The 144,179-nt window shown below is 39.8% G+C and overlaps 5 protein-coding genes across 6 annotated transcripts; 2 read left to right on the top strand and 3 right to left on the bottom strand.

Moving 5' to 3' along the window:
• Positions 1-69,035: 69,035 nt before the first annotated feature.
• Positions 69,036-70,231, bottom strand: LOC142179809 (serine/threonine-protein phosphatase 7 long form homolog). The gene is made up of 5 exons (XM_075250685.1): positions 69,939-70,231; positions 69,655-69,751; positions 69,394-69,570; positions 69,184-69,315; positions 69,036-69,098 (listed from the first exon to the last, which is right to left on the bottom strand). Exons 1-5 carry the CDS (start codon positions 70,229-70,231, stop codon positions 69,036-69,038), a joined length of 762 nt encoding a protein of 253 aa, XP_075106786.1.
• Positions 70,232-71,979: 1,748 nt separating this feature from the next.
• LOC107799383 (ERAD-associated E3 ubiquitin-protein ligase component HRD3B) lies at positions 71,980-78,450 on the top strand. Its single transcript, XM_016622489.2, has 6 exons — positions 71,980-72,726; positions 72,979-73,467; positions 73,785-74,000; positions 75,185-75,508; positions 75,711-75,953; positions 77,926-78,450. Exons 1-6 carry the CDS (start codon positions 72,187-72,189, stop codon positions 78,142-78,144), a joined length of 2,031 nt encoding a protein of 676 aa, XP_016477975.2. The 5' UTR covers positions 71,980-72,186; the 3' UTR covers positions 78,145-78,450.
• A 4,246-nt stretch (positions 78,451-82,696) lies between these two features.
• Positions 82,697-86,990, bottom strand: LOC107799385 (zinc finger protein VAR3, chloroplastic). The gene is made up of 7 exons (XM_075251439.1): positions 86,484-86,990; positions 85,850-85,967; positions 85,302-85,645; positions 84,282-84,338; positions 83,756-83,878; positions 83,189-83,287; positions 82,697-83,112 (listed from the first exon to the last, which is right to left on the bottom strand). The coding sequence occupies exons 1-7, from the start codon at positions 86,843-86,845 to the stop codon at positions 82,995-82,997; spliced, it is 1,221 nt and encodes a 406-aa protein (XP_075107540.1). The 5' UTR covers positions 86,846-86,990; the 3' UTR covers positions 82,697-82,994.
• Positions 86,991-87,975: 985 nt separating this feature from the next.
• LOC107799384 (translocon at the outer membrane of chloroplasts 64-like) lies at positions 87,976-94,927 on the top strand. Its single transcript, XM_016622490.2, has 13 exons — positions 87,976-88,441; positions 89,218-89,370; positions 89,603-89,727; positions 89,879-90,004; positions 90,679-90,858; positions 90,931-91,075; positions 91,467-91,635; positions 92,194-92,328; positions 92,447-92,647; positions 93,324-93,451; positions 93,534-93,585; positions 94,050-94,119; positions 94,469-94,927. The coding sequence occupies exons 1-13, from the start codon at positions 88,239-88,241 to the stop codon at positions 94,549-94,551; spliced, it is 1,770 nt and encodes a 589-aa protein (XP_016477976.1). The 5' UTR covers positions 87,976-88,238; the 3' UTR covers positions 94,552-94,927.
• Positions 94,928-95,404: 477 nt separating this feature from the next.
• On the bottom strand, positions 95,405-102,120 carry LOC107799381 (uncharacterized). Of its 2 annotated transcripts, none has more exons than XM_016622487.2 (7): positions 101,627-102,120; positions 101,446-101,522; positions 100,762-100,824; positions 100,577-100,678; positions 100,328-100,399; positions 99,222-99,300; positions 95,405-95,953 (listed from the first exon to the last, which is right to left on the bottom strand). In XM_016622487.2, the coding sequence occupies exons 1-7, from the start codon at positions 102,021-102,023 to the stop codon at positions 95,550-95,552; spliced, it is 1,194 nt and encodes a 397-aa protein (XP_016477973.1). In that variant the 5' UTR covers positions 102,024-102,120; the 3' UTR covers positions 95,405-95,549. The 2 variants fall into 2 exon arrangements, with proteins under 2 accessions (XP_016477973.1, XP_016477971.1); XM_016622485.2 differs by having other exon boundaries at positions 95,405-96,055; positions 101,627-102,119.
• Positions 102,121-144,179: the final 42,059 nt, after the last annotated feature.

The raw sequence follows: 144,179 nt of genomic DNA, 5'->3' as shown, positions 1-144,179 counted from the left end.
TTCAGAGGTTAGAAATTTCTGAGTGGAAGTAGGAGCGTATCACTATGGATTTTGTTGTTGGGCTCCCACAGACTCAGAGAAAATTTGACGCAGTTTGGGTCATTGTGGATAGGTTGACCAAGTCAGCACATTTCATTTCGGTGGCAGTTACCTATTCTTCAGAGCGGTTAGCTAAAATTTACATTCGCGAAATTGTCCGCCTTCGCAGTATGCCCGTATCTATTATTTTAGATTGAGGTACGCAGCTGTATAGTGTGAGTTAGGCATGCGGGTTGAGTTGAGTACAATATTTCATCCACAAACAGACGGACAATCAAAGCGCACTATTCAGATATTAGAAGATATGCTATGCGCTTGTGTTATAGACTTTGGAGGTTCTTGGGATCAACTCTTTCCACTTGGGGAGTTTTCTTATAATAATAGCTACCAGTCGAGCATTCAGATGGCTTCATATGAGGCATTATACGGAAGGCGATGTCGTTTGCCAGTTGGATGGTTTGAACCAGGAGAGGCTCGATTTTTGGGTACCGATTTGGTACAGGATGACTTGGATAAGGTCAAAGTTATTCAGGATCGACTTCGCACAGATCAGTCTAGGCAAAAGAGTTATGCTGACCGTAAGGTTCGTGATATTGCATTCATGGTTGGAGAAAGAATACTGCTCCGGGTTTCACCTATGAAAGGTGTAATGAGGTTCGGAAAGACGGGTAAGTTGAGCCCTAGGTATATTAGACCCTTTGAAATTCTTGAAAGGGTGGGTGAAGTAGCCTACAGGCTTGCATTACCACCTAGTTTATCAGCGATTCATCTGGTGTTCCATGTGTCTATGCTTCGGAAATATCATGGTGATTCGTCCCATGTGTTAGATTTCAGCTCAGTCCTAATTGGACAAAGATTTGACTTATGAAGAGGAGCCAGTAGCTATTCTAGCTCGGCAGGTCCGACAGTTGAGGTATAAGAGTTACCCTTCAGTTTGGGTGCAATATAGAGGTCAGCTGGAAGAAGCATCTACTTGGCAGTCCGAGTCGGACATGCGGAGTAAATATCCACACCTTTTTACCAGCTCAGGAACTTTTTCTAACTCCGTTCGAGAACGAACGTTTGTTTTAGAGGTGGAGAATGTGATGACCCAAAAGGTCATGTTTAAATTTAATAATTATTTCTGTGATCTAAGACCTCGAAAAGCACTATTTATTATTCCTCGACTTGCGTGCGCAGTCCGTATAATTTTTCAGAATATTTTATAAGAAAAATTGATTAAAATATGAAATAGAGCCTTAAAACTCAACTGAGTTGACTTTGGTCAACATTCTGAGCAAACAGACTCATATTAGTGTTCTGATAGTTCCGGTAGGTCCGTATCATGATTTGGGACTTGGGCGTATGTCCGAAATTTAACTTGGAGGTCCCTAGCTTGAATTATCGCCAGTTGGCGAAAACTAGAAGCCTAAAGGCTTAAAGATTTCAAAGTTTGACTACAAATTAACTTTTATTGATATCGGGGTTGGATTCGAGTTCTGAAAATTTGTATAGCTCCATTATGTCATTTATGACTTGTCTGTCGAATTTGGTAAGAAACGGAGTTGATTTGACGTGATTCGGACGTTCGGTTGTGAAAATAGAAGTTTTAAAGTTTTCTTAAAAATTTCATTTGATTTGGTATCCGATTCGTAATTCTAGGTGTTAAATTGGTGTTTTGATCGCGCGAGCGAGCGAGTTAGTATGAGGTTTTTGGACTTGTGTCATGTTTGATTTGGAGCCCCGAGGGCTCGGGTGAGTTTCGGATAGCCTACGAACCATTTGAACTTTGAGAAAAATATGGTTTTTAGCTTTTGTTGTCATGTGGTGCATTGTGCTTCACGATCGCGAAGCCATTCCTGCGATCACAAAGAGGAAAGTTGGACTGACACATTTTGTGCTTTGCGTTCACGACCGAGTGCATGCGTTCGCGAAGGATTGAAGTGCAAAGCTTCGCATTCGCGATCGAAGCCTTGCGTTCGCGAAGTGGAAATGAGGCAGAAGCTGGGACACTCAAATTTGTTCTTCGCATTCGCATGAAACGGTCCGCGATCGCGTAGGTCTACGGGGTTATATTTTGGGTTCGCATATGGGATGTCGCGTTCGCGTAGTGCAAATTGGCAGCGTGTGCAAATTGTGCTTCGCGATCGCGAAGCCATTCCCGCAATCGCGAAAAGTAAAATGGACCTGGGCAAAAAGTTGTTCTATGCGATCGCGAACGAATTTCTGCGATCGCGATGAGTAAACATCTGGGCAAATAGAACTTAAGTTTTGGAAATGGGATTTCGACCCATTTTCCACTATTTTTGATTTTGAGCTCGGGTAAGACGAGTTTTGGGCGATTTTTACGGGAAAACATTGGGGTAAGTGTTCTTTATCCTATATTGATTATATTTCATGATTCCATACTCAATTACATCATGAATCCGTGAATTTATGGAAGAAAAATCATATTTTTATAAAATCTTCCAAAAATATAAAATGTAGATATGAAGGCCAATCCGATGTCGGAATTTGATAATTTTTATGTGATTGAACTCTTATCAGAACGGGTGTTCGGATTTTGCGAGTTTTTTCGGAATTCGATACGTGGGTCCCAATGTTGATTTTTAAAATGAATTTTGGATTTTTATCCGAAAAATTTGTAAATTCATATAGAATTAATTCCTACGATCGGTATTGAGTATATTGAATTGTTTATGACTAGATTTGAGAATTTCGGACACGAATTCGCGAGGCAAAGGTTTATTGAATTCTTGAAATTTGGTTACAAAGCGAGGTAAGTGTCGTGGTTAACCTTGACTTGAGGGAATATAACCCTTAAATTATTTGTTATGTGAGATGCATGTGTATGGCGTATAGGCAAGGTGACGAGTGTCTATACGTCGTCAAATTAATTGTTTGCATAATTACTTGAAAAATCATAAATCGTTTTAAATCATGAATTAATTATTATATTAATTATTTCACTCATCTTCCTTGTCAAATATTAATTCTTGAATTCCTACAATAATTGTCACATGCTTATTTGACTTATGTGTCTTAATTGCTATTTGACATGTAGCATACTAAATACTAAACTGCTTATTTTCTCCATGATTTCTATAATTAATTGCTAATTGTCATTGTTTGTTCATAAATAAATTATAATTATTGTGTGCCTTAATGCTTAATAGTTTCTCATTGAACGTGGTATTTATTGGAGTAATTTCTATTACATTTATGAGTTGTTCAAATATATTGAGGGATCGGGTTGCACGCCGCAACAGAAATGAAAGTAAATATATTGGGGGATCGGGTTGCACGTCGCAACAGACTTATTTAAAAGTCTATATTGGGGGATCGGGATGCACGCCGCAACAGACTTATTTAAAGTTTATCTTGGGGGAACGGGTTGCACGCCGCAATGGAAACAAGTTGAGGGATTGTGACTGCCGAATTGATTTCAATTATTAAAATTATTTACTGGTCTTACTACTGTTCGCATTATTATTATTATTATTATTATTATTATTATTATTATTATTATTATTATTATTATTATTATTATTATTATTATTATTATTATTATTATTATTGTTGTTGTTGTTGTTGTTGTTGTTGTTGTTGTTGTTGTTGTTGTTGTTGTTGTTGTTGTTGTTGTTGTTGTTGTTGTTGTTGTTGTTGTTGTTGTTGTTGTTGTTGTTGTTGTTGTTGTACTCTGCACTTCTTGTGCAGATTTTGAAGTTGGTCCCAGCGGCGTACCATAGACTTACTCGGATTTCAGCTACCCATAGGAGATTTGAGGTATAACTGCACAACGTCCGCAGTTCTAAAGTCCCCGTCTACTTTACTTTAGCTGTGTGTTTGCTTTCAGACAGCTTTATTTTATTCAGACCCTTATTTGTATCATTATAGAAGCTCGTGCACTTGTGACTCCAGTTCTGGAATGGTATTTAGACATCGCTATTATTATGGATTATTCATTACACTTCACACTTTACTTTCGCATTTGTTTCTTTGCTATTAATTAATTTAAAATTATTTTAAAATAGATAATATTATTCTAACGTTGGCTTGCCTAGCAAGTAAAATGTTAGGCGCCATCATGATCCCAAAAGTGAAAATTTTGGGTCGTGACAATATACATCAAAAATACATTAGAACATGTTATTGATTCATGAATCTTACACTGATCTTAAAGTAAATTACATAGATACACCATTTCTCAAAGTCAAAGAGAAAGTAGAAGAAAAAGAAGAAATACAACGCACATCTCGTTTGGAACCTTAATCATAAGAAGAAAAAAGAAAAAGAAAAATTAGAATCAACACATAGTTTCCCGAGTTGTTGTTGATATCCTCTCTCGCAAACTGATTATCATTTAAGAGCCTTCTTCCTCGAGCGAAACTAAAACATGAATCTAATACTGCGGTAAATACGACATTGTTACTATTTAGATATGGAATGAAAATGGTTAACCTGGGTAGGGATCTCATGAAACAAAAGTTATGAATTTATATAGACAAAAGTAGAGGAATACCATAAGGTATCTTAAATTTTTAAATTAAATATTTGGGGGTTATGAAAAGCATAGGAGTTATGGATATTATTAAGAGTGGAAGTTAAAGAGGCGTGAGATAAATACAAATTATCATAAATTTACATATTAAATATTTGGAGTTATGGATATAAAAGACATGAGAGTTATTGAGATTATTAAAATTATAGGTTACGAAAATAATGAGCGGAGAGTTATGAAGATAAAATAATGATTAAAAATCTCAAAAAAAGGAGAAAAAAGATAAATGTGTTTCTTGGCCTAAGAGAGGTGCTACCTCACTTTCCTATTGCCCACTTATATATAAAGGTAACATTGTGGTATTTATAACTACTATATCACGTTTGTGCGGTTTACGATCAAATGCCATTTATGACGTTTCTGTCTAAAATGGATTTTTTATAAGTTGTATTTATGAAATTCACTTTGTAAATTGACAACCATAGTACATTTTCTGATGCTAACAAGAAACCACATAAATCAAAAATATGATGGGTAAAGATATGTGGTGTAAAATGAGGCACATACTATAAATTATTGCATAGAGGTAAATTGTTCCAAATATGGAAATTGGTCATTCTTTTTGGCACAGACTAAAAAAAAAATAAGTTCACATAACTTGAAATGGAAAGAGTAGTACATTTTCTAATGCTAACAAGAAACCACATAAATAAAAAAATATGATGGGTAAAGATAGAAATATCATTTTATTTATCTTTTGAGGTACATTTATTTATCAAAAAATAGGAAGCTAATAATTGACCACCTATTATTACAATATATTGTGATTTTGCAAATAGCAAAAAGCATATTCCTTCCGTACATATCTCAAATAGTTTGAGTTATAAATTGTTTGAAACTTTTGGTGTTGGACATGTTATAATATTTGTGTAAATATGAAAGTTTAGGGGTAAAGTGGAAAGTGCAAGAATGATAGTTTCAAATGCAAAAATGTATCATTTTTGAACGGAATAATAAGGAAACACTACCACGAAAACTGAAACGGAAAGAATATAAGGAACAATTAGTGCCTTTACTGAAATAACAATTTATCATTTATTACATAATTTAGGAATAACTAATTGTCACGATCCAATTTCACTTATAGGTCGTGATGGCGCCCAACACTACGGCTAGGCAAGCCAACTTAATAAATTAAGCATTCATTGACAAAATTTAAAACCAAGAGAAATAAAAAAATTCAAATTCTACCAATGTGTGTGCCAAGACCTGGTGTCATAAGTGTATGAGCATCTAGTAGATTATACAAAACCTCAAATACTGTCTGAAATAAAAATAGACAGAATGAAAAAACAATACAAAGAGAGACACTAGTAGCCGCAGAACGGATCAGAGAAATATCTCACCACTATGCCCCTGGATAACGTGGGTGTAAGACGATAGGTCCCCCACTATTACTTGTCTCAGTTCATGCACAAAAAGTGCAGCAAGTGTAGTATGAGTACGTAAACAACGTATACCTAGTAAGTATCAAGCCTAATCTCGAAGTGGTAGAGACGAGATGGCCGACTTTGACACTTACTATGGGTCAATAATAATAATTGAAATACAACTAGGATATTTAAATCAACATGATTTACAGAATTTAAAATAATTTATTTAATTAGCGGAAATAATCAAATTCCTTCAAATGCAACAATTCTCATGTAAATTAAATCCTGCCAATTCAAATAATTTTCAATTTATTAATTAAATATCATTTACAGGAATAACAATTAATTCTTTAACAAGCAAGAATAATAATTCATTAAATTTTAAAGATTTTTCAATTTATCAATTAGCTTCGCAAGCTGAAATAAATTATTAAAGTATCGTGTAATTATTATTATTAAGCACGATTTCTGCCAAGGACGTACGACCCGATCCAGAGTGTGGTGTACACTGCCGAGGGACGTGCGACGCGATCCATAGATGCATCTATCCTGCCGAGGCGTTCGGCCCGCTCCACAAGAAAGGAGGACATTTTATTATGTACCTCCGGAAGGAGAGTATTTTTATTATAAGATAAATTCGGGAGGAAGAACAATTTTTTTTAACAATTAATTAATTTAAACAGAAAATCAAGCATATGAGATTTTCATCCTTTAATATCTTTATCTAATAATTCACAATATATTCATATATATCAATTAATGTTAATTAAACAAAGAATATAATTTACACAAGTAATTCATGCTTTGAGTCCTAAATTATCTGGACTTTAGTATTAATAGTAGCTACGTACGGACTCTCGTCACCTAGTGCGTACGTAGCCCCCGCAATTAGCAATAATTATTCAATTTAATCCCTATGGGGTAATTTTCCCCTCACAAGATTAGACAAGAGACTTACCTCGTCTCAAAGTCCACTTTCCGAATATCGCGTCGCATAAAATTCTCGATTCGATGCCGAAAAATCCGAAACTATCCAAAAGTTATATAAAATAATTAATATATGTTCAATAATTCGAAATTCATCTATTAAATAAATTACCCTATCCAAAATGGTAAAATCCTAAAATTCATCCCGGGCCCACGTGCCCGGATTCTGAAAATTTTCGGATAAAAACGTTACCCATAGTCTCAAGAACTCAAATATATAATTTCTACCCAATTCCATAACTAGTTTCGTGGTTAAAATCTCATTTTTATAAAAATCTAGGTTTTTAACCTAAACCTTTTATTTCTAAGATTTACTAGTTATAATCTACTTATAATCTATGTATTTAACTCAAGGAGTGTAGAATTAACTTACCTCCAAATTGCTAGTTGAAATCTCCTCTAAAAAAGCTCTGAAATTGCCCAAACATGGAAGAAAAACGAACAAAAATGGACTGAGCTTCGTCTGTTTTTAAGCTTCTGCCCAGACAGATTTTTCGCACCTGCGGAAAAGCCTTGCTGGTGCGAGATTTTTCCTCTTGGACTGGCTCCGAACTTGCGCCCAAAGGACCGCACCTGCGCGTCCGCTTCTGCGCCCAATTCTTCGCATCTGCGATGGCCGGGTAGATCCTCCTCTTTGCATCTGCGGCTGACCATGCGCATGTGCGATCATACCAGAAGTTGGAAGCTTCAGCTCTTCTTCAAAATTCCAAAATTGATCCGAGCCCCGTCCGATTAACACTCGGGGGCCCCGGACCCCGTCCGATCATACCAACAGGTTTGAAATCATAAAACGGACTCGCTCGAACTCACGGAACGTGTAAAACAACATCAAATCTAAGAATCATACCCCAAACCAAATTGATTCAAACTTAAGAATTTCAAGTTCTTCAATTTACTTCCAATGCGCCGAAATATACTTATACTACTCGGAATGACACAAAAATTTGCGAACAAGTCTTAAATCACTATACAGAACTATTCCCAAACTCGGAATTCCAAACGGACTTCAATTACTCAAAATCCTACTCCAAACCAAATTTTAAGAATTTTAAACCTTCAAATAGTTGATTTTTACTATTAAGCGTCAAAACGCTCCCGGGTTATCCAAAACCCGTTTCGGACATACACACAAGTCCAAAATCATCATACGAACCTACTGGAACCGTCAAATCCCGATTCCGGGGTCGTTTCCTCAAAATATTGACCGAAGTCAAACTTGGCCTTTTAAGGCTAACTTAAGAAACCAAGTGTTCCAATTTCAACCCAAACGCTTCCAAATCCCGAACCAACCATCCCCGAAAGTCAAAAATCATTAAAAGCACATACGGAAAATTGTATTTTAGGAAACGGGGTTCTAAAAGTTAAAATGACCGGTTGGGTCATTACATTCTCCACCTCTTAAACAAACGTTCATCCTTGAACGTGTTTAGAATAATACCTGGAGTGCTAAATAAGTGTGGATATTTGCTCCGCATGTCCTCCTCGGCCTCCCAAGTCGCTTTCTCAACTGGTTGGCCCCTCGTCACGACCCAATTTTCCCTCCGTTGGGTATCGTGATGGAACCTAGTCTTAGGGACTAGGTAAGCTTAACAATAATTAAAACAACAACATTAATTAAATAGAATCTCTTAAAATTCCCAAAACCGGTAGTACAAGTCATAAGCTCTACAGAGTATTTGCTAGAAAACTTCTAAATACAACTGCCCAGAAATAAGTATAAACAGTACAAACGAAAACTGGAAGGTGACTCTGAAGCCTGCGAACGCAGCAACAAGTTTACCTTGAGTCTCCACAGCAACAGTCCACACAGCTAGCTAACGAACAAGTACCTGGATCTGCACAAAAAAAATGTGCAGAAGAGTAGCATGAGCACATCACAGCTGTTCCCAGTAAGTATCAAGACTAACCTCGGTGGAGTAGTGATGTGGAATAGTCAAGACACCCACTGGTCTAATAAACTGAACAGATATAAGTACATGAATAACAGAAGTATGATGTCTACATAAAGACTATGCAATATGACTCACAATACAGTAATGGCATTAAAGCAAGAAACAACAAGTATCAACGGAATATCATGAAAATGATGCAGACAAAGTGAATGGAACACAACCTAAATCCGGAATCACGAGTACAATAAGGACAAGTAATAACTCAGTAATTACAACCGCTTTTATATCAGGTTTTAGTCAACAACTCCACGAGGTACCGAACCTCGGACAATTCACAACTCACGGGTCTCAATACCTGAACACTAACACTTGGCATCCTGTGCCCTCATAACACCTCATAACCACACTGACGACTCACGTGCCAATAGAGCCATTCTCACATAGAAAGCAAGTAAACAAGGGTGAGAATCTATGCTCAACAATATCAAGAACACCTCTTATCCGATGAGAGTGCTTAACTATGTGTATGCTTGTGCAAGTGTCCTAACATAGTCCATACCAGCAAATAAGCATAAGAAAGAAGAAGAACAGACAACACGTAGAATATTTTCTCACAGCTTTCACAAGATAAAAGCTCTCACATGTACGTATACCACTACACAAATATCAACAACAAGAATGCCCCCAGGCCATAAATCATCACAAATCAATCCCTGACACGGCCCACCTTATCTCTCCATGTGTGCAATAGTAACATAATTGTCGCCTTGTCTCGCCATATATGCATAATAATGTTCCCACCTTGTCTCGCCACATGCGCAACCCACACATAACAATAGTAACAATAGCACGACAGAAACCTTGTGCAACCCCATAACAACAACCGCACGACAGAAACCTCGTGCATCACAATAATAACAACCGCACGGCAGAAATTTCGTGCATCACTACAACAAATACAATAACAACAATGGCAATAATACAAAGTACGACAAGTAAATCAACTCAAGAACTTTTAAATCATAGGAAAGATATGGGACCAAATCACAAGGAACAACCACAGTAAAGAATGATAGGCGTAAAGAGAACAACTCAACAAAGAGGAAACTAATGTGTATCAACGATCCCACAATATACATTTCAACAACAGGGAAACTAATACGAGTCAAATAATTCCAAATAAAACAAGTCGACTAAGAAATATGATATCTAAAACTTCTTTTAAGGTTGAGAAATTACTAAGGATTTTCAATAATTAGATTAAGGATAAGCAACGGAAAGATAATCATAACCTCAATTAAGACTGAACAAATTATAATATGATACAATAATAATTTCAAATAAAGATAAGCAGTTATGAAAAGATAGCATGACAATAGAGGAGGTAAAATCTTCAGTTAAGTCAATTAAGAGTCAAATAGGCAATAAGAGTAAATCCTGAAAGCAATTAATTTTAATTAAAGTATGTAGAGGAAAAACTAATAAATAGGAACTTAATCAAATCAAGAATAACATCATACTCAGTGAATATAAGGACATAAGAGTCCTAAAAGGCCAACTTTTCAAAAATAAGTCCGAGCATGCTCTCGTCACCTCGCGTGCGTGGACTACAATCAACATAGAAGACTCAAATCCTAAGGGGAAATTTCCCCACACAAGGTTAGGCCAGATACTTACCTCGAACCAAGCTCAAACAGTCCGTAAGAATGCCTTTCCCTCAATTATTCGAATCCAAATGGTCCAAATCTAACCAAACACAGTTGCATATCATAATTACAACAATAATAGACTCATCTAATTAACGAAATCAACATATTAACGAAAATTCCGAAATTAACTCAACATCGCCTGTGGGCTCCACTTCTTGGAATCGGGTAAAAATCACAAAATATGAACACCCATTCACTCACGAGTCCAACCATATAAGAATTACTCAAATCCGACCACAAATCTCCTTTCAAAACTCGAAATCTTCATAGAAGAAGTTCTTCCAATTTTTCCCAATTTTAACCCAAAAAATCCGAAACTAAATGGAGAAAACAACTATAGATTAATGGAATACAACCAAAAATGAGTTAGGAATAATTACCCCAAAGTTTCCTCTGAAAATTCCTCGAAAAATCGCCAAATTCCGAGCTCTCAAGTCCAAAAACGAAGAATGAAACCAAACCCTCGGATTTCTCTTTTCTGCCCAGGCATGACCGCACCTGCGCATATTTAGCCGCATCTGCACGACCGCAGGTGCGCATGTCCAACCGCACCTGCGCTTTCTCTCACTTCTGCATGCCAAAAATCCGCTTCTGCGGAGCCGCTGATGCGCACAATTTCTCCGCACCTGCGGAGACTGTCGAGTCCGACATTTCTCGCACATACGCCTCAATATCCGCATCTGCGAGCATCGCAGATGCGGAATTTTTCCTCGCACCTGCGACCCCTGGCACTCTTCCATTTTTCCGATTCTGCGTTTACCTCTCCGCATGTGCGCTCTCGCACCTGCGGTCTCTTCTTCGCAGGTGCGAAAATACCAGAAGCCTGAAGACTTAGCAGTAGCACAAATCAAACTTTTAATCCGTTAAGCACCCGAAACTCACCCGAGGCCCCCGGGACCTCAACCAAACATACCAACCAATCCTAATATACCATACGAACTTAGTCGAGCCTTAAAGTCACATCAAACAACGTCGAAACCACGAATCGCACCATGAATCGAACTTATAAATTTCAAATCTTTCAACTTCTAAAACTCATCCCGAAACCTATCAAATCAACCCGGAATGACGTCAAATTTTGCAAGCAAGTCCCAAATAACATAAAGGAGCTGTTCCAACTCTCGGAATTGCATTCTAACCCCGATATCAAAAAGTCCACTTCTGGTCCAAATCTCCAAAAATTCGACTTTCGCCATTTCAAGCCTGAATCACGAACTCTAACTGAATACATGGAATGATCACGAGGACCGAATATACAATACTGTTTGATTACAAATTAACAGTACAATGAAATAAAACGACTCCAAGGGACTGCGACAACCAAGCAACTCTACCTTGAATCCTTACGACCCCGCTTTAACTCTGCTCAAGTCCGTTATCTTCAATACCTGGCTCTGCACAAAAATGTGCAGAAGTGTAGAGTGAGCACTCCACATCGGTGCCCAGTAAGTATCAAGACTAACCTCAATGGAGTAGAGACGAGGTACAGTCAAGACACTCACTAGTCTAATAACCTGTGCAATATAATAAACAAAATAATAGGAAATAAATAATAATAAGGGCAGGATAAAACAACCAGTGATATGTACAACAGACAACAAGAATACCATTAATATCACTCAACAATACACAATTACACCCAATTAAATCAAGTCCTTCAAATAAATGTCTTTCACATATAATTCTTCTAGATAACTCTCTTTCAAATATAATTTTCTCAAATAATAACAATTAATTTTTTTTCAAATATAATTCTTTCAATAAATCTTTACAAATATAATTTCCTCAAATAAATATCTTTCAAATACAATTCTTTCATGATAAAAACCTTTCAAATATAAACTTTTCAAATAATTAGCCTTCAAACATAGTTTTTTCAAGATAAATACTTTTCAAGTATAACCCTTTTCAATAAAATATCCTTCAAACATAGTTCCTTCAAGATAAATACTTTTCAAATATATACTTTTCAAATAATATCCTTTTAGTATAAGTCACCCTGTGACACCTAAGCATGGAAGATTAGCAGCTCCGAATACAGATATAACCGCAGGGGAAACTACCGGGATACCGTCCCGTAGTCCCGAATTAATTATGCAGTACGCGGGGGATCTCCCGGAATACGTCCGTAGTCCCAAAATAAATATGCACTGCTGGGGGATCTCCCGGAATACGTCCGTAGTCCAAAAATAAATATGCAAGACAAGGGGATCTCCCAAAATACGTCCGTAGTCCCAATTTAAATATGCAAGACAGGGGGATCTCCCGGAATACGTCTGTAGTCCCAATTTAAATATGCAGTGCTGGGGAATCTCCCGGAATACATCCGTAGTCCCAATTTAAATATGCAGTGCTGGGGGATCTCCCGGAATACGTCCGTAGTCCCAATTTAAATATGCAGCGCAAACAACAGAGATAACAACTATAACACGACAGAAACATCATACATCACCACAGCAAGTACAAAAGCAACAATGACAGAGATGCAAAGTACGGCGAACAAATCTACTAAAGAACTTAAATCACAAGAACGGTAGAACTCATTCACAAGGAATAACCACAGTAAAGAATGCTAGGCACAAAGAGAACAGCTTAACAAGGGAAAACAAAACAAAATGTAGCAACGATTCCACAATATTCAAGTCAACAATAAGAAGCCAACACGAGTCAAATAATTTCAAATAATGGCAAGTCAACTAGGATATAGGTTATCTAAATTCCTTTTGAGGTTGAGAAATTATGAGGAATATTCAACAATTCAAGTAAGTATTTAGGCACGACAATTAGTTGATTAAATATATACCAACAATTACCCAATTTACCACACAATATGCTCAGGACTTTAACTCGATAAACTTTACACATAAAAGCCAAGCACGTACTCGTCACCTCGCGTAAATGGTTTTCAATTACACAAATTGCACATAAGACTCAATGCCTAAGGGGTAATTCCCCCACTCGAGGTTAAGCAAGACACTTACCTTTTTGAAGTTAGGTCGATATTCCAAAATAGCCTTCCTGCTTGAATTGACCTCCGGACAGCTCAAATCTATCCAAATTAATTGTATAACTTCATTAAAATTCATCAGAAATAATTCCGGATAATAATGCGTCGATATAAAATTTTATTCCAAAAAGTCAACAAAAGTCAATGCAGGGCCCGCCCCTCGAAACCCGACAAAATTTTCATGAAATTCGAACATCCATTCCGATACGAGTTCAACCATACCAATTTTATCGAATTCTAATAACAACTTAACCTCCAAATTTTAATTTTTCGTTTTCAAATCCCTAAGTTCAAACCCCCGATTTACACCTCAAAAATATGTAATCTAATCGGATTATTTGATGATAATTAAACATTATGGAGTAGAAATGATCACAAGGGACTTACCCCAAGTTTTTCCGTGAAAACCTTGCTCAAAAATCGCCCAACCCGAGCTTGAAATGCCCAAAAATGGCAAAAGCTCGGAACCCCTCTATTTTTGTATTGCCCAGGGGTTTTCGCATCCGCAGTGATTTCTTCGCACCTGCGGTAAATTTTTTGCACCCGCGGCGAATTTTTTGCACCCGCGTACTTCGCATCCGCGGCCAATTTTTCGCACCCGCGAGCTCGCACCTGCGGCCCTTTTTCGCGCAGGTGCGATCACACCAGCAGCCCAGCTGCTTCAGCTCCTCCTCCAATTCCAAATTCGATCTGTTAAGCATCCGAAACTCCCGCGAGTCCCTCGGGACCCCGTCCGAATATACCAACAAGTTCCATAACATAACACGGACCTACTCGAGGCCTCAAATCATATCAAACAACATCAAAACGACGAATCGCACCTCAAATCAAAATCTATGAACTTTGAACTTTCAAATTCTATATCTTGTGCCGAAACATATCAAATCAATCCGGAATGACTTCAAATTTAGCACACAAGTCATAAATGACATAACGAAGCTATTCAAATTTTCAGAATAATATTTTGAACCCGATATCAAAAAGTCAACCCCCCGGTCAAACTTCCCAAAAATTCAACTTTCGGCATTTCAAGCTTAATTCCACTACAGACCTCCAAATAATTTTTCCGACATGCTCCGAAGACTAAAATCACCATACAGAGCTATTGACATCATCAAAGTTTCATTCCGGAGTTGTTTTCTCAAAAGTTCAACTCTCCAGTCAACTCTTTCCATTTAAGTTTCAAATTAAGGATTATTCGTTTAATTAAATTCCAAATCTTTAGTAAATCAAACTCGACTACACCCGCAGGTCATAATACATATTGAGAAGCTGCCCGGGACCTTAAGTCATTGAACGGGGCGTAAATTCTTAAAACGACAAGTCGGGTCGTTACATTCTCCACCTCTTAAACAAACGTTCGTCCTCGAACGTGCTAAGAATCTTTCTGAGGACTTTAAATTACTGAATATATTGTTGCACACATACTTGTGGGTGATTCTACATTCCCGCAATTTAACACGGGTCCGACAACACCATCTCAATTGAGATTATTTCTTTTCTCCATTCTTATAAGCTTTAGAGCAAAAATCCCTAACTCTCCATTCATTTCCAAAATACCTGATTTTCACTTCGAAGCACGGTATTAGTCTCAACTGGCTATAACAACTCATGCCTATGCACACATCAACTTTTCTGGGGTATTTCATTCTTCCCCGCTTAGGATCATTCCCCCTCAAACACACAACATAACTTGTCTCTTTTTTCGCACATCTCAATCCCCCCAATTTTTTTTTCTAACTCCCAATTTTTTTTAAAACAAATTTCGGTAGAGTCTCCCCCTGTAATTGGGCCTATCCACCTGCCAGAGTAACACCCAAACAACTCTTAACGACATATCCACAACCCAACAAAATACCACAGGGTATATATCAATAACATTAATCTCGGCATCACAAGCACTGCATTACCATAATGATATCAGGACATGAAGCACATCATATGTATGCTCATCACCACATCTCTGGTCTTAAAAGCTGTTCATAATTAGTTCCAGCATCATCAATTAATCTCATATTAACCACCACCTCATTTCGAATTTTCACAACGCTGACAATGGAATGTGAGGCATGAAGACCTCATGATTACTTACTCGGATTAATGAGTCACATTTAACACCACCTGGGCACTCACCTCATAGGCTAAAACTCAATATTTACAGCACGAAAATGGCTGAATATAAACAGGAAAATAAATCGACAAGAATTATCAAATAAGCCTAACAAGCATGACTCCCTATTAATATTATTGCACAAATTAAATTTCACAAGGGAGAATTTTAAACTCATAAACATTTCACCACAAGGACCTCGTCCTTATATAACTCCCATCGCGGCTTGCAGCCCGGTTTAAATAGTTCACATCATGTAAAAATGCGAGAATCTCGTCCTCAAATCCGAATCACAATTATGTTACACATTGTGCCAACTGGAATTTTCAATTTCCTTTATTTCTTCTTTTCAATACATTTCATAAACAATTTTCACAACATATAATGAACCCTCATACCGGTAAGGCATATAATTCATAAAAATTGGAATCAATTATTCCGAAATACATTAAACCCACTGTAATGAATAATAAAAATTATTTTTGGACTTATAGCCCTCAATGGTGTACAGAAATAAAATAACAGACACAGACTCACATCTTTAAATCTCCCAACAGGGATAAACATATAAGTGGGTCACAAGTTTACGAAGCTCACCATAAGTGGAGCATAATAGGAGGACTCACCTCATTATTCAGAACCAAATCAAATTAAGGAAAATATCCTTTTATAATAAAAATTAGGATAGTACCTGCAACGACACCATCTGGTGTATTGGCCCCAGCCAAATCATAGTGATTATATCAGTGGGTCAGGTCTCCACCTCTTAGGCGCCCACTACCCGCCTGTCCTCCACCTCTAGCTGACTGTGAACATGGAGTATCAACTGGAATAAAGCTTGTAGCTGGAGTGTTCTGATGAAATCCACCCCTCCCAAGTCTGGGACAATCTCTCCTGATATGCCTAGTATCACCACAGTCATAACAACCCCTTTGAGGTCGTGGCTGCTCGTACTGAGTCTATGTCGGATAACTGGAATAACCACTATAAGAATCTTGTCGGTGGTGAACCGTACACTGGAGCACTCTGAGTAATCTGATGTGCGGACTGAGCTGACCGACTGCTCGAGCCTCCGCTATAATGGGTTATAGCTGAAGAGTAAAATCCACTGAACCCTCCAGATCTTCCAGACCTTTTGGCCTCCTTAGACTCCCTTTCCTCGCCTAAAACACCCTCAATCTTCCTTGCAATCTCCACTACTTGTTGAAATGAAGCATCAGTTTGCAATTCTCGAGCCATGCATATTTTAATATCATAATTGAGCCCCTCAATGAATCTGCGGACCCGTTCTTTGATTGTAGGAACTAAGATAGGTGCATGATGGGCTAACTCACCGAACCTGATAGCATATTCTGACACTGTCATAGTGCCATGACGTAACCATTCAAACTTTGTGCGCCACGCATCTGTGAGAGTCTGGGGAACAAACTCTTTCAAGAACATTTTCGAAAATTGAGCCCAAGTTGGCGGTGTTGCATCAGATGGTCTACCTTCTTCATAGATTTGCCACCACCGATATGCTGCGTCTGACAGTTGAAATGTAGTAAAGGAAACTCCACTCACCTCCACAATACCCATGGTGCAGAGAATACGGTGACAATTTTCTAGAAATTCTTGGGCATCCTCTGTAGTTGTGCCACTGAAAGTAGGTGGACTATACCTCTTAAACCTTTCAAGTCTCCTTTGTTCTTCTTCTGATGCCTCGGGCCTAACCTCAGGCTGAACCGAAATAACAGGTTGTACCGGTATTGCACCTGGAACCTGACCAACGTGAACCTGCTGCTCTGGAATTATGGTAGGAGTCTGATCTACTCCCCCAATCTGCGAAATATTTGGTGCAACATAGATCAATCTCGCCTGAGTTAATGTACCAAACATACTCAGGAAATGTGTTAAGGTCTCCTGAAGTCCGGGGGTAACAACAAGTACTTCTGGTACCTGTCCCCCAACTGGAGCTACTGGTGGCTCCTCAACTGTTGTTCTGACAGGTGCTCTAGTCGTAGCACGTGCCCTTCCTCGGCCTCTACCTTGGCCTCTAACTCGGTCTCGGTCTCGGCCTCTTGCAGCCCTAGCATTATGTGCGGATACCTGCTCACCTAACCTAGTAGCACGTGTCCTCACCATCTGTAAGAGAATGGAGATACAAAGGTTCAAATTCCAAATTCAACAAATTCCGCATGACAAGAATGAAAGAAATGGAAATTTCCTAACAGTTCTGTAGCCTCTCAAAGATAAGTACAGACGTCTCTGTACCGATCCGCAAGACTCTACTAGACTCGTTCGTGACTCGTAGAACCTATGAACCTAGAGCTCTGATACCAACTTGTCATGACCCAAAATCCCACCACATGAGTCGTGATGGTACCTAGTCTCTACGACTAGGTAAGCCGATTTCCATTGCATTTTTGAAGCCATTTGTTTTTGAATTAAATAAATAATCAAAACTAACAACGGAAATAATTACAATATAGAACCTCCCAAGACTGTAGTACTGAATCACGAACTCTAACTGAATACATGAAATGATTACGAGGACCGAATATACAATACTGTTTGATTACAAATTAACAGTACAATGAAATGAAACGACTCCAAGGGACTGCGACAACCAAGCAACTCTACCTTGAATTCTTACGACCCCGCTTTAACTCTGCTCAAGTCCGTTATCTTCAATACCTGGCTCTGCACAAAAATGTGCAGAAGTGTAGAGTGAGCACTCCACAGCGGTGCCCAGTAAGTATCAAGACTAACCTCAATGGAGTAGAGACGAGGTACAGTCAAGACACTCACTAGTCTAATAACCTGTGCAATATAATATACAAAATAATAGGAAGCAAATAATAATATGGGCAGGATAAAACAACCAGTGATATGTACAACAAACAACAAGAATACCATTAATATTACTCAACAATACACAATTACACCCAATTAAATTAAGTCCTTCAAATAAATGTCTTTCACATATAATTCTTCCAGATAACTCTCTTTCAAATATAGTTTTCTCAAATAATAACAATTATTATTTTTCAAATATAATTCTTTCAATAAATCTTTTCAAATATAATTTCCTCAAATAAATATCTTTCAAATACAATTCTTTATTTTATTTTTTTAAAATATAATTCTTTCAATAAATCTTTTCAAATATAATTTTCTCAAATAAATATCTTTCAAATACAATTCTTTCATGATAAAAACCTTTAAAATATAAACTTTTCAAATAATTAGCCTTCAAACATAGTTCTTTCAAGATAAATACTTTTCAAGTATAACCTTTTTCAATTAAATATCCTTCAAATATAGTTCCTTCAAGATAAATACTTTTCAAATACAAACTTTTCAAGTAATATCCTTTGAGTATAAGTCACCCTGTGACACCTAAGCACGGAAGATTCGCAGCTCCGAACACAGATATAACCACCGGGGAATCTACCGGGATACCGTCCCGTAGTCCCGAATTAATTATGCAGTACGAGGGGGATCTCCCGGAATACGTCCGTAGTCCCAAAATAAATATGCAGTACTGGGGGATCTCCCGGAATACGTCCGTAGTCCAAAAATAAATATGCAAGACAGGGGGATCTCCCAAAATACATCTGAGTCCCAATTTAAATATGCAAGACAGGGGGATCTCCCGAAATACATCTGTAGTCCCAATTTAAATATGCAGTGCTGGGGGATCTCCCGGAATACGTCCGTAGTCCCAATTTAAATATGCAGTGCTGCGGGATCTCCCAGAGTACGTCCGTAGTCCCAATTTAAATATGCAAGATATGGGGATCTCCCGAAATATGTCTATAGTCCCAATTTAAATATGCAGTGCTGGGGGATCTCCCAGAATACGTTCGTAGTCCCAATTTAAATATGCAGTGCAAACAAGAGAGATAATAACTATAACATGACAGAAACCTCGTACATCACCACAACAAGTACAAAAGCAACAATGACAGAGATGCAAAGTACGGCGAACAAATCAACTCAAGAACTTAAATCACAAGAACAGTAGAACTCATTCATAAGGAATAATCACAGTAAAGAATGCTAGGCACAAGGAGAACAACTTAACAAGGGAAAACAAAATAAAATGTAGCAACGATTCCACAATATTCAAGTCAACAATAAGAAGCCAACACGAGTCAAATAATTTCAAATAATGGCAAGTCAACTAGGATATAGGTTATCTAAACTCCTTTTGAGGTTGATAAATTACGAGGAATATTCAACAATTCAAGTAAGTATTTAGGCACGACAATTAGTTGATTAAATATATACCAACAATTACCCAATTTACCACACAATATGCTCAGGACTTTAACTCGATAAAATTTACATATATAAGCCAAGTACGTACTCGTCATCTCGCGTAAATGGTTTTCAATTACACAAATTGCACATAAGACTCAATGCCTAAGGGGTAATTCCCCCACTCGAGGTTAAGCAAGACACTAACCTTTTTGAAGTTAGGCCGTTATTCCAAAATAGCCTTCCTGCTTGAATTGACCTCCGAACAACTCAAATCTATCCAAATTAATTGTATAACTTCATTAAAATTCATCGGAAACAATTCCGGATAATAATGCGTCGACATAAAATTTTATTCCAAAAACTTAACAAAACTCAACGCGCGGCCCGCCCCTCGGAACCCGACAAAATTTTCATGAAATCCGAACACCCATTCTGATACGAGTTCAACCATACCAATTTTATCGAATTCCAATAACAACTCGACCTCCAAATCTTAATTTTTCGTTTTCAAATCCCTAAGTTCAAACCCCCGATTTACACCTCAAAAACATGTAATCTAATCGGATTATTCGATGATAATTCAATATTATGGAGTAGAAATGATCACAAGGGACTTACCTCAAGTTTTCCCGTGAAAACCTTGCTCAAAAATCGCCCAACCCAAGCTTGAAATGCCTAAAAATGGCAAAAGCTCGGAACCCCTCTGTTTTTGTATTGCCCAGGGGTTTTCGCATCCGCGGTGATTTCTTCGCACCTGAGGCTTCGCATCTGCGGTAAATGTTTCGCACCCTCGGCCTTCGCATCCGCGGCATATTTTTCGCACCCGCGAGCTCGCACCTACGGCCCTTTTTCGCGTAGGTGTGATCACACTAGCAGCCCAGATGCTTCAGCTCCTCCTCCAATTTCAAATTCGATCCGTTAAGCATCCGAAACTCCCTGAGGCCCTCGGGACCCCGTCCGAACATACCAACAAGTTCCATAACATAACACGGACCTACTAGAGGCCTCAAATCATATTAAACAATATCAAAACGATGAATCTCACCTCAAATCAAATCTATGAACTTTGAACTTTTAAATTCTATATCTTGTGCCGAAACATATCAAATTAATCCGGAATGACTTCAAATTTAGCACACAAGTCATAAAAGACATAACGAAGCTATTCAAATTTTCAGAATAATATTTTGACCCCGATAGCAAAAAGTCAACCCCCGGTCAAATTTTCCAAAAATTCAACTTTCGGCATTTCAAGCTTAATTCCACTACAGACCTCCAAATAATTTTTCCGACATGCTCCCAAGTCCAAAATCACCATATGGAGCTATTGACATCATCAAAATTTTATTCCGGAGTTGTTTTCTCAAAAGTCAACTCTCCGGTCAACTATTTCCATTTAAGCTTCAAATTAAGGATTATTCGTTTAATTAAATTCCGAATCTTTAGTAAATCAAACTCGACCACACCCGCAGATCATAATACATATTGCGAAGCTGCTCGGGACCTTAAGTCATTGAACGGGGCGTAAATTCTTAAAATGACAAGTCGGGTCGTTACAGGCGCGATCCACAGATGCATCTATCCTGCCGAGGCGTTCGACCCGCTCCACAAGAAGGAGGACATTTTCTTATGTACCTCCGGAAGGAGAGTATTTTTATTATAAGATAAATTCGGGAGGAAGAACAATTTATTTTAATAATTAATTAATTTAAACAGAAAATCAAGCATATGAGATTTTCATCCTTTAATATCTTTATCTAATAATTCACAATATATTCATATATATCAATTAATATTAATTAAACAAAGAATATAATTTACACAAGTAATTCATGCTTTGAGTCCTAAACTACCCGAACTTTAGCATTAATAGTAGCTACGCACGGACTCTCGTCACCTCGTGCATACGTAGCCCCCGCAATTAGCAATAATTATTCAATTTAATCCCTATGGGGTAATCTTTCCCTCACAAGATTAGACAAGAGACTTACCTCGTCTCAAAGTCCACTTTTCGATTATCGCGTCGCGTAAAATTCTTGATTCGATGCCGAAAATTCCGAACTATCCAAAAGTTATATAAAATAATTAATATATGTTCAATAATTCGAAATTCATCTACTAAATAAATTACCCTATCCAAAATGGTAAAATTTCTAAAATTCACTCCGGGTCCACGTGCCCGGATTCTGAAAATTTTCGGATGGAAACGTTACCCATAATCTCAAGAACTCAAATATATAATTTCTACCCAATTCCATAACTAGTTTCGTGGTTAAAATCTCATTTTTATAAAAATCAAGGTTTTTTTTACCTAAACCTTTAATTTCTAAGATTTACTAGTTATAATCTACTTATAATCTATGTATTTAACTCAAGGGGTGTAGAATTAACTTACCTTCAAATTGCTAGTTGAAATCTCCTCTCAAAAAGCTCTGAAATCGCCCAAACATGGAAGAAAAACGAACAAAAATGGACTGAGCTTCGTCCGTTTTTAAGCTTCTGCCCAGACAGATTTTTCGCACCTGCGGAAAAGCCTCGCAGGTGCGAGATTTTTCCTCTTGGACTGGCTCCGCACCTGCGCCCAAAGGACCGCACCTGCGTGTCCGCTTCTGCGCCCAATTCTTCGCATCTGCGATGGCCGGGCAGATCCTCCTCTTTGCACATACGGCTGGTGGCTCGCACCTACGAGCTCGCACCTGCGGCTGACCATGCGCAAGTGCGATCATACCAGAAGTTGGAAGCTTTATCTCTTCTTCAAAATTCCAAAATTGATCCGAGCCCCGTCCGATTAACACTCGGGGCCCCCGGAGCCCCACCCGATCATACCAACTAGTTTAAAATCATAAAACGGGCTCGTTCGAACTCACGGAATGTGTAAAACAACATCAAATCTAAGAATCATACCCAAACGAAACTAATTCAAACTTAATAATTTTAAGTTCTTCAATTTACTTCCAATGCGCCAAAATATACTTATACTACTCGGAATGACACGAAAATTTGTGAGCAAGTCTTAAATCACTATACGGAACTATTCCTGAACTCAAAATTCCAAACAGACTTCAATTACTCAAAATCCTACTCCAAACCAAATTTAAAGAATTTTAAACCTTCAAATAGTTGATTTTTACTATTAAGCGTCAAAACGCTCTCGGGTTATCCAAAACCCGTTTCGGACATACGCCCAAGTCCAAAATCATCATACGAACCTTTTGGAACCGTCAAATCCTGATTCCGGGGTCATTTTCTCAAAATATTGACCGAAATCAAACTTGGCCTTTTAAGGCTAAATTAAGGAACCAAGTGTTCCGATTTCAACCCAAACGCTTCCAAATCCCGAACCAACTATCCCCGCAAGTCAAAAATCATTAAAAGCACATACGGGAAATTTTATTTTAGGGAACGAGGTTCTAAAAGTTAAAATGATCGGTTGGGTCATTACACTAATTCGCAAATGGTATAAAACAAATATTAGTTGCATTTAATAAGTTGCAATTAAAAATGTGATTTTATAAATTGCATTTTAAAAATACTATTTATAAATCTGTATTTTAAAATAAACAACAACAAACCTAGTGAGTTTTTCATAAGTGGGTTTTGAGAAAGATAATGTGTACGCAAACCTTACTCCTACCCTGTAGCACAGAGAGGCACATAAATTGTATTTTAAATTGTGATTCATAAATTGTATCTTAAAATACAATTTAAGCTACCGTCATCTCTATTGGGGTTTTAGTTGAAATTGAGGTGAATGGGAAATAGAGGAAAAAATAAAATTTTGATTTTTCTTCCTTTACAAAGGAACATTGTCTCGTATTGGGAGAGAAAAACTCATTTGTTGAGTATATATATGATTACACTTCTTCTAGCTCTTAAAGAGTTGAGAAGGAGACAAGCCTCGCACCGTTATCACCGCTCAGCTTCGATCAAATGATTTGATTGATTGATTAACTTTTAGGACCAAATTTGTTTATTAAATATTAATAATTAATCCAAATCGGTCCGTTTTTGTAACGGTAATTTAAAGTTTCCCTCCGATTTTATTTTCCCATTTTATTTTGCGTAAATAGCCATTTACTAATAGTCGTTTTACGCGAATATTCATCTGGAAGAGATGCACCTCTTCGTTTGAACCCAACCTCTTGGCTATAAATATCGGGCCTTTCTCTCAGATTTTATTACGAAAATTCTAAAATCTCTTTTTTCTTTCTGCATTATTTTCTTACAAAACAAACAAAGTGTGATTGCTGCCGCCATTTGTGTTCGTTGAAATACTGGGTTTGATGTATCGCTATACCAGTGTATAATTCATTATATCTTGGGAGGAAATAATCCATAACCTCGGGTATTAGGAGAAGATTTAGTTCCTTAAGAAAACACTGTGAATTCAGTGAACTCGGATTAATATCTGCTTCTTCTACATTTCTATTATGTCATTTTCTATTTCCAAAATTACTTTACAAATGCAGATTACTAACAATGTCTTCGAAGATCAGTTAATTCAAGATGTATGAAAATCGAATTTCACATATTTGTATTGCATTTTTTTAGATTCTCACAAAAATTACACACTAAAGAAAACTTTCAACGAAAATCCTATATTTGTTTTTTTTTGGGGGGGGGGGGGGGGGGATTCGTTTGCTACAATTTTATTATTTTCTCCCATCGACGCCTTGGAGGGATATCTAAAAATTACGACTTGGATGCAATTAAATTAAATAGGTTGACTCGAGTTAAATCAAGAATAAATTTGTTCATTAGTTAATTTATAAGTTAAGTTATTTAATCCAAACATATACTTAATAGTTAAAAGTTAAGCAATATTGAAATATTAATATACTGATAGTGATTATATTCCAATTCAATTTTATTAGAAATTTAACAATAATTTAATACTGTTATTACTCTATCATTATTAATTACATTAACTTTGTAATTAGAACTGAAATAACGCATTCGTTTTGAGTATCACAACCTCGTTCCCCCATTTAGTGCTCAATTTATGCCTTACATTTGATTTATAACTTATCAGGTTAGTTGGTTCGGGTCCGGAAGGATTTCGGAGTAAAATGAGACACTTAGTCTCATAATTAAAAACTTAAGTTGGAAAAGTTAATCGGATATTCACTTATGTGCAAACGATCTCAGAATTGAATTCTGATGATCCCAATAGCTCTGTATGGTTATTTTGGACTTAAAAACATGTCCGGAAAATTATTTGGAGGTCCGTAGTAGAATTAGGCTTGAAATGGCGAAAGTTGAATTTTTGAAAAGTTTGACCGGGGGTTGACTTTTTGATATCGGGGTCACAATCCGATTCCGAAAATTGAAATAGGTCAGTTATGTTATTTATGACTTGTGTGCAAAATTTGAGGTCAATCGGACTTGATTCGATAGGTTTCGGCATTGAATGTAGAAGTTGAAAATTTCATAATAGACTGAAGTTTCAAGTTAGTTCGCACAAGACCTAACTTCAAATGAGCATAACTCTCATGATACAGAGTGTTATATGGTGTATTACCTATCAAATGAAAGATATTTGAGTCTAGTTTCTAACTCTTTAAACCGTTTGTTATTTGGACATTTCTACAAGAAGTTATGACCAAATTACCAAAGGCTAGAAAAATGAGATTCTGCGATAATTCTGCGATCGCAGAATAATTCTGCGATTGCAAAAGTGCTTCTGTGACCACAAACTGGTCGAAGAATGGATCAGAACAGCCCAGTTCTGGGCACCGATTTTTGCGACCATTTTGCGACCCGCATATGCGGTCCATTATGCGACCGCAGACCTGCTTTCGGAGGGTTAATTTTTCTATTTTTATAACCCGACCCCATTTTGATAAATAGGCTTTGGGATTCATTTTTGAACAAAAATCTGACATTTTTAGAGAGAAGAGAGAGTGTTCTAGAGAGAGGAAGAAGCTCAAATACTTTGTTCATAAATTCTTGTTCAAGGTTTGAAATGGCGAAAGTTGAATTCTTCAATTTCGATTTTTGGGGTAAAAGATGGGAGATTAAGAGTATGATTCTTGGGTGTAAAAGTATCATGTATACATACACATACCAATAAGGTTGTGAAAGATTGTTGAGTTCAAATGGGTAAAGATTGTGTTGAAAATGGTAGAAATCTTCATAGACTTTAATTGAAGATTTGAGGGTTGAGTTGATGTCGGAATTTGGTGAAATTTGTGTGGTTGGACTCGTGGTTGGATGGACGTTCATATTTTTTAACTTTTGTCAGGTTCCGAGACGTGGGCCCCACGGGCATTTTTGAGTGCAATTTTGAAATTTGTGGAAAAATTAGTATTTTGATTGTCACGACCCAAATTATCCCTCCGTAAGGGGGTCGTGATGGCACCTAGTCTTTACGACTAGGTAAGCCTAATATTGCGAAAAATATAAAGAAAACACAAAATTTTAAAGGTAAACAACATATTATAAATAGCCAAGAGTAGCACCACTCGGCATCTGCAAAATAGTTTCCCAAAACTCGGAATATCACTAAGTCACAAGCTGTTATAATCTTTGTAGTTCTATACAAAAGTTTGAAGATAATAAGGAAAGTCTCTAGACGAGGGAGTAGAAGGGGACTCCGAAGATCTGCGGACACAAGCAGAAATACGTTGAAGTCTCCTAGAATCAGCAGCACGCACTAACTCCAAGGCTGATAGCTCGTACCTGGATCTGCACACGAAAAATTTGTGCAAGAAAGGGCATGAGTATACCACAATGGTACTCAATAAATGCCAAGCCTAACTTCGATCGAGTAGTGACGAGGTCAGGTCAAGGCCCTACCGGAGTAAATATAATAAATTAAACAGTAAAAGATATAAGTAGAATTTATGGTAACACAGTTAAAGAAATTCTCGAAAATTTTACAGTTAAGGGAGCCATCAGCTCAAAACAAGGTAAACACAGTGGAAAATCTCTCGGGTTACCGTCCCGTAGTTACAAATGAATATGCAGTACAGGGGGATCTCCCGAAATACGTCCGTAGTCCCAAAGTAAATATGCAGTGCTGGGGGATCTCCCAGAATATGTCCGTAGTCCCAAAGTAAATATGCAGTACATGGGGATCTCCCGGAATACATCTGTAGTCCCAAAGTAAATATGCAGTACAGGGGGATCTCCCGGAATATGTCTGTAGTCCCAATTTAAATATACAGTGCAAGATGAAATGACAGGTATGACATCGAGTTATACAGTTTATACTGGACACAGATAAGGCAAATAAGGACTTAACTGAACATGACGCACAGAATGTCAATTAGGCAGTTAAAACACGTAAGCATGCTTTTCTAGTCTAAACTACACAATTAAACATATTAGTACACTTAATAAGAGAAGCAAGTTATGATTTAAAAAGGTTAAACATGATTTTTGCAATAATAGCCCGTGTACGTACTCGTCACCCCACGTACACGGCGCCCACACACCAAATAATATCAAGATATCCTAAGGGGAAAGTCCCCAACACAAGGTTAGACAAGCCACTTACCTCGAACCGCTCAAATCAACTTGATATCACGTTCTTGCCACGAATATCTGACTCCAAATGGCCCGAATCTATTCAAAACAGTACAATACCATCAATACGCGCTAATGGAATGAATCCCACAAGAAAAACTATAAAATTAGGCCAAAACCCGAAATTGCCTCAAACCCGGCCCTCGGGGCCCACGCCTTGAAACACGACAAAATTCACGAAACTAGAAAGCTCATTCACTCACGAGTCTAACCATATCAAATTTACTAAAATCTGACACCAAATGGTCCTCCAATCCACAATTCAAACTCCCAAATCCCTAATCTCCAACTTCCAATTTCTACCTTAAATACATATTAACTAGGTGGGAAAATATATGGCAAGGCAAGATTATTGACCAAAAATAAGCACAAGGAACTTACCTCAAGAAATGCCTCGAAAATGCTCTCAAAAATTGCCCCAACTCGAGTTTGCAAAGCCAAAAATGATAAAAATCGCGAAGCCCTTCGGTTTTAATCACTGCCTAGGTATTTCCGCACCTGCGGAACCTGGGCTTGCACCTGCGGGTGCACTTGTGCGGAAAACGAGCGCATCTGCGCAACTCACTTACCCCCCACTACCTTCGCACATGCGACAAAAAGGCTGCACCTGCGCGCTCGCGCCTGCAGACAACCCTTCCGCTTCTGCGCATCTTGTGCATTTGCGAACAGCCTTGCGCATTTGCGGGCATCGCAGATGCGGAACTTCCTCGCACCTGCGACCCCAGGCCAATTCACGACTTTATTGCATCTGCGCCTGCAAGTCTCACTTCTGTGAGGCCGCACCTGCAGACTCCCCACCGCAGGTGCGAAAACACCAGAACCAGAAAAAAAATCAGAAATTCCTCTAAGTCCAAGCTTTCACCCGTTAAGCATCCGAAACACACCCGAGGCCCCCGGGACCTCGACCAAACATACCAACCAATCCTAAAACACCATACGAACTTAGTTGAGCTCTCAAATCCCATCAAACAACGCAAAAATCACGAATCACCCTCCAATTCAATTTTAAAGAACTTGAAACTTCAAAATTCTACAACCGATGTCGAAACCTATCAAATCACGTCCGATTGACCTCAAATTTTGCGCACAAGTCATAATCAACATTACGAACCTACTCCAACTTCCAGAATTGGAAAAATACCCCGATATCAAAAAATTGCACTACCGGCCCAAAACTCCAAAAATTCGACTTTCGCCATTTCAAGCCTAAATGAGCTACGAACCCCCAAAACACAATCGGAACATGCTCATAAACCCAAAATAACCTAACGGAGCTAACAGAACCGACGGAATTCCATTTCAGAGTTGTCTTCACACAGTTCTGACTACGGTCCAAATCCTAAGGCTTAAGCTCTCATTTAGGGACTAAGTGTCCCAAAACACTCCGAAACTCAAATCCAATCATCCGGGCAAGTTACAATAGCAGAAAAAGATTTGGGGGACACAGTTAATAGGGGATCGGGGATATCACTCTCAAAACGATCGGCCGGGTCGTTACATCCTTCCCCTATTAAAACAATCGTTCGTCCTCGAACGAGTATAAAGACATACGTGAAACTGTGAAAAGATGAGGGTACTGGCTGCGCATATCCTGCTCGGTCTCCCAAGTCGCCTCCTCGACCGGCTGACCCCTCCACTGGACCTTTACTGAAGCAATATTCTTTGACCTGAGCCTTTTGACCTGCCTGTCCAAAATGGCTACTGGCTCCTCAACATAAGATAGATCTTTGTCCAACTGGAAAGAGCTGAAATCCAATACATGAGTCGGATCACCGTGATACTTCCGGAGCATAGACATGTGGAATATCGGGTGAACTCCTGCTAGGCTGGGAGGCAAGGCAAGCTCATAAGCAACCTCCCCAACTTGCCACAATATCTCAAAAGGACCAATGAACCTCGGGCTCAGCTTCCCCTTCTTCTCGAACCTCATAACACCCTTCATAGGCGATACCCGAAGCAAGACCCGCCACCAACCATAAATGCCAAATCACAAACCTTACGGTATGCATAACTCTTCTGCCTGGACTGGGCTGTGCGAAGTCTCTCCTGAATCACCTTCATCTTAACTGGGGTATCCTGGACCAAATCTGTACCCAACAATCGGGCCTCGCCCGGCTCAAACCATCCCACTGGGGACCGGCACCGCCTACCATACAAAGCCTCATACGGTGCCATCTGAATGCTGGACTGGTAACTGTTGTTGTAAGTGAACTCTGCAAGTGGAAAGTATCGGTCCCATGACCCTCCAAACTCCATCACACAGGCACAGAGTATATCCTCAAGAATCTGAATTGTGCGCTCGGACTGCCCGTCCGTCTGAGGGTGAAAGGCTGTGCTCAACTCCACCCTAGTACCCAACTCCTGCTGTACGACTCTCCAAAATCGTGATGTGAACTGTGTACCTCTATCTGAAACGATGGATACTGGAATACCATGAAGGCGGACAATCTCTCTGATATAAATCTCAGTCAACCTCTCCGAAAAGTATGTAGTCAGCACCAGAATGAAATGGGCTAACTTGGTCAGTCGATCCACGATTACCCAAATAGCATCGAACTTCCTCAAAGTCTGAGGAAGTCCAACCACAGAGTCCATGGTGTTCTGCTTTTGGCTTTTTCTTTTATTGACTTTCTTGAGTCAATGTCGCATTTCGCGTGCTTGGTTAGATCTCCTAACACCACTTCCACTCTGGGATCTCCAACCTCTGAAGTAATCCACCCAGTCTATGATGCTCATATTTAACCTGCTGACAGTTGAGACACTTGGCCACAAACCCAACTATGTCCTTTTTCATTCTTCTCCACCAATAGTGCTGCCTCATGTCCTGGTACATCTTCGCGGCACCCGGATGAATGGAGTACCGCGAGCTATGGGCCTCCTCAAGAATCAACTCCCGAAGCCATCTACATTGGGCACACAGATCTGGCCCTGCATCCTCATCACACCGTCATCACCAATAGTCATATCTCTGGCATCACCTCGCCAAACCCTGTCTTGAAGAACTAGAAGATGAGGATCATCATACTGGTGCTCCATGAAACGGTCATAAAGAGAAAACTGAGCAACCACACAAGCTAATACCTGGCTTGGCTCTGAAATATCCAATCTCACGAACTGGTTGGCTAAGGCCTGAACATCCAAGGCTAAGGGCCTCTCAGCTGCCGGAAGATATGCCAAGCTCCCCAAACTCTCTGCCCGGTGACTCAAGGCGTCGGCCACTACATTGGCCTTCCCCGGAAACCACCTCCGCTGAAGCAAATTAAGGTCCTTCTGCCTGGATAAGTACTGCAAACTCCGGTGATCAGTGTAAATCTCATAGGGAATACCGTACGAATAACAGGGAACACCACACAAATAATGATGCCAGATCTTCAGGGCGCGAACAATAGCTGCTAACTCGAGATCATGAACTGTATGACGCGTAGGCAATCACCCTACTGTCCTGCATCAATACCGCTCCAAGGCCAATCCTCGAGGCATGACAATAGACAGTGTATGAACATGAACCTGTAGGCAATACTAATACTGGGGCTGTAGTCAAAGCTGTCTTGAGCTTCTGAAAGCTCTGCTCAAACTCCTCGGTCCACCTAAACGGAGCACTCTTTTGGGTCCGCTTGGTCACATGTGCTGCAATGGATGAAAATTCCTCCACAAAGCGACGGTAATACCCCGCCAAACCAAGAAAACTGCGGATCTCTGTAGCTGATGACAGTCTAGGCCAACTCTGCACTGCCTCCACATTCTTCGGATCTACCTTGATCCCATCACAAGACACTATGTGGCCCAAGAATGACACTGAATCAAGCCAGAATTCACACTTAGAAAATTTTGCATACAACCTCTTCTCCCTCAAAGTCTGAAGCATGGTCCTCAAGTGCTACTCATGATCTTCCCGAGACTAGGAATATAACAGGATGTCGTCAATAAACACAATGAAGAAGGAATCAAGATAAGGCCAGAATACAATGTGCATCAAATGCATAAAGGCTGCTGGGGCATTGGTCAGCCCAAATGATATGACAAGAAACTTATAGTGACCATATCTGGTCCTGAAAGCAGTCTTCGGGATATCCGGCTCCCGAATCTTCAACTGATGATAGACAGAACACAAGTCAATCTTGGAAAACACCCTGGCACCCTGTAACTGATCAAATAAATCATTAATGCGAGGCAAAGGATACCTGTTCTTCACTGTAACCTTGTTCAACTGCCGATAATCAATACACATACGCATAGAACCATCCTTCTTCTTTACAAATAAGACCGGAGCACCCCAAGGTGACACACTGGGCTGAATAAAGCCCTTATCAAGCAACTCCTGCAACTGCTCCTTCAACTCCTTTAATTTAGGAGGAGCCATACGATATGGAGGAATAGAGATGGGATGAATGTCCGGCAATAAATCAATGCCAAAATCAATATCTTTGTCGGGCGGCATGCCCGGAAGATCAGCTGGAAACACATCAGGGAAGTCCCTCACTACTGGAACTAACTCAACTGTAGGGGTATCAATATTGACATCTCTCACATAGGCCAAATACGCATCACACCCCTTCTCAACCATTCGCCGAGCTTTAAGAAATGAAACAACCATGCGGGGAGTATACTCTAAGGTACCTCTCCACTCTAATCTCGGCAAACCTGGCATAGCCAGCGTCACGGTCTTAGCGTGACAATCAAGAATATCATAATGGGGCGACAACCAGTCCATGCCCAAGATAATATCAAAATCTACCATACTGAGAAATAACAAATCGACTCTGGTCTCAAAACCACTAAGAGCAATCAAACACGACCGATATACGCGGTCCATAACGAGAGAATCTCCCACGGGAGTAGATACATAAACAGGGGAACTCAATGAATCCCGAGATATCCCCAAATATGGGGAAAAATAAGAAGACACATATGAATACGTAGAGCCTGGGTCAAATAATACTGATGCATCCCTATGACAGACGGGGACGATACTTGTGATAATTGAATCTGAAGCAACGGCCTCTGAAATGGCTGGAAGGGCATAGTACCTGGCCTGGCCTCCCCTTCTAGGGTGACCTCGACCTCCCCGACCTCTACCTCGAGCTGGCTGAGGAGGTGGGGTAGCAGCTGGTGCTGGAAGAAGGGCCGGAGGACCTGGTGGAGCACGTGGAGGCTGACAAGTCTGTGGAGGTGCACCCCTCCTGGCTCTTGGGCAATCTCTAACCAGGTGATGAGTGTCACCACACTCAAAACAACCTCTCGGAAGACGCGGTGGCTGAGACTGACTCGGACCTAACCTGCTGGATTGGCCGATAATAGCACCTCGAGTAGGAGGCATACTAGATAATGGCGGTGCATAATAGGGCTCCTGAGGTCTAGGAGGAGTTGGGACACCGCTGGATGCTGGAAGAGCTGAATGAACATGGAGACTCACAAAACCCCTACCATAGCGTGCTGCTGGTGCACGAGCTCCTGAATAATGACCAGTCTCTCGAGACCTCTTGGCCTCTCTCTCCTCTCGGTCTCGGGCAAATATGCCCTCCACTCTCCTGGCAATGCTCACTGCCTACTGATAAGTGATGTCCATCTCTAACTCCCTGTCCATACTGGTCCGAATACTGGGGTGGAGTCCCTCAATGAAGCGACGAACCCTCTCTCTGACTGTAGCAATCAGAGCCGGTGCATGGTGAGCTAACCCACTGAAACGGACTGCATACTCTGACACAGTCATAGAACCCTGACGCAACTGCTCGAACTCTACGTGCCAAACATCCCTGAGGCTCTGAGGAACATACTCATGCAAGAACATCTCTGAAAAGTGAGTCCAAGTGAGTGAGGCTGCCTCGTCCGGACTACTAAGCTCATAGGCATGCCACACTGATATGCTGCATGAAAGAAACCCCACTCGTCTCCACAATGCCCATAGTGCAGACAATACGATGACACTCCTCAAGAAAACCCAGAGCATCATATGAAGCTAGTCCGCAGAAAGTAGGTGGGTGGTACTTCTTGTACCTCTCAAGTCTGAGCTGCTCTGCCTCAGAAGCAGCTACCCTGATCTCATGCTAAACCGGAGCCACTGGGGGCATAGGAATATACTCTGGGGCCTGATCAACCTGGACCCTCTGCTCAAGGGTGCGGGTTGTGGGAGTCTGTGCCCCTCCCCCGGCCTGAGATGTAGCGGGAGCTATCGGAAATAGTCCAGCCTGAGCCAGAGTGCTGAACATGCTCAAGAACTGAGCTAAAGTCTCCTGGAGGGCTGGAGTAGCAATATGGATCTCTGGCGCTGGCCCTCCAGCTGGAGCTGCTGGGGGCTCCTCTGACGCAGCTCTCGCAGGTGCTCGGGCTGCATCGCGTGGTCATTCTCTACCCCGGCCTCTGGTGGCTCTGGCAGGGGCTCCGGTGCCTGATCGTCGGTCCTCCCATTACGGGTCCTCACCATCTGTGAGAAAGAATAAAATAGAATCTTAAAATATTTTTTTTGTGTGTCAATAACTAGCACGACAAGGAAATCAAAGAAATATGATTGTTCTTAACAGTTACATAGCCTTCCGAAGATAAGTACGGATGTCTCCGCACCGATCCGCGAAACTCTAATAAACCGGCTTGTGACTCGCGACTCCTACGAATCTAGTGCTCTGATACCAACTTGTCACAACCCAAATTATCCCTCCGTAAGGGGGTCGTGATGGCACCTAGTCTTTATGAATAGGTAAGCCTAATATTGCAAAAACTATAAAGAAAATACAACATTTTAAAGGTAAACAACATATTATAAATAGCCAAGAGTAGCACCACTCGGCATATGCAAAATAGTTTCCCAAAACCCGGAATATCACTAAGCCACAAGCTGCTATAATCTATGTCGCCCTATATAAAAGTCTGAAGATAATAAGAAAAGTCTCTAGATGAGGGAGTAGAGGGGGACTCCAAAGATCTGCGGACGCAAGCAGAAATACCTTGAAGTCTCCTAGAATCAGCAGCACGCACTAACTCCAAGGCTGATAGCTCGTACCTGGATCTGCACACAAAAAACATGTGTAGGAAAGGGCATGAGTACACCACAATGGTACACAGTAAGTGCCAAGCCTAACCTCGGTCGAGTAGTGACGAGGTCAGGTCAAGGCCCTACCGGAGTAAATATAATAAATTAAACAGTAAAAGATATAAGTAGAATTTACGGTAACACAGTTAAAGAAATTCTCGAAAATTTTACAGTTAAGGGAGCCCTCGGCTCAAAACAAGGTAAACACAGTGGGAAATCTCTCGGGATACCGTCTCGTAGTTTCAAATGAATATGCAGTACAGGGGGATCTCCCGGAATACGTCCGTAGTCCCAAAGTAAATATGCAGTATTGGGGGATCTCCCGGAATACGTCCGTAGTCCCAAAGTAAATATGCAAGACATGGGGATCTCCCGGAATACGTCCGTAGTCCCAAAGTAAATATGCAGTACAGGGGGATCTCCCGGAATACGTCCGTAGTCCCAAAGTAAATATGCAGTACAGGGGGATCTCCCGGAATACGTCCGTAGTCCCAAAGTAAATATGCAACGCAAGATGAAATGATAGGTATGACATCGAGTTATATAGTTTATACTAGACACAGATAAGGCAAATAAGGACTTAACTGAACATGACGCACAGAATGTCAATTAGGCAGTTAAAACACGTAAGCATACTTTTCTAGTCTAAACTACACAATTAAACATATTAGTACACTTAATAAGAGAAGCAATTTTTGATTTAAAAAGGTTAAACATGATTTTTGCAATAATAGCCCGTGTACGTACTCGTCACCTCACGTACACGGCGTCCACACACCAAATAATATCAAGATATCCTAAGGGGAAAGTCCCAACACAAGGTTAGGCAAGCCATTTACCTCGAACCGCTCAAATCAACTTGATATCACGTCCTTGCCATGAGTATCCGACTCCAAATAGCCCGAATCTATTCAAAACAGTACAATACCATCAATACGCGCTAATGGAATGAATCCTACAAGAAAAATTATAAAATTAGGCCAAAACCCGAAATTGGCTCAAACCAGCCCCCAGGGCCCACATCTCGAAACCCGACAAAATTCATGAAACTATAAATCTCATTCATTCACGAGTCTAACCATATCAAATTTACTAAAATCCGACACCAAATGGTCCTCCAATTCACAATTCAAACTCCCAAATCCCTGGTCTCCAACTTCCAATTTCCACCTTAAGTACACATTAACTAGGTGGGAAAATACATGGAAAGGTAAGATTATTGACCAAAAATAAGCACAAGGAACTTACCTCAATAAATGCCTCGAAAATGCTCTCAAATATCGCCCCAACCCGAGTTTGCAAAGCCAAAAATGATAAAAATCGCGAAGCCCTTTGGTTTTAATCACTGCCCAGGTATTTCCGCACCTGCGGAACCTAGGATCGCACCTGCGGGTGTGCTTGTGCGGAAAATGTGCGCATCTGCACAACTCACTTACCCCCATCTGCCTTCGCACCTACGATGAAAAGGCCGCACCTGCGTGCTCGCGCCTGCGGACAACCCTTCCGCTTCTGCGTATCTTGCGCATTTGAGAACAGCCTTGCACATTTGCGGGCATCGCAGATGCGGAACCTTCTCGCACCTACGACCCCAGGCCAATTCTCGACTTTCTCGTATCTGCACCTGCAAGTCTCGCTTCTGTGAGGCCGCACCTGCGGACTCCCCACTGCAGGTGCGAAAACACCAGAACCAGCAAAAAAAAATCAAAAATTCCTCTAAGTCCAAGCTTTCACTCGTTAAGCATCTGAAACACACCCGAGGCCCCCGGGACCTCGACCAAACATACCAACCAATCCTAAAACACCATACGAACTTAGTCGAGCTCTCAAATCCCATCAAACAACGCAAAAATCAGGAATCACCCTCCAATTCAATTTTAAAGAACTTGAAACTTCAAAATTCTACAACCGATGTCGAAACCTATCAAATCACGTCCGATTGACCTCAAATTTTGCGCACAAGTCATAATCAACATTGCGGACCTACTGCAACTTCCAGAATCGGAAAACGACCCCAATATCAAAAAATTCTACTACCAGCCCAAAACTCCAAAAATTCGACTTTCGCCATTTCAAGCCTAAATGAGCTACGAACCCCCAAAACACAATCCGAACATGCTCATACACCCAAAATAACCTAACGGAGCTAACAGAACCGACGGAATTCCATTCCGGAGTCATCTTCACACAGTTCCGACTACGGCCCAAATCCTAAGGCTTAAGCTCTCATTTAGGGACTAAGTGTCCCAAAACACTCCGAAACTCAAAACCAATCATCCGGGCAAGTTACAATAGCAGAAAAAGATTTGGGTGACACAGTTAATAGGGGATCGGGGCTATTACTCTCAAAACGATTGGCCGGGTCGTTACATCGATATGGAATAAATTCCTATAATTTGGGTTGACTGAATCAAATTAATTGTGGCTAGATTCGAGCCATTCGGAAATTGTTACGCGCAGAATGGAATTTCTGGAGCATTGTTTAGCTTGCTCGACATTGGATTCGGCTTGTTCGAGGTAAGTAACTCTTCTAATCTTGGAGCTGAGAGTATGAACCTGTCACGACGCAAAATCCAACTAGTCGTGATGGCACCTAACCCAACCCGTTAGGTAATCCAATTATCCACTATCCAATTCCAATGAAATTTCACAAGATAATTAAGCAAAAGAAAATATCTAAATCTTATACATTCCCCAAGGACTGGTAGTACAAATCATGAGCTTCTAAGAATAGAGTATATAAAGCCAATATGGCCTGCTGCGGCGTGCAGCCCGATCCCATAATTATCCTCACAATCAGGCCCTCGGCCTCACTCCAGTCATCAATCTCTCCAGTCTCTCGAGCTCACAATGTCATGAAACTAGCCCAAAATGATGATATGATGAATCAATAAATAGCAACAGAGACTGAGAGATGATATGAAATGAATGAACATGACTGAGTTGAAATTTTAATTTAAACAAATAATTCAACAGCAATATGACCTGTGTGGGTCCCAATAATACTGGCACATAGCCTCGGCATGATTTTTAATATGATTCTCATCTCAATTTCTTTAACACATAAAACTACATAGAAAATGCCAAGATTATTTGACTACAAAATTCCACAGAACCAATTACGTCACAATTTCTATAGTGCATGCCCACATGCCCGTCACCTAGCATGTGCGTCACCTCCAAACAATTCACATAATACGTATATTCAGAGTTCATACCCTCAGCACCAAGATTAGAAGAGTTACTTACCTCAAACCGTGTAATCCTTTACTCCGCTATGCCTTTGACTCCCAAATTACCTCCGTAAGCCTCATATCTAGTCACAATTAATTCGTTTCAGTCAGTACAACTTACAGGAATTAATTACATAACAAAATACTAATATTTTCCCACAAAATTTGAAATTACACTCCAAAATTTTCTCCATAGGGCCCACGTATCTGAATATGACGCAACTCACAAAATCCGATAACTCATTCAATTACGACTCCAACCATACTAGTTTCACTCAAATCCGATTTCGAATCGACATTCAAATTCCAAAAATTCATTCTATGAAATTTTTACAATTTTCCCCAAATTTCCATCTCAAATTACTAATTGAATGATGAAAGCAATGATATATTCATATATGTTAACCAAATCCGAGTTAGAATCACTTACCCCGATAAATTTCTTGAAAATCCCACGAAATATCGCCATAAACCGAGCTCCCAAAGTCCTAATGTGAAATAATACCCTAACCCTCAGTTATATAGTACCACGTCTGATCTCTCAATGTGCGGTCCGCACATTTTCAAGTTCTGCGGCCGCACAATTTTGAGTGTGGCCGCACTTCACTGTGTCAGCTTACCAGGCTTCAGTAAAATACCTATAACATTCTGTACAAATGTCCAAATAATTCGTGCTATATATTTATGGAAACTACATTCAAAGGGCTACAACTTTTGTTTTTGAATCATCTCCAAATTCGTTGTGGATTAAAAGATATAAGCCTCCGAAGTCGGACCATTAAACCTGCAGAACCCCTGAAGTGCGGCTGCACACAAATATTTTGAGGTCCGCACTAGGTGGAGTGCGGCCGCACCTAAAATTGTGCCGTCCACACTTGTCCTCTGCGGTCCGCACTTTTCCAACAGTTCGAGAACAACATTTGAGTGCCGAAATGCCCGGACATCGCTCAAAACTCACCCCGAAACTCACCGAGCCACTCGAAATCCCGTTCAAATATACCAACAAGTTCTATAACATAACATGGACCTACACGAGGCCGCAAATCACATCAACAACATCAAAATGTCGAATCGCACCTCGAATCAAAATCTATTAACTTTGAACTTTCAAATTCTATATCTTGTGCCGAAACATATCAAATCAATCCGGAATGACTTCAAATTTTGCACACAAGTCATAAATGACATAACATAGCTATAAAAAGTTTCAGAAGTGGATTCCGATCCTGATACCAAAAATTCAACTCCCCGGTCAAACTTCCCGAAAAATTCAAAATTTTTAATTTTTGCCATTTCAAGCCAAATTCCACTACGGACTTCCAAATAATTTTCGAGACACACTCCTAAGTCCAAAATCACCATACGTAGCTATTGGAATCATCAAAATTCAAATCCGAGGTCGTTTACATTTAAATCGACATCCGGTCGACTTTTCCAACTTAAGCTTTCCATTATGAGACTAAATGTCTTAATTCGTTTTAAAATCTCTCCGGACCCGAACCAACTAACCCGATAAGTCATAAATCAACTGTAATGCATAAATTGCACAGTAATTGGGGGAACGGGATTGTAATACTCGAAATGACTGGTCGGGTCGTTATATTCTCCCCTAATTAAACATATGTTCATTCTCGAATGTGCTAAGAGTTATTTCCATGCCATCAACTCACTATTCCATCTTAACACGCACGTACCCGGGGTGAACCCACGTCACCCTATTCCATATAGGCCTTACAACACAATACAACTGAAAATCCTTAATTTAACCTTAGCCCAAAAACCTTGGAATTCAATTCCCAGCCTTCAGAATTTCTTAGAAGACCCGAGTCTCACTTCTACACACTGTATAAGTTTGCACAAGCTGTATCAAGCCATAACCATAACCCCAAATATAATCACATAACATACCACACAACTTGCATACTCGCAGCAACATTCCCGATTACAGTAACTACTCAAAAACCAACCAAGTACTAGTATAAAACCCCATAACAAACAAAACCTTGTTCCAAAAATTTTGTACATTGCTGATAATGAAAGAAACACGCGGAATCTCATGTCCCCTTATCAGATCAACAAGTCATGGAGCTCTCTCGCTCCAACCAGAACCATAATCACTTGCTAAGCTGACTTTCAATATTATCCTTCCGAATATACTGTAATCAAACATGATAGTACCCATTCTAGGTCCAATGACCTTATATTATTAAATACAACTATCCCACTGACACGCCACATCAATATAACTCCAGTCAGAATTGTGCAATTAGTGTACCCAAATATGGGAGAAGTCTCAAGGAAGAGAATCGTATTGCAAGTTCAACAAGCAACACCACAACCACAATGTTACAACCAACTCCTCAAATTTAGTGAAGAGGATAAACGTAGGCGCATGTGCACAATTGTAGAGGAAGGAAATTAATGAACCAGATAAATTATCATAGAAATAAAATTTCCACACATGGCACGGACAATTCACGAGCCAATAATATGAATCGCTTGGCATGGTCATAGGCCTCCAGTCCCATCATATCATACAAGAGTAATTAAACATGTACACTTGTATATGATAATGAAATAAGATTCTCATGCTCCTGGACTGGTATAAATAACACACCATAGTGTAAGCATATGCAAAGTCTGTTATCACACTTCAAATCGGCAATTTAATGCAGAAATAGTAACTACCCCGTTTATTCAGGGAATTAGCCTCTTTGTAACCTCAAGTGTAGCCCAGATAGTTCTCAACAAAGGTAAGAACACGAGAAACGTTATAACTTTACGCTTAACAGTCAACTCTAGGTATATTATAGCCTAAACATTCTTTCGAGTATAAATACTTGCCCCGATGCCCGCACATTGGCTCAAACCTCACATATATGCACACTTATAGCGCGTAGCTTTCACAAATAATTAACGCAACTAGTGCCTCCACTGAGTTTAAATAAAATACTCACCTCAAATAGGCCGCAACCCCAAAATAATATGCTTTTGAGAACTCCCAGTCTCCAGATTCATTGAGCACATGAATCATCGTAACTGATCCCAACTCCAGCACTGGAATGACTAACACATCTTTCATGCACGATCATCCCACGAGGAATACTTCTATAATTCTTCCGTGCCACATAGCAATAATTTGAATATCAGTATTCTATCAACTAGGTAAGTACTGCAATACCAATGAACATCTATAAGTCAAAACATAATGCGCCTTCTGAAATGCACACCCTTCTCAGGAATTACCGAGCAGTCATAACATTCATCGAAATATCTGAAACTGACCATGAGGTCCAACATTCGTTACCTTCTCTTCAAGACTGAACTGTTACCTTGTACATGTAAATTCTAGTCCCGCACAACACACCACATCTATTATGCCATCATGTGACAAGCATAAGAATCCCATTATCAACTCCAAGTCACCAGCAAATTACATACCCGATTAGTTAGAAACCTTCCTCTTCCTTCCTTCAGGGAGAAAATCATAATACACAACACGTTTCCCACACCAGTAGAAAATATATAGTTCAAACCATGGTAGAAACCATCAAGAATACTTTGAAATCCATCTGCACATAACCAAGCTATTAGAAATAAATGCCCCTAACTCGACCAAACCACGTAGGTCACCAAAACCCAAGAATATTGCCACCAAAACATCTGTAGAGTCTCACCACATAATAATTACCCCTATAAATACCACAACTGAAACACCCACTCTGAAAGACCTTATGTGAATTTAAAATTGTTCCTCTCACCTTTTATTATACTGAAATGTAGAATCCATAGTCATACAGAATTACCGCAAGTCCCGACACCATCCAATGTAAATAACCGATTCTAGCGATACACGAATCCGAAAAATTTTTAATTGCCACTTATAGATTTTTGAATCCATTAGCACCTTCTCGAGAGTCACCCCAAATGGGATGAAAGACACGTGCCCCATTAGCACAACAACACTCAAAGAGGTAATCACGCCTTAACACCATCAATCAAATTCATACCCCGTGCGCACTACATCAACTCACTCATCCCACGATTTTCATATACTCATAAAGCGCAATATAACCCATATCCAGAAATTTCCTTACTCGAGTCATTCTCGAACTCCACCTCTGCAAGTCATCACTGATTCCCAAGTATACTTCACACCAAAACAAAACATTTGACACATAACCATGAATTGAATTGTCAACAGCAGGCTCCCCCACTTGGCTCAAAGCCATCAATTAAAACACTCGATAATTCGTAGTACCCATACTCTATTACTGCCTTAATACCGCAGTCAGTTCAACGAAAATTCTTCTCAGGCCCATGAAACACCAACCATAAAATACCTCAATCATCCGCTAATCTCGCATTCATTCTCTTAACACTCAAGTCAACTTTCTCAACCAGATTCAAATTCAAGTCTCAACACATATGCCCCGCTGGCAGAAAAGAAACTCTTTATTCACATCATAAGGAACACACCTACATAGATTACTCCACATGAGATAACCCATCTGCTTAGCCTCAAATTGGTATCTTGTTATACCCTTTCGCAATTACAATACTATGAAATCACTTAATCTTTCTGAGTCCAAACTCATTAACCAGACCTGAGAATTTCATTTGTCCCAAAATTTAACAACAGGAAAGATCCTTCAAAACACTCATACTCGAGACTGTACGTCACATCAAAACGAAAATAAAGCACCTAATGGCCTTCCTTAACATTTCAAGGAAACACTTCTCGTCACATTCAAATCATCTTAACACATCCCGTAGTTACATCATACTTATCACAAAGCATTCCACCGCTCATCGAGCCACAAATTCCACTCGTAGGGGCATTATCGGACATATGAATCCAAATGTACAAGTTACAACTGAAGCTACCGAGCCTAAGCTGCGGTCTAAACCTTGTCTCGCTTCCTCCAGACTGGCCCATCACTAAAACACATAATACACATCTCAAACCTCGTTCATAGAATCATAAGTTGGCGATGCACAGCTGATACCGAGTGCTCATGTGCGCATACAAATGCGTGGAAGGAATTCAAAGAGTTATGTCTCAAGCTGAATCAATTCCACATGATAAGGAAAGAAAGATGGGAAGTATATATCTTAAATGCCCTGTAGCCTCTCGAAGATAGGTATGGACGTCATCATACCGATCCACAAGACTCTACTAGACACTTGATCATGACTTGTAGAACCTATGAACCTAGAGCTCTGATACCACCTTGTCACGACCCAAAATCCAACTAGTCGTGATGGCACCTAACCCAACCCGTTAGGTAAGGCAATTATCCACTATCCAATTCCAATGTAATTTCACAGGACAATTAAGCAAAAGCAAATATCTAAATCTTATACATTCCCCAAGGACTGGTAGTACAAATCATGAGCTTATAAGAATAGAGTATACAAAGATGGTATAAAGTAAATACATCATCTGTTTGAAAAATACATAAATAGAGTTTTATGAATCTAAGGCTACCATGAACAAGAGGCAGCTACCACCGGAACGCAGGTACGTCTTCAATTCTGGTTCCCGTCGAGCACAGCAACATCAGCATCCAATATCTGCATGCAAGGTGCAGAAGTATAGTATGAGTACAACCGACCCCATGTACTCAATAAGTAACAAACCTAACCTTAGGTTGAAAGTAGTGACGAGCTTGTACCAAGGTAGGGTCCCAACTTCAATAACCAACAATAGTTCATAATAACTTAAATAAGAAAACTAGAAGTAACTCAACAATCAAATGCTCAGTAAAAACATGATTTCTGAAAATAGTTCTGCCTTTCAAGTACATCAATGAAAACCCAAATCGTTTATCGAAGTTGCAAAAAAAAATATGAATAAGTTCGAAAACAATAATTTTCCGAAAATCCTTTCAATAATAATAAAGATAGTTTATTTTTCTTTCCAGATAACCAGTGTAAAACAAATGCATCACTATGCCCATCTGTCAATATATGTGAGAAATCATGAATGATGTGATGCTATACAGCATGAGAAAATACATCTCAATGCATGTATGCATGTCAATACGATGCAACTCAGTGATAAAATCATATGCATACTCTCAGAGTATCATTTCACTCAGTCCTCCCAGTCACTCAGTCCTCACAGTCACTCAGTCCTCCCAATCGCTCGGCACTCACACTCGACACTTAACACTCGCACTCAGTAGGTATCTGCACTCACTGGGGGTATGTACAAACTCCGGAGGGGCTCCTTCAGCCCAAGCGCTATAATCTGCACGGATATCTCACGTGCTGCACGGACAACTCACGTGCTATATTATCAATATCTGTATCTGCATGGACAACTCACATGCTATAATAGGCCAATCTAGCCTGCTGCGACGTGCAGCCCGATCCCATAATAATAAAGTATATAAAGCCAATATGGCATGCTACGGCGTGCATCCCGATCCCATAATTATCCTTACAATCAGGCCCTAGGCCTCACTCAGTCATCAATCTCTCCAATCTCTCGGGCTCACAATAACATGAAACTAGCCCAAAATGATGATATGATGAATCAATAAATAGCAACAGAGACTGAGAGATGATATGAAATGAATGAACATGACTGAATATGAAATTTTAATTTAAACAAATAATTCAACAGCAATATGACCTCGGTGGGTCCCAATAATACTGGCACATAGACTCAGCATGATTTTTAATATGATTCTCAGCTCAATTTCTTTAACACATAAAACTACATAGAAAATTCCAAGATTATTTGACTACAAAATTCCACGGAACCAATTACATCACAATTTCTATAGTACACGCCCACACGCCCGTCACCTAGCATGTGCGTCACCTCCAAACAATTCACATAATACGTATATTCAGAGTTCATACCCTTAGCTCCAAGATTAGAAGAGTTACTTACCTCAAACCGTGTAATCCTTTACTCCGCTATGCCGTTGCCTCGCAAATTTGCCTCCGAAAGCCTCATATCTAGTCACAATTAATTCGTTTCAATCAATACAACTTACATGAATTAATTACATATCAAAATACTAATATTTTCCCACAAAATTTGAAATTACACTCCAAAAATTGCCCGTGGGGCCCACATCTCTAAATACGATGCAACTCATAAAATCCGATAACACATTTAATTACGAGTCCAACCATACTAGTTTTACTCAAATCCGACTTCGAATCGACATTCAAATCCCAAAAATTCATTTTATGAAATTTTTGCAATTTTCCCCAAATTTCCATCTCAAATTACTAATTGAATGATGAAAGCAATGATATATTCATGTATGTTAACCAAATCCGAGTTAGAATCACTTACCCCGATGAATTTCTTGAAAATCCCACGAAATATCGCCACAAACCGAGCTCCCAAAGTCCAAATGTGAAATAATATCCTAACCCTCGGTTATATAGTACCACGTCTGATCTCCCAATGTGCGGTCCGCACATTTTCAAGTTCTGCGGCCGCATAATTTTGAGTGTGGCCGCACTTCACTGTGACAGCTTACCAGGCTTCAGTAAAATGCCCATAACATTCTATACAAATGTCCAAATAATTTGTGCTATACCTTTCTCGAAACTAGATTCAAAGGGCTACAAATATTTTTTTGAATCATCTCCAAATTCGTTGTGGATTAAAAGATATAAGCCTCAGAAGTCAGACCATCGAACCTGCAGAACCCCTGTAGTGCGGCCGCACATAAAAATTTTGCGGTCCGCACTAGGTGGAGTGCAACCGCACACAAAATTGTGCGGTCCACACTTGTCCTCTGCGGTCCGTACTTTTCCTTTGAAGTGCGGCCGCACACAAAATTATGTGCTCCGTACTTTTCCTCTGCGGTCCGCACTTTTCCAGCAGTTCGAGAACAACATTTGAGTGCTGAAATGCCCGAACATCGCTCAAACCTCACCCCGAAACTCACCGACCTACTCGGGATCCTGTTCAAATATACCAACAAGTTCCATAACATAACATGGACCTACTCGAGACCTCAAATCATATCAAACAACATCAAACAACATCAAAACGTCAGATCACACCTCGAATCAAAATCTATGAACTTTGAATTTTCAAATTCTATATCTTATGCCGAAATATATCAAATCAATCTCGAATGACTTCATATTTTGCACACAAGTCATAAATCACATAACAGAGCTATAAAAATTTTCAGAACTGGATTCCGACCCCGATACCAAAAAGTCAAACTCCCCGGTCAAACTTCCCGAAAAATTCAAAATTTTCAATTTTTGCCATTTCAAGCCAAATTACACTACAAACTTCCAAATAATTTTTGGGACACGCTCCTAAGTCTAAAATCACCATACGTAGCTATTGGAATCATCAAAATTCAAATCCGAGGTCGTTTACATATAAATCGATATCTGATCGACTTTTTCAATTTAAGCTTTCCATTATGAGACTAAGTGTCTCAATTCATTCTGAAATCTCTTCGAACCCGAACCAACTAACCCTATAAGTTATAAATCAACTATAATGCATAAATTGCATAGTAATTGGAGGAACGGGGTTATAATACTCAAAACAACTTACCGGATCATTACATAACCCTGAATATACGTATTGTGTGAATTGTTTGGAGGTGACGCACATACTAGGTGACGGACGTGTGGGCATGCACCATAGAAATTGTGATGTAATTATTTCATGGAATTTTGTAGTCAAATAATTTTGGCATTTTCCATGCAGTTTTATGTGTTAAAGAAATTGAGCTGAGAATCATATTAAAAATCATGTTGAGGATGTGCTAGTATTATTGGGATCCACAGAGGTCATATTGCTGTGAATTATTTGTTTTAAATTGAAAATTCATACTCAGTAATATTCATTTCATTGCATATCATATATCAGTCTTTGTTGTTATTTATTAATACATCATATCATCATTTTCGGGCTATTTTCATGACATTATGAGCCCGAGAGACTGGATAGATTAATGACTGAGTGAGGCCGAGGGCCTAATTGTGAGGATAATTATGGGATCGGGCTACACGCCGCAGCAGGCCATATTGTCTTTATTATAGCACGTGAGTTGTCCGTGCAGCATGAGAGTTATCCATGCAACACGTGAGTTGTCCGTGCAGATTATAGTGCTTGGGCTGAAGGAGCCCCTCCGGAGTCTGTACACACCCCCAGTGAGCGCAGGTACCTACTGAGTGCGAGTGCCGAGTGCCTAGTGCGAGCTCCGAGTGCCGAGCGATTAGGAGGACTGAGTGACTATGAGGACTGAGTGACTGGGAGGACTGAGTGACTAGGAGGACTGAGTGAAATGGTACTCTGAGAGTATGCATATGATTTTATCACTGAGTTGCATCGCATTGACATGCGCATTTGACATACAGGCATAAAGATGCATTTTTCTCATGTTGTACGGTATCAAGTCATTCATGACTTATCGCACATATTGGTATATGGGCATAGTGATGCATTTTTCACTGGCTATCTGGAAAGGAAATGAAACATCTTACTTATTGTTAAAAGGATTTTTGGGAAAAATCATAGTTTTCAGACTTACTCATATTTTGGTGATTTCAGTGAAAAGAATTGAGTTTTACTATTATACTTGAAAAGAAAATATTTATTTTTCCGGAACTGTGAAGTAACTGAGCATTTTATTATTGAGTTATTCTTTGTGTTGCCTCAATTTTATTGTTATGAGATTTTATTTTTTGGATATTGGTGTGGACCCGACTTTTTTGTTAGCTCGTCACTACTTTCAACCTAAGGTTAGGTTTGCTACTTATTGAGTACATGGGGTCGGTTGTACTCATACTACACTTCTGCACCTTGAGTGCAGATGTTGGCTGTTGATGTTACTGTGTTCGTTGGGAGCTGGATCTGAAGATGTACTTGCGTTCCGGTTGTAGCTGCCCCTTGTTCATGATAGCCTTAGATTTATAACAATCTGTTCATGTACGTTTCGAACAGATGATGTATTATTCATATCAATTTTGTAAATTCTATCATGATTTGTACTCCCATTTCTTGGGAAAATGTATTGGTTTTATCTATTTTTTTTAATTAATTGCCTTATTAATTTATTGAAATTGGATAGCTGGTAATTGGCTTACCTAGCGGGTTGGGTTAGGTGCCATCACGACTAGTTGGATTTTGGGTCGTTACACTCAACTCAATGTGATGTGATTGTTTGTCTAATTAGTGCAATTCTCGGTAATAGTTACATCAACGGAAAAAAGTTACTATTGAATTATCTTCAATTGATTTAACAAATAGATTTTAATCTATACTATATTAAAAGCACGAAGGCCCTTAGCAAAATATCGTTCGCCTTTTTTACCCTTTAAAACTTAATTACCCTTTAAATAGGCAGTAGGATATATAAATAAAGGAAAATTATTTATGGTATAGTAACGTTAAATTGGGTAAGAGAAAACTTAAAGTAATAAGGATGGAATAGTTTAACACAAAATATATTCTAAATGTTCTAACTTATGACAACTCATTATATTTTATATAAATTAAGTTACTTTTAAAAAAAAAAATATTAACTCAATATTAGTCTTTTTAGACTTTATGTTGTCACTAACCATTTTTTTCCGGAATGGTAGGCCAACCACGTTATTCCAAATTTTCTAGAAGGTTAAAAGAGTCATCTTTCAATTTGTGTTAGTTCCCAAATTAAAAAAAAACATGATATAAGCATTTTTATGTTATTTAATTATTTTCTGTAGGTCGCAAAAATAACAATATTTTTTATAAAATATTCCTATAGAAAGCATAGTAGGATAATAACTAATGATTGAGGAGTTCTATTTTACAGTTTCTTCTTTTATTGAGTTGATTATATATAACAAATTTCCATCATCCTCAAAATTTACGCTACAATTTATGACTCAAACAAAGACTTTAATATAATAAGTATGATTATTTTTTGAAAAAGCTATTTATTGAGATAGGGGTACGCGCGCAAAGCGCGTACTCTAACACTAGTTCTTAATAATAATGTACTAGTACATCTTATTAACTTTTTGGATTAATTCAATACGTCAACTCTTTTGCATGTTAAGGTATAACACCCTTTTAAAAGGCGCTATATATATAACGTCTTTCCTTACCGCGCTATACATATTATGTGGGCCCGCCAATAATTCTTCTGGACTTAACTGCAGCAGTGCAGGAGAAACTAAAAGAGACGAAAGAAAAACAAATAAGCTGGAAGAGAAATTTAAGTGGTTGGAGCAAAGAATAATAGGCGGTAGTGACTAAACAAACACATGTATGTATTGAGTGTAGTATTGTATCTTTATGTTTTTCGTGTCATGTATTTTCATTAGTTGCACTGAATTTAAATTATGTTAAGTTGCTATGTTTGTGTTTGTGTTGTAGTACTAAAATAACAAAGAACCAGAGAAATAAAAACATAATGCGCATCTAATGTAAACAATAAAAATTGTTATTATTATTTACTGAATGTCATATGTACATAAAATAAAAAAAAGTCAATGTGTCCCACATCCTGTATGCTTTAAAGCAGCCGTTGGCCTGAGGCGCATCCCATCCTGCCCGGCTACACTATCAGGATCATCCTCATCACGTCGCCTCTTTATCAGAGGATGCACTGCTGCATGATCGTCGGTAAGGCTGGCAGGCTCGGTAGAAGGGGTTGTCGGTCCAGCAGTAACCTACAGAATAATAAAATATTTTAGTATATGATATATTTATATATTAGTAATGTACGTGTTAAGTCACAAAAATTTAAATTGTCTTACCATGGTCTCGTCGGTCTCCTTAATATAATCATCCGTCGCAACCAGGTCAATATCGTACAAAGTGGCCTCCGTGACGGGCGAGGATGAAGCCTTACAAAAAATATAAAGATATTTATGGCTAATCAATGAGATAAAAACAAATATAAATAGTAATAATAATAATAATAATAATAATAATAATAATAATAATAATAATAATAATAATAATAATACAAACAAACCTACGCCTGTGAAAGATCCTCAGCATCCCTCGATGATGAGCCATAACTCAGCCGACGCCCATTAGCCACATCTCGTGTCGGACGATCATCAGCAATGGTCGATGGGTTTGGAGGATCAGGAAAATACTGATCCCAATCCTCTCACATAATGGTCGTGCCCGTGATCAACAATTGAGCTTATGGGGTCACCTGCGAAGTCCCTGGAGTAAGCTGAAGGTTGAATGACGGCATATCACTATGAGCATGGTCTGGCTCATGGAGGTCACCTGGCTGATCAACTCTAACATCCTCAACAAGTGCCTCAACGCCCCCTTGCTGGGGACCACCTCCTCGCCGACCCCCACGACCTCGTGGGATACCCTTACCTCGTGGGACATCCCTACCTCGTGGGGCACGCCTGCCACGTCGACCACGTTCCGGCTCCACTGCTAGCCCACGACGGTACTGCTCTGGCGCCACATAATCAGCATGGTATCCTAAGCGCTCATCATCCCGGGATCGCCTCAATGTCTGGGAAACTGATGTCACCCAAACTCACACCACAAATATAGGTAGTGAGGCGATCGAAGCAATAATAAAACCCAACGCAAGTCGGGGTCGAATCCTCGGGGAGTTAGAATTGGGATTAGGTATATATTTAGTGTAATTGTACAATATGCCTTAGATTACACTTTCATATTCTTGTTTGTTGTTTATACTTCTACTTTAAACTATTGATTACAATTATAAAACTAGAAGATAATATTTTTGGTTTTGGTTGTTTTCCAAATGATAAAAGATCTAGGGTCGTGACTTCCACCTAGGTGGTTACCTAATGGGTTAAAAACTCTAAGACAAGTCTGATTGGTCAGGGTTGTAATGTAGCAATCACACGCAATTACCCACTCTATACCTCTCGGTAGTTTGAGTGGTTTTGCCTAATTTGACTTTCTCAAGTCCAAATGGGTATTGCACAAAACAAGTGATAACTGCTCAAGTCGGGTCTTACTATCTCTAGATTCAACCCTTTAATTGGGGCTATCAATTTCTTGAGTTCACCCCAATTTTTTGTTAGCCAAGTTTTCCTAGATTTAGTCTCTCTTTCTCAAGTAAAGACTAAGTCAATTAAGCATGAATTAATGTTTGCAACCATTAATTCTTGAATTCAAGCAAGAACTAGGCTAAATATCACTAACCCAATCACAAATAAGTCATAAATCAAACACTCATTAAGTACCCACACTAGGATTGGGCCACAACCCTAGCTAGAAATTTAGCTACTCATAAAAAATGAAGAAATACAAGAAGAAATTAAGATAGAATGCATAATAATTGATTAGGGAAAGAAAATCTAATGTTTAGAAGCTAATCTAGTACAATATTACTCAAAACCGTGAAGGAAAATGGCTCAGGTGCTCTCCCAAAACAAAACTTACCCTAAAAATGACAAAAAGTTCTATTTATACTAAACTGAAAATATCTGACAAAAATGCCTCTGTGGAGGTTGTGCGGCCGCATAATTATGTGTGAGGTACGCACAACGAGACTTGGCTTGACAGGTTCCAGTTTTGCGGCCACACAATTCTGAATTGCGGTCGCACTCCTTCAACTACTGTGGACTGCACATTTATGAGTGCGGTCGCATTCTTGCTTCTGCGGCCGCACAATTATAGTGCGGTCCGCACTCTTTGACCATAAGCTCTGGTTGTGTGAGACTTGTTTTATTCATTACTACTATATTTGCCTAAACATAAAAGAAAACAGATTCAATCCCTTAAGAAGGTTGTCACGCTATCCTTCGTTGGGAAAAGCCACCCGGTTCACACAAAATCCGCCTTTGGAAAGAACCGTGGCATTAAAAAAACCAAAGGCTATTGATCACTCAAACGTAAAAAGAAGCTAACAAATCAAAAAGAGACTACTAAAGTAAATAAGAAGTTCTACTACTAAGAAAGACAAAGTAAAGAAGCTACGAAATAAACTACGGAAAGCAAGATAAATGAATATACAAACCAAAGTAAAATGAATATATACATCAAACGAAGGGGGAGAATATATACATACTAAATAGAAAATTAAGATAAAGGAAAAAAAATAGTATAAGAGTTATTACAGGCCAAATGTCAATGTAAAATTAATCAAAATAGACCACCCCCCGAATAAAAGTGAGCATTGTCCCCAATGCTTATAAAAAATAAGAACAATGGGTAGAGAGTTAAGAGAACTCCCTATGTGGTCTTAGTCTGTATGGCATCCTCAGTACCCTCAGTCTCCTCTAGATGTATCTCATCATCACCTGGCTTAGGGACAACAGGGTTGCTGAGCATCTGGATCATCTCCTCAGCGGTGTGGGCAGTCGCAACCGGCTCCTCAGACTGGTCGGATGCTATATGTGATGCCTCTGGTACTGCTGGTGCTGAAGGTGCTCCCTCCATAAGTAGGTCCAGTTGTAGATCTCCGACGATGCAAGATTGGTAACTGATGTTGTCAACTTATCCACCGACTTTTTCGAAGCTTGAAACTTTCGCATTTTCTTTACCCGCTTGCCCAAATCCTCAATGACACCCCCATGTGCCACCAGAGTCTCCATAATGGTCTTCTGGTTGTCCAGAATCTTCTTCAATGTTTTCTCCACTGACGAAGGTACCTGTGGTGCAGCCTGGGCAGAAGACTGTGCTGCAACAACACTGGATATGTCAGACAACTTTGAAGTAGCTGCATGCATCAAGTTGTTGAGACTCACCAATGTTTGGGAGACTCGCATCACAGTCAGTGGATAAGTAGATGAAGCTGGCATTGATAATGGAGCTGATGGTCTGGAAGAAGAAGATGGTGGCATGTCTGATGTCCCGGTGGAAGGTTCGGCTATTGTGGAAGGCATAGCATCTGCGGAAGGCTCAGCAGCTGAATCAGTAACTACTACCGTTAACTCCTCAGACTCGCCAGCAGAGGTAGTTGCCTTACCCTTGAACTTCGGGTTGTCAGAACCCTGTAAGTGGTACCATGAGAAAGGCTTCTTGGCCTTTACTTTAGTATCATACTGCCTCGACTCCACCTTTTGATCATTGCAGTACTCTGTGATGAAGTTCGAGTAGGGGTAGGATCTCCCATCCCTCTGGACAGCCAAAATGATGTTGGTTGACATTATAGCACCCACATTGATCGGGTACCCAGCCATAATTGAAGCCACTAGGACTGCTCAGGAAAGTGGGAGGTTGTTCTTATTCAAGCACAGGTCAATGCGGGTGCACACGAAAGTCTGCCACCCTTTAGCTTCAAAGTTTAGGGTTGCCCGGACTATGGGAACCCCTGCTGTGAGCCACAGAGGTATTGATCCTCGAATAGCCAAAATATCAGCTAGCCACGGGCGAGCTGCATCACCCATAGCTAGCTTTTCCAAGTATTGGGTTGCTCCACTTCTTCAAATCCCAAGTAAGAGTTCAAAGCACAGGAGTCGAATCGGATTTTTAGATTTCACACTTTTGTCACCTTGGTACCCTTCTTAATGTGAGCCACATTGGCATAAAATACTTTAACCAAGTGCTCATTTGCATCGAGGGCGCTTGGGTGAACCATTTCCATCCTTTTCTCTCATGGAACTGTCTGAGGACATTTAGGTTGTGCTTATCCAAATCCTTCATCAAGAATTGTCGCTCAAGAGAGAGCAATCTATGGGGCCACCACTCTCTAAATTTGTTCAAGGCAGTCAAGCTGACAAATCTATCTTCTCACATCTCCCTTTTCATTTTCCTCTCAAGACCACCCACTTGAGCGTCTCCCCCTCTACCGTTATCCGGTACGTCATCATCATCATCAACATTGATTGGTGCAGACGGGGCATGTGAGGAAGAGGGCTCAGAATCATGGCTACCCTCTTTCGAACCTTTAGAAGAACTAGCAGTGGAAGATGATTCATCAACTAAGTGGAATCTACCCGGGTCTTGTTGAGGTTGGTGTTAGGTGGGGCTTGGTCAGAGTTTCCCTCAGAAACTTCCCTCGACGGGAGAAACTCACTGGTGTTTGATGATTCAGGGACTCTGTTGGCCGTAGCCTTCTTGCTTAACACTCTCTGGATGGCTAGTGATAGGTTACTCTTGCTTCGTCTTCGGCCTCGGGAGGGTTCTGCCCTCCCTTTTGATGTATCTCCTCCACCACGTGATCTAACCATCATCTGCAATTCATAACAATAAGAATCAGTTAGAGTTCAGGTACATAGGACACAGATATATGCATGATAGTTGCAGGTCAGTTATGAAAAAAACAAAAAAGGCAGTGCGGACCGCACAAAGGTGAGTGCGGCCGCACAATCAAAAGTGCAGAATGCACAATTTTGAGTGCTGCCGCACAGCCCCAGGTTCAGACTACTGGGTCTCTGATCATTTAACAGTGCAGACCGTACAATTTTGACTGTGGACCACACACTTGCACTGTGGACCGCATATTTTTGAGTGCAGTCAGCACAATTCAACCATATAGATGCCCTAATTTAGAGACTGCGGATTGCACGAAAGTGTGTGCGGCTGCACAATTTAGATTAACACGGCACTGCTTTACGATTCATATAAGTTTTTGCAAGAATTAGACATGGCCCTAATAATCAAGCATGATTAGCTATTTACCCAGACCCCAATTAACAATTATGAAGCTACCCACATGATGTTTTAGCAAAGATGACTAACTATTGACATTTTTAGGCATGAAATTAACCCTAGACAAAATAACAAAACTAAGAGAAGATGAAAAATCTAAAGATGAAATGCTTGAAGTTTGAGAATTAGTGGAGGATGCACTGTGTTTGCTTAGGGCTTGAAGGTTCAGAGAATATAAAGTGTAAAAAGTTGAGAAAAGCCCTATTTATACTTTGACCCGTCGGGCCCAGACCTACCTGAGTGCGGTCGCACAATTTTGAGTGCGGTCCACACTCATTACTTGTTCCTTCGAAGACGTTCTGTGGACCGCACAAAGGTAAGTGCGGCCGCAGAATTTGTGCGGACCACACAATTTTGTGTGCGGCCGCACTTTGTTAAGGATTTTTGACAGGCCAAACTTTAGAGAGCATGCAATTTTGATCTTCCAATTGTGCGACCGCATACAGAATTGTGCGGCCGCAGAGTGGTTGTGCGGTCCGCATAATTTTGGTGCGTTCCGTACTTTTTGTGACACTTAGCCAATTTTTCTTGCACAATCCATGCAATGTACACTCATTCCTGCATACACTTCAAAACCAGTTAGCACAAAACAGCACCTATATAACAAAGAAGAAAAGAAAAAGAAAAATACACATGGGTTGTCTCCCAAGAAGCGCCTGATTTAACGTCGCGACACAACGTAAATTACCAATCATTTGAAATGAAGGACCACCACAATGTGGCCATCATCAACCTTGCCAAGATAATGTTTAACTCGGTGTCCATTGACTCTAAACAGCTCGTCATTCTTAATTTTCAAATCTAGAGCACCAAAGGGGGTTACATTCACCACTTCAAAGGGGCCACTCCATTTTGACTTCAACTTGCCCGGAAACAAGTTACACCCTGTGCGTCCCAAGGTGACGTAATGAATATGAGACTTTTTAGTCATGATTTCAATGATTTTAAAGTCATAATATGGTTATATATGATATTTTGATAGAAAATATGAAGTTTGGGAAAAATCGGATTAAAGTTGCGGAAAATCCGACTAAGAATTTGCCCTGTAACAGAGTTTTTTGAGAAATAAATTTCGTATGTTGTATGAGGTCTTTTTGGGATATATTATATATCAAATTGAAGGTCTTGGAATTTAGTTTCCAATTCACTTAACCGTTCATTCATACGACACCCGGACAAAAAGTTATAAGTGTTGGAAGAATGATCAATCATAGGGTGCCAAGTAGCACCTTTTTTGATTTTTTTTTTTAAAAATGGAATATTTACATCCCATCTCGTCTCTTTCTCCATTTTTCCAGAGAGCACACCCAAATAACACCCATAACTTTACTCTTAAGCTCTCTGCAAGAGCTTCAAATAATATTATCATCCCGGACACGGAATCAAGAAGCGTTAATATTAAAACGATCCCTATGACGTAAGTATCGCTATATCGCCTCTCTTTTTCTTTGTAGTTTGAGTTTTGGAAGGTACTTCATAGTTAGGAAAACGTGTACTTTCTATATTTAAGTGTTTAAATATCAAGGAATGTTGATAAATTCGTTTCCTAATAGTTAGAACTCACGGGACGGTGATCGGAAGCCGTGAGTTCAAGTTATTTGACTTGTAGTTGACTGTTTTGTGGGCTGTTTCGTGTTTCCTTTGGACTGTATATTTTTATACTATGTAATGGAGTTTTGTAGGACAAATAATGTGGAGAAACACCAAATAATGACGGAATGGTGGGCTGGTCATTCATCGTTACATTTTTTTTAGTTGTTTGACACTACTTTGGGTGTCGTTTTATGTATGAAGTGATTAGGGTGTGTGGGCTATTTTGTTGTATATTGTGATAGAGATAAGGTTGTAAAATAATGCTTACATGTTGTTATTGTTGTGTTCTTGTTGTTGTTGTTGGTATATGGTATTGGAGGAGGGCCTAGTTACAGGGGAGATGTTGTCCGAATTTACGTAAACGAGCAACTAGTTTAAGTTGCGGACTTAGCCTTTACTCAACACTGATTTTGAATCTCCTTATGATGTGGTAGATTGGGTTGAGTTGTTTGAATAATTTCTTGGAAGGTATTAAGGACTCAACGGAGTTAAGGTATGTTAAGGTTATCCCTCCTTTCCTTTTGGCATGATCCGTACGATACAAACGAAACGAGCAATTATGCAACTTTCATAAATGACTCTATTCATAGAAATACTAGGGATGTCTATATACTTGATTCCTTATGTGTCCTATTAATATATCATTTATTCATGGGTCTCAGAAAAATATGCAAGTTGATAAAGTTTATTTTATGATATTAATCAAAGGCATAGTGATCTTATGACATTTTGAGAAATCTTATTAACGTACTTCTTATGCATTTCATTCATGTATACATGTACATTGAACCATGACCAGGTGGCGTTATATACGCATATATTATATATATATGGGATATGGAAAAAGGTTATGGCGTTATATACGCATCACCACCTGATCAACTGGTATACGTTGATGATTTTGCTCACAATGGCTGAGATGATATGATGGGATGCCCTCAGAAGCTTGATTGATGATGTTAGGTATGCATATACCTATGCATGATATGGCATTTATAGGCACATGCATGACATTATAAATTTTCATGATTCACAGAACTATTCATAATTACAGGTTGAGTTCTTTACTCCATGTTTCTTTCATGTCTTTTATATACTATTGTCATGCTTTACATACTCGGTACTTTATTTGTACTGACGTCCCTTTTTCCTGGGGATGCTGCATTTCATGCCCGCAGGTCCCGATAGACAGATTGAGAGTTCTCCAAGTAGGCTATCAACTCAGTGGAATATGTTGGTGCGCTCCATTTGCTCCGGAGTTGCTTATTTGGTCAGTATGATTGGGACGTGTATTGTTTAGTATGGCGGGGTCCTGTCCAGACCTTTATGGTATTTATCTACTCTTAGAAGCTTGTAGACATATGCCATGTACGTAAAAGATTGTATGGCCTTGTCGGCATACGTTTAGTGTACGAGTGATCATTTTGGTCTTATAGGCCCAAGTTGGTATTAATGTTTTATTCTAGTTATTCTACGACAGCCTTTTCCGTCTCATTTACCCATGATGTCATGATACAAAAATATACATTATGTTGGTATTCGGTTGAGTAAGGTATCGGGTGCCCTCGCGGCCCATCGGTTTGGGTCGTGATAAAACATCTGTAACCAGGAATTGAACAATAGCACAAGATCACGCTCTTTAAATTCCTTGTTGTGGATGTACTTGTCATGGAGGTACTTCATCTTCTCCTTATAAAGGGACGAGCTTGTGTAGGCATGATACCGAAATTTATCAAGCTCATTCAATTGTGACACCCTTAGATTTGCCGCGACATCCCATTCAAGGTTTAACTTCTTCAAAGCCCAAATGGCCTTATGCTCAAGTTCTACCGGAAGATGGCATGCCTTCCCGAACACTAACTGGTATGGAGACATCCCAATCGGTATTTTGTAGGCTGTTCTATAAGCCCAAAGAGCATCATCAAGTTTTCTTGACCAATCAGTCTGGTTGGCATTGACTGTCTTTGACAAAATACTCTTTATCTCTCGGTTGAAGACTTCAACTTGTCCGCTTGCTTGAGGATGGTAAGGGGTTGATACTTTGTGAGTGACACCATACTTTATGAGTAAGGTATCAAAAGCCTTGTTGCAAAAATGCGAACCCCCATCACTAATAATGGCTCTTTGGGTACCAAACCTCGTGAAGATGTTCTTTTTCAAGAATGCCACCACACTTCTTGCTTCATTGTTGGGCAAAGCAATGGCCTCAACCCATTTAGATACACAATCCACCGCAACTAGAATGTAGGTGTTTCCACAAGATCTAACAAACGGACCCATAAATCAATACCCCACACATCGAAAATATCTATCTCCAAAATGGTGGTGAGAGGCATTTCATTCTTCTTTGAGATCCCACTGGCCCTTTGGCATTCATCACACCGCTTGACAAGCGTACTAGCATCCTTGTAGAGAGTAGGCCAATAGAATCCACAACTCAAAACTTTTGCCGTTGTTCTTGCTCCATCATGGTGGCCACCATACGGTGAAGAGTGGCAAGCCTCAAGAATACCCATTTGTTCTTCCTCCGGCACACATCGTCGGATCGTACCATCGGTACATATTCAGAAAAGATACGGCTCATCCCAATAATAGTCAAGGCAATCCCGTTTGAGATTCTTCCTTTGGTTTGAAGAGAACTCATTTGGTACAATGCCACTCACAAGATAATTGGAAAAGTCGGCGAACCATGGCATCCCGGTCATAGAAATGGCTAGGAGTTGCTCGTCGGGAAATGAATCATTTATCTTAAGGCCATCATGTGGCCTCCCCTCCTCCTCCAATCGGGACAAGTGGTCCGCTACTTGATTTTCACTACCCTTGCGGTCTTGAATCTCTAGATCAAACTCTTGCAATAGAAGCACCCGCCGCATAAACCTTGCCTTAGAATCCTTCTTGCTCATCAAATACCGAAGCGCTGCATGGTCGGTATGAACAATCACCTTTGTACCCATCAAGTATGGGCGGAACTTCTCCATAGCAAAGACAATAACAAGGAGCTCTTTTTCGGTCACTGTGTAGTTGACTTGGGCATCATTCATGGTCTTGCTTGTATAATAGACCGGATGGAAGATTTTGTTGATACGTTGCCCCAACACCGCTCCAACCGCCACATCACTTGCGTCGCACATGAGCTCAAAAGGCAAGCTCCAATCCGGTGCGATAATAATAGGAGTAGTAGTCAACTTGAACTTAAGAAACTCGAATGCCTTCATGCAATCTTCATTGAAATGGAACTTGGTATCCTTCTCCAAAAGTTTACACAAAGGATTCACCACCTTAGAAAAATCCTTGATGAATCGGCAATAGAACCCCGACATCCAACCACTTTATGATCTCCTTCTTCACTACCTATTGCATTGCTTCATTCAATCTTCTTTGATGCTCCACGTAGGGTTTGGCATCCTACTCTAAAAAAATCTTGTGCATGCAAAAGGCGGGGCTTATACCCCGAATATCCGCCAATGTCCAACCTATCACTTTCTACCTCTTTTGGAGCACCGCCAAAGTAGAATCTACCTGCAAGTTAGTCAAGCAAGAGGAAAGAATAACAGGTAAAGTGGAACAAGGGCCAAGAAACTCATACTTGAGATGTGAAGGCAAAGGCTTTAACTCCAAAGTGGGAGGCTCCTCGATTGAGGGCTTTGTTGGAGGAGTCTTCCGGTTCTCAAGATCTAAGGACAATTTTCGGGGTTCATAAGTATATGACCCCATTCCTTGAAAAGCATTGACATATTCCACAAAGCCTTCCTTCTCATCATCATCATCATTATTGAGCAACACAGCATCCAAGGTATCCTCAACATTCATCGCAGCACTAATATCATCAACAATTACTTCGGTCACTAAATCCATGAATGAACAAACTTCGTTGCTATTTGGTTGCCTCATCGATTGGCACATATGGAAAACCACATTTTCGTCACCCACCCGAAAAGTGAGCTCACCGGCTTCCACATCACAAAAGCCTTCCCCGTAGAAAGGAAAGGTCTACCCAAGATAATAGGCACCTCGTAGTCAACCTCACAATCAAGGATCACAAAGTCCGTTGGAAGGATGAACTTATCAACACGGACTAACACATCATCAGTAATTCCTAATGGCCTCTTCATAGTATGATACGCCATTTGCATCCTCATAGATGTGGGTCTTGGTTGCCCAATTCCCAAAGTTTTGAACACAGAGTAAGGCATCAAGTTGATACTTGCCCCCAAATCATATAAAGCTTTGGAAAAGTCGGTGCTCCCAATAGTGCAAGGGATTGTGAAAGCACCCAGATCTTCCAATTTCGGAGCCATTGAGTGCACAATAACACTCACTTGATGTGTCATCTTGATAGTTTCACAATTCATCGACCTCTTCTTGGTGACCAAGTCCTTCATAAACTTTGCATAACCCGGTACATTGATAGAAAAACTCTTCATCGTGTCAATAAACCTTTTGAATTGGTTCTCACTATTTTGCTTTGCAAGCCTTTGGGGGTATGGAGGAGGAGGCCTTGGCATTGGTGGTGTCTTAGCTTTGGCACTACTGGTTCCGATATGTCAATCATGTGCTCCCTAGACGGGTTCACCTCTTCTTGCGTCTCCTTCACATTTTCATCAATATCAATTCTCACTTCATCATTAGCTTGAACCACATTGCTTGGAATTTCATCTTCTTGAACTACAACATCATCATCCACAATTTTTCTTTGATTTGAGGTGGTTGCATCTCCACCTTTTCCAATTCTCGTAATCACGGCCATAACATGTCCCGTATTATTCCCCCCTTTGGGTTCACCACCGTATCACTTGGTAGTGCCCCCTTAGGACGAGTATTCAATGCTTGTGAGATTTGGCCAAGTTGGACCTCCAAATTGCGGATTAAAGTGTTGTGGGAGGCTAATTGAGCATCAGAGTCGGCATTTTATTCCATCATTTGTTTGAACATACTTTCAATCCGTCTCATCTCATTGTTAGAAGAGCTCGGGCTCGGGCCTTGAGAAGGATAAGGGGTGGATTGCTCGATTGTTGGAACATCGGGGGCCTTTGAAAACCCGACCCCGGTTGTTGTTGTTGTTCCACCCTCCTTGATTACCTCCCCAATTACTTTGATTGTTGCCACCCCAATTGCCTTGGTTTCCTTGATTATTCCAATTACTTTGATTGTTGTTGACACCACTCCAATTGCCTTGGTGGCCTTGGTTGTTCCAATTTCCTTGTGATCTCCATTGTTGTTGATTTTGAGCATTGTTTCTTTGACCTTGATAATTGTTGACGTATTGCACTTCTTCTTCTTGTTCATTATACAAATCACCTTGGTCATACCCACTATCATCTTGCATGAATTATTCCGGACGACTTTGCCCTTGTTGACCTTTTTTCCGTCTCTTGTTCATCATCATATTTACACCTTCCATCGCATTTACTTGTTTTGGCCCTTGAATATGTTGCAGCTGAGCTTTGGCCAATTGGTTCATTGTGGTTGTTAACTTTGCGAAGTTTGCCCATAATCATGTAGTTCCTTATGTAGGCGAATGCCATTGGGGTTACCTTGTGGAACATTGGCCCTACTTTGCCATGCCGATGAGGTATCTGCCATCTCATCCAAAATTTTACAAGTTTCGGCATAAGATGTGTTCATGAAGTTCCCGCCAGCGAGTTGATTTACCACACATTGATTTATTGTGTTGATCCCACTGTAGAAGGTTTGTTGGATCATGGCCCCGGTCATATCATTATTTGGGCACTCTTTAATCATGGTACAATATCTTTCCCAAATCCCATGCAATGGCTCATTGGGCTCTTGCTTGAACGCTAGAATTCATCCCGTAGTGCAGCTATGTGCCCCGGAGAGAAGAATTTGGCAATGAATTTTTCGGCTAACTCATCCCATGTATGGACGGAATGATTGGGCAATCTTTCTAGCATGTCCAATGCTTTTCCCCGTAAAGAGAAAGGAAATAGCCTCAACCTCAACGCGTCCTCAGAAACATTGGTTTGCTTGCTCCCCCAACAAGTATCGACGAACCCCTTGAGATGCTTGTAAGCATTTTGATTTGGAGCCCCGGTGAAGAATCCCCGTTGCTCAAGTAGTGTAAGCATCACGTTGGTAATTTGGAAGTTGCCTGCCCTAATGCGGGGTAGGACTATAGCACTTGCATAACCCTCGTTTGGCAATACCCGGTGCGCTGCTGCTCTTGGTGGAGGTGGAAGAGGGACGGGAACATTATCATTAGCGGTCAGCCTCGCCTATTTGCTTGAGGTTCGGGAAGAATCTCGTCTCCTTGATCATCGTCCACTTCATCCCCCAATGGCAAATTATCAATGGGCTCGTTGTTGAGAGCCATTATCGTACCTATAAGCAATTCAAAAACAAAATTAGTGACTCGAAAGGAAAAGAAGACAAATCACACAAAAACATAGATATATAGTTAAATCCATCTAACTCCTTGAGGATTCGACTCCGACTTGTGTTGGGTTTTATTATTGCTTCGACCGCCTCACTACCTATATTTGTGGTATGAGTTTGGGCGACATCAATTTTTGGCGCCGTTGCCGGAGACGAAGCAAGAGTAACCTACCACTAGCCATCCAGAGGGCTACGGCCAACAGAATCCCTGAATCATCAGACACCAGTGAGTATCTCCCGTCTAGGGAAGTTTCTGAGGGAAACTCTAACCAAGCCCCACCTAACACCCAATATCAACAAGTCCCGGGTGTCTTCCACTTAGTTAATGAATCATCTTCCGCTGCTAGTTATTCTAAAGGTTCGGAAGAGGGTAGCCATGATTCTGAGCCCTCTTCCTCACATGCCCCGGCTGCACCAATCAATGTCAAGCAATTAAGGCAATTCCCACCTCCACTAGAAAAAGGGATATTTCAGCTAGCCTAAGGTGAATCAATTACACGTCAATTGGTACCAATAATTACCCATAACACATATAAATTATCAACAACGCAATAATTTGACTTTTTGAGTACCATAGTTCTAATACGACAATAGGCATCAAGAGTTGACTCTATTCATCGAGGACGCTCGCTCTTTCAAGTAGGTCATTTTGGATCCCAAACTCCTCCTCCTCTACTCTCCATTAGCAAATCTCACTTTAGAATGTAACACTCGAAACAAGGATTGCGAAAAGTGCGCTTATCTCTCTCAAAAGAATGTCACAAGTTCGGCTCTAAGTACCATAGGCTTGCCCATCATGTAAATCACCATTAATGTAAGCTCACTCAACCTGAGATCATGTAGGGCTTTTGCGGGATGTAATGAAGGCTTTAGGACTAAGGTAGGATTTGTTGGAATAGAATGGTTTCATTTTTCCTCAAGCACTTCATTTTCTCTTTTCGGCTCATACTTTTTCGACTCTTTGAGTCATTTTCTTTTTCCTCGAGGAACTAGAGAGACGTAACGTCACTCTTTATTGATCATGACATTCATTTTTCTCCTTTTCTATTTACTCCATGCCTATCATCATTGTTTTTTTGAATCCCTTCAACTTTCTACCTTATTCACTTTCTTTTTGGTATTTTTCTTTTTGTTCTTTCTTTCTTTTCTTTGCCTTCCCTTTTATTCATTTCTTTCTTTTCTTTGTACCTTTTATTACTTACAAACTCCTCGTCTCTCCCCCAAACTTATGTTTTTTGCCAATTGTTTCTCAACAATGCTAAGGAAAGATCGGGTGCCAAGAAAGGGTCATTACCAAATGGATAAAGGCTTGTAACGTGGTTATTGAAAGAAAGCGGGCTTAGGCTCAAATAGGTTGACTAGGGATATCACATTGGTAGGCTATGGAAGATTTCAAATTTCAAATTGGACCAAGGAGAGCCTACAATCATTTCTCAAGCCAAGCTACACTTAGAATTTCTCCTAGAAAAATATTCGAGGCAAGTTCTAGACTATTAGCACGGGTACTTGGACTTGCAATTCAATACCTCACCTCTCACGCTGATGAATTGCTAAAAAGAACGGAGTCGAGGGCCCACAATAACCCTAGTTGTGATTGAGAATCACAAATGGCTCGACTGAACCACTCGATGACTGCTTAAGTCAACACAAGAGTCAAAGGCCACAACTAGAGCTAATTTCTGCCAACAATTTGTTTTTAGCCATAAGGTCGTGGGTAAATGTGTTGGTACCAAGTGAAGCATGTTAAAGACTCTTTTATTCATTATTACTATATTTACCTAAACATAAAAGAAAACGGACTCAATCCCTTAAGAAGGTTGTAACGCCACTCATCGTTGGGAAGAGCCACCCGGTTCATACAAAATCCACCTTTGGAAAGAACCGTGGTATTAAGAAAACCAAAGGCTTATTGATCACTCAAACATAAAAAGAAGCTAACAAATAAAAAAGAAACTACTAAAGTAAAGAAGAAGTTCTACTACTAATAAAGACAAAGTAAAGAAGCTACGAAATAAACTACGGAAAGCAAGATAAATGAATATACAAATCGAAGTAAAATGAATATATACATCTAACGAAGGGGGATAATATATACATACCAAAGAGAAAATAAAGATAAAGGAAAAAAAATAGTATAAGAGTTATTACAGGCCAAATGTCAATGTCAAATTAGTCGGGGTCGAATCCTCAGGGAGTTAGAATTGGGATTAGGTATATATTTAGTGTAATTGTACAATATGCCTTAGATTATACTTTCACATTCTTGTTTGTTGTTTCTACTTCTACTTTAAACTATTGATTGCAATTATAAAACTAGAATACAATAATTTTGGTTTTGGTTGTTTTGCAAATGATAAACGATCTAGGGTCGTGACTACCACCTAGGTGGTTACCTAATGGGTTGAAAACTCTAGGACAAGCTTGATTAGTCGGGGTTGTAATATAGCAATCACACGCAATTACCCACTCTATACCTCTCGGTAGTTTGAGTGATTTTGCTCAATTTGACTTTCTCAAATCCAAATGGATATTGCACAAAATAAGTGATAACTGCTCAAGTCAGGTCTTACTATCTCTAGATTCAACTCTTTAATTGGGGCTATCAATTTTTTGAGTTCACCCCAATTTCTTGTTAGCCAAGTTTTCCTAGACTTAGTCTCTCTTTCTCAAGTAGGGACTAAGTCAATTAGACATGAATCAATGTTTGCAACCATTAATTCTTGAATTCAAGCAAAAACTAGGCTAAATATCACTAACCCAATCACAAACAAGTCCTAAATCAAACACACATTAAGTATCCACACTAGGGTTGGGCTACAACCATATCTAGAAATTTAGCCACTTATGAAAAATGAAGAAATACAAGAAGAAATTAAGATAAAATGCATAACAATTGATTAGGGAAAGAAAATTTAATAATTAGAAGCTAATCTAGTACAATATTACTCAAAACAGTGAAGGAAAACGGCTCAGGTGCTCTCCCAAAACAAAACATACCCTAAAAATGACAAAAAGTTCTATTTATACTAAGTTGAAAATATCTAACAAAAATACCCATGCGGTGGTTGTGCGGCCGCATAATTATGTGTGCGGTCCGCACAACGAGACTTGGCTTGACATGTTCTAGTTCTGCGGCCGCACAATTCTAGATTGCGGCCGCACTTCTTCAACTATTGCGAACCGCACATTTGTGAGTGTGGCCGCAATCTTGCTTATGCAGCCGCACAATTATAGTGCGGTCCGTACTCTTTAATCTTAAGCTCTGGTTGTGTGAGACTTTTGCGGACCGCATAAAAATGAGTGTGGTCGCGCTCTTGATTATACGGCCACACAAAAATGGTTCGGTCCGCATTTCTTCTTGAACTTGAAATCCCATCTCTCTGATCTTTGACTTATGCGGGCCGCATAATATTGAGTGCGGCCGCACTTGTTATTCTGCGGCCGCACAATTATGGTGCGGTCGCACTCCTTCAACTTGCCCAAAACCAGCTCTATGAATCTCCTCTTCTGCGGCCGCACAATATTTGTGCGGTCCGCATACTCTGAAGGAAAACTGACATGGCTCTTTCTTTGTTTTGCAGCCGCCAGTATTGTGCGGTCCGCACTGTGGGCCTTTTGCCTTGTTTTGGTCCTTGTCCACTTTTGACTTCTTTATGAGTTGGTTTTGACTTCTTTGGCTCGTTTCCCAATGTTCCTATACAAAAGCACATTTTATTAGTTTTCGGGAATACCTTTAAGCATTTTTGAGCTAAAACGCAAGTAAAAGAGTGCAAATAAACGGTCAAAATCCCTACTTATTAGAAGCCAAATCGGTAACATGCCGGCCATACTCGTGCAAAGCGGTTGCTCCCTCACCGGTATACTGTTGCATCTGCAGTCCCAATTGGTGGAACATATGTAGGCCAATAACCTGCACAACATGTAAAATATAAATTACGGAACGCTAGGTTAACGTTATAAGTAAGTATACCAAATAACATACCAGTGCCTCGTACCTCCCGGCGTATGGAACGTACCGACCGCCAGAGCGATAAACAGGATTCCCGACGAAAAGTCGGGTAACGGTGCTGTACCAGGCCATATACTCATGCTCACCATCCGGCCGCTCAGTGTCACTCCCCGAACCTAGGAATGAGACCAGCACCCACTGCCTCACCTAACCTGGCGTACCAATTTGCGACTAAGGGACTCTGAACATATAATGTCATACTTTGGCCATGGGGCCACCTTGCAAGATAATTTGCGAAGCAAAATATAAAACTGAATGGAAACTAGCGCTAACTAAACATCAATATAAAGCTAGGCCGACAAGGCCGTCATAGCTACTACAGCTGACAAACCATCAAATATACATACTAGGCCTACAAACCCAACATACTGCACTAACCAACAGGATATGTCTACAAGCCTCTACTGATAGATGTACTATGATCGGAACAAGGCCCCGACCTACCCATAACATATATACAGATATACATAAGATGTAAACAAAAACTCTAGACCTGGCAACTCCGAAAGACGTGGAGCTTACCGATCAGGCTGAACTCGGGAAACACCTACTGAGTAGGTCTACCCGTTTATCTGTCTGAACCTGCACGCATGAAATGCAGCGCCCCCAGAAAAGGGACGTTAGTACGAAATAATGTACCGAGTATGTAAGGCAATAAAATAACTGAAATCTAAAACTGAACTGATAATATGATAACTGAAATTAACTGAGAGTCAAAGATGGTCTGGAGATATACTTACCTGCTGATAGTGACTAAACTCCTTCAATATAGTAAGTAAAATAAATGTCCGGCCCTATAAGGCTCGGTACGTGTAACTGCTCGGCCGTAGTAGGCTCGCTCATAGGCGCTCGGCCATACTGGGCTCTGTACCTCGGCCATCCTGGGCTCGCTCATAGGCGCTCGGCCACAGTAGGCTCGGTATATATAACTTACCATCTGATCAGAGGTTGCCCAATAGGGGCCTGCCCACCGATTATAGCTCGATGGTGGTGAAAATAGTGTAATACTGTATATATATATATATAGACCCTCTGCTCTCTTGACTGAATAAAGACAGAGAGAGAGAGAGAGAGAGAGAGAGAGAGAGAGAGAGAGACCCTCTGCTCTCTTGACTGAATAAAGACAAAACTAAACTGAATATGAAGTCTCGATAAGGAATAATATTGTAACTTATGAGACTAGAATAATGTGAATAAATTCATGAATACGAACTTCTCTTTATGTCTCATTATTAACACATGTAGCTACGAGATCATGCCAAAATAAAGGAAGGGCTTAGCCTTAACATACCTTATCACAATCTTTCCAATCACCAAGTTGAACTCACCTCTTTGCACCTTAATATACAAGAATGATAATAATACTATCGTTAAGTTACGAAAGGTACAACTATCGCACAACGAACGACAAACTTATTTTGTATTAAAACGGGCAGCATCTCCCCTATAATCCTTACTTCCTCCAAATTCAAGATAACACCAACAATACAAGAACAAAATAATAACAACATATATACATCATTTTCCAGTCCTATATACACCATCAAATACTACAAAACAACCCAACACACCCCAATCTCTTCATACACAAAACGACCACCGTAGTAGTGTCAAACGACCCAAAAATGTTATGACGAACGACCAGCCAACCACCCTACATTTATATGGTGTTTCTACACCCCCTTCCTCCTCCAAAACTCCACAAAATAGTAGTAAAACACGCAGCCCAACAGCAACACAAAACAGTCCACAAAACAGTCCGCTACAAGTGAATAACTCGAACTCACGGCTTCCGATCACCGTCCCGTGAGTTCTTACAAGTATAGAACGACTTACCATGAATTTACAGCAGAAAAAATGGATGAAAGAGATCAGTAAACTCACCTTATTTGTTGGATAACTCAGCTCCTATCTTGGTTCTTCAAACTCTAGGTTTTACCTCCAATTAGAACTTGAAAGGGAGAGAAAATCAATTAGGGTTTGTGGGAAATATTTAAGAGGATTCTTTGCAGAGCTTATGTCTGGTTATTATGCTTTATTTTAAGTCTAATATATGAAGAAAATAGGCCTTTAAAAGGCCTCTTTGGACGACCCGAAATGGCCCATTTTTGGGCTTTCATTTAAGCAAGTAGGTGACACACCTACTTGTCACCTAGCAGCTTGTGCAGTATCGCAAACATACCCATATCTCTCTAATCCGATGTCTTATTGATGAACGGTTTAATGCGTTGGAAATTAGACTCATAGATCTTTAATTTTATGGGTGGAACACCCCATAACTCTAAATATATTGGGAGAAAATTGCAGTTACATTTGACCCAAAGTTTCAGTAAAACTTATGAATGTAACTTGTGATGACTTTCATCGACTTTTGTTCCATAACTCGCTTGACTTCAAAACATAACATACGGATGTCATACGACTAATATAAATCATAACATAATCTCCTTATCATATTAATCACCCTAGTCTCACCCCAAAGGTACATGTTAGAACATTCCCAACTTGTCGACTTTCGACGAAACATTGTTTTATTTAATTGCTTTAGCTTCTGAACTGGCCAATCCTCTTTGTACTTGTTGTTCATGATCTTCAATATTTGTAACCTCAGAGGTAACATGATTAACATACTTTATATACTTTTAAATACTATCTCATTTTTTGTCCTACATTAATTTGCTTACGACACATTTTTACGTATGAAAATATAGGGTGTAACACTCAGGTGGAGGGGGGGGTGGAATCAGGTCATGTCGCTGGTCCCAAGTATCGATTTGCGCCTCTAGCCATGTCATATATGTCTGGTCCACCCTGGAAAGATCATCCCGCTGGTAATGTGTCATATGCCAAGCGGGCGGTGGGGTACAAGCTGCGGGTGGCCAAACTGGCGAAGTACTCGCTCTGTGGCATGATGCTCGACAATATCAAGGCACATCAACGGGACGGAAGAGCTCCACATAATTCGGCCGGTCGAGCAATAATCAGGCAAACCAGCTATTAGCTCGTCGTTGTATGGCCTCCAAATGAACTATTAAGTAACAACAGAAAACGTGAGTATACGTAACACATATGAAGCCAGACCAAGTAAACTTAGGTATACATTTACCTGTGCGCCCTCCAACAAATCCCAGCAATAGGGGAGATTATGTCGAGCCTCGTACTCCCGTCCATATCCTCGCCTATCAACCCACCTCCTAGCTAAAGGGAGAAGCAGAGGTGGTGCACCCAGAGCTAAGGGTAGTAGAGGTGGTTGCAACTGCAGGTTCCGCTTCCAGGCCCAAACCTAATATACAAAGCGGACGTAAAATTTAAGGTATATTTTTACTAGGTATGTTATAATTAATAGAGTATTCGACTATGTTTTCACCTGTAGCATCGGCAAAAATCCAGCAACGTCTCGCTGGGTGCCCATGCTCGCCCGACACATCTTCCTGTACAAGTAACCGAGAACAGCAGCACCCCAGCTGTAATGATGTAAATCATCTAGACGCTCAAGATGATGAAGAAATATCAAGCTGACTAGGTTCCCCGAAGTGTTCAGGAACAAAACCCCTCCAAACAATAAGCAGCAGCAGAAACCTCGTGTACCGGTGAATATGAAGCTCCGATGTATCATTTGTGATGTCAGTGTGCATCACCTCCAAATGCTACTGGACGGGCGTCAACTGCAGACAACTGGCCCCAATCAATGCAGTCTCATCCAGTGGCTGGAAACCGGTGAGCCTCTGTAGCATCTCCAGGTACTGCAAAATCGTATACTCTCTGATGGCATTCGGCAAAGCGACATAATGTCCATCAACGGGCAGCCCATACAGGACCTCCACGTCCTGAAGCGTGATAGTGGCCTCACCAATGGACAAATGGAATGTGTGCGTCTCCGGTCGCCACTGCTCTATCAGGGTCGTGATCAAAGACCAATCGAGTTGCAACCGGCCGATCTCCATAATCCTATAAAAACCCGTATCCTGGAGGCGTCTGACTATACGGGGATGGAGAGGGTGGCCCCTAAGAAAGTCCCACATATCGTCTACTCTCCTGGCGGGGAACGTCTAGGCCAGTAACTCTCCCTCCCATATGTAGGACGACGACCTATGCTCGCCCTGTAGCAACAGTAGCTCTAGCGTGACAGGTCCGGGATGCAAAGGCGGAACCTCCATGTCGGCTACTGTAAATTGAACAATATTAATTACATTATTTTACTTTAATATGTTAGTTTTATTATTTTACATGTTAGTTTTATTATTTTATATGTTTGTTTGTTACTCACCTATTTTTTATTATAATAAAATTAAATAATTAATTTTCATAATTATACAAGATTTAATTATTAAATATTCACATATGGGTTCCGAGCTCGATATTTGAGGTCTAGTAGCACCAAGATATCTTGAATTCTTATGTTCATGATGAGAAAATTTTTTCGATTTATCACTCAATAGGTCTGTTATTTTAAATGTTAGTTTATTATTTATATGTTAGTTTTATTAATTTATATGTTAGTTTTATTATTTTATATGTTAGTTATATTATTATATATTTTTGTTTATGACTCACTTATTTTTTACTATAATAAAATTAAATAATTAATTTTCATAACTATACAGGATTGAATTATTAAATATTCATATAACAATACTTAGTCCGAAAAATATTGTTATTTTCTCATGTTATTTTCTTACGATCGTTGACTAGAATTGGACAGGGTTTGTGTTTGAACTATCAGTTTTTTGACGTATTTTTGGGTATAAGTGATACTTAAATGATTAATTTCAATAACTACAAGGATACTACGCTAAAGAGCACTATATTTTACTACGTTAAATAGCACTGCATTACAAATACGAGCATTACATTAGGCCACAAGATACCACTACAGGGAACTAAACTAACAATTTGTCTATTTTACTAGTCTTTTAGCAAATAAATAATCTAAAGCGGATAACAACAACAAATTAATTTAATAAAAAAATAATCACGAAAATACATATACCATAGTAAAATGTAACTAATTAATATTTTTTTAACAACTAATAATAATTTCTCTATTTTACTAAATTTTTAGCACACTAATACTATAGTCCGGATAAAAAATAACAAATTGGTTAAATCGCAAAACAATCACAAAATAACATAGAGCACATTAAAAATAACTAATATGCATTTTTTATACGAGTTTTAACAAAAACTAAGTCAGAATACCTCGATTTAAGATTTTTGGAAAGTTGAAGATTTAGTGATTTGGAGCCGAAACGAGCAACCACTACGAGATAACGCCTTAGCTAGGATGTGGGACCGAGAATCTATACTTTTTGTGGGACCGATGGGCTCCACTCAAGCTTTTTTTCGTTGACAATGGGGGGACTGCTGTTTTTTTTTCTTTTAAGGAGGGGGAGGGGGAGTTTCTGGTTTGGTAGGGAAGGGAAGGGGACGGATTTTTATGTGGGTATAACGCCTTTTATTACGTTATACTATAGCGTCTTAATAAAAGGCGCTATACTTTCCCGCTCTTTTCAAGTTCAACTATAGCGCCTTTTAAAGTGACGCTATACTTTAACGGGCAAACGACCGTTAAAGTATAGTGCCTTTTATAAGGGCGTTATATATATTTTGGTCACTATATTTTTTTCTACATATTTTGATTTTTTAGTCCAAAAGAATCACATTTTTGTTTCGGACTCAGACTCTTTTTGCTCCTTTCTTTCTCTTATTCTTTTGCAAGACTCCAATGACGTGGCAGGTTATTAGTGGTGTATGTGACGACCGCTCACGTGGCAAACAAAACACACGATAAGAGCTCAGTATGTTCTCGTCTTCCTCAACTACTTCACCGGGATCCAACTAACGACCGCCGGCGAACATCTCCGACCTCAAATATAAAGAAATAAACTCAATAAAGGAGATGAGAAATCGAAGAATCCGAAGGTTAAGCTTTGCTCTCCTACTTCTCGCACTTCTCCCAATTTCTACACTCGGACGTCAATTAGTGCTCGTCCTCTCTCAAGACGACCTCACAGAAGGAACCGCTGATTCTACAAATCTCGGTGATGACACGTCAGATACTGGATTCGACGATTTCATCGACTCCGAAGCAAAGCCCGATTACGTGCTTGATCCGGGCTCATGGAGCCCGATTTTCGAGCCCGCTATTGCGCCTCACGATAACCTTGGAGATGAAGGGTCGTATTATAAAACGGTGAGTAAGATAGTTAAGGCGTCAAGCAGAGGCGATGAAAGGGCGATGGAGGAGGCGGCGTCTGAGATCGAAGCGGCTGCATCAGCTGGCCACCCCCACGCGCAGTCGATTTTAGGGTTTTTGTACGGAATGGGAATTGGAAGAGAGAGGAATAAAGCTAAGTCTTTTCTATACCACCATTTTGCTGCTGAAGGCGGCAATATGCAATCCAAAATGGCACTTGCTTACATTTATTCTCGCCAAGAAGTGAGTTTTTTGTTCCTCAACTTTGCATTTACATACTCCGTCCGTCTCAATTTATGCGTTGCACTTTGACTCGGCATAGAGTTTAAGAAAGAAATAGAGAATTTGAAATTTGTAGTCCGGCTATAAGTCATTTGCAAAATGAGAAGTTTAAAGTTAATTTTTATCTAAATATAGAAAACGTATCATTTCTGTTGCAGTGAAAACAAAAGATTTATCATTTCTCATATATGTTGACTGTTTGTTTGATCACAGATGCACGATAAAGCTGTAAAGTTGTATGCTGAATTGGCAGAGGTAGCCATTAACAGTTTCCTGATATCGAAGGACTCACCTGTGATTGAACCGGTGAGGATACACAGTGGAGCAGAAGAAAATAAGGAAGCCTTGAGGAAGTCACGAGGGGAGGAAGATGAGGACTTCCAGATTTTGGAATACCAGGCTCAAAAAGGGAACGCTGGTGCAATGTACAAAATTGGGATATTCTACTACTTTGGTTTAAGGGGAGTAAGGCGCGATCACACCAAGGCATTATCGTGGTTTCTGAAGGCAGTGGAGAAGGGTGAGGCGAGATCTATGGAACTTCTTGGGGAGATATATGCAAGAGGAGCTGGAATTCAAAGGAACTTTACCAAGGCATTAGAGTGGCTTACTCTTGCATCCAAGCAACAACTTTTTTCTGCTTACAATGGTTTAGGCTATCTCTATGTCAAAGGATATGGAGTGGAAAAGAACAACACTAAGGTAAAATTCTATTCTTTCTTTGCTATTTTTGGACAACTAAATGCAGAGAGATTTTTCCTACTTTTGGTCGTTGGTTCCCCCTTATAAATAATAGGGTAATTTGGATCTCCTTTTTTCTATCCATGGGATTGCCTTTATCTTTCACTCTATATTGTTGTTAGTTCAACGGTCTGCTCATTTTCATGTGCTTAACAGTCATATCTGATCACCGATTACTGATTTTTATGTTTAAGTTTCATTCATTAGATTCTTAATGTAGCTTGCATAGAAAAAGATGTCTAGGATTCAGTTGACACACTGGTAGCTCTCTCTTGCAGGCAAAAGAGTATTTCGAGAAGGCTGCAGAAAATGCAGAGGCTGGTGGATTCTACAACCTCGGAGTCATGTATCTTAAAGGAATTGGGGTGAAGAGGGATGTGAAATTAGCAACCAAATATCTTACAACGGCTTTTGATGCCGGTCAACCAAAAGCATTTTATCAACTGGCGAAAATGTTCCAAACTGGTGTGGGTTATAAGAAAAATGTTCCTCTGGTGAGTCAAATACAGTTAGTCATCTACTCATACATTTACTGGGATTATCGACCTTATATCAGTATCTTATGTTCTACTTTCTCATGAATGAACTTGGTTGTTGGTTTATCTTTCCTATACGCTGCCTGAACTGCAACACCATACAAGACTTGTTTGCTTTACAACACTTATCCCCAAAAAAGGACGTGTTTGCTAAGAGTTTGGTGGCTAGTTGTTTCTTGGTGACCTTATTTAAAAAACAAAGGGCAGCCCGGTGCACTAAGCTCCCGCTATACGCGGGGTCCGGGGAAGAGACGGACCACAAGGGTCTATAGTACGCAGCCTTACCCTGCATTTCTGCAAGAGGCTATTTCCACGGCTTGAATCCGTGACCTCCTGGTCACATGGCAACAACTTTACCGGGTGACCTTATTTAAAAGTGGCTTTCAATTCCTAACTAGAGTCTCTTAGCCATGCGTTCATCATAATATTTTGACTTGAATAACTTGATAGAGTGGAATGGAAATATATCCCCTCCGATCCAATTTATATGTCACTTTCCATTTTGAGACATTCCAAATTATTTGACACCAATATATTATCAATGTTATTGTATACAACTGTGACAAGTTCTAAGAATTGAAATTTCACTTAACTCTTCAGAATCTAAACATTGATGTGAGACTTTCTCTATAAAACTAACTATTTATTACTTGATATATTCTTCTACTACTACAAATATAACAAACAATTAAAGCAACATCTTAGGTAACATAACTTTTTTACTTATCAAAAATAAATAAATTAAAGTAACGTCTTAAACTCTATGTCTAATCGAAACCATTATATGAAATGGAATGGGCTGAGTAATTGTTCTCTACTAGGTGGTGACGTGGTGTAGTGATAATATTCCGTCATATCTTTTCTACATGTTTTTGGGTAAAGAGGAGTTAGCACTGTGTAGAGTCGTAGATTGATTCTATAGAGGCGCGGCGGCGCATAGCTTTCAGAGCTACTCTTCTTAATCTGAGAAAAAGGAGAGAAGCATGATATTATAGTTGCTGAAACTTTTATGTTTACAGTGTCAAATACTAAGAAGTGCTATTGTCTTCTTAAATAGCAGATAAATAGCCTTAAAGGATGTATTTTCTTTTTCTATTTGCCATTTTGTGGTCCTTCTCCCTTTGAACCTGCCCTCCTTTCAGGCAACTGCCTTGTACAAACTAGTTGCGGAACGTGGACCATGCAGTTCTTTGTCTAGATGGGCACTAGAGTCATATTTGAAAGGAGATGTGGGCAAGGCTTTCCTTTTGTATTCGCGAATGGCAGAGTTAGGCTATGAGATTGCGCAAAGTAATGCTGCATGGATCCTTGACAAATATGGAGAAAGAAGCATGTGTTTGGGAGAATCTGGGGTTTGCAGTGATGAAGAGAGGCATCAACGTGCGCATGCCTTGTGGTGGCAAGCTTCTGAGCAGGGTAATGAACATGCTGCATTGCTTATTGGAGACGCATATTACTATGGTCGGGTATGTTAGTTTACATTTATTAGCAGTAGCCTGAAGTTGTTTATCTTATTCTACGCTCTTCGCATATTACTCTGGTCGGGTATGTTAGTTTACATTCAGTAGCAGTAACCTTAATTTATCTTTTTCATACTCTTCTCTTTCGTTGGCTTGACTTGCACATGAATGAAGTGCTGGAAGACTAATCGTATGTTTCTTTTAATAGGGTACTGAGCGGGACTATGAACGTGCAGCTGAGGCATATATGCACGCCAAATCCCAATCTAATGCTCAAGCTATGTTCAATCTTGGTTATATGCATGAGCATGGCCAAGGACTACCTTTAGATCTTCATCTTGCCAAACGCTACTACGATCAGGCACTAGAAATTGATAATGCTGCAAAATTGCCTGTAACATTGGCCCTTGTAAGCTTGTGGATTAGGAAAAACCATGCCAATAGTTTTTTGGTAAATATTTCCTCTATTTCTTTTACTCGCATACAATACATGCACACATGGCACACAGATACTCTTTTGTTCATTTTGTATTTCAGTACATTTAGCCCCTTTGAGCTCATACATTTGTTGGATGATCTCTTGTTTCCCTAGTCAAAACTGTGACAAAGAGAGAACACTAATCAGAAATATCCTAAAGGGATCACCAGTACATTGGTACAGAGATATGAGGCTTCTCTGATTGTGTGGGGGACTTTGCCTTTGGCATTTGCAGAAGATAATTGGATTTGCTAGTACAGAAAAACCTAGAGTTTTATTGAACCAGAGTTTGCTCGACTGTCACATGCAGTCCATTTTCCACATTTGCTTACTGTGGAATGGTGGTTCTAATAATCACCATAATTGGGTTCTGCATGTGTGTAGATGGGAGTTCAGGAGGAGGATTTTTGAGAGTGAAGAAGACAAAGCTCAATGCAAACCCTGAACACTGTAGGATAAGAAGGAGCCTACTTTTTGTAGTTTACAAGCATGCGATTGGAGGATTAAACGTGCTAGTTTTGTGAAAGCATGGTACAATACTCTAGTTTTACATACTCGAGGCTTCCATGGGATCATAAAATGCTTCAGAGTATTGTTTCTATGTCAAAGCCTCAAGTTTATCATAGCTAGCATGCAGCGTTAAATCTGGATGATTAGTGGAAGTCAGGGGCGGCTCAAGCACATGTGTGGCCTAAAGTCAGTCTAATGTGAGGCCTAAACTTTTAAAAGATTATTGAACACTTGAATTAATGAAATCTTGGAGAAAGAAGATGAGTAATGAAATCTTGGATCGGAGAAAGAAGGTGAATAAGAATTTCAAAGAGAAAGACAGAAAAAATATAGGGTTTTTTGACATATGAAGAGATTAGGGAAAAGAAAAATTAACTTGAACAAATTAAGGAAGAAAAGTAATTTTTTTACACGTTATCTAATAAAAGAGTAAAAAGTTAAATTGCCAAATCAACTTAAATTGAAACGTTGAGAAAATAATTCATCTACCTATTTTTTAGTAAGTCAAATGGTTTATTTTCTTTATATGAAATTTTTTACTTTTTGTATTAAAAGTACTAAATATTACTATTTTTTTTTAAATACCTATAAACCTATTATTTGTAAAAAATGGGGACTCCCAATTTTGGGGCCTAAGGCACAAGCCTTACTTGTGATAACAGTAGAGCCGGTCATGGTGGAAGTTGTGTGAGATTGTGAACAGAGGGATGTCAATGTGGAGAGATATCCTCAAGGTTGTGGTATTACAAAGAGACATGATATGCAGCTGGACAGAGTTGTAATTTTTTGCTAGGATTAGGGACTTAGGAAATATATTTAGAAAGAGACCCATAAAAACCAAGAGTACAAAGGCATTGCCTTGAAGAATTTGAGATCAAATTAACTAAATAAGCCGAGTATAGTCCATCATCAGCCGAGCGTGACTTCTGTGCTCTCCTAGTATAGTAGTATGTAATAACAGTAAGGTCAAAGGAATAGTTTTATTTCAACTCTCTCGTGTCTCTAGACTGTTTGATGATGTTAGATGGAGCGGAAAGGGTTTAGCTCTTGGTCTTGTTGTGTTGGGCGGGGCCAGGGGGCGGTTGCTTTCTTTGGTTGGGCTGCTCAGCTTGCAGGCAAATCTTTGCTTGGACCAAGGAGGAATGCTGACAACGACAAGTTCTATCATCTTATTTCCTTGATTACATGTAGCAGTAAACAGATTTAACTGATGTAGAAATTCAGTGGTACTTGTGCTTGACATTCTATTCCACCTTTCTCTTCCTAAAATTTTATCGGTCGCTTACTTTGCACAGTGGAGAGGCTGTAGTAACTGATGTCAAAGTTTGAGAGAAAGAAATAGTAGAAAAATATATAGCAATATCATATCTTTTTCACTTGAAACAAGTTAGTTATATTGATATGGCCCCCTTATCGGCGTTTTCTTTTCATGTAGGTTCACATAATTGATTCGTTACCAGAATTTTATCCCAAAGTGGAAGCATGGGTGGAGGATGTCATAATGGAGGAAGGAAATGCAACAATTCTTACCCTATTTGTATGCCTTCTAACAGTGCTTTACCTTCGTGAGCGGCAGCGCAGGCATGTCGCTGCTGCTGGAGAGGTTGCTTTCCCTCATCAACTTGGTGAGCTAGGTGTGCCTGTAGCCAATTAAGCTGTTTCCAGATAGACTCCATTCTCGGGTTTTTTCTCCACATGGAAGAGTTAGATTCTTTGGCAGAAAGATGTGTAGAATTTTTTTTCTCGCTTTGGTCATAGAGAGCTGCCCTTTGTTTTGGGCAATGTTATATATTTGTCATACACAGACTAATAGGATGTAGTGGAAGATTGTCACGACTTGATTTTGCTTTTATTCATTTGTAGTATATATAGATTTCAATACTTCAAAGTTCTAACTGTCTTTGCAGCTTATTTGATAGAGGTTCTAACATAAAGTGCAATAAAAAATTTGACTTCTCCATTTCTCTCCTTCTGTTTCGGGGGCAGCGGGGTTGTGGTAGCTTTTTCCCACTTAACTACTACTTGATCTATTAGATTTTTTGTCATGAGTGACACTTCTAGATAGTACTAGATGTTTGATGCCCGTGCGGAGCACGGGCCCAACAATTCGAGTTGGCCTGTATTAATTCGAGCTAGACTGTATTAGTATTATCTGTTGTTATCTGCAAATACACAGAATAAAAGCTATTTCGTAAATTCAATTATCTTTGGAGCAAATATGGATGAATAGATTTGTTTTGAATAGCATAAAAAAACTGCTTTGTAATCTTTGATAGGAACAATGGGAGTCAATGGTGTTTAGTGTAATTCATTATTTGAAATGGAAAGATTCAAGCATATAATATTTAGATTTTTATGCGAAACACATACCATATTCTTGCATGAAATATTAGAAACCACTGCTGAACTATATTACATGGCCTAACTTCCGATGCAGTATCTTCAAAACATCGGTTGTCCCTTCCCTTCCAAATTGTGACGAGCAAGTACAATATTTATGTTTGTTTCCCTACATTAATCTTCCTTCCTAGCTAGCTTCTGATATATAGTTGGCACAGATTATAGGTTCTGCCATAATCAGTTATGATATCACAAATTTGTATAGCATGAAAACTTGAATCAAACAAAAAGATATGTCCTTCCCAAGCATACATTAATTTTTACCCAAGCAGAAGGAAGGAAAACAACCTTTTAACACCAAATTATCTCGCACTTATTGATATTATGTTTGTCTTCTTTCAACCTAAACGTTACTCGGACCAAACACTTCCTCGTAAGCACTGGGGAATTCAGACGACATTCCTGAAGGTAGGTAAGTGATGTTTGACTAAAAATTCATGTTTTTGCATGCAATTTGTCTTGCATTATACCTCAATCTAGTTAATTTTTATGTGAATATTTGTGACTCGAGCTTAATAATGTTATTTATATGTGTAGGGGTCAATTGGAAGTGATTTGGGGAGTTTGCATGCAAATTGACGTCAAAAAGGGAAGAATTTGGAGGAAGTATAAGTTTGGTGACCAGGTTGGCGCTAGGCACCTACCAAAATGCCAATGGCAGAAGACCAAAAAGTTTGTTGTCCAGGTTGGTGCCAGGCGCCAAGCGAGACGCCAAAGGGTGGATTTTGTCCTAATTCGGCTGAGACTTGGGGATTTCAACCCTACACGTCCCCAACATGTATAAAAGGGGTTCTAAACCTATTTTTGAGGGGCTAACATATTTTGGACCAAGGGAGAGCACGAAACCGTCGTGGAGGCCGAAATTCATCAGATTCCATCTTTCTTCCATCAAACTTAATAATCATTACGTTTATTTGGATGAATTGTTGTTTTGCTACCATATCTATGTGGAGCTAAATTTCGCGTTTTAGGGTTATGGTTATCATGAATATTGAAGTTTATTAATTACATCACCGTTAATTCGAGTTATCGTTGTTGGTTGTTTCTATAATTCTGTGTATAATTGCTTAATTGTTTGGCCACCAGTTGAGTTCTATTTACTATTTATGCTATGCTTGGGAAAGTCGTGTTTAGATTAGAGTAGAATTAGAGAGAGCTTGTTTCTGAACCCGTGGCTCGGGGAGAGATTTCGCGGTTAGGATAGGAATATACTTAACAGTCTTGCTTAGTTGAATATCGTACTATATTCGTTCATGATAGACTCAATACCATAGGAATATAGGATTGATATATTGTGGATAGGCGAATAGTATTGTGGGAACATGCTATTCATATAAACTATCCGGTCAACTAGCAATCATAGATAATTCATATTAACAGGTGTAATTACGAAATTAATAGGATTGACAAACCGACTACAACCCTGGAATCTTCATCTCCTTTGATTAAAATCCAACCACAATCGTTTGCTCCTAATTAATTTAGCTAATTGCTTGTTTAATTTCTGCAAAAGTAGTTTAGCAGAAAAATAATATTTTTTATTATCTTGGACAGTATATTGATTTTAGTTTGCTTAGTTAACGATTAATCTAAGTCTCTATGGGTTCGACATCCGACTTTCGAGTCACTTTATTACTTGACGGCCACGTATACTTGCGTACTTGGGGAACCAACAGTAGGCAAGATTATGCGTTCACACCAGAAAATTCACCAAGTGTGTATCCATCTTCTTGTCCAGCATCTGAAAAAATTCGGGATATGCCTAGCATGTAATTAAGGTTTCATACTGTGATCAAATTAATATTCCAAAGCCTTTATAATTTGTGAAAACAAAGAAGAAGAAAAATGCATATCCAACAGGGAGCTTGGAACGATAGAGAACGTAGACTCTTGTCTAAGCTTTCAAAGAAAAACTTATGCTTCCGTGATTACTTGGGGGACAAAAATTAAAGCTCTACGATGCGTAGCAAACACCATACCACTTAACTTAGTCAAACTAGATCAGTTTTAAGGCTGTCTAAACCCATGAGTTTGTTGGTAAGGTAAAAAATACAGCAGTCAAGAAGTACTTACACCTTTTTATTTTGTATATTCAGAAGGAATTATGTGCTCGAATAATTATGTCACACATTACCCCTCAAGATGTATAGTGATAAGACAGCCTTGTATGATGCATAAATGAAAGAGTAGTTCATGTTAAAATGCCAGCCCCCCACTCATATAATGTAACTATCGATGAAATCAGAGAACTAAATTTTAGCTACATTCGTAAAAACTCGGAGAGTAGGGGAATAAAGGTTTTTAATTCTTCCTTTCATCTTTTATAGATAAAACTGATAATACCTCGAAATTCAATCTTAAAAGTTTATCAACTTTAAACTTCCACAAAAACAAAGGAAAAATCATCTTTGGAGAAAGTCCTTCAACCCTACAAGGAAAATCATTCTGTCACAAATTCACAGTATTGTATCAAGAGTACTCAAGAATAGAAAACTTAAAATATTATAAAACACTAAACTACATCTTTGGAAAACTTTTCACACACTTTATATGAACCAGGAGTTATTGAAGCTAGCCATAAATCAGGGAAGAGTCTTAAGATGCTCTGCATGTTTGTTTAAAGTATAATCTAGAAAAGGAAAATCACAAGTATGGAATCAATGATTTCACTAAATCAACATGATAGGAAGAGCTAGCTACAGTTTTGGTAGTAAAAGTATTTGGAACCTTAAAGACGTGTCCTTTTTTTTCGTTTTTATTTTGTCATTATTTATGTTCTACAAATCAACTATGATTATTGGTGTACTCATTTGAGCTCTGTGCAAGTATTTCTAGGGTGCACCAAGTCAAAAACATTAAAAGAAAAAGCCATGAAAAAAAACTAATTTTATGTTTTAATTGTCCTCAGTGAATTTATATGATTAGTTCACCATCTGCACATGAGCGAACATATTAATATCATCAAATATAGTTACAATTTTGTTGTACACCTAAGATCTTTTTCTTTCAATTTTTACCTATCTTCTTTTGTTCTTTTCAAAATTTTCAGTTTCATGGCGGGAAATTCATGGCTGTTGTTATAAATCTTGAATAGATAGCATTCATATTCCGATGGAAAACCCCACCCTTGATATATGAATCAGCCGATTTAATCGACTCTATTAAACTCATTTTATCAAATTCCCTTCTTTTTTAATTTCTTGATCTGCATTTGCAACTTACATCTTCTTAGTTGGCTTAACAGAGAATCCTTGGTTGGATACTTCTGTGACAAGCAGGAATTTTTAAAGACTAATGGTATCATTGGAAAGGAGGTTGATAGTAGTCTCCGAAGAGAGAGCAAAAAGATGATTCTCCATAGTTCCGTCAGCATAGTTGGCCAAAAAGAAAGGAAAGTGGTAATACACGTGGCAAAATATGAAGAAATTGGATAATGCCAAGTACAGGGTATAATTAATACAGCTTTTTGTACAACTCTTCAATGCAGTGGTCGACCATCTCACGGCTCTTCTATATAATAGATAGAAAAATATACCAACTTTACAGAATGTCAAATTTGATAATCGGCTTGGAAAATTCACGAACTAGCTTACTATCTAATTAACCAATTAGGTGAGAAATTGTGCGTTTTACACTTTAGCAGTTAAATTTCCTAAATAAAGTTACCATCTCCTGTTTCATGTACCAAGTTTAAATTAAGAAGTTTTGAATAGCAAAGAAAGTACTTACATGATTCTGTTTTTTATTATTTTCACTTGAATTTTTCCTCTAAGGATTCTCATTTTCTTTTAACAAAAAAGTTTATAAGCTAAAACCCCACGCATTTCTCTTCTATTAATCAACAAGCGAAAGACAAAAGTGAACACTGTTAAAATTCTACATAATGTTATAATTACAAGTTATAACAGGACAAAATAACAAAAGAATTCACAAACATCTCGTAGTTGCTGAAGTAACATAGAGAGGAAAAAAATGCAAGCATATATATATATATGTGTTATTACCGCTTTCATATCCACTTGCCCGAAGCACCAAAAAACTAAGTCAACCATATTTGTTGTAATGATATCCTTGATCAATTGTATGAGCTGATCTTAAGCTACGTTAGTAAGGCTTTGTCCAAAGTTGCTGCTCGTATTTTGACTGCTTCTTTGCATCCCTGGGGCGTTCACAATCGCACTTCTTGCAGACCATGTTTCTTCTGTAGTTCAAGAAGTCACATCTGTACAAGAATCCAAAAGTATGATGAGTAGAATCCACAAAACAAAACCATGCAGCATCAAAGAAAAGTTACTCACGAGGGGCACTCCCACTCTCCCGGATTCAGCTGTCTCTTTGGGCGCAGCTCTGGGCAGCGTAAGCATTTGGTATTGCTAGCAAAATTCATGAAGGCACATCTACAAAGACCCCAAAAAGAGAGAAAAGAAGAAAGGAGAATTGAGAACCCACACCAGTGACAAGGAAAAGGGAAAACGAGTTGGAAGGAGCCATGAAGACTACAATAACAAGATCAATTCAACAACATCCTAATATTGTTCGTAGATTAATAAAAAGGACAGAGTATTTTCTAATAATAAGCAAACAATGTGATATTGCAGTAGGCACACTAGCATGTTTATAGCGAACTGATATCAGTTTATAAAGAGAGTAAGTCGGTAATATTTATAGTAGGCCAATGATATCCACAGTTGAGTCATAAGCTATGAAACAATATAATTTGCCAAGTGAGGTTTTAAGAATAGATCTGCTTCATAACAGCAGTATATTTTTTTTGATAAACTGTGCGATATTTAGTTTTCATTAAGAAGAAAAGGAAAACTATGGGATATTTAGTAGCTGGTAAATTATATGACGTAACAACATACTGTGGGCAAGTCCAATCTCCAGTTTTCATTTCTTGAACCTTTGACACACGAGCATCTTGACTAGGTCCTTCTGCTTTGCATCTCAGGCATTGTGCATTGCGGGAGAAGTTCATAAAGTCGCATCTGCAGCAAGTCAATGTCAGGATAAGAAGTGACATCAAAAGGAAGAAAAAAGAGGACGAGGGAGGGTTGCTCCAGTGGTAGAGCTCCTCAAAGGAAGAAAAAAGAGGACGAGGGAGGGTTGCTCCAGTTGGGGGTTCAAATCACCCGGGGGGGGGGACCCACTGTTACCCCAGGGATTGGCAGTGATAGAGGTTTTGGTTGTGCGGTTTTTGAAAAGGTTACCGAATCTAATAAGAAGGAAAAAGAAACTGGGCACTCTGACAATCCAATCAGAGTCTAGACCACTCATTGGATGGAAAGCTTCACTGTGAAGTCCTCCAATAATACTTGACAGAATTATTGAGTGCATATCAAACATACAGGTAAAACACAAACACACAAGGCAAAGTAACTGAGAACTTACTGCGAACAGATCCAATCTCCTTGCTTCATATCAACATTAGAATCTTTTTTATCTCCCCTACAGAGAAGAATGGTACATTCCAGTGAGCATCAGTTTTTTGATTTTAGAATCTAATATTGAAAAATGATTATCTCATCCCAATGCATTTCAACTTATAAGCAACAAGAAAAATCTTAAAATAGGAAAGGTGAAATCTATAAATAACCTCTTACAAGAAGTACAATTATTCGCTTGAATAAATCAGTATGAGCAGCCACTGACCACAATAATAGATAGGAGGTTTTAGGCCTCCATGGCTTTTTAAATGTTGAAATTAAGAAAATATCTTTTTTAGCTCTTATGTGTAAACGCAAATCTCCCATGTATAAAAAAAGAGATGGGGTCATAAAACTAAAAACAAGTTTGTAATGGGCCACAAAACCATTTGACCCCATACAATAGTAACAGTAACCATCATGTCCACACTTCACACCAGTGTGATCCTAACTTTCTCAACTTACTACCCCTTATCCTAAGTTAGCTTAGAGTTTAAGCCGAACGCGCAATTTGCATGTATGAGTTAACAGTTAAACCACAAACATCCGAAGTTTGATATAGATATAGTAGAACATAACGGCCGATACATTTTCTAAAATAACTTGATAAGATTGGAGCTTATGGATTGAGGAAAAGTTAATGGGAAAAGCAGTAAGAAGTTCTACTGGAGGGTTAGGTTTTTCTTTTGGGTATGATTATCATATAAAAAGCTAACCACCATAAGTTAATAGTTAGTCTCTTAATACATATTAGTGCAAAATTTCAACAATGCGTGAAGGGTTAATCAAGTTTAAATAGAATTAATGTTTTCCTGCTTAGACTTTTGTAGTCCAGGATAAAGGACGTACAAGTTATGTTATATCAATGGAACTTGTACGGTATTGATATCAAGGCACATAAGTTACAGTATTCCATTTTACTATGCAAGAACTACAGTATTTTCCTTTTACGGAAAAAATCATAATAACCTCCAAGAAGACTTACTCAAGACCAATTGAATCTCTTCTTTTCATTTGAACATTTTCCTGACCATCCTTTCTTGAACGAAGAGACTGTTTTTTATGTGGAGAGGCCTTGGGAGCAGGTCTTGGATGCTCAGGATCAAAAGGCGTTTCACTTAATTCAACCAACTCTGAGAGCAATTTTCTTGAAGATACCTCAATAAGCTCTCTACCAGGAGACATTGCTCCGCTTGAGATAATGGCAGGATCTAAGGCATAGATAAGCAAGACTCGCACAATATCTACTGTACGTGCAACACCCTCATCATCCTTCAATATCAAGTAAGCCCTATCACATGATCCACGGAGAATGCAAGTACCGCATACCTGCAAGTAAGTTCCTTACATAAACCCTCAAAGAACAAGCTCACTGAAAGAAGATGACACTTGAACTGCAATCAATATAACTCGTCCTGAATAGAAACTAAGAAACAATACAACAACAACAACAACAAACCCAGTGTAATCCGATAAGCGGGGTTCGGAGAAATTAAGAAACAATGAATTTTAAAAATTAAAAAGGCAACTCACCTCTCCTTCATCAAGGTTTAGATGCAGCCTTAGCCTTTTCCCCGAGTTAACGACCTTCCTGAATAGATTAGGGCAGCCCTTTTCCACAACTGTCTGCATATCTTGGTTGGACAACTTTCTGCAAAGTAATACACAAATGCTTTCAAATTTCAGTTGAGGTGGCAATTGCAATACATAATCTCAGTCAGATATTGAAGTCTCTTGTCTTTCCTCGAGAAAGCAAACATTTAGAAAGTTTCTGACAACCAATACAGACAATTTCCAAGTCAAATGTGTTAATTTCATGGGCTTTACTTTATTATTAATATTATCATCATTATCCTTTTTGTGTTTTGTTTTAGCCTCTTCTAAATTTGAAAATAGAAACCAAGGATGCATACAAAGGATTCCCATTATTATTCCAACGGCCACAAATCTAAAGTATAGCAGACATTAAGTAGATTATCAATTTAACTTATAAAAAAAATAATTTTATCCTTGAGGAAAGTTTCAATCTTTGAGCCCATTAGTATCTTTTTTGCAAACGGAACCCTTATAAGACTGTAATACCAGCTTTCCTTTCCCATTTACTTAATTTCATTGACAAGCAATGTGCACTGCAACAGCTAAACTGTAAAAAGCAGAACTTTCTTACTTAAAAATGTCGGAACGGTCGCGAGAGAAGTTAAGACAAGCATCTTTTAATAGAGTCATATCCGTATAAATACTCGCATCGCCATCTTCTCTCTTACTTTCAGTGAAGTATCCTTTGCTTTTCAAACGGTCCACGAAAGCTACCCATTCAGGCCAAGGATGATTCCTAGTATTGACCACTGGTTCGATTGTATTGGTCTCAAGTGTAGCTGAAGTACAATTGTACCTGCGGAACCGTACAACAGGGGAAAGCAATGGCTTAGTGAATCGAATTGAAGAGAATGTAGTAAAGGTGTTTGTAGGCTTATTATGGTTTCGGACAATAGACGCTCCGAGAAGAAAGAACAATCTAGAAGCTGACATTTTTACAGTATTAAAATGGACTGTGAGATTTAGGTTTCTTTAGAAAACCATGGAAGTTGAGGTTCAAGAAAGTGCAGGGTTTTTGATAGGGTTTTGATGTTCAAAGATCACCCTTTTTTGATAATTTTCGTTGCCGGCGGCATTGCCAATAAATGAGAAAAATTAAGGGGGTGAAAAAACAAAAAAGGCATTTGCATCTGCAGTCCGCGAAATTTAATTAGATAAGCACCTTCGTCCCTCTTGATAAGGCGAAACTTATTTTTATTACGTAAAGAATATCTTTTCTCACGAAATATAATTTTGGTGTTTAACTAGTGTGTGAAAATGTGTTTCCAAAAAGTATTGAATACTACTAATAATATTAGCAAATTAGATAATATTTTAAAAAAATAAGTACTAGAGATTAATAGTAGTGTTTAGCCATTAGTTGGAGTAAGTAATAGTATAAAATCAAAAGTTAAGTTATTTATTAAAAGAAATTACTTGCGCTCCTAAGTGATGGAAGTTATTTTTCTTCTTTTAGTAAATAATATTTTATTGAATAATATTTTCTTGTAAAATTTAGAAAATAATTTTTTTTCGTAAAAAGTTTCTTATTAAAAAATAACTTCCATCGTAGAAAGTATTACTTTAAAATTTATTATCATAAAATTCTTTCATAAATAAACAAATGTATAAATAAATTTTTTTTTGAGCTTTTCAGGGGGCATTTGGTGATAAATTATCCATTTGTATTCATTAAATTAATTTTAATATTAATTCTTATTTTTTTAACCGATATTACTTCAATTCTTAAGGTAGAGTAAAGAGTAATTTCATTCAAAGTAGTGATTGAAACAAATACGAATAACTAATGTATCATCATTAATTTTATGTAAAGTTAATTTAATAATTAATTAATAAAACACTTATTTTTCATGATATTTTTGTAATAGTAATGCCCAAAGTGAAAAGATAATTAGATTGTCTAAACAATTTCCTGAAATATATAAATATGAATATATGATTACTAATGTCTAAACAATTTCCTGAAATAGTTTAGTAATTCCAAAGATGCGAGGCTTATTTAAAACAGTCAAAATATTACGGGGGCGTCTAGCAAAATTGGCGGAAAATTCCTACCTTTTACCAATAAGATTCACATCCCAATTCAACTACTTGAATTCCCAGCTCAGAATGCTGTAACATTCTATCTAGGTTTCCACTGTTCTATCCTCACCTCAACACAACCCCCCACCCCCCCAAAAAAGAAAAAGAATCCCAGAAAGTATTAAAAAAACGAATCCCCAAACTCATACACAAACTGGTATTATCATTTTACTGGATTGTGTCGCTATAGAAAATCAATCTTTGGAGCAAATACAACAGTTGTTGAGTTTTAGTGGTGAATATAATGGCGTCGCAGGCAGCAAATTTGTGGGTATTGTTGGGATTAGGATTGGCTGGAATACTCATAATGACCAGAAAGTTTAAGAAAGCTGTTAAAGCTGACTTTGGAGCTTTTGTTGAACGGCTTCAGCTTCTGCCACCGCCTCAGCCACCTCCTCCTAAAGCTCCTCATCCACTCACTGGCCTCTCTTTCGCCATCTCCGATGTGTAAGCTCCTTTAATACTACCCCTAAAAGAAATATATATGCTCTGAGAAAGAATTGGGAACATTAGTTTTTGTTCTTGTTACTGTTTCTATCTATCTGTAACTTTTTCTTGTTACTATTAAACTTCTTGTGAAATTCGACCCACCAAAAAAAGGTTTAATTTTTATTTGGTGGGAGAGCAGGTGGAATAGTACGGATGTGCATCAAGCTGGCCCCAACACCACCGTCATAACCAAAAAGATTCATTTTGTATTTTCCAAGTGGGTTGAAATATGGCAGAATGAATAAAGAGGACTTAAAAAGCCAGAATTCAACAATTTCATAATTTGATATTGAGGCGCAGTTGTTGTTTGATTTTGCAATTGTATAACAGTCTTACTTGAATGTTAGGTTTGCGTAGGCGCCCTTGATGACTGAAGTGAACTTGTTTTCGAAATATACATATTCTGTATGCTGACAGTTTGTCCTCATCTGTTTTGAGTTACTACTACTGATTTATGTTGGGAAAGAGAGCCTCATAGGTGCCTTGTCAAATTTCTGTATAGGTTTCTATAAAGCTAAATTCTATCTGGAGAGTGTGCCGCACATGAAGTAGGATTCTCTTTCTTGCTGCACTTTTGCTCCCACTTTTTTTATCAATCTTTTCTTTTTTCTAGTCCAATTCCCGTTGGAGGTCTATTTGAAATTCATTTGTTTATTTTTGGGATACACTTCTTTCCAATTTCTTGAATTCATATATGTTGGAACTACTGAAGTCATTGAATTTTGATTGCCCAGATTCGATATCAATGGATTTGTGACAGGGTTTGGAAACCCAGACTGGTCAAGGACTCACGAACTTGCTAGTCAGACGTCTGCCGTGGTTTGTGCACTTGTTGAAGGAGGAGCCACATGTACTGGAAGAACTATTGTAGATGACATGGCATTTGGGTTTGTTCCTGAACTTTCCACTGGTTAAAGTTTGACTCTTTTCTAAAATTAGTATGCACAGGATGCAGGATCCTGAATTTAAAATTTGGAAGTATGTGCTGAAGTGCGAGTTAGTTGTTAATTTTTTGGCTAGTGTTAGGTTTCCCATTTGTGTCGTGGTACACATATTTCTGCTGCACTTTATAGTCTTTCTCGTGTTGTTGATTATTCCTGTCATGTTATTACTGTACAGTATTAGTGGAGAACATATCCACTACGATACTCCAACAAATCCTGCTGCTCCCGCACGGATTCCAGGAGGATCATCTAGTGGAGCTTCTGTTGCTGTGGCTGCAAAGTTTGTTGATTTTTCCTTGGGTGAGTCTTTCATATCTCAAACTATGTCGATCTGTTGCCAAATATTTTTGTGTGGATTAAGCGTGCATCATAGTGCATCATGTTTATAGGAAATGAATATAGACTAATTACTGGTAGGCTCTTCTGAGTTACAGTACAATTTGTTATCCAGGAACTGATGCTGTTGGAGGTGTGAGAGTACCTGCTGCATACTGTGGAGTTTTAGGGTTTCGGCCATCTCATGGAACTGTTGCTCACACTGGCGTAATTCCAGTTTCAGCTAGTCTTGACACAGTTGGTATGTGTTGTCAATATATTCACTTGAGATGTGCTATAAAATGCTTCAGTGAATGGCATCTTCTATTCATTTTCACGTCTTTTAACTTCACTTTCTTCTTCTACAAAGTCTTGTGAGCATGACATGTTGGGACTGTAAGAGTATTAGCATTGTCACTATGGAACTTATTTTATTCCAACTTAAGATGACTCAGCATAACGTGTACTCAATTGTGGACTTTCTCATACAGAGCGGACATCGTAGCTGATTTTTCTGGTTTTGAGGGGCAGTAGTAGCTGAACATATTTACATTTGAATGAAAATGCTGTCAAAGGCCTTTTAAAGGGGAAAAAAGAGTGGGAATGCTGGCAAAAGTTTCCAGCAACTCGGTCTTGTACTTTTCTTACCATAACTTGCTCTTTAGCTCGAGTGAAAAGCAGCCCCCCTTCAACCTTGAGGTTGGGGGTTCAGGACACCAAAAGAGTAGTATGGGAAGGGTCACTTTTGACTCCTGCGGAAGAGGGTTGAGGGTGGGATAGATGTCAATGTTACTCTTTTTCGAACATGTTTTATGTTGCTATTGTTAAGTCTTGATTTTAATTTAGGTACTATGAATTTACAAAATACCTAAGTTGAATGTCATGGCTGTGCCTGGTATTCTGTGTTTAGCTATAGTGAATTTGGACCAACTGCAGGATGGTTTGCTAGAGATCCCAGCATATTGCGTCGTGTCGGGCATGTCCTGCTGCAGGTTCCATTTGCTAGTCAGCGTAATCCCAGGAATGTCGTGATAGCAGATGATTGCTTTCAGTCAGTAAATTCTGGTGATCGCGTCAGTCAAGCGGTGATCAAAGCTGTCGAAAAGCTGTTTGGAAGTACGTGTTTGTAGTTTGTGAATCTTATGGCAATTTCTTTTTTATACACCTTCTGAGAATCACCTCTTGCAGGACAAATCATAAGGCATGAAAATCTGGAAGCCTACCTAAACTCAAAAGTTCCTAGCTTAAAACAGTTTGCTAGCAAAAAGTCCAATGGTGAAAGGAAATCTTCTGCAACAAACTTGCTAGCAAAAGTTATGCATACACTTAAGAGGTGAGATTTATCTTGTTGTCGCAGAGATCACTAGACACAGTTATTACTGGTCTGAAGCTTGGAGCATGTTATCTGATGGAAGCTGCAAAAGTAGTTGCGACTTTCTAATCATTTTGTGCTAGTTTTTGCCATGTTTTGGTCACCTGCACCTTGAGTGACTTGCTTGAATAGTAGGGTGGTTATGGGTTTCTGTGCACACACTGAGCTGTGATGAGAAGAAGTTCTAATGTTCTGTCCTACTCTTCCTCAACTATTTTTAAAGCATTTACATGTTAATGCATAACTGACCTACCTGTTGTTTCTTTTAGTGGGGTAATTCGTAGTGTATTATGATGATAATGACATTTCTTGCAATGCCTATCTAAAATTAGTTTTAACGGTTTGTGCACAGACATGAGTTCAAACAAAATCATCTGGAGTGGATTAATGCTGCAAAGCCGAATCTGGACCCTGTTATTTCCGCACAAATGCAAGGAGGACCGGAGATCACAGATTCAAATATTGAAAACTGCCATGCAGTTAGGAATGAGATGCGCTCAGCTCTAAATGATCTTTTGAAAGTAAGTAGTATTGGTATTCATTTAGTTAATGTTGCTTATTATAATGAGTTGCCCGGTTTCTTTCCAACCCATCCCTTGAGTAAGTATTATTACTATTCGTTAGTTGAAGTTGGGATTGCCTGATTTCTTGCAACCTACCCCTTGATTTGGAGGACTAAACTTTGACAAATGCTTGTCCATGTGGATTATGATTTTCAGCTAGTAACTTTATCATATCATATTGTTAAAGTTTGGTAACAATTAAGACCCCTTGTGGCCATTGATTCGTTAAAATTTCTTTGTTATTGACTGTGTCCTTTGTGTTAGGCATTTCATGGTAAAAGCATAAATGCAGTTACTACTTCATGTGGTTTTTTTGTTCGATGAAATGTTGAGAATAAAAGATGAAACTCTGCATGACTTGAATACCTGTTTTGTATGGTAGAGTCTGTCATTTACCTGACTAATTCTCTACCTCAGCTCATTGGATATGTGTAAGTAATCTTGATGAAAAGTGTCTCTTAATATGTCCTGTCTCACGCTGTCATCTCACTCTTGCTGACATTATTGTTTCAATAGGATGATGGAATTTTGGTTATCCCCACAGTTGCTGAACCTCCTCCAAAGATTGGTGCAAAGGAGATTCAGTCCGAGGACTACCAGATTAGGTCATGCTCATTTTCAAGCATAGCTAGCATGTCAGGTGGCTGTCAGGTGAATGGCTTTCTCTCTTGTGCTGCTGTACCCTAAGCACGCAAAAATTTAAATTGGCCTTGGGTACAGTTGAGTGTTGAATCAGATTTATATAATGCTATGTGCTTCCCTGCCGTAGGTCTGCGTACCAATGGGATTTCATGATAAATGCCCAGCTTCCGTGTCTTTCGTGGCGAGGCAGGGGGGTGACAGATTTTTGCTCGACACTATTCAGAGCATGTATGCATCTCTCCAGGAACAGGCAGAAGTAGCCACGAAATCATCAACATCTGGTAATGCCATTAGCAAGGAAGCATCTGCTGAAATGGCTAAAGAAAAGGTACACCCAGGATAACCTGTTGTGGATCTTTAGAGGGACATTGTTGTCAATTTCTTGAATGTAGAGTGGGCGTTTGCTGTAACCATCACTTGGCTTTATCTGCTCTATTAAGTACTTACTAAATTTTTTTATTGGAGCTTGTCACTTCTTGCATTTGTCCTGAACCCTCCCACTTTTAGACATCAGGCCTTTTATGGTGTCCATTATGCTTGATACTTGCAGAAAGTGATTAGCATTTGCATGATGCCCATAGTTTTTTTTCTCTCAATTTCAATGCTGAAACTGTTCGCCAGTACAAACATTTCTAGGCGGATCAAAAGTCCCGTTAGCACCCTATGTCAGTTACATGGTTCATCCTACCACCTCATTGCGACATCAAGAACTAGAGGAACATTAGCAAATTAGTGCTATGTATCCTATCTAACAGATTTCTAGAAAGGAATAAGGTGATGTGACCAAGTTTGTTCAGCCCTTTGGCAGGCTATGAAATTTTTTAGGATGAAGTCATTCATAAGCCTAAGAGTGAGAGTTCTGTGATGTAAGCTGGAGCAATTCCGAACCCAGCAGAAATAAGCCTAATGAACCTTCACTACTGCTGTGCTCTGTCATTTTTTGGTTATTTGGGAGCTCCCTTAATATACAGATTTGGTCCTTATACTATATGGTTTCCTCACAGGGTAACCAAGCCTACAAAGATAAACAGTGGCAGAAAGCCATTGGCTTCTACACAGAGGCTATCAAACTCAATGGTAACAGTGCGACATACTTTAGCAACAGGGCTGCAGCTTATTTGGCGATGGGAAAGTAATTTGCTTATCTATTTTCCCCTTTTTTCTACTGCCGTGCTTGTCAAATGCTTATTTTCTAATTTTAATTCTCCATCCAGCTTCCTCCAGGCTGAAGCAGATAGCAGTAAAGCTATTGATCTTGATAAGAAGGTGTGCTCTCCTATCTCAGCAACTCCTGCGTGTTTAGCTAGTATATGTTCCTGTTTAATCCATTTTAACCTAGTAAACCTCAATTTGTTTTCTTATGTGTTCAGCATACGTGTGATTTGAGTGTTCTAGTTCTCTTTAGAAATTTGTTGCTTTAGTGATCCTGAAAAAGGATGTTGTGAGGTAGATATGGAGTTAATTATTGGTAGACTTTTTGGCTTATTTTTTTGGGGGGTTTGGGAGGATAGGGGAAGAAGAATTTGGGTACTGCACTGAGGAATGAGGTTTATTAGTGGACTTGTGTATCTATATTTCATGGTAAAGAGTGACAACTGGCTGAAGCTGGTAGTGCCATATAAATGTGTCTCCTTTTTAAAGCTTGTGATTCCATTTGCTTTATAACTTGATCTAGCTCACGTTTCTTATGCTTTTCTGAGGAGAACATTCTTTCTCTTTCTTTCCCATAGAATGTGAAAGCTTACTTAAGAAGAGGAACAGCACGAGAAATGCTGGGCTACCATAAAGAGGCAATTGAAGGTGAGTCTCAGTAACTTAAGCTGATAATTCCTTCAAAAGTAAACTTTACGGTTGAATCACCTGAGCCACATGCTTCCACATTTAGAATGTTGTGAAGAAAAAGTACTTTAAGATGGTCTGTCAAATGCTACTTCAACGTGAACTAAATACTTAGTGCACTTTAGTAGGAAACTGAAGAAGAAAAGCATGTGCTGAAGGATTTAGTTGGTTTGATGGAAAATTGTACTCAATCTTTGGAGATCGAGGTGCTTGTGAAAGTGATGGCCGGAACTCATAAATGACCTGTCCATCCTAAAACTTTTGAAATATGTTGCAGTGTTCTCTTACATTCTCTAGTTTCCTTGTGCAGATTTTAGATACGCACTGGTTCTTGAGCCAACCAATAAAAGAGCATCTCAGTCTGCTGACAGGCTGAAGAAGTTGTTTCCATAGGTCTTTAGAAGGTAAACAGCTTTAGCTGCTTGTTGTTGCTGAACCCTTTGTGTCGAAGCGGGTGATCTCAGCAGGAATATGAAGAATTGAAAGATTGAAAATACGAGGAATTGAAGGCTTGCGATGAAATTCTTTCTTTTACTGAGTAATTTGAAGATGAGGAGCAACCCTTGATCTCGGCATAGTTTGGTGGCTTTAGTTTATGATATACTAGCGTTTGCGAGTCTAGTGCAATTTTGTTTAGATTATGTTGCATTCAAATTGTACCTCTCGAGCTCTTCATATTTCCGACATAACCAAATTATTTATTGGAATGATTATTCTGAAGGATGGAACCCTAATAAAGGTACTCCTGGGGTTATGCATGGGAAGCAAAGTCATCCTCTCATTCTAAGAATTAGTTCATGTATTGTGTTTAATGTGTGCTGAAAATCTTCCTTTTGGGATTTTGGATAGAAGAATGAGGTCTTCAGAAATAAAAAATGTGTTCAGTCGGGTGTTGCAAAATGAATGATTTTAGGACGTGAAACTTGCTGAGTTCTCTAGGCTTCCGCTTAAAGAAAAACATGCTTTATTCATGTTACCGTTGTAAAGCTCTGCAGAAAGATGTGGATGTGCATTTGTCACCGGCACTTACCAGCATTTTAAGGCTTGATGTTGGCGCACCAGCTTACTAATTCTCGGTAGCTGGCTCTTTTTTGTATCATTGAACCTCCACCAGCAGTTAAATCACAACTAGATTCAATGTTCCGTCAAATATCTTTGAGACCGAATTTACCACCAAAATAATAAATGTAATGATTATGCTGGAGACTGATGATATATGGACATCAAAATAGTATAAAGGACCTAATTACACCAGAAAGCTTGAAAACTGGTGATTAAAATGATGAAGAACTAGGGATATCAAAGTAGAAAGGATTTGATTGCACTTTACACGAATATAAGGGATTTCTTTCAGGGTTAACTGGAAACTAAGCCAAAGTGAACAAAATTTTTTAGAGTAAAGAACATTCATCATCCTCGCAGGCAAACAGTTCGTCAAGCTGTTCATCTGTCCACTGAAGCTGTGACACCTTCGACACAATTGATTGTTTGTAATCCTTAACTTCATCAGCTATCTGAATTTCTGGATCAAAGTGGTTCTTCGTTGAACCAGCTCTTTTGTTCCCCGGAGAGAGGGAACCCGGAAAATTCTCTTCCATTTGCTGATTATTGTTTTCGTGGAGAGTCCCTCTGTTTCTGTCTGTTCCTTCAAATCCTTTGGCAGCACTTTGCATCTGCTTGTGACATTCTTTGTCTACAATGGATGTCTCATTGGAGGTTCTAATTTTGTTGCAAATGTAGCTACTTGGAACTAGATTTTCCTTGTCCATTTGAATCTCCTTATGCAAACTTCCACCTGCAAACATGCATTCTGTGGTCCTATGATCTATGATTTCTTCAACAGTTTCTTTATATGGGATGGAAATCTTCTGTAGTGCACAAGCTTTTCTAGCAGAGGCTGATAAGTTTATATATGAAAATAATTAGCCAGGTGAAATACTAGAAGCCTTTCTCATAAACCATTAATAGTGCTACTGTCAAAAGAAAATCCTCCTAATATACAGACTTGGCATAGTACAATAAAAAGAACGGAAAAAGTCCAAATATGCCCTTCTACTATACGAAATTGAACACATTTGCCCTTCGTTAATACTTTAGCTCAAATATGCCCTTACCGTCACATAGTTGGTCCATATATGCCCTTAGAGTTATACAGGTGGCCCATATATGCCATTTTCGAAACGGAATCCACCCAAACCAATTAACTCTTTCGTTAATTGTATTAAAGTGTATTACAAACACTATTTCCTTTTCATTAGTACTTTTTTTCTTTACCTTTCTCTTTTCTTTCTTCTTTTTTTTTCTTCTCTTTTTTTTTCCTTTTGTCTTTCTCCCTTATTCGATTTCCTCAATTACTGATATCTTCTCCATTTTCGTCACCAATTTCACTTGACAAAACTGCATGAATTCCAATTACTAAGAAAATTCTCCCATAAGAATATTTTAATAGATCATATGTATGTCAATCTTTTAATTTTTACTGAACATATATTTAGTTCTAAAAAATTTAACAAAGTAAGATTGAAATAATATTTATATAACAAAAAACCCAAAAATCCAACAAAACCGAACAATCCAAACCGATATAATGGGTTTGGTTTGGTTTTGATAAAAACCGAACCAACCCGTTCCATGTACACCCCTAATTTACATAGTTAATAAAAAAAAAAATGTCCAGCTGAAAAAAAATAAAAAAAGACTAACAACTCAAATTTATAACACTACAACTTGAACTCTAGGCTTTTAATCATTAAATTATCTTTCTGGAAACAATTTAAATATTTTGGTCTTTTGAGTATTGTTAAAGGTTGAGATGTTTTTATTATTTTAAAGTTTAAACCATAATTTTTGGAACAATTTAATTTCGTTTATTTAGAGGGACAGTGAAATTGGAACTTGATTACCTTATGGAAGAATTTTCTTAGTAATTGAAATTCATGAGTTTTGTCAAGTGAAATTGGTGACGAAAATGGAGAAGACATCAGTAATGGAGTAAATCCGATAAGGGAGAAAGAAAAAGGAAAAAAAAAAGAGAAGAAAAGAAAAAAGAAGAAAGAAAAGAGAAAGGTAAAGAAAAAAAAGTACTAATAAAAAGGAAATAGTGTTTGTAATACACTTTAATACAATTAACGAAAGAGCTAATTAGTTTGGGTGAATTTCGTTTCGAAAAGGGCATATATGGGCCAACTGTGTAACTCTAAGCTGGATCAGGGGATTCTCTACTTGTGTAAATGGGCTCTCCACTATTGACATCTCACATATTTTATACGCGGATGACACTTTGATTCTATGTGATGCTGCTGTTGATCAAGTTCTTTATCTTAGAGTGATTCTTTTGGCTTTCGAGGCAGTGTCGGGTTTGCATATCAATTATCTAAAGAGCCATTTGTTTGCTATCAATGTGGTTCCTAATATGCAACTTCTGGCTGATATTATGGGTTGCAACATCGGTTCTCTTCCTGCAAATTATTTGGGCCTTCCTCTTGGGGCCAAATCTAATGCTATATCTATCTGGAGTGATGTGTTAGAGAAATGCGAGAGAAAGTTGTCTACTTGGAAAAGACAATATCTCTCACTGGGAGGGAGATTGGTGTTGATCAACAGTGTTCTGGATTCTTTACCCACTTACACCATGGCTCTTTTTCCAATGCCTGTAAGTGTCTCCAAAAGGTTGGATAAATTTCGTAGGGACTTCCTTTGGCAAGGTAACAAAGATAGGAGATGCTTTAACTTAGTCAAGTGGAACACAGTCATCAGAAGTAAGAAGTTTGGAGGACTGGGGATTAGGGATTTGAAGGCGCATAACAGTAGCCTAATGTGTAAGTGGATTTGGCGTTTCAATCAAGAAGAAAACTCTCTCTGGAGGGCTGTAATTAGCTCCAAGTATGGTTTTCTTGATCCATGGACCACCAAACCTACTCCTACTCCTTTAGGACTTGGTATCTGGAAACATATCAGGATGTTGCGGGATTTCTTCATGTTGCACTCTTCAATAAAAGTGGGCGATGGTAGAAAGACTAAATTCTGGCATAATATTTGGCATGGCAACTCTCCTATTAAAGACAGCTTCCCAGACCTTTACAGAATCACTTCCTCGACAAATGCTCTCATTTCGGACTTTAGATTGGATCATGGTTGGCACATCAATTTCAGGAGAAACCTAAACGACTGGGAGGTGGATAGGTATCTGAGTCTCTTGGACTTTCTCCATAGATCCTCTTCTTCTTCTCCTGCGCCTGATTGCCTCATCTGGACATCAAATTGGAAAGGCACATTCTCGGTGAAATCATGTTATGTTATTCTGACACAATCTAACCCACTAAATACTCCTTGGCCTTGGAAACCCATCTGGAAGGGGCTGGCCCCTCCCAAGGTTAAATGTTTTTTCTGGTTGGTATCTAGAGAAGCTTGTCTCACACAAAGCAACCTACAGAGAAGGGGTATGCAACTTGTCAACAGATGTGTGTTATGTGAAGAGCAGCTGGAGGACGTCAACCATCTTTTCCTCCACTGTAAATTTACCTCCCAAATTTGGGACCTTTTCCTCAATATCTTGGGCATTTCTTGGTGTATGCCCTTTTCAACTCTTCGGTTGTTGCAAGGGTGGCACAAATTAGATATTCAACGACCTTCTATCAAAATTTGGAATACTATACCGGCTGCAATTTGGTGGTGCATCTGGAAAGAGAGAAATGATAGGTTGTTTGATAGTAGGAAGAATAGAGTTATTGATATTAAACTCAACTGTATTGTTTTGCTTAGTTTTTGGTGTAACATGGCAGATGTACGTGTTTCTGACACTTGTGCCATGTTTGACTTTATTAGCACACTACACAATTTGTAACGTAGTTTCATTTCTTGTAACCGATCCAGCAACTTCTTCTTGCTGGTTTTATTATATATAATGCTCTTTACCGATCAAAAAAATATATATATATAGACCAACTATGTGGCGGTAAGGGCATATTTGAGTTAAAATATTAACGAAGGGCAAATGTGCTCAATTTCATATAGTACAAGGGCACATTTGGACCTTTGCCCTAAAAAGAAATATCAACCCTCACCAATTTCAGGATCACTGTGGTTGACTTCATATGCTGTTGAGCTGTGCATTGATGGAGGTCCACTTTCCTTGCAGAAAACCTGAAGGTATGGAACTTGAAGCTCTTAACTCAAAGATTTATCAATCATGAATTCATGACGCAAGTTTTTTATAAGTCGATCATGATACAAGATTATGATTATGAACCTTATGTGGTACCTAGTGAGTGTGCATAAGAGGCTAAGTGCTCACCTACAATACCAGATTAGAGAATACAAGAGAAAGAATACCAACTTACAGGAGTCTTCATCTGAAAGTTTGGGCAGTTCTTGAGGGGTTTTGTGTGTGTGTGGTTGGGGGGGGGGTTGTGGGGGGGGGGGGGGAGCGCTATAGAATGTTATTACACGGGATGAAGGGGGATACTCATATTTGGCAGAATAATGCCTCAGGCAACCACGTCCATCACACGGGCAAAGTAACATAACCGCTTATGCAGACTATTTAGGCACACAGAAGTATGGAGATCACGAACAAATAAACGGTGATACTACTATTAATCTGATAGTCCTCAGCACGACTTCCACCAATTTTTTACATTTACTATGCAAGTTGCGTTAAGAAGAGATGAGGTCAATTGACAGTGAAAAGATATAGTTTCCATTTTTTGTTTAACTTGAATTTTGAAACACAAAACCTTATCCATATAATACGTGGTGGAGCGATCAATAAATTTTGCCTACATGGGGACCTGATGAAAGCACCTATATAACACTTTCTCTAGCAATTGTTGTTTCATAAAAAGAAATGAACCAAGCCTATGATCATTTATGTGTCAACATACAGGATTTATAGCTGGTGCTTATAATTGAGCTTTATGATCACATGGAAGGCATTCCCAATGGAACCTGGTTTTTCATCCCTAAAACACAACTTCTGACATGGAACTACAAATCAGTACATGATTGGGGGGAAGCTGGTTCAGCTAATTGCAGACATATAACTTCATGAAACAAATGAAAACAAATTTCACACTTATATGTTTTTCTTCCTGAAAGATTGCAGTCTTAGTGATAGCTATGCATGGATGTAAGAATTGCTGTTACAAAATAGTAGGCTAAGCATGTGCACCTTTGTCAGATTCCCGAGTGTTATGTTAAGATAATACGATGAACTTGAAGTTGAAGGGCAAAACACAGCAACCTGGAATTCCAAAATTAGGTAAATAGTTTTAAAGTCAAATGTGGATATATCGCACATTATGTTCCATATGCTTTTTAAAGTAACATGGAGAAGACAAGTGGAGCCTACACCTCTAACCAAGAGGTTGAGTTTTGACTCTTGAATGGAGCCAAGAGGTTGGGTCTTCGAGTAATATACCTTTTGTAGTATCAAAACTGAGCCAATGCAAATGTCCTTTCCATACTGACTCTCATTAAGTACTTTGTGATGAATGCTAGCGCCAATTGAACCTGTAGGATCCTAAATTTGGAACTAATTAAATCAGTCGCAACTTTGGCAAACTCCTTCCAGTGTTATCAGCATTATGCTCGAAAGAACTGTACCTTCAAAGTCACCATCAGACCGCCAAGACCATTATGTGTACAAGACTTAACAACCGCCACAACCTAACAAAAACAATAATTGCCAGGAATTAGGGCTATCGCGAAAACAGAGTTCACAATACTGACTAATAGAAGCCAAAAGGCCTTTTGCACTCTTTATGGTGATATTAGCTTTTATCTCATCATATATTCTTACCACTGAGACAGGCAATAGGAAAAATAAGTTATACAAGTAGCTGACCATCTATATATGTATGCATCGAAGAGTAAAATTACTTGAATTAAAACTTCATAAAGACTATCAGAAAATGTACAATCTGGGACCCAGTACTTCAACTATGGTCCCATTTCTCTCTGGAAAAGAGCATTTGCTGTTTTCATTTTTCTAATACTCGCTCTTTTCTCAAGTGATATGGCACTATTATTATTTGGAGGATCAGATAAGTTTTTCTTTGACTATCATTTCTGTACATCTTTCTAAATACTTTAGTTATAGAAGACTACTTACCTTTTACCAAAATTTTCTAAGTTAGTACATTGTATTTCAAAATATAAAAATTAAACATATGCCTCCAATTGAGACCAATAATTGTATGGTTTAACATCGTAGTCAAATGGAACAGTTACATTCATTTTCTAATGATGCCTTTATCCATGAATAGAGTAGGGAAAAAGTTAAAATACCTGATCAACCCTAGAAGCTTTTAGGCATTTATTGACAGAGCTCAAAGGCGTACAAGGATTTATTCCGTTCTCCGTACCTGAATAAACATACACGTACACCTAATTCATGAAAAGATTGACCAAAAAAAACGAAATGATAATAGTACCAATAAGCAAAAGCTCAAATCCCTAATATACATACCAACAAATTCAAGGGCACGACGCCATGGATTGGATTGGAAATCATAGTCGAAGTCGGAAGAATTTTCGACGGCTCTCCTAATATACTCTTGCGTAGGTATCAGATTATCACCTTGAGAGGTCATGAGACTATGAGATTGACGATCGTAAGTTCGTTGGATCATTGCAGCTTGTACGGCACCTGCCGGTCCGGGAATGAAGCGTTGAGGCGGCGACTGTAACTGATGTTGAGAATTTTGTGATTGTGAGGATTCGGAAGATTGAGAAGACGGCGGCAGAAGCGGCGGAGAAGTTGAAGTGGAGGTGGAGAGATTAGAGTTATGGTGGAGACGCTTACAAGGGCGGAGGAGAGAATGGAGGTCAGAATCGTCTACATCCAATGCTTCCCATGGCTCCATCCTTGCAGTACAATCTTTTGGAGGGAAAATCAGGAGAGGCCAGAGACTAACGGGATGGATTTTGTAGAGCTGGACTCCCACGCACTCTTATTCAGTGGACTTGGCCCATGGTCCCGTGAAGGCCAGCCCAATATCTATGACTGTTGCAACTCAAACTATAGATAGAGATATATAGCGAAAAATTCATAAATAGCCATTTTACGCCTAGTCAATCAAATTTAGCTACATAATCAAAAGTCAACCTTATTTAGCCATTAAATTAGCACGAAAAACTATTATTGACTAAATTACCCCTACTCTATTTATAAATTTACGCAACACGACCTCACACTCTGTTTCAGCAGAATATTGCGGCGTAATCTACAGATTGAAGTAAGCTCTCAATTATTCTTCTGATTCTTCGAATTTTCTGGTTTGATCTCAATGCTTTAATCTGTGCTAATCTCGAATTTTCTCAATGCGTTAATCTGTGCTTAATTGTATAATATATTTTCTTGTTTGTAATACAGATCGTAACTAATAAAATCTGCATTGTTCTGATATTATTATAAATTTCATATGAAAAATATTTATTCTGTACTTAATTGTATAATATATAAATATAATTTAATTTAAAGTAATTTATGATATTCTATAAAAGTAACTGACAAGAGTGGGTTGCTCTAGTGGTTAGCACCCTCCACTTCCAACCAAGAGGTTATGAGTTCGATTCACCCCAAGAGCAAGGTGGGGAGTTCTTGGAGGGAGGGAGCCGAGGATCTATCGGAAACAGCCTCTCTACCCCAGGGTAGGGGTAATGTCTGCGCACAAACTATCCTTCCCAGACCCCACTAGTGGGATTATACTGGGTTGTTGTTGTTGTTATGATGTTCTTTAAAAAATAACATATGCTATAGTACTGGAGGTATCTTTAATTCAAAACCACAAAATATAACATAAAATGGTGCAGAACAAAAATCCAGTATAATATGCTGGACTTTACTTAATTAATATCTAAAACTCAGAAACTTCCAGCTGATTATACTGGAAGTATCTGTGATTCAAATAAGAATAACACATCTAAGTTTTTAAGGTTCCCCTAATGTCTTGAATAAAATGCTAGACTTTTATGATTACATATGTCAAAACTATAAAGTCTGCAGCATATAGTACTGGAGGTATCTTTAATTCAAAACCAAAAAAAATACTGCATAAAATGATGTTACAGTGCTTGATTCAAAATCAGAACAAAACACAAGTATAATATGCTGGATCTTTCTGAATTAATATGTAAAACTCATAAAATTCCAATGTATTATACTGGAAGTATCTTTCATTCAAACTACTACAAAAAATTATGAATAAAATGGCATAGAACAAAACACCAGTATAAAATACTACACTTTTCTTAATTTAATATGCAAAACTCAGAAAATTCCAGTAGATTATACTGGAAGTATCTGTGATTCAAACAAGAAGAAACACATCTAAATTTTTAAGGTTTCCCTAATGTTGTGAATAAAATGCTAAACTTTTATGATTACATATGTGAAAGATACAAACTGTGCAGCATACAATACTGGAGGGATCTTTAATTCAAAACTAGAAAAAATAATACATCAAATGGTGCAAAAAGATAACCCCAGTATAATATGCTGGATTTTTCTTAATTAATATCAAAAACTCAGAATCTTCCAGCTTATTATACTGAAAGTATCTGTGATTCAAATAATAGATTAGAGCTTTCTGAATTGATATATAAAACTTATAAAATTCCTAAAATCTAATTATTTGTGTACATTAAATGCAAGATGCATTACAAATTTCTTGATTATTCCTTTCGATGGCAAATGGACACCATATTACAAGTATTTAGATCATAAAATAATGCTCCTGCTTATAAATGATGGGACTTCATTTGAAGAATTCATGAATAAGATTTTTCAAGTTATGGAGTTCGACAAGAATAAGTTTGAAGCAACAATATGGCTTAATATCAATCTAGGTACTGTCAAGGGAATACACGTGACAAAAGATGAAGAACTTACTTCCTGTACGATACTTTTAAGAAACGATCCATACTACAAAGGTTCCAAATTTGTTGTTGATATATCAGAAATACTTTCTGAAAACATTATTAGAGATCAACAACAAGAAAGTAATGCAATAATGGAGATTGACAATCAACAGTTATTGAAGGGAACCACATATGTTCCAGAAGAGCAACTGATGTTGATTTCTGAAATACCAGAAGAGCAAGACATTCCGATTTATGAAATTACAATGGAAAATAAGAGTGTAATTCCTATAGAAGATCAACACTTTAAAACACTAGACACAATTGAAGGGAAAAAAATTAAATCAAAAGGAAAGGCAAAAGAATCCACATTAATAATACTAAAGGAAAATTATAACGACCCGGCCGGTCGTTTCGAGAGTTATAGCCCCGTTTTCCCCACTTCTACTTCTTTTTATGTTATTCAGCTATATTATGTTATATCGGGTTAGTTGGTTCGGGTCCGGAAGGAACTCAGAGTAAATTGAGACACTTAGTCTCTTAAGTAGAAACTTAAGTTAGAAAAGTCAATCGGATATTGACCTATGTGTAAACGATCTCGGATTTGAATTCTGATGGTTCTCTTAGCTCCGTTAGGTGATTTTGGACTTAGGAGTGCGTCCGGAATGTGATTTGGAGGTCCGTGGTAGAATTAAGCTTGAATTGGCGAAATTGGAAATTTGACGATTTCAGTCGGCAGTGAAAAATTTGATATCGGGGTCGGAATGGAATTCCGAAAGTTTGAGTAGGTTCGTAGTGCCATTTGTGGTGTGTGTGCAAAATTTGAGGTCATTCGGACATGGTTTGGTTGGTTTCGACATCGGTTGCCGAATTTAGAAAATTTAGAAGTTCTTAGGCTTGAATCCGAGGGTAATTTGGTGTTTGGATGTTGTTTTGAGTGATTCGAAGGTTCGACTAAGTTTGTATGTTGATATATGACTTGTTGGTATTTTTGGTTGAGGTCCCGAGGGCCTCGGGGTGATTCCGGGTGGTTAACGGAGTTGTTGAAGTTGGAAAATGCAGATGGAGCTGCTGTTCTGGTGTGTCCGCACCTGCGGATTGGGAACCACAGGTGCGATGATCGCATGTGCGTTGAAGGCTCGCAGATGCGGAAATGTTCACAGATGCGAAGAATGGGTCGCACCTGCGGGCTCGCAGGTGCGAGGAGACTGCCGCAGGTGCGAAGTCTGGTCAGCTAAGTGGAATGCGCAGGTGCGCACCTGTGTCCGCAGATGCGGAAGCGCAGGTGCGAGAAAGGGTCCGCAGGTGCAAAAAACCTGGGCAGAATCCTTAAATAGAACCCTTCGTGAATTTTGGTCATTCTTCACAATTTCAACTCGGTTTTTGGAGCTTTTGGAGGGGTTTGAAGAGGGAATCAAGGGGATTTCGTTGAGGTAAGTTAATTGAGCCCTAATACTTGTATATATGGTGATTTTCCGTTGTTTAATCATGGTAATTAGTGAAAATGAGGGGTTAGGGCTTGAAAATTTTGGAAAAAGTAATTTAAGGATTTGAAGGACCAAACGATGTCATATTTTGATGAATTTGGTATGGTTAGACTCGTGAGTGGATGAGCTTTCTAGTTTTGTAGATTATGTTGGATTTTGAGACGTGGGCCCGGGGGCTGGGTTTGAGCTAATTTCGGGTTTTGGTCTAATTTTGTAGTTTTTCTTGTGGAATTCATTCCATTTGCGCGTATTGATGGTATTGTACTGATTGTGAATAGATTCAGAGCATTTGGAGGCTGAGTCCAGAGGCAAGATCATTGCGGGTTAGAGAATTGACCGGTTTGAGGTAAGTAACGATTGTAAATCTGATCCTGAGGGTATGAAACCCCGGATTTCGTATCATTCTATTATTTTGAAGTGACACACATGCTAGGTGACGGGCGTGTGGGCGTGCACTGTTGGGGATTTGTGACTTGGTCCGTCCCGTCGCAACTGTAAAGTTGCATACTTTGTTGAAACCATTGATACTTATATGTTTTAGAAAGATTTTCTGTAAATTGGGCTGAATGCCATGTTTGGGCCTTGCGCCAATGCTGTTTGGACCCTTAGGGGCTGTTTCTTACCATCCTCTCACTGTTTTTGATTGAAAATTCTATACTCAATCATGTTTATACTTGTTTACCGCATAACTCAGTTTTATGACTCTATTTTGATGCATATAAATATTTTGAGCCGAATGCCCTGTTTTACTGAAATGCCCGAGTGGCTTGATTTGTGAGAATGAGTGTGGATCGGGGCTGCCTGCCTGCAGCATACTTTATGACCGAGTGAGGCCGAGGGCCTGATTTGTGAGGATGAGTGTGGATCGGGGCTGCCCGCCTGCAGCATACTTTATTATTATCGCACGTGAGTTGTCTGTGCAGATTATAGCACTTGGGCTGAAGGAGCCCCTCCGGAGTCTATACACACCCCCAGTGAGCGCAGGTACCTACTGAGTGCGAGTGCCGAGTACCGAGTGCTAAGCGACTGGGAGGCATGAGTGATTGTGAGGTATGCCTGAGTGGCAAGAGTGATTGTGAGGTATGCCCGAGTGGCACGAGTGATTGTGAGGTTTGCCCGAGGGACTGTATATGAGTGATGTTTTGCCCGAGGGGCTGTTTATGATTTCATCCTTTTTGCTCACTTTTGCATTGAGCCTTCGTTTGAAAAACTGTTGAAAAAATATCTTTAAATGATTTTTACTGGAACCGGGTTTAAACAAGATGTTTGGTTCAAATCCTGATTTTAAAAGCATGTGGTATTTTACTGAGATTTCCTGATGAACGTTATATGGTTTATTGCTCGTCACTACTGCTCAGTCTTTATTTATTGTTGTTACTTACTGAGTTGGCATACTCACGTTACTCCCTACACCTTGTGTACTGATTCAGGTATAGCTGGACATGGTAGCGGTTATTGAATGTTCTAGTTGCAGATTTTCTTGGAGATAGCAAGGTAGTTGTTTGGCGATCACAACCCCTGCTCTTCTCCCTCTTATCTTCCTCTAGTTGTATTTAGCTATTTTCCAGGATGAGTTAGCCTTGATATTGTTAGACAGATTGTAGTAGATGCTCATGACTAGTGACACCCCGATGTCAGACTTTTCTTTTCTGCACTTTTGTTTTTCTTTGATTTGAACTCTTTTAATGGAGGTTTTATGTCAAATAACCTTGAAATTATCTTTAAAAATGAAATATCGGTTGTTTTGGAAATGAGTTGGCTTGCCTAGTTCCACGATAGGCGCCATCACGATAGGGGTTAGTTTTGGGTCGTGACAGATTGGTATCGGAGCTTAGGTTACATAGGTCTCATGAGTCATGAGCGAGTTTAGTAGAGTTTTGCGAATCGGTACGGAGACGTCTGTACTTATCTTCGAGAGGCTGCAGAACCTTTAGGAAACTCCACATTTTTGAATTCTTGTCGTGCGAATCTTTTGATTCTAGTAACTAAACATCTGTTGTTTCATTCTCTCACAGATGGTGAGGACTCGTACTACCGGTCAGGAGGGCCAGTCACCAGTACTACCAGCCAGGGCTGCGAGAGGCCGAGGCTGCGGTAGAGGCCGTGGTAGGGGCAGAGGTGCAACCCGTACAGTAGTTGGGGCAGTGCCTACAGATCCACCGGTTGTCCTAGATCAGGACCAAGTTCCAGTTGTTGATGCACCAGCTCAGGCACCACCTGTGCCTATTGTGATTCCAGGCCTTCAGGAGGCCCTAGCTCAGATTCTGACAGCGTGTACTGGCCTTGCTCAGGCGGTCTCTATTTTGACAGCCGCAACCACTTCTCAGGCTAGGGGAGGCACTCAGACTCCCGTCGCTTGCACACCCGAGCAGGTTATTCAGGGACTTCAGACACCAAAGCTACCACCAGCCCAGCCGGTTGCTGTTGCTCAGGATTATGTGTTTCCTGTTATGCTTGAGGATGATCAGCGTAGGTTGGAGAGGTTTGGGAGACTTCAGCCACCACCTTTCAGTGTCACAGAGAGAGAGGATGCTCAGGACTTTTTGGATAGGTGTCAGAGGATACTCCGTACTGCTGGTATTTTGGAGACTTGTGGAGTCTCATTCACTACCTTTCAGTTTTCTGGGGCTGCACTCAGATGGTGGGAGACTTACGAGAGGCGTAGGCCTGTTGGCGCATCACCCCTTACTTGGCAGCAGTTCTCCGTGGTCTTTTTGGAGAAGTTCGTGCCTCGATCCCGCAGAGAGGAGTTGCATAGACAGTTTGAGCAGCTCTGCCAGGGTGATATGTCCGTGACGCAGTATGAGATGCGGTTCTCCGAGTTGGCCCGTCATGCTATCTGGTTGGTTCCCACGGACAGAGAGGGGATCATGAGGTTTATTGATGGCCTCACTTATCAGCTACAGTTGCTCATGACCAGGGAGCGGGTTTCGGGTACTACCTTTGATGAGGTTGTTGACATTGCTCGGCAGATTGAGATGGTTCGCGGTCAGGAGAGGGTTGAGCGGGAGGTCAAGAGGCCTCGTGGTCAGGGTGGATTCAGCGGTGCTCCTTTTAGGGGTCAGATCCAGCATGGTAGAGGTCATCATTTCAGACAGGCTTAGTCAGCTCGGCCATTTCATCGGGGTGCATCATCTGTCCATGGTTCTCACAGTTCTCATCAGGGCCACTCATCACTTAGTTCCCTTCCAGTTCAGAGTTCGTCCCGTGCTCCACCTGTTCAGGGCTCTTCCATGCTGGGTTCTTCTACATCCCGGTGTTAGGGGTTCCCTTCAGTTTCCACTGCCAGCACCAGGGAGTTATTTTGAGTGTGGGGAGCTTGGGCATATGTGGAGGCAATATCTTCGTCGTCATGGAGGTCCATCTCAGCAGAGGAGTCAGCCTCCGACTACAGCACCAGCTACCTCACCACCCGCCCAGTCAGCTCGGGGTAGAGGTCAGTCAGCTAGGGGTCGCCCTAGAGGGGGAGGCAGATCAGGGGGTGGTCAGGCCCGTTTCTATGCTCTCCCTGCCAGACCAGATGCTATTGCTTCAGATGCTGTGATTACAGGTATTGTCTCAGTTTGCCACAGAGATGCCTCAGTATTATTTGACCCTGGTTCCACGTATTCATATGTTTCCTCGTATTTCGCCCATTTTCTGGATATGCCCCGTGAGTCCTTAGTTTCATCTATACATGTATCTACTCCTGTGGGCGATACTATTATTGTGGACCGCGTATATCGGTCATGTGTGGTGACTATTGGGGGTCTGGAGACCTGAGTAGATCTATTGTTGCTCAGTATGGTTGACTTTGATGTGATATTAGGTATGGATTGGTTATCTCCATGTCATGCTGTTCTATATTGTCATGCTAAGACAGTGACGTTGGCTTTGCCGGGAATTCCGAGGGTTGAGTGGAGCGGTTCTATAGATTATTTACCAAGTAGGGTGATTTCATATTTGAAGGCTCAGCGTATGGTTGAGAAGGGTTGCCTATCTTATTTGGCTTTTGTGAGGGATGTTAGTGCAGAGACCCCCGTCATTGATTATGTTCCGGTGGTACGTGATTTTTCGGATGTGTTTCCTGCAGACCTGCCGGGCATGCCGTCTGATAGGGATATTGACTTTGGTATTGATTTGGTGCCGGGCACTCAGCCCATTTCTATTCTACCGTATCGTATGGCACCGGCGGAGTTGAAGGAATTGAAAGAACAGCTTCAGGAACTCCTCGATAAGGGGTTTATTCGGCCTAGTGTGTTACCTTGGGGTGCACCGGTTCTATTTGTGAAAAAGAAGGATGGTTCCATGAGAATGTGTATTGATTACAAGTAGTTGAACAAGGTCACAGTCAAGAATAAGTATCCTTTGCCTCATATTGATGATTTATTCGACCAGCTTCAGGGAGCGAGGGTGTTCTCCAAGATTAATTTGAGGTCCGGCTATCACCAACTGAAGATTCGGGATTCAGATATTCTCAAGACAGCTTTTAGGACCCGATATGGCCATTATGAGTTCTTGGTGATGTCTTTTGGGCTGCCCCAGCAGCGTTCATGCATTTGATGAACAGTGTATTCCAGCCCTATTTGGACTCATTCATCGTTGTATTCATTGACGACATCCTGGTGTACTCCCGTAGCCAGGAAGAGCACGCTCATCATTTGAGGGTTGTATTGCAAAGATTGAGGGAGGAGAAGCTTTATGCAAAGTTCTCTAAATGTGAGTTTGGCTCAGTTCAGTAGCATTCTTGGGGCACTTGGTGTCCAGTGAGGGTATTCAGGTGGGTCCAAAGAAGATAGAGGCGGTGCAGAGTTGGCCCAAACCGTCCTCAGCCACGGAGACTAGGAGCTTTCTTGGTTTGGCGGGTTACTACCGTCGCTTTGTGGAGGGATTTTCATCTATTTCATCGCCCTTGACCAAATTGACCCAAAAGGGTGCTCCATTCAGGTGGTCGGATGAATGTGAGGAGAGCTTTCAGAAGCTCAAGACTGCTTTGACCACAGCTCCAGTGTTAGTTCTGCCATCAGCTTCAAGTTCTTACACCATGTATATTGTGATGCCTCGAGGATAGGCATTGGTTGTGTTTTGATGCAGTAGGGTAGGGTGATCGCCTATGCCTTGCGCCAGTTGAAGACCCATGAGAAGAACTATCCTATCCATGATCTTGAGTTCGCAGCCATTGTTCACGCCTTGAAGATTTGGCGTCATTATTTGTATGGGGTTCATTATGAGATCTATACTGATCACCGGAGTCTGCAGTATCTGTTAAAGCAAAAGGATCTTAATTTGCGTCAACGGAGATGGTTAGAGCTTCTTAAGGACTATGATATCACTATTTTGTACCATCCGGGGAAGGCCAATGTGGTGGCCAATGCTTTGAGTCGCCGGGCAGAGAGTTTGGGGATAGCATATCTTCCAGCAGCAGAGAGACCTTTGGCATTAGATGTTCAGACCTTAGCAGGCCATCTTGTCATATTGGATATTTCGGAGCCTAGTCGGGTATTGGCTTATGTGGTCTCCAGGTCTTCTCTTTATGACTGTATCAGGGAGCGTCAGTATGATGACCCTCACTTGCTCGTTCTTCAGGACAGGGTTCGGAGAGGTGATGCTAGGGATGTGACTATTGGTGATGACGGGGTGCTGAGAATGCAGGGCCGGACATATGTGCCTAATGTAGATGGGCTTCGAGTGTTGATTCTTGAGGAGGCCCACAGCTCGCGGTATTCCATCCATCCGGGTGCCGCGAAGATGTACCAGGATTTGAGGCAGCACTATTGGTGGAGGCGGATGAAGAAGGATATAGTTGGGTTTGTGGCTCGGTGTCTAAACTGTCAGCAGGTTAAGTATGAGCATCAGAGACCGGGTGGCTTGCTTCAGAGGTTAGAGATCCCAGAGTGGAAGTGGGAGCGGATCACCATGGACTTTGTAGTTGGGCTCCCACGGACTTCGAGGAAGTTCGATGCTATTTGGGTTATTGTGGATCGGCTGACCAAGTCCGCGCACTTCATTCCAGTTGGTACTACTTACTCTTCAGAGCGGTTGGCTGAAATTTACATCCGAGAGATCGTTCGCCTGCATGGTGTCCCAGTTTCCATCATTTCAGATAGGGGTACTCAGTTCACATCGCAGTTTTGGAGGGTCGTGCAGTGAGAGTTGGGTACTCAGGTTGAGTTAAGCACAACTTTTCACCCTCAGATGGACGGGCAGTCCCAGCGCACTATTCAGATATTAAAGGACATGTAGCGCGCTTGTGTCATTGACTTTGGGGGTTCATGGGACCAGTTTTTGGCACTCGCGGAGTTTGTATATAACAATAGTTATCAGTCGAGTATTCAGATGGCTCTGAGGCTTTGTATGGGAGGAGGTGTAGATCTCCGGTTGGATGGTTTGAGCCGGGTGAGGCTAGGCTCTTAGGTACATACTTCGTCCAGGACGCATTAGATAAGGTGAAATTGATTCAGGAGCGGCTTCGCACGGCGCAGTCCAGGCAAAAGAGCTACGCGGATAGGAAGGTCCGTGATGTATCTTTTATGGTTGGGGAGAAGGTTTTGCTGAAGGTATCACCCGTGAAGGGTGTTATGAGGTTTGGGAAGAGGGGAAAGTTGAGCCCCCGGTTCATTGGGCCTTTTGAGGTGCTTTAGAGGATAGGAGAGGTGGCTTATAAGCTTGCCTTGCCACCCAGCTTGTTGAGTGTGCATCCAGTGTTTCATGTTTCCATGATCCGAAATTATATTGGAGATCCGTCCCATGTTTTGGATATCAGCACGATTCAGTTGGAGGGTGATATGACTTATGATGTGGAGCTGATGGCTATTTTGGATCGGCAGGTTCGAAGGTTGAGGTCAAAGGATATAACTTTAGTGAAGGTGCAATGGAGAGGTCAGCCTGTGGAGGAGGCCACCTGGGAGACCGAGCGGGAGATGCGGAGCAGATATCCATGCCTATTCGAGACTCCAGGTATGTTTCTAGACCCGTTCGAGGACAAACGGATGTTTAAGAGGGGGAGGATGTAACGACCCGGCCGGTCATTTCGAGAGTTATAGCCTCATTTTCCCCATTTCTACTTCTTTTTGTGTTATTCAGTTATATTATGTTATATCGGGTTAGTTGGTTCGGGTCCGGAAGGAACTCGGAGTGAATTGAGACACTTAGTCTCTTAAGTAGAAACTTAAGTTGGAAAAGTCAACCGAATGTTGACTTATGTGTAAACAATCTCGGATTTGAATTCTGATGGTTCTGTTAGCCCCGTTAGGTGATTTTGGACTGAGGAGTGCGTCCGGAATGTGATTTGTAGGTCCGTGGTAGAATTAGGCTTGAATTGGCGAAATTGGAAATTTGACGATTTCAGTCGGCAGTGAAAAATTTGATATAGGGGTTGGAATGGAATTTCGAAAGTTGGAGTAGGTTCGTAGTGTCATTTGTGACGTGTGTGCAAAATTTGAGGTCATTCGGACGTGGTTTGGTTGGTTTCGGCATCGGTTGCCGAATTTAGAAAATTTAGAAGTTCTTAGGCTTGAATCCGAGGGTAATTTGGTGTATGGATGTTGTTTTGAGTGATTCGAAGGTTCGACTAAGTTTGTATGTTGATATATGACTTGTTGGCATTTTTGGTTGAGGTCCCGAGGGCCTCGGGGTGATTCCGGGTGGTTAACCGAGTTGTTGAAGTTGGAAAATGCAGCTGGAGCTGCTGTTCTTGTGAGTTCGCACCCGCGGATTGGGAACCGCAGGTGCATTGAAGGTTCGCAGATGCGGAAATGTTCGCAGATGCGAAGAATGGGTCACACCTGGGGGCTCGCAGGTGCGAGGAGACTGCCGTAGGTGCGAAGTCTGGTCAGCTAAGCGGAATGCGCAGGTGCACACCTGTGTCTGCAGATCGGAAGCGCAGGTGCGAGAAAGGGTCCGCAGGTACGAAAAACCTGGGCAGAATCCTTAAATAGAACCCTTCGCGAATTTTTGTCATTCTTCACAATTTCAACTCGGGTTTTGGAGCTTTTGGAGGGGTTTGAAGAGGGAATCAAGGGGATTTCGTTGAGGTAAGTTACTTGAGCCCTAATACTTGTATATATGGTGATTTTTCGTTGTTTAATCATGGTAAATAGTGAAAATGAGGGGTTAGGGCTTGGAAATTTTGGAAAAAGTAATTTAAGGATTTGAAGGACCAAACGATGTCGGATTTTGATGAATTTGGTATTGTTAGACTCGTGAGTGGATGAGCTTTCTAGTTTTGTAAATTTTGTTGAATTTTGAGACGTGGGCCCGGGGGCCGAGTTTGAGCTAATTTTGGATTTTGGTCTAATTTTACAGTTTTTCTTGTGGAATTCATTCCATTAGCGCGTATTGATGGTATTGTACTGATTGTGAATAGATTCGGAGCATTTGGAGGCTGAGTCCAGAGGCAAGATCATTGCGGGTTAGAGAATTGACCAGTTTGAGGTAAGTAACGATTGTAAATCTGGTCCTGAGGGTATGAAACCCCGAATTTCGTATCATTCTATTATTATGAAGTGACGCATATGCTAGGTGACGGGCGTGTGGGCGTGCACTGTTGGGGATTTGTGACTTGGTCCGTCCCGTAGCAACTATAAAGTTGCATACTTTGTTGAAACCATTGATACTTATATGTTTTAGAAAGATTTTCTGTAAATTGGGCTGAATGCCATATTTGGGCCTTGCGCCAATGCTGTTTGGACCCTTAGGGGATGTTTCTTACCATTCTCTCACTGTTTTTGATTGAAAATTCTATACTAAGTCATGTTTATACTTGTTTACCGCATAACTCAGTTTTATGACTCTATTTTGATGCATATAAATGTTTTGGGCCGAATGCTCTGTTTTACTGAAATGCCCGAGTGGCTTGATTTTTGAGGATGAGTGTGGATCGGGGCTGCCCGCCTGCAACATACTTTATGGCCGAGTGAGGCCGAGGGCCTGATTTGTGAGGATGAGTGTGGATCGGGGCTGCCCGCCTGCAGCATACTTTATTATTATCGCACGTGAGTTGTCCGTGCAGATTATAGCACTTGGGCTGAAGGAGCCTCTCCGGAGTCTGTACACACCCCCAGTGAGCGCAGGTACCTACTGAGTGCGAGTGCCGAGTGCTGAGTGACTGGGAGGCATGAGTGATTGTGAGGTATGCCTGAGTGGCAAGAGTGATTGTGAGGTATGCCCGAGTGGCACGAGTGATTGTGAGGTTTGCCCGAGGGACTGTATATGAGTGATGTTTTGCCCGAGGGGCTGTTTATGATTTCATCCTTTTTGCTCACTTTTGCATTGAGCCTTCGTTTGAAAAACTGTTGAAAAAATATCTTTAAATGATTTTTACTGGAACCGGGTTTAAACAAGATGTTTGATTCAAATCCTGATTTTAAAAGCATGTGGTATTTTACTGAGATTTCCTGATGAACGTTATATGGTTTATTGCTCGTCACTACTGCTCAGTCTTTATTTATTATTGTTACTTACTAAGTTGGCGTACTCACGTTACTCCCTGCACCTTGTGTGCAGATTCAGGTATAGATGGACACGGTAGCGGTTATTGCGTGTTCTGGTTGCAGATTTTCTTGGAGATAGCAAGGTAGCTGTTTGGCGATCACAGCCCTTGCTCTTCTCCCTCTTATCTTCCTCTAGTTGTATTTAGCTATTTTCCAGGCTGAGTTAGCCTTGATATTATTAGACAGATTGTAGCAGATGCTCATGACTAGTGACACCCCGATGTCGGACTTTTCTTTTCCGCACTTCTGTTTTTCTTTATTTGAACTCTTTTAATGGAGGTTTTATGTCAAATAACCTTGAAATTATCTTTAAAAATGAAATATTGGTTGTTTTGAAAATGAGTTGGCTTGCCTAGTTCCACGATAGGCGCCATCACGACAGGGGTTAGTTTTGGGTCGTGACAAAAATGCATCATTGGATGATGTAAAACTGGGGTCTGTTTTTCAAGACAAAAATGCTATGATTAGATGTTTTTTCTTAGCAACAATAAAGGAGAACTTTGAGTTCTATGTTAAAAGATCAAGTAATATAAGATACTCTTTGGTATGTACTGATGAAAAGTGTGGTTGGACTGCTCGAGGTTCAAGAATTAAGGAATCAACACTTTTTAAAATAATTAAATTTCAGAGAACACATGACTGCTCGGTTGACATTAGAAAGTCACATCCAAGACAAGCAACTTCAAATGTGATTAGAGATTACATGATTGACAACTTAAGAGACATAGCTACTGAAGTAAAGCCTAAGTTTGTCATTTCAGAAATGAAAAGAGCACATGGAATAGATGTTGGTTATGGAAAAATATGGCGTGCTATTAAAAAAGGGATATCTTTTTTAAGAGGAACAACAGAAGAAAATTATGAGCAGCTGCCATCATATTTGTATATGATCGAACAAAAAAATCAAGGATCATATACTAATATTAAGAGAGATGCAGAAAATAGGTAAATTTCTTGTGTTTGTAGCCACACATGTGCTAATATCCTTTATTATTCAGCTTGTCATATAGTAAAACTAAATTTTATTTACTTTTCAATGTAACAGGTTTGTTTACATGTTTTTTATGTATGGGCCATCAATTTCTGGGTGGAAGTATTGTAGACCACTTATTGCTGTTGATGGAGCATTTCTAAAAAAATAAATATATAGGTGTTCTATTAGTGGCAGTTACAAAGGATGCAAATAACTAGATTTTCCCTATAGCATTTGGGGTAGCAGATTCAGAGAATAACGAATCATATGAATGGTACTTCAGAGAATTAAGAAAAGCAATTGGTATTCATAAAGATTTAATGTTTTTGTCAGATCAACATAAGGCCATTGCAAATGGAATTGCAAAAGTTTTCTCTGAGTGCTACCATGGTATTTGCATATATCATTTAGAGAAGAATCTAAAGCAAAGAAGAGTGAGACTTTGTGTATCACTTATATGTTATCCCTATTGGGAGATTCGATGAGGTTAGCCCGTGTCTATCATTTTTATTTTGTACACCATTGAGAACTATAAGTCCAAAAGTGACTTTCTGTTACTCACTACAGTGGGCTTTGATATAAATTCGGGATAGTTTGGTTAAAATTTATGAATTTTATGCCCTACCGGTATGGAGTTCATTATGTGATATGAAATTTTATTTTTATCAGAATTTATGAGAAGAAAAAACAAATCAGTTGGCACAATGTGTACAATATTTGTGATTTAGAGTTGAGGACGAGATCCTTGCATTTTTATATGATGTGAAATATTTAAACCGGGGTACAAGCCGCGTGACGAGGTCCTTGTGGTGAAATATTTATGAGTTTAAATTCTCCTTTTGTGAAGTTTAATTTATACTATAGTACTAATAGGGAGTTATGCCTGATAGGCTTATGTGATAATTCTTTTATGTGTTTCTGTGCCATAATTGTGCTGTAATTATTGAGTTTTAGCCTACGAGGTGAGTGCCCAGGTGGCGTTAAATGTGATTCGTTAACTCGAGTAAATAAGTATGAGGTCTTCATGCCTCGCGTGTTGCAGTCAGTATTGTGAAAAAAAATTAGATATGAGATTTTGGTTAAGATGAGATTAATTGAGGATGCTGAAATTAATTATAAACAACTATTATGACCAGAGATGTGGTTATGAACATACATTGTCACGACCCAAAAATCTCACCGCAGGCGCCGTGATGGCACTTAGTCTCTAAGACTAAGTAAGCCGATTATAATCATAATTCAAGCCATTTTTTTGAAAGAGATAAACGAATTCACATGTCGAAACCAACAACGGAAATAATTTTAAAAACCTCCCAAGACTGGTAATACCGAGCCACTAACTCTAACTGAATACATGAAATGATCTCAAGGATCGAATACTCAATACTGTTTGAATAATAATTAACAGTACAAGAAAATAAAAAGACTCCAAGGAACTGCGATGACCAAGCAGTTCTACCTTGAATCCTTGAGATCTCACTTTAACTCCGTCCGAGTCCGATAGCTCCAATACCTGGCTCTGCACAAAAATGTGCAGAAGTGTAGTATGAGTACATCACAGTTGGTACCCAGTAAGTATCAAGACTAACCTCAGTAGAGTAGAGACGAGGTACAGTCAAGACATTCACTAGTCTATTAACCTGTGCAATATAGTATACAAAATAATAGGAAACAAATAACAATAAGGGCAACACAAATCAACCATTAATATTGCTCAACAAATGATAACTACAAGTACACCCAATTAAATCAAGTTCTTCAAATAAATATCTTTCACATATAATTCCTCCAAATAACTCTCTTTCAAATATAATTTCCTCAAATAAATATCTTTCAAATATAATTCTTTCAATAAATCTTTTTCAAATATAATTTTCTCAAATAAATATCTTTCAAATATAATTCTTTCAATAAATCTTTTTCAAATATAATTTTCTCAAATAAATATCTTTCAAATATAATTCTTTCAATAAATCTTCTTCAAATATAATTTCCTCAAATATATATCTTTTAAATACAATTCCTTCAAATACTACTTTTTGAATAAAAATCCTTCCAAATAAATACTTTGAATATAATTCTTTCAATTAAAAGTCACCATGTGACACCTCATTTCATAATCATAAAAATACAGGTCTCAGCCCTTTTTATATTTTCACGGCACTTCGTGCCTAGAATTAAATTATAATATTTCTCCGGCACCTCATGCCCATTTTTCATATCATATCTGCACGGACAATTCACGTGCCAATATTATTATTATTTACTCATGGCACCTCGTGCCCACATTTCTTTCCATAATCCACCTGGCAGTAGCCACCGGCTCCCAATTTCAACATAATTCAGACTATTATCAATTTACCACCAACAAGACAAATTGCACAAGGTATAAAAATAAACACAAGAAAAATCACAATATCACATAAAATCACCGATACAACCACTCCACATCATCAGATATCATCCCTGACAATAGCCACGCTTATCTCTCCTATAGCCACCCTTATCACTCCTATAATAGCCTCCCTTATCCCTCCGCCCTGACAATATCAATAGCCACCCTTATCACTCCTATTGCCACCCTTATCTCTCCTATAGCCACCCTTATCGTTCCGCCCAGACAATATTCCAACACACATAACAACATTGAAATGCCACCCTTATACCCACATAATATCAACAATGAAATGCCACCCTTATGTCCTCAAAATAATAACTCAAATAACACAACAATTTACACGGAATATTATCACGGCAACATACAAAATCAATTCATATCACGATTTTCCCAATGGCCACAAGCAATTCCAAAGATATAACAAAATCAATTAATTTCACAACAAATAGCCCAAGGCTCCACACAACGTGTATAAAATCTCAAAAATAATCAACAGAGATAGAAATTAATCAGCATAGGGCAATGCCTTCATTAATCCAAATTTTGCTAATTATATTTAACACTTCTTCTTAAGCTTGTTTAATTAATTATTTGCATAGGGAAAATTTATAATAAAATTAAATTCCAAGAAATATCAAACCATCGAACTCACGGAATTCACATAAATATACAAGTAATAATTACATCGAATTGTCGTATAAAAACAAGTTCAATAAATGTGATTTGAGGCATGGCAATTAGATGATTAAATATATGCCAACAATTATCCAATTTACTATACAATATGCCCAAGACTTTAACTCAATAAATTTTGCACATATAAACCCGGGTACGTAATCGTCCCATCGCGTACACGACTTTTCACATTTCACAAATGGCACATAAGACTCGATGCCTAAGGAGTAATTCCCCCACTTGAGGTTAGGCTAAACACTTACTTTTTTGACGTTATACCGATATTCCAAAATCGCCTTCTTGCTTGAATTGACCTCCGGACCGCTCAAATCTATTCAAATCAATTGTATAACTTCATTAAAATTCATCGGAAATAATTCCGGATAATAAACGTCGACTTAAAAATTTATTCCAAAAAGTCAACAAAAGTCAACACGGGACTCGCCTCTCGGAACCCGACATAAATTTCATGAAATCCGAACTCCCATACCGATACGAGTTCTACCATACCAATTTTACTCAAATCCGACATCAACTCGACCCTTAAATCTCCAAATTAAACCAAGAGGGTTTTCACAATTTTTCAACTTAATTCACCAATTAAATGTTAAAAACAACCATGGATTCGGGTAATTTAACCAATATTGAGTTAAGAACACTTACCCCGTTATTTTTATTGAAAAACTCCCGAAAATCGCTTCTTCCTGAGCTTTAATCCGTCAAAAATGGAAAATGGGACGAAGTCAGAATTGGATTCCGACCCCGATATCAAAAGTCAACCCCCCGGTAAAACTTTCCAAAAATTCATCTTTTGGCATTTCAAGCCTAATTCCACTACAGAGCTCCAAATAATTTTCCGGACACGCTCCTAAGTCCAAAATCACCATACGGAGATATTGGAATCATCAAAACTCCATTCCGGGGTTGTTTACACATAAGTCGACACCCGATCACTATTTTAACTTAAGTTCTTAACCTTGGAACTAAGTATTCCAATTTATTCCAAAACCTCACCGGACTCGAACCATTTACCCCGGCAATCCACACAACAACTGTAAAGTACAATTTGAGCAGTAAATGGGAAAATGGGGTTGTAATACTCAAAATGACCGGCTGGGTCGTTACAACTTACCCCACTGTTTTCCTTGAAAAACTCCCGAAAATCGCCTCTTCCCATGCTCCAATCCATCAAAAATGGATTTTCAGAACTTAATCTCACTGCCCAGACTTTTCTTGTTCGTGAACGCGGCCACTGCCTCGCGTTCGCGAAGCACAATTTTCGTTCTGCCCAAATTCCTCCTTTGCGACGCGGCATCTACTTCGCGTTCGCGAAACACAATTGCTTCTGTCCCAAATCTTCTACGCGAACGCGATCAACCACTCGCGAACGCAGACCTTTACTGACCACTCTCATTGCGAATGCGACCTCACCTCCGCGAACGCGTAGAACAAATGTAGGGGGTCCCCTGTTGCCTCTTCTCTTCTTTGCGAACGTGTAACACCTCTCGCATTCGCGATGCACACCCTGTACACCCTTCGCGAACACGTCCTTATCTTCACGAACACGAAGAAAAAATATTGTCAGCCTCTCAGTTCCTCTTCGCGAACGTGATGCTCCACCCGCGAACGCGATGAAGGAAACCAGATGGTGCATCAGAAAAATTCCAGCAGAGTTCCAAGTCCAAAATCCAACCCATTAACCATCCGAAACTTACCCGAGGCCCCCGGGACCTCAACCAAATATACCAACAGGTCCTAAAACATCATACGAACTTAGTCGAATTCTCAAATCACATCAAACGACATCAAAACGATGAATCGCACCTCAAATCAAAATCTATGAACTTTGAACTTTCAAATTCTATATCTTGTGCCGAAACACATCAAATCAATCCGGAATGACTTCAACTTTTGCACACAAGTCATAATTGACATAGCGAAGCTATTCCAATTTCTAGAATCAGATTCCGGCCCCGATATCAAAAAGTCAACCCCCGGTCAAACTTCCAAAAAATTCAGCTTTCGCCATTTTAAGCTTAATTCCACTACAGACCTCCAAATAGTTTTCTGAACACGCTCCTAAGTCCATAATCACCATACAGAGCTATTGACATCATCAAAATTCTATTCCAGAGTCGTTTGCTCAAAAGTCAACTCTCCGGTCAACTCTTTCCATTTAAGCTTCTAAATAAGGATTGTTCTTTTAATTTAATTCCGAATCTTCAGTAAATCAAACTCAACCATGCCCGCGGGTCATAATACATATTGCGAAGCTGCTCGAGACCTTAAGTCATTGAACGGGGCGTTAATTCTTAAAAATGACAAGTCGGGTCGTTGCATTCTCCACCTCTTAAACAAACGTTCGTCCTCGAACGTGCTAAGAATTATTCTGAGGTTACCAAATTGATGATTTTACTTTTACACATATACTCACGGTTGATCCCATGTTACCGCGTTTGAGACAAACCCGACAACACCATCTCAATTGAGATTATTTCTTTTATCCATATTTGTAAACTATAAGACCAAATTTATTACACTCCAAACATTTTTAAAAAGTCCGATTTTTTCACATCAACGCACAGTGTTAGTATCAACTGGCTATAACAACTCATGCCTACGCACACATCAACTTATCAGAAATTTCGGTATAGTCTCTCCGGTAATTGGGCCTATCCACCTGCCAGAGTAACACCAAAACAACTCCTAACAACACATCCACAACCCCACAAAGCACCACAATGTATATATCAATAACACTAATCTCAACATTACAAGTACTACATTATCATAATGATATCAGGACATGAAGCACATCATATGTATGCCCATCACCACATCTCTGGTCTTAATAGTTGTTCATAATCGATTACAACATCGCCAATTAACCTTATATTAACCAAAATATCGTTTCAAATTTTTCACAACACTGACAGCAAAATGTGAGGCATGAAGACCTCATAACTATTTACCCGACTTAATGAGTCACATTTAACTCCACCTGGGCTCTCACCTCGTAGGCTAAAACTCAATAATTACAACACAATTATGGCACAGAAACACATAAAAGAATTATCACATAAGCCTATCAGGCATAACTCCCTATTAGTACTATTGTACAAATTAAACTTCACAAACGGAGAATTTAAACTCATAAATATTTCACCACAAGGACCCCATCTTATATAACTTCTACTGCGGCTTGTAGCCCGATTTTAATATTTCACATCATATAAAAATGCGAGGATCTTGTCCTCAATTCCGAATCACAAGTATTTTGCACATTGTGCCAACTGAAATTTCAATTTCCTTTCTTTCTTCTTTTCAATAAATTTCGTAAATATTTTTCTTAACACATAATGAACCCTCATACCGATAGGAAATATAATTCATAAAATTGGAATCAATTATTCCGAAACACATCAAACCCACTACAATGAATAATAAAAATTACTTTTGGACTTATAGCCCTCAATGGTGCCCAAAAATAAAAATGACGGACACGGGCTCACATCTTCAAATCTCCCAACAGGGATAAACATATAAGTGGGTCACAAAATTATGAAGCTCACCCATAAGCGGAGCATAATAGGAGGACTCATCTCAATATTCAGATCCGAATCAAATTAAGGGAAAATATTCTTTTATAACAAATCGGGATCGTACCTGTAATGAAACCATCTGGTGTATCGGCCTCAGCCAAATCATAGCGATTATATCAATGGGTCGGGCCTCCACCTCTTAGGCTCCCTCTACCCATCTGTCCTACACCCCTAACCGGCTATGCACGTAGGGTAGTAGCTGCACTGGGGCCCATAGTCTGAGTGTTCTGATGAAATCCACCCATCCCAAGTCTGGGACAATCTCTCATAATGTGCCTAGTGTCACCACACTCATAACAGCCCCTCTGAGGTTGCGGTTGCTCATACTGAGTCTGTACCGGATAACTGGAATAACCATTATAGGAATCCCGTGCCGGTGGTGCATTGTAAGAACTTGCTGGAGCACTCCGAGTCATCTGATGTGCGGACTAAGCTGGCCGACTGCTCGAGCCTCCGCTATAATAGGTCCTAGCTGAAGAGTAAAATCCACTAAACCCTCCAGAGCTTCAAGACCTTTTGTCCTTCTTTGACTCCATTTCCTCGCCTAGAACACCCTCAATCTTCCTCGCAATCTCCACTACTTGTTGAAATGGAGTATCAGTTTGCAACTCTCGAGACATGCATATTTTAATATCATAATCGAGCCCCTCAATGAATCTACGGACCCGCTCTCTGACTGTAGGAACCAATATAGGTGCATGACGGGCTAACTTACTGAACCTGATAGCATATTATGACATTGTCATAGTGCCCTAATGCAACCGTTCAAACTCTATGTGCCACGCATCTCAGAGAGTCAGGGGAACAAACTCTTTCAAGAATATTTTCGAAAATTGAGCCCAAGTTGGTGGTGTTGCATCGGCTGGTCTACCTTCTTCATAGATTTGCCACCACTGATACACTGCACCTGACAGTTGAAATGTAGTAAAGGCAACTCCGCTCACTTCCACAATACCCATGGTGCGAAGAATACGGTGACAATTTTCTAGAAATTCTTGGGCATCCTCTGTAGCTGTGCCACTGAAAGTAGGTGGACTATACCTCTTAAACCTCTCAAGTCTCTTTTGTTCTTCTCCTGATGCCTCTGGCCTAACCTCAGGCCAAACCGGAATAACAGGTTGAACTGGTACTACACCCGGAACCTGACCAACGTGAACCTGCTACTTAGGAGTTGTGGTAGGAGTTTGAGCTACTCCCCCAATCCGTGAAATATTTGGTGCAACAGAGATCAATCCCGCCTGAGTTAATATACCAAACATAATCAGGAACTATGCTAAAGTCTCCTGAAGCCCGGGGGAAACGACATGTGCTTCTGGTACCTGTCCCCTAACTGGAGCTACTGGCGGCTCCTCAACTGCTGTTCTGACAGGTGCTCTAGTCGCGGCACGTGCCCTTCCTCGACCTCTACCTCGGCCCCGGCCTCTTGCAGCCCTAGCAGTATGTGCGGATGCCTGCTCAGCTAACCCGGTAGCACGTGTCCTCACTATCTGTGAGAGAATAGAGATACAAAGGCTCAAATTCCAAATTCAACAAATTCTGCACGACAGGAATAAAAGAAGTGGAAATTTCCTAACAGTTCTGTAGCCTCTCGAAGATAAGTACAGATGTCTCTGTACCGATCCGCAAGACTCTACTAGACTCGTAGAACCTATGAACCTAGAGCTCTAATACCAGCTTGTCACAACCCAAAAATCCCACCGCAGACGTCGTGCTAGCACTTAGTAAGTAAGCCAATTATAATCATAATTCAAGCCTTTATTTTTGAAAGAGATGATCAAATTCACATGTCAAAACCAACATCGAAAATAATTTTTAAAACCTCCCAAGACTAGTAATACTGAGTCACAAACTCTAACTGAATACATGAAATGATCTCAAGGATCGAATACTCAATACTGTTTGAATAATAATTGACAGTACAACAAAATGGAAAGACTCCAAAGAACTGCGACGACCAAGCAACTCTACCTTGAATCCTTGCGATCTCACTTTAACTCTGTCCGAGTCTGATAGCTCCAATACCTTGCTCTGCACAAACATGTGCAGAAGTGTAGTATGAGTACACCACGGTCGGTACCCAGTAAGTATCAAGACTAACCTCAGTGGAGTAGAGATGAGGTACAGTCAAGACAGTCACTAGTCTATTAATCTATGCAATATAGTATACAAAATAATAGGAAACAAATAACAATAAGGGTAACACAAATCAACCATTAATATTGCTCAACAAATGATAAATACAATTACACCCAATTAAATCAAGTTCTTCAAATAAATATCTTTCACATACAATTCTTCCAAATAACTCTCTTTCAAATATAATTTCCTCAAATAAATATCTTTCAAATATAATTCTTTCAATAAATCTTTTTCAAATATAATTTCCTCAAATAAATATCTTTCAATAAATCTTTTTCGAATATAATTTCCTCAAATAAATATCTTTCAAATATAATTCTTTCAATAAATCTTCTTCAAATATAATTTCCTCAAATATATATCTTTCAAATACAATTCCTTCAAATATTACTTTTTGAATAAAAATCCTTCCAAATAAATACTTTGAATATAATTCTTTCAATTAAAAGTCACCATGTGACACCTCATTTGATAATCATAAAAATATGGGTCTTGTAACGACTCGGCTCATCATTTTGAGAATTTAAGTTCCGTCCGGCGGCATAAGGCACTGAGCAGCTTTATATTGTGTATTGACTTGCATGCATGGTTGAATTTGGTTACCGGATGTTTCAGAGTGATTTGGGACACTTAGTCCCTAAAACAGAAGCTTAAGTCTTAGGATTTTAACCGTAGTCGGAACTATGTGAAGACGACTCCGGAATGGAGTTCCGTCAGTTCCATTAGCTCCGATGGGTATTTTGGACTTAGGAGCATGTCCGGACTGTAAATCCGAGGTCTGTAGCTGATTTAGGCTTGAAATGGCAAAAGTCAAATTTTTGAAGATTTGGACCGGAAGTGGACTTTTTGATATCGGGGTCGGAATGAGATTCTGAGAGTTGGAACAGTTCCGTTATGTTATTAGGGACTTGCCTGCAAAATTTGATGTCATTACGGGTTGATTTGATAGGTTTCGGCACGAATTTTAGAAGTTGAAAGATTTGAAAATTTATAAGTTCAATTCATGGTGCGATTCATAGTTTCAATATTGTTTGATGTGATTTGAGACCTCGAGTGGGTCCGTGTTAGAGTATAGAACTTGTTGGTATGTTTGGACAGGGTCCCGAAGGCCCCAGGTGTTTTTCGGACGAGTTGCGAATGATTTCCATGGTTTTGGGGAGGTCTGAGTTCTGATGTAATCGCACCTGCGGACCTTGGGTGCAGGTGCGATGGTCGCAGGTGCGAGAAGAGCTGGACTTGGCAGTCTTCGTAGGTGCGGAGAATTTTGTGCATCAGCGAACTCGCACGTGCGGAGATAGAAGCACAGATGCGAGAACTGAAAGTTGGCCTTGGGTCGCAGGTGCGAGGAAGTTCCGCATCTGCGATGCCCGCGGATGCGCAGAAGGCTCGCAAGTGCAGAGACTGTGGGAGTTAGTGACTTATGTAGGTGCGACTGGTTAGACCGCAGGTGCGGTAGGAGCAGGTGCGAGAAATGGTCGCAGGTGCGAGGATTGCTGGGCAGAAAGGGGTTGGAATCGAGGGTTAGTTCATTTTCACTCCATTTTTGATTTTTAGCTCTGGAGAAGGCGATTCTTTGAGGGACTTTAAGAGGAATCTTGTGGGTAATGATTTCTTACTCGAATTTGGTTTTATTGCATTAATCTACAGTTGTTTCTCCATTTAATTTCGAAAATTGGGAAAAATTAGAAGAACTTCTTCAATAAAGAGTTTGAGTTTTGAAGGGGGATTTGTGGTCGGATTTGAGTAATTCTTATATGGTTGGACTCGTGAGTGAATGGGTGTTCGTATTTTATAATTTTTATCCGATGACGAGATGTGGGCCCGGGTCGACCTTTTAGGGTGAATTACGGAATTTTTGTTAAAATATTGATTTCATTGATTAGATGAGTCTATTATTGTTGTAATCATGTTATGCAATTGTGTTTGGCTAGATTTGGGCCATTCGGAGCCGGATATTTGTGGAAAAGGCATTGTGACCGATTGTTTGAGCTTGATTCGAGGAAAGTATCTTGCCTAACCTTGTGTGGGGGACTTCCCCTTAGGATTTGAGTCTTCTATGTTGATTGTAGTCCGTGTACACGAGGTGACGAGTGCGTGCACGAACTTATTTGTGGAAAGTTGGCCTTTTAGGGTTCTTAGGTCCTTGTATTCATTGAATATGCAGTTGTTCTTGTTATGATCATATATCTTAATTACTAGATTCACATCTACCTGTTTAATTAGAATCAATTGCTTCATGACCCACTATTATTGTTACTTGATTCATATGTGCCTTAATTGAAACTGCTATCTCTTTTATAGCCATGCTATCTTTTTATAACTGCTTATCTTTATTTGGAATTTATATTATTTCATCCTATAATTGTTCAGTCTTAATTGAGGTTATGATTATCTTTTCACTGCTTATCCTTAATTGAATTGTTGAATATCCTTCGTAATTTTCTCAACCTTAAAAGAAGTTTAGATATCCTATATCTTAGTCGACTTATTTTATTTGGCATTATTTGTTTCGTGTTAGTTTCCCTGTTGTTGAAGTGTATATTGTGGGATCGTTGCTATACATTAGTTTTCCCTTTGTTGAGCTGTTCTCTTTACGCCTAGCATTCTTTACTATGGTTATTCCTTGTGAATTGGTTCTACCGTTTCTTTGTGAATTTAAGTTCTTGATTTGATTTACTTGTCGTACTTTGTATTATTGTCATTGTTGCTGTTGTACTTGTTGTGGTGATGCATGAGGTTTCTACCGTGCAGTTGTTATTATTGTGATGCATGAGGTTTCTGCCGTGCGGTTGTTATTATGGGGTTGCACGAGGTTTCTGCCGTGCTATTGTTAACATTGATATTTGCACATGCGGCGTGACAAGGCGGGATATATATATATATATATATATATATATGTGGGTTGCGCATGTGGCGAGACAAGGTGGGAACATTATTATGCACGTGTGGCGAGACAAGGCGGGCATTTATGTTACTATTGCACACGTGGCGAGACAAGGTGGGCTGTGTCAGGGATTGATTTGTGATGATTTGTGGCCTGGGGGCATTCTTGTTGTTGATATTTGTGAAGTAGTATACATACCTGTGTGTGCTTTATCTTGTGAAAGCTGTGAGAAAATATTCTACGTGCTGTCCGTTGTTTTTCCTTATGCTTATTTGCTGATATGGACTATGGTAGGACACTTGCACAAGCATACACGTAGTTAAGCACTATTATCGGATAAGAGATGTTCTTGATATTGTTGAGCATAGATGCTCACCCTTGTTTACTTGCCTTCTATGTGAGAATGGCTCTATTGGCACGTGAGTCATTAGTGCGGTTATGAGGTGTTATGAGGGCACAAGATGCCAAGTGTTAGGGTTCAGGTATTGAGACCCGTGAATTGTGAATTGTCCGAGGTTCGGTACCTCGTGGAGTTGTTGGCTAAAACCTGATGTAAAAGCGGTTGTAGTTGCTGAGTTATTACTTGTCCTTGCTGTATTTGTGATTCCAGATTTAGGTTGGGTTCCATTCATTTTTTTGTGTCATTTTCATGATATTTCGCCGACACTGGTTGTTTCCTTCCTTATTGCCATTACTGTACTGTGAGCCATATTGCATAGTCTTTATGTAGACATCATACTTCTGCTGCTCATATATTTGTACCTGTTTAGTTTATTAGACCAGTGAGTGTCTTGACTATTCCTCATCACTACTCCACCGAGGTTAGTCTTGATACTTACTGGACACCGCTGTGGTGTGCTCATGCTACTCTTCTGCACATATTTTTGTGCAGATCCAGGAAAGTGTTTGTTAGCTAGCTGTGTGGACTTTTGCTGCGGAGACTCAAGGTAAGCCTACCGATGCGTTCGCAGGCTTCGGAGTCACCTTCAAGTTTTCGTTTTGCACTGTTTATTTGTATTTCTGGACAGTTGTATTTAGAGACTTTCTTTTTTTTGCAAACACTCTGTAGAGCTTATGACTTGTACTACCGGTTTTGGGAATTGTAAGAGATTCTATTTAAATAATGTTGTTGTTTTAATTATTATTAGGCTTACCTAGTCATTAAGACGAGGTGCCATCACGATACCCAAACGGAGGGGAAATTGGGTCGTGACAAGTTGGTATTAGAGCTCTAGGTTCATAGGTGCTACGAGTCATAAGCGAGTTTAGTAGAGTCTTGCAGATCGGTACGAAGACGTCTGTACTTATCTTCGAGAGGCTATAGAACTATTAGGACAATCTCACTTCTTTCATTCCTATCGTGCGAGCTTATTGATCTCGGAGTTTGAACTTTTATCATTCCATTCTCTCACAGATGGTGAGTACACGAGCTACAGTTATAGACGACGCTGCTCCTGGAGCAAGTATCGCTAGAGGCAGAGGCAGAGGCCGACGAGGAGAAAGTGTCGCAGCCAGAGCACCTACCAGAGCAGCAGTTGAGGAGCCACCAGTAGTTCCAGTTAGGAAGAAGGTACCAGAGGCGCATGTTATTACCCCCAGACTTCATAAGACCTTAGCGCAATTCCTGAGCATGTTTGGTACATTGGCTTAGGCGGGGTTGATTCCGGTTACACCAGCTACTTCACAGACCGGGGGAGGAACCCAGACTCCCGCCGCCCACACCCTAGAGTAGCGAGTTCATGTTGGTCAGGTTCCAGGTGTCATGGCGACACAGCCTGTGGTTCCAGTTCAGCTCGTGGTTAGGGCAGCAACATCTGAGGAAGAGCAGCTTAGACTTGCAAGGTTAAACAAATATGACCCTCCTACATTCAGTAGTTTGGCTTTAGAGAGTACACATGGTTTTCTGGAAGAGTGTCACCGCATTCTCCGTACTATAGGTATTGTGGAGATAAGCGCGGTGGCTTTTACTACGTTCCAGCTCAGGGGAGCGGCTTACCAGTGGTGGCGGGCATATGAGTTGGGTAGCCCAGCCGAGTTAGCTTCACTTACGTGGGTTCAATTTTCAGAGATGTTCCTGATAGAGTTTGTACCTCAGTCCCTTAGAGATGCATGGCGCGCGGAGATTGAGAAGCTGCGCCAAGGCACTATTTCAGTGTCAGAGTATGCCGTGAGATTCAGTGATTTGGCCAGGCATGCGCCTGCTTTGGTCGCCACAGTCATAGAGCGTGTCCGCAGATTCATTGAGGGATTCAGGCATGATATTCAGTTCAGCATGGCTCGGGAGTTAGAGTCAGATGTTTCATTTCAGCAGGTGGTAGGGATCGCTCGCCGTCTAGAGGGCATGTGGGATCAGGAGGAAGAGGACAGACGAGGCTATGAGAGAGAGTACAAGCGAGATCAGGAGAGAGAGGATAGAGAGGTGAGGAGGCCTCGTAGACCAGAGAGATATACTGGTCTTTATTTTGGAGGCAGGGTACGATATGGTAGAGGTTTTGTGGGTCAGCCAGTTTAGTTTGCACTTCGGGCTTCGCACAATGTTTCAGGTGCTCCTGGGTCTCAGAGTACCCGTACCGTACAGTTCCCACAACCACGTCAGCAGAGTGGTTGCTTCGAGTGTGGAGATACCAGCCATAGGGTGAGAGATTGTCCTAGACTCCGGATAGGTATGTTATAGCAGAGTATTCAGGCGAGTAGAGGGCGCCCAAGAGGGGACGACCCGACCCGTTGATATGTTTCATATAGTAGGCTTGAGGCTACTGCGCCAGATGATGTCATACATGTATTATTTTTATTTGTTACGGAGGGGCACCATTCGTATTTTGATTCGGTCCTGCTTATCGGGGCGAGTTCCCCTACTTGTTGTCCCACCTATGGGTGAGTTTATGACTTAGTATTATGTTTAGATATTTACCCCGTTGGGAGATTATATGAGTGATAGCTGTGTCTATCATTTGTTTCTATTCATTATTGAAAGTTAAGAGACTATAAGTGAATTCACATTGTACATTATGGTAGGTTTGATGTGATTCCTGAGTAAATTGGTTATAGTTTGTGATTTGATACTCTACCGGGGTGAGAGTTTAGCAAGTGTTGAGATTTTATTGGCAGAATTGAGTTAGTGGAAGATTTCCATTGGTATGATGTGTATTCGACTTATGTTTCAGAGTTGAGGGTGAGACCCTCGCGACTCCATGTGATTTGATATGTTTGAGCCGGGCTACGTGCCACGGTGAAGGGTGATACCGGGATGAGATCCTTATGATTTGTTCATGTACTTTGTTTTTTCCTTTTGAATTGATTCGTAGTAGGATATTGTTAGAGAGTTGTGCCTGTCGGGCTTGTTTGATATTTATATTATGTGTTTCTCTTTACATATTTAGTCAATTTTGTTATGTTCTTCTTGAGTTTTGGCTTGCGGGGTGTGTGCCCGGTGGTGTCAGTTGTGACTTGTTGATTCAGGTGTATAGTTATGAGGTCTTCGTGTTTCTTGCATTATTGTTAGCGTTGTGGAGGTTTGAAACGGGTTGCTAACGGATATGGGTCTAATTATCGGTGCTGGTTTTGATTTCGGGCAGCTAATGTGATCAGAAATGTTATTATGGGCCTATATGTGGTGTGTCGTGTTGTGTGGTCGTACCTTGTGGATGTAGGCATGAGTTGTTACAGCTGGTTGAGACTGATACCGATTATGGATTTAGAATCGGGTCTTTTGAAGATAAATGGAAGGTGAGAATTTTTGACTCTAAGGCTTATCGGTGTTGGCAGAAAGGATGAATTATAGTTGGGATGGTGTCGTCAGGCTTATGTGGATTGGGGTGACGTGGAGTCACCCGCAAGTGTATGTTGGATATGTACTTCAGTGATTCGAAGGCTTCGAGGCGATTCTTAGCATGTTCGAGGACAAACATTTGTTTAAGAGGGGAAGGATGTAACGACCTGGCCGGTCGTTTTGAGAATTTAAGTCTCGTCCGGCGGCATAAGGCCCTAAGCAGCTTCATATTATGTGTATTGACTTGCGTGCATGATTGAATTCGATTACCGGATGTTTTAGAGTGATTTGGGACACTTAGTCCCTAAAACGGAAGTTTAAGTCTTAGGATTTTGACCACAGTCAGAACTATGTGAAGGCGACTCCGGAATGGAGTTCCGTCGGTTCTATTAGCTCCGATAGGTGATTTTGGACTTAGGAGCGTGTTCGAACTGTAAATCCGATGTCTGTAGCTGATTTTGGCTTGAAATGGCGAAAGTCAAATTTTTGGAGATTTGGACCGAAAGTGGACTTTTTGATATCGGGGTCGGAATGCAATTCTGAGAGTTGGAACAACTCCGTTATGTTATTTGGGACTTGCCTACAAAATTTGACGTCATTCCGGGTTGATTTGATAGGTTTCAGCACGGGTTTTAGAAGTTGAAAGATTTGAAAATTTATAAGTTTGATTCATGGTGCGATTCGTAGTTTCAACGTTGTTTGATGTGATTTGAGACCTCGAGCGGGTCCCTGTTAGGGTATAGAACTTGTTGGTATGTTTGGACAGGGTCCCGAAGGCCTCGGGTGTTTTTCGGACGAGTTGCGGATGATTTCCATGGTTTTGGGGATGTCTGAGTTATAGTGTAATCGCACCTGCGGACCTTGGGCGCAGGTGCGATGGTCACAGGTGCGAGAAGAGCTGGACTTGGCAGTCTCCGCAAGTGTGGAGAATTTGTGCGCATCGGCGGACTCGCACGTGCGGAGATGAAAGCTCAGATGCAAGAATTGAGAGTTGGCCTTGGGTCGCAAGTGCGAGGAAGTTCCGCATCTGCGATGCCCGCTGATGCGCAGAAGGCTCGCAGGTGCGGAGACTGTGGGAGTTAGTGACTTCAGCAGGTGTGACTGGTTAAACCGCAGGTGCAGTAGGAGCAGGTGCGAGAAATGGTCGCAGGTGCGAGGATCGCTGGGCAGAAAGGGGTTGGAATCGAGGGTTAGTTCATTTTCACTCCATTTTTGATTTTTAACTCGGGAGAAGGCGATTCTTTGAGGTACTTTTAGAGGAATCTTGTGGGTAACGATTTCTTACTCGAATTTGGTTTTATTGCATTTATAGTTGTTTCTCCATTTTATTTCGGATTTTTGGGGTTGAAATTGGGGAAAATTGGAAGAACTTCTTCAATAAAGATTTTGAGTTTTGACGGGGGATTTGTGGTCGGATTTGAGTAATTCTTATATGGTTGGATTCGTGAGTGAATGGGTGTTCGTATTTTGTGATTTTTATCCGATTCCGAGATGTGGGCCCGGGTCGATATTTTAGGGTGAATTACGGAATATTTGTTAAAATATTGATTTCATTGATTAGATGAGTCTTTGTATTCATATTATGAAATTGTGTTTGGCTAGATTTGGTTCATTCGGAGTCGGATATTCGTGGAAAAGGCATTGTGACCGATTGTTTGAGCTTGATTCGAGGTAAGTATCTTGCCTAACCTTGTGTGGGGGACTTCCCCTTAGAATTTGAGTCTTCTATGTTGATTGTAGTCCGTATACACGAGGTGACGAGTGCGTGCATGAACTTATTTGTGGAAAGTTGGCCTTTTAGGGTTCTTAGGTCCTTGTATTCATTGAATATGCAGTTGTTCTTGTTATGATTATATATCTTAATTACTAGATTCACATATACCTACTTAATTAGAATCAATTGCTTCATGATCCACTATTATTGTTACTTGATTCATATGTGCCTTAATTGATACTATTATCTCTTTTATAGCCATATTTTTGTTTTAAATAACTGCTTATCTTTATTTGGAATTTATATTATTTTATCCTATAATTGTTCAGTCTTAATTGAGGTTATGATTATCTTTTCGCTGCTTATCCTTAATTGAATTGTTGAATATCATTCGTAATTTCCTCAACCTTAAAAGAAGTTTAGATATCCTATATCTTAGTCGACTTATTTTATTTGGCATTATTTGATTCGTGTTAGCTTCCCTGTTGTTGAAGTGTATATTGTGGGATCGTTGCTACACATTAGTTTTCCCTTTGTTGAGCTGTTCTCTTTATGCCTAGCATTCTTTACTGTGGTTATTCCTTGTGAATTGGTTCTATCGTTTCTTTGTGAATTTAAGTTCTTGAGTTGATTTACTTGTCGTACTTTGTATTATTGTCATTGTTGCTGTTGTACTTGTTGTGGTGATGCACGAGGTTTCTACCATGTAGTTGTTATTATTGTGATGCACGAGGTTTTTGCCGTGCGGTTGTTATTATGGGGTTGCATGAGGCTTCTGCAGTGCTATTGTTACCATTGATATTTGCACATGCGGCGTGACAAGGCGGGATATGTATATATATATATATGTGGGTTGCGCATGTGGCGAGACAAGGTGGGAACATTATTATGCATGTGTGGTGAGACAAGGCGAGCATTTATGTTACTATTGCACACGTGGCGAGACAAGGTGGGTTGTGTCAGGGATTGATTTGTGATGATTTGTGGCCTGGGGGCATTCTTGTTGTTGATATTTGTGAAGTGGTATACATACCTGTGTGTGCTTTATCTTGTGAAAGTTGTGAGAAAATATTCTATGTGCTGTCCGTTCTTTTTCCTTATGCTTATTTGCTGATATGGACTATGGTAGGACACTTGCACAAGCATACACGTAGTTAAGCACTATTATCGGATAAGAGGTGTTCTTGATATTGTTGAGCATAGATGCTTACCCTTGTTTACTTGCCTTCTATATGAGAATGGCTCTATTGGCACGTGAGTCGTCAGTGCGGTTATGAGGTGTTATGAGGGCACAGGATGCCAAGTGTTAGGGTTTAGGTATTGAGACCCGTGAGTTGTGAATTGTCCGAGGTTCGGTACCTCGTGGAGTTGTTGGCTAAAACCTGATGTAAAAGCGGTTGTAGTTGCTGAGTTATTACTTGTCCTTGCTGTATTTGTGATTCCGGATTTAGGTTGGGTTCCATTCATTTTTCTGTGTCATTTTCATGATATTTCGCCGACACTGGTTGTTTCCTTCCTTATTGCCATTACTGTACTGTGAGCCATATTGCATAGTCTTTATGTAGACATCATACTTCTGCTGCTCATATATTTGTACCTGTTTAGTTTATTAGACCAGTGAGTGTCTTGACTATTCCTCATCACTACTCCACCGAGGTTAGTCTTGATACTTATTGGGCACCGCTGTGGTGTGCTCATGCTACTCTTCTGCACATATTTTTGTGCAGATCCAGGAAAGTGTTCGTTAGCTAGCTGTGTGGACTTTTGCTGCGGAGACTCAAGGTAAGCCTACGGATGCGTAAGCAGGCTTCGAAGTCACCTTCAAGTTTTTGTTTTGCACTGTTTATTCCTATTTCTGGACAGTTGTATTTAGAGACTTTCTTTTTTTGCAAACACTCTGTAGAGCTTATGACTTGTACTACCGGTTTTGGGAATTGTAAGAGATTCTATTTAAATAATGTTGTTGTTTTAATTATTATTAGGCTTACCTAGTCATTAAGACAAGGTGCCATCACGATACCCAAATGGAGGGGAAATTGGGTCGTGACAAGTTGGTATTAGAGCTCTAGGTTCATAGGTGCTACGAGTCATAAGCGAGTTTAGTAGAGTCTTGCGGATCGGTATGGAGACGTCTGTACTTATCTTCGAGAGGCTACAAAACTATTAGGACAATCTCACTTCTTTCATTCCTATCGTGCGATCTTATTGATCTCGGAGTCTGAATTTTTATCATTCCATTCTCTCACAGATGGTGAGTACACGAGCTACAGTTATAGATGACGCTGCTCCTGGAGCAAGTATCGCTAGAGGCAGAGGCAGAGGCCGTCGAGGAGAAAGTGTCGCAGCCAGAGCACCTACGAGAGCAGCAGTTGAGGAGCCGCCAGTAGTTCCAGTTAGGGAGTAGGTAACGGAGGCGCCTGTTATTACCCCCGTACTTCAGGAGACCTTAGCATAGTTCCTGAGCATGTTTGGTACATTGGCTCAGGCGGGGTTGATTTCGGTTCCACCAGCTATTTCACAGACCTTGGGAGGAACCCAGACTCCCGCCGCCCACACCCTAGAGTAGCGAGTTCATGTTGGTCAGGTTTCAGGTGTCATGACGACACAGCCTGTGGTTCCAGTTCAGCTCGTGGTTAGGGCAGCAGCATCTGAGGAAGAGTAGCTTAGACTTGCAAGGTTCAAGAAATATGACCCTCCTACATTCAATGGTTTGGCTTCAGAGAGTGCACAGGGTTTTCTGGAAGAGTGTCACCACATTCTCCATACTATAGGTATTGTGGAGATGAGCGGGGTGGATTTTACTACGTTCCAGCTCAGGGGAGCGGCTTACCAGTGGTGGCGGGCATATGAGTTGGGTAGCCCAGCCGAGTTAGCTTCACTTACGTGGGTTTACTTTTCAGAGATGTTCCTGATAGAGTTTGTACCTCAGTCCCTTCGAGATGCATGGCGCGCAAAGATTGAGAAGCTGCGCCAAGGCACTATGTCAGTGTCAGAGTATGCCGTGAGATTCAGTGATTTTGCCAGGCATGCGCCTGCTTTGGTTGCCACAGTTAGAGAGCATATCCGTAGATTCAATGAGGGACTCAGGCATGATATTCTGTTCAGCATGGCTCGGGAGTTAGAGTCAGATGTTTTGTTTCAACAGGTGGTAGGGATCGCTCGCTATGTAGAGGGCATGTGGGATCAGGAGGAAGAGGGCAGACGGGGCTATGAGAGAGAGTACAAGCGAGATCAGGAGAGAGAGGACAGGGAGGTGAGGAGGCCTCGTAGACCGGAGAGATCTACTGGTCCTTATTTTGGAGGCAGGGTATGACATGGTAGAGGTTTTGTAGGTCAGCCAGTTCAGTTTGCACTTCAGGCATTGCACAGTGTTTCAGGTGCTCCTGGGTCTCAGAGTAACTGTACCGCACAGTTCCCACCACCATGTCAGCAGAGAGGTTTCTGCCGTGCAATTGTTACCATTGATATTTGCACATACGGCATGACAAGGCGGGATATGTATATATATATATGTGGGTTGCGCATGTGGCGAGACAAGGTGGGAACATTATTATGCACGTGTGGCGAGACAAGGCGGGCATTTATGTTACTATTGCACACGTGGCGAGACAAGGTGGGCTGTGTCAGGGATTGATTTGTGATGATTTGTGGCCTGGGGGCATTCTTGTTGTTGATATTTGTGAAGTGGTATGCATACCTGTGTCTGCTTTATCTTGTGAAAGCTGTGAGAAAATATTCTACGTGCTGTCCGTTCTTTTTCCTTATGCTTATTTGCTGATATGGACTATGGTAGGACACTTGCACAAGCATACACGTAGTTAAGCCCTATTATCGGATAAGAGGTGTTCTTGATATTGTTGAGCATAGATGCTCACCTTTGTTTACTTGCTTTCTATGTGAGCATGATTCTATTGGCACGTGAGTCGTCAGTGCGGTTATGAGGTATTATGAGGGCACAGGATGCCAAGTGTTAGGGTTCAGGTATTGAGACCCGTGAATTGTGAATTGTCCGAGGTTCGGTACCTCGTGGAGTTGTTGGCTAAAACCTGATGTAAAAGCGGTTGTAGTTGCTGAGTTATTACTTGTCCTTGCTGTATTTGTGATTCCGGATTTAGGTTGGGTTCCATTCATTTTTCTGTGTCATTTTCATGATATTTCGCCGACACTGGTTATTTCCTTCCTTATTGCCATTACTGTACTGTGAGCCATATTGCATAGTCTTTATGTAGACATCATACTTCTGCTGCTCATATACTTGTACCTGTTTAGTTTATTAGACCAGTGAGTGTCTTGACTGTTCCTCGTCACTACTCCACCGAGGTTAGTCTTGATACTTACTGGGCATCGCTGTGGTGTGCTCATGCTACTCTTCTGCACATATTTTTGTGCAGATCCAAGAAAGTGTTCGTTAGCTAGCTGTGTGGACTTTTGCTGCGGAGACTCAAGGTAAGCCTACCGATGTGTTCGCAGGCTTCGGAGTCACCTTCAAGTTTTCGTTTTGCACTATTTATTCCTATTTTTGGACAGTTGTATTTAGAGACTTTCTTTTTTAGCAAACACTCTGTAGAGCTTATGACTTGTACTGCCAGTTTTGGAAATTATAAGAGATTCTATTTAAATAATGTTATTATTTTAATTATTATTAGGCTTACCTAGTCACTAAGAATAGGTGCCATCACGATACCCAAACGGAGGGAAAATTGGGTCGTGACAGGTCTCAGCCCTTTTTATATTTTTACGGAACTTCGTGCCCATAATTAAATCATCATATTTCCCCGGCACCTCGTGCCCATTTTTCATATCACATATGCACGGACAATTCACGTGCCAATATCATTATTATTTACTTACGGCACCTCGTGCCCACATTTCTTTCCATAATCCGCCTGGCAGTAGCCACTCGCTTCCAATTTCAACATAATTTAGACTATTATCAATTTACCAACAACAAGACAAATTGCACAAGGTATAAAAATAAACACAAGAAAAATCACAATATCATATAAAATCACCGATGCAACCACTCCACATCATCACATATCATCCCTGACAATAGCCACCCTTATCTCTCCTATAACCACCCTTATCACTCCTATAATAGCCTCCCTTATCCCTCCGCCCTGACAATATCAATAGCCACCCTTATCGCTCCTATTGCCACCCTTATCTCTCCTATAGCCACCCTTATCACTCTGCCCAGACAATATTCCAACACACATAATAACAGTGAAATGCCACCCTTATACCCACATAATATCAACATTGAAATACCACCCTTATGTCCTCAAAATAATAACTCAAATAACATAACAATTTACACGGAATATTATCACGGCAACATATAAAATCAATTCATATCACGATTTGCCCAATGGCCACAAGCAATTCCAAAGATATAACAAAATCAATTAATTTCACAACAAATAGCCCAAGGCTCCACACAATGTGTATAAATTCTCAAAAACAATCAACAGAGATAGAAATTAATCAGCATAGGGCAACGCCTTCATTAATCCAAATTTTGCTAATTATATTTAACACTTCTTCTTAAGCTTGTTTAATTAATTATTTGCATAGGAAAAATTCATAATAAAATTAAATTCCAAGAAATATCAAACCATCGAACTCACGGAATTCACATAAATATACAAGTAATAATTACATCAAATTGTCGTATAAAAACAAGTTCAATAAATCTTATTCGAAGCATGGCAATTAGATGATTAAATATATGCCAACAATTATCCAATTTACTACACAATATGCCCAAGACTTTAACTCAATAAATTTTGCACATATAAACCCGGGTACGTACTCGTCACCTCGCGTACACGGCTTTTCACATTTCACAAATGGCACATAAGACTTGATGCCTAAGGGGTAATTCCCCCACTCGAGGTTAGGCAAGACACTTACCTTTTTAAAGTTATGCCGATATTTCAAAATCGCCTTCTTGCTTGAATTGACCTCCGGGCCGCTCAAATCTATTCAAATCAGTTGTATAACTTCATTAAAATTCATCGGAAACAATTCCGGATAATAAAACGCCGACTTAAAAATTTATTCCAAAAAGTCAACAAAAGTCAACACGAGACCCGCCTCTCGGAACCCGACATAAATTTCATGAAATCCGAACACCCATTCCGATACGAGTTCAACCATACCAATTTTACTCAAATCCGACATCAACTCAACCCTTAAATCTCCAAATTAAACCAACAGGGTTTTCACAACTTCCAACTTAATTCACCAATTAAATGTTAAAAACAATCATGGATTCGGATAATTTAACCAATATTGAGTTAAGAACACTTATGTCATGACCCAAAATCCAACTAGTCGTGATGGCACCTAATCCAACCCGCTAGGTAAGCCAACTTTCAATTATCCAATTCCAATAACAATTATAAAAGCAATTTAAGTAAATAAAGATTTTAATCTTATACATGCCCCAAGAACTGGTAGTATAAATTATGAGCTTCTAAGAATAGAGTTTACAAAGCGGAATGAAATAAATACATAGTCTGTTTGAATAGTACATAAAAGCTTTTTATAAATCTAAGGCTACCATGAACAAGAGGCAGCTACAACAGGAACGCAGGTACATTTTTGAATCCCGCAACCATCGAGCACAACAACAACAATAGCCAATATCTGCACACAATGAAGTGTAGTATCAGTACAACCGACCCCATGTACTGAGTAAGTAACCAACCTAGCCTTAGGTTGAAAGTAGTGACGAGCTTCTACCAAGGTCGGGTCCAAACCAATAGTCCACCACAGTCCATAATAACGTAAAACAAATAATACGAGAAGTAACTCAGAGATAAAATGCTCAGCTAAATCATGATTTCAAAAATAGTTCTTCCTTTCAAGTACATCAGTGAAAACCCAAAATATGAATAAGTTTGAAAACAATAATTTTCCCAAAAATCCTTTCAATAATAAAAGAGATGTTTCATTTTCTTTCCAGATAACCCGTGTAAAACAAATGCATCGCTATGCCCATATGTCAAAATGTGTGAGAAATCATGAATGATGTGATGTTGTACAGCATGAGGAAAATACATCTCTATGCCTGTATGTCATGTGTGCATGCCAATGCGATGTAACTCAGTGATAAAATCATAAACAGCCCCTCGGGCATACCTCACAATCACTCGTATACAGCCCCTCGGGCTTACCTCACAATCACTCGTATACAGCCCCTCAGGCTTACCTCACAATCACTCGTAAACAACCCTTCGGTCATACCTCACCATCTCTTATGCCTCCTAGTCACTCAGCACTCGGCACTTGCACTCAGTAGGTACCTGCGCTCACTGGGGGTGTGTACAGACTCCGGAGGGGCTCCTACAGCCTAAGCGCTATAATCTGCACGGACAACTCACGTGCTACACGGACAACTCACGTGCTATAATATCATATCAGAATCTGCACGGACAACTCACGTGCCATAATAAGCCAATAAGGCCTGCTGCAGGCGGGCAGCCCCGATCCATATAATAGTAATAATATATATATAAAGCCAACATGGCTTGCTGCAGCGTGCAACCCGATCCCAAAAATATCCTCACAATCAAGTCCTCAGCCCAAAAATATCCTCACAATCAGGCCCTCGGCCTCCCTCAGTCATCAATCTCTCCAGTCTCTCTCTCATGGGCTCACAATGTCATGAGAATAGCCCAAAAATGATGATATGATGTATCAATGAATAACAACCGAGACTAAGATATGATATGTAATGAAATGGATATAACTGAGTATGAATTTTTAATTTAAAACAAATAATTCACAACAATATGACCTCTGTGGGTCCCAAAATACTGGCACATAGCCTCAACATAATTTTTAATATGCTTTTCAGCTCAATTTCCTTAACACATAAAACCGCATGAAAAATACCAAGATTATTTAACTACAAAATTTCACAGAAATAATTATGTCACAATTTCTATAGTGCACGCCCACACGCCCATCACCTAGCATGTGCGTCACCTCCCAACAATTCACATAATATATATATTCAGGGTTCATACCCTCAACTGCAAGATTAGAAGAGTTACTTACCTCGAACAAGCCCAAATCCAATGCCGAGCAAGCTGAACAATGCTCCAGAAATCCCATTATGTGCATATCAACTTCCGAACGGCTCGAATCTAGTCACAATTAATTTGATTCAGCTCACAAAAATTTATAGGAATTAATTCCATATCAAATTATTAATATTTTCCACAAAATTCGAAATTACGCCCCAAAAATACTAGTGGGTCCCACGTCTCGGAATTCGACGAAACTCACAAAATACGATAACCCATCCAATTACAAGTTCAACCACACTAATTTGATTCAAATCCGACTCCAAATCAGTATTCAAACTTGAAAAATTCCTTTTGTGACATTATAGAAATTTCCTTCTATTTCTCTTGAAGATTCAATAATCTTACACAAAAAATGAAGATTAATTCATGAAATATAACCACAAGAGAGTCAAGAACACTTACCCCAAGTTGTGTGGAAACATTCCTCTCCAAAATCGCCCAAACCGTGCTCCAAAATCCGAAAAATGGGTGAAAATGTCGAACCCTCGAACTTAAAGGATTCTGTCCAGTCGATCTGCACTTGCGGACAAGATTTGCACCCCTGCACCTCCGCTTGTGTGAGCAAAACGTCGCATTTGCGGACTTCACTCACCTGCCCAGTTTTCGCTTTTGCGCGTATCTTTCCGCATTTGCGGTCACGCAGGTGCGGAATTTTCCCTCGCACCTGCGACCAATGCCTCACAACCCTCTTCCCACACCTGCGCTCCTTCTTGTGTAGGTGCGATTCTGCACCTGCGAAGCTCCTTCCACACATGCGCACCTCGCTTCAGCACACCCCTGTGACTACTTTTTTGCAACTGCGATTACACCAGAAAGCTTCAATTCCAGCAGTCTTCAAATTCAAAAATAAATCAATCCGTTAACCATTCGAAACTCACCCGAGGCCCCCGGGACCTCAACCAACTATATCAACAAGTCCCATAACATAACACGGACCTACTCAAGGCTTCAAATCACACCTAACAACACTGAAATGACGAATTACACCTAACTTCAAAATCAACGAACTTTGGACTTTCAAATTCTACATCTTGTGCCGAAACACATCAAATCAATCCGGAATGACTTCAAATTTTGCACACAAGTCACATTTCACATTATGGACCTATTCCAATTTCCAGAATTGGATTCTGACCCCGATATCAAAAGTCAAACCCCCGGTCAAACTTTCCAAAAATTCAACTTTCGGCATTTCAAGCCTAATTCCATTACGGAGCTCCAAATAATATTCCGGACACGCTCTTAAGTCCAAAATCACCATACGGAGTTATTGAAATCATCAAAACTCCATTCCGGGGTCGTTTACACATAAGTCGACCCCCGATCACTATTTTAACTTAAGTTCTTAACCTTGGAACTAAGTGTTCCAATTTATTCCAAAACCTCACCGGACTCGAACCATTTACCCCATCAATTCACACAACAACTGTAAAGTACAATTTGAGCAGTAAATGGGGAAAGTACCATGGTTCGGGTAATTTAACCAATATGGAGTTAATAACACTTACCCTGTTGTTTTCCTTGAAAAACTCCCGAAAATCACCTCTTCCCGAGCTCCAATCCGTCAAAAATGGAAAACGGGACGAAGTCCCATTTTCAGAACTTAAACTCACTGCCTAGGCTTTTCTTCTTCGCGAACGCGGCCACTGCCTCATGTTCGCAAAGCACAATTTTTGTTCTGCCCAAATTCCTCCTTCGCGAACGAGACATCTACCTCGCGTTCGCGAAGCACAATTGCTTCTGTCCCAAAATCCTTCTACGCGAACGCGAACGCGATCAACCACTCGCGAACGCGGACCTTTACTGACCACTCTCATCGCGAACGCGACCTCACCTCCGTGAACGCGTAGAACAAATGTAGGGGGTCCCCAGTTGCCTCTTCTCTTCTTCGCGAATGCGTAACACCTCTCGCGTTCGCAATGCACACCCTATCCACCCTTCGCGAACGCGTCCTTATCTTCGCGAATGCGAAGAACAAATATTGCCAGCCTCTCAGTTCCTCTTCGCGAACGCGAGGCTCCACTCGCGAACACGATGAAGGAAACCAGATGGTGCATCAGAAAAATTCCAGCAGAGTTCCAAGTCCAAAATCCAACCCGTTAACCATCCAAAACTTACCCGAGGCCCCCCGAACCTCAACCAAATATACCAACAGGTCCTAAAACATCATACGAACTTAGTCAAATTCTCAAATCACATCAAATTACATCAAAACGATGAATCGCACCTCAAATCAAAATCTATGAACTTTAAACTTTCAAATTCTATATCTTGTGCCGAAACACATCAAATCAATTCGGAATGACTTTAAATTTTGCACACAAGTCATAGTTGACATAACGAAGCTATTCTAATTTCTAGAATCGCATTTTGGCCCCGATATCAAAAGTCAACCCCCCAGTCAAACTTTCTAAAAATTCATCTTTCGCCATTTCAAGCCTAATTCCACTACAGACCTCCAAATAATTTTAGGACACGCTCCTAAGTCCATAATCACCATACGGAGCTATTGACATCATCAAAATTCTATTCCAGAGTCATTTGTTCAAAATTCAACTCTCCGTCAACTCTTTCCATTTAAGCTTCTAAATAAGGATTGTTCGTTTAATTTAATTTTGAATTTTCAGCAAATCAAACTCGACCACACCCGCGGGTCATAATACATATTGCGGAGCTGCTCGAGACCTTAAGTCACTGAACGGGGCGTTAATTCTTAAAAATGACAAGTCGGGTCGTTACACAAATATGATGTGTTTCATGTCCATATATCATTATGATAATACAGTGCTTGTAATGCTGAGATTAGTGTTATTGATATATACATTGTGGTGCTTTGTTAGGTTGTGGATGTGTTGTTAGGAGTTTTTTTGGTGTTCCTCTGGCAGGTGGATAGACCCAATTACAGGGGAGACTCTGCCAAAATTTCTGAAAAATTTGGGAGTTAGTA

This window comes from Nicotiana tabacum, chromosome 4, assembly GCF_000715075.1.
Source record: "Nicotiana tabacum cultivar K326 chromosome 4, ASM71507v2, whole genome shotgun sequence".
NCBI lineage: Eukaryota > Viridiplantae > Streptophyta > Magnoliopsida > Solanales > Solanaceae > Nicotiana > Nicotiana tabacum.
The sequence above is the reverse complement of the archived record's forward strand: the minus strand, read 5'-3'. Positions and strand labels throughout refer to the sequence as shown.

Bases quoted from the DNA above. Each gene is read 5' to 3' on its own strand.
- LOC142179809 (XM_075250685.1), bottom strand. From the start codon at position 70,231: ATGGAGATCGGCCGGTTGCAACTCGATTGGTCTTTGATCACGACCCTG. The intron at 69,316-69,393 runs GTAAATGTATAC...GTTACTTAATAG, and splicing joins ATTTGTTGGAGGGCGCACAG to TTCATTTGGAGGCCATACAA. The intron at 69,099-69,183 runs GTACTTCGCCAG...TGATCTTTCCAG, and splicing joins AGCATCATGCCACAGAGCGA to GGTGGACCAGACATATATGA.
- LOC107799383 (XM_016622489.2), top strand. From the start codon at position 72,187: ATGAGAAATCGAAGAATCCGAAGGTTAAGCTTTGCTCTCCTACTTCTC. The intron at 73,468-73,784 runs GTAAAATTCTAT...TCTCTCTTGCAG, and splicing joins TGGAAAAGAACAACACTAAG to GCAAAAGAGTATTTCGAGAA. The intron at 75,509-75,710 runs GTATGTTAGTTT...TTCTTTTAATAG, and splicing joins ACGCATATTACTATGGTCGG to GGTACTGAGCGGGACTATGA.
- LOC107799385 (XM_075251439.1), bottom strand. From the start codon at position 86,845: ATGTCAGCTTCTAGATTGTTCTTTCTTCTCGGAGCGTCTATTGTCCGA. The intron at 85,968-86,483 runs GTAAGAAAGTTC...ATTACTTTGCAG, and splicing joins GACCGTTCCGACATTTTTAA to AAAGTTGTCCAACCAAGATA. The intron at 83,879-84,281 runs GTAAGTTCTCAG...GACTTGCTGCAG, and splicing joins GGAGATTGGATCTGTTCGCA to ATGCGACTTTATGAACTTCT.
- LOC107799384 (XM_016622490.2), top strand. From the start codon at position 88,239: ATGGCGTCGCAGGCAGCAAATTTGTGGGTATTGTTGGGATTAGGATTG. The intron at 92,329-92,446 runs GTGAATGGCTTT...TCCCTGCCGTAG, and splicing joins GCATGTCAGGTGGCTGTCAG to GTCTGCGTACCAATGGGATT. The intron at 93,452-93,533 runs GTAATTTGCTTA...TTCTCCATCCAG, and splicing joins GCTTATTTGGCGATGGGAAA to CTTCCTCCAGGCTGAAGCAG.
- LOC107799381 (XM_016622485.2), bottom strand. From the start codon at position 102,023: ATGGAGCCATGGGAAGCATTGGATGTAGACGATTCTGACCTCCATTCT. The intron at 100,400-100,576 runs GTATATTACTCG...TTGGAATTCCAG, and splicing joins CAGTTTTGATACTACAAAAG to GTTGCTGTGTTTTGCCCTTC. The intron at 99,301-100,327 runs GTGCACATGCTT...CCATACCTTCAG, and splicing joins CACTCGGGAATCTGACAAAG to GTTTTCTGCAAGGAAAGTGG.